Here is a 144,179-nt window from a genome sequence, read left to right on the forward strand (position 1 = left end):
CCTCTAACTATTTAAGGAAAAACAATTACTTGGGATTATATTCAGAGGGTATAATGACAGTAGACACGAATTTGAGTTGGGATTCATGTTTTTGGTTGTGAAAGAACAGAAGACAGGTAAGAGTCCCACTCTCTACTGCATTTATTCAGAAAGACGTGGTCAAAGAAGCGAAGTCAGATTTTGGGGTATCAAAACCTAGCACCAAAATGAAGCATTACACTAGAGGAGTACAATTCTAGCCTTCAGAGAACAAGCGTGTTGCTCAAAGCTGAAATCCCTTTTATAATGAATTTAATTTTCTCCCCTCAAAAGTGCTCATATTCCGAGATCACCAACAGCTTAGTCAATGCCAGATTTGCGCAGTGCTCTAGTCCTGGCCAAGAGACACAGGCGGTCACTAAGTACACATATGAGACTTCAAGGTCTGCTAGGCTTGGACTCAGTAGCTGACAATGAAATCCTTCCCAGACTGGCTGAGAATTTTGGTTCAGCAAGGGGGCACCGCACTCCCCTCGTCACCCCAATACTTGTATTGTTTAGCCTCCTGCCCGTTCACCATTATTCCTCGATTTTGGATACATGAACAACAGGGTTTAAGTTAGTGTTGCGTAACACACAGAAGGACAAACAGAAGAGCATTAAAGAGAAGCAGTCAACCAGAAAGTTGAGAAACAGGAAGCTAAAAGCTACAACTCTTTCAGCCAGCATCTAAGTTTTGGAAATTTTTGTGCAGGTGCTACAAGGTTGAATCTGATGGCTACAGAGGAGAACAGAAAGGCTAATGAGAAAAAGAAAAGAAATCTGATTGATGAATCCCCAAGGCTTCAGGTCTCTCATCCCTGTCTCAGAGAATGAAGCAGTCTTCAACTGCTGAAGTGGATCAGAGTGGTTGTTTTCCATCCTACTGAAAATGGAGATTTCTACCCTGTTCAGGTGTTACTGAACATCAACTGTTGTTGGAGATGTGCTTTTGTCCTCTTAAGATACATTTGATATAAAATGCTTCTTCTTAGATGGCTGTGGTTGCTAAAGAAAAAAAAAAATAAAAGGAAATAAGATATTATTAGCTGCACAAATATAAGACAAAAATAAACCCAAAGCAACAGACAAAAACACAGGAAAACTCAAGTGAGTACAGATGTAATGACATTTATTAAAAGGCATGCTACAACAACTAGAGTTAGGTGTAGATACCAAGTAATTAGCAAATACATAAATCTAAAGGAAACCATATATTGCAGTGTAAACAATTTCAATCTAACCATGCACTACACAATTAGAAAATAGTTTTTTGTTGTTGCTGTTGTTGTTTTTTTTATTTTTATTTTTTTTTATTATTTTTATTTTTATTTTTATTTATTTTTTTTAATATTACATCATCTTTGCCCCTGTAATATAAATCATCTCAACAAACATGGAATCCTTTTTCTCCAATGCCAGAAGCTGCTTTACAAATGAAAGCTGGTACTGTTGTTTATTAAAATATACAAGACAATTGATTTTTTTTTTTATATATATAAAAGCATTTTATACTTTCATTTGTCCCCCAAAACAGTTTTTGCCAGGTTTAAAAAAAGGTTACACATATTTACAGCATTTTCTTGTGTTAGACGAACACTTCTATAAACCAAGAAGGGACTTTTATCAACAGATAACGTAAAATGAAGGAATGTCAGTAATTCCTAGTCATGCTTTTGTGTGTCTTGAATACAGTACTAAAAGTAGCCCGTTAACTCCTTACCCTACACCATTTGGTTCCCTTTATGACCTCATTTTCTGCTACGAGTTTCACCTACCAGCAGCAGTCTCAACTAAAGTCCACTTTGCACTGGGTCTTTCCCATCTGAGGGGAAACACGTTTTCACAGCACATCTCAGTAAAACCGGTACAGTCAGTCTTTGATCAGAGAACGTGATGCCCTGATGCAAGAATCTGCTTGGTTAGCGACTGCAACTTAACTTGCTGCTGCAGTTCTAGGGTGAAATTTTGCAGACAGTCGACAGTACACTCAAGAAAGATTGGAAAGTGCTTAAAATGGGCTAAGTACATAGGTGGTTAGGTTCTCGCTCATCATAAATAATGCACAGTTTCCAAGAAGGGGAAAACTGTTTACAGTGGTGACGTTAATCTAAGGTAAAGGTTTTCATCATCTATCAAGGACCTTCAACTACGTAAGCATTTCATTTGTTGGGGACTGCTCCAGGCACAAGCTGTTGTGACAATTCTAAATTGGAAATATCTGGATTATGCTTGGATTCTGGCATACTGCAGTACGAAATAAAATAAAACAGAATACTGCAGTGGTAAAGGCAAAGACATAATTAAATCTGTATTGAAAGTTGCAATTGACTGCTTGTGTAGTCAGTGGACAACATTCATTCTTAACAATATAAATATACGATTTCAAGGGGAAAAAAAAAAAAAAAGGTATTTATTATACTTAAACCAGCAATAGATAGAAAAAAAAACCCTACATATAGGACTACAGAAGGCACATAAACTTTGGTCCCACTTTGTGTTGGTCCCTGCCCACCCTACACAATGAAGCCCTGAAATTAAGAATCTCAGGAATTTTTTTTTTCTGTTCTTTCATGAAATAATGCACAATTCTTAACTGTTAGGTTTTGCTTTAAAAAGAACAGGCAAACAGCCTTGTATATAGCGAAGAGATCTTCAGACGACAGAAGATGAAGGTAATGAAAAAAAAAAGAAAAGTATAATCTGAACCCTACCTCTTTCAGCGCAACTGGAAGTACACTCAGTTTGGTAGGTCTGCTTTGGACAGCACCATGCCAAGACAAAAGGTTGAAGCAAAAAAAAAAAAAAAAAAAAAAAGGCAAAAAAAAAAAAAAAGCTTCTTATAAGCAGTTACCCTCTCACTTGAAAAACAGCAGTACGTGCTACTCGTATACAATAAGAGTAGGTCCACAACCAAAACAGAATAAAAACCTCATCACTTTGCTAAACAAAATGAATGAATCTGCAGAGAGCAAGACACGCTGGCAGTTTTTTTTTCAACAAGGGTAAGTAGTTTTCTCAGCATACAAACACAGGTTCGCCATCCCCTGAAGCAATTTGTTCCAGTTTTCCAAGACATTTTAAAGAACTTGGATGTGAAAGTTCTACCATTAAGCAACAAATTGCAATTGAAAAGGCACTAAGGGACATCCCCGGTTGCTAAAAAAGGCCTTACTACACTTTGAACCAAGCGTGCCTCCACCAAAAAAAAAAAAAAAAAAAAAAAAAAAAGAGTTGGAGGTAACCCAGAGCTGATTTTTGACTTGGTATATATAAAGGCAGAGAACTCCATCATCAGCCATTGCTGGCAGCCACGGTCAGGATTTAAACATTAGTGTTCTAGCGTACAACTTGTGAGTTACATCATACACATTACAAGGTACTCCACGAATGACTTAAACGGGAACTAAGAATTTACGTTAAAGAAATTATAAACTTATCCTTAACAACTTAATGCCAGAGTATAGAGGAGATGGAGCCAGGAACGTCTTTGAGAATTGCACAGTAATAGCACAGAAGGCAACGCATGTAGGATGCAATATGCTTAAAGCCTGATTACACAAGGGAAAAAAAAAATCACAATGAGGGCAGTCAAACATTGCAACTGTGGCTCAGTATTTGTGAAATATCCATTCTCGTAAATACTGAAAACTCTGGACAATTCTCTGAACACCGTCTCAAAGTTGGCCCTAATCTTAGTGAGAGGTAGGACTAAAGCCTTCAGAGGTTCTTTTCCAACGTGCATCTGTAAGAACCCACCCTCTGTGTAAGGATCTGTAGGATAAAACCATTCTTTCCCAAGTCCTGCTCTTTTCACCGATACCAAGCTTGTGTATGCTTTTGAGAACCATGAACTGAGATGCAACTGCGCTTTTGCAGCCAGGCACGGATGAGTCAAGCACAAAGCATGAGAATTACTCCTGCCGTCCTGATCCTCCACTAACGGTGCATTATAGTACTGGTTTCGCCTGTAGTTATTCAAGGCAGAATACTGAATGACATAAGCTAGCCTTAACTAGTACCATCCGTCTGTTAAGCAAGCATGAAGACGTACTGCTATTTTTGAAGCCCGCCTGCGCTTTTCGTACAAGCAGGTCTCCGTAAGAGGCACAATCTCTACGATGCACACCAATCTAGATGCAAGTTCATGAGAACAACTCAACTGAAGAAACAGAGCAACAACAAAAGGAAGTTATAAAAAGATAGAGGATAAATGTATCACAACAGCAAAAACAAACAAACAAAATAAACCATAGGATCATAAATATCTACTACCCAGATTTCTCTTAAATTAAAGATCTGTAAATATCTGGCAACTTAAACTGTAGGCCTCTACATTTCAAACTGCAAGCAGTCCAGAGCTGACATTAGCTATATCCTAACATTAAGACAAAAACAAAAATATACTCCTCTCTCTGAGAGAATGTTGTAGGCCCTTTACATTTATTTAAGGCCCTTTCATTTATCCCCTTACATCTATTTAAGCATTCTCACCTTCTGTTATTATAGTCAACAAATTAAAAAGGCACATAATTTGTCTGTTTGTATATACATATAACATTTTATACAGACAATATACATATACTGTTTCTGATATTATATATGTCAATATTAACTCTCAAATTTATGGTTCCTTTTCCCTGCTTTAGAGTTACATTCAGGTCTAATATGACTTCTCTCCTCTGTGGCTGTAGCTCTTCAAAAAAAGTGACAAATCGTATTTTATGAATAATGTCTTAATACTATCAAACCACTTGATGTGCAGTAACAAGAAGCGTTCTCAGTTCAGCAGCTGTCTGGAGCTGTTATCAATGTGACTGCTACGAAGGTTGAACGCAGACGTGAGTTACGAATTACCTGTCTTGTTGAAAATGGTTCTATCTGCAAATGAACAAGGCTGCCTACAACTGTACTTCGCTAAAAATGTAAAGATGATACTTTCTAGGCTGCTCTGGCACCACAGAATTAATTTTCATGGAAAAAAAAACGTTTGAAAATTCACCAAACTGAATCAGCCATCTCAAAGAGGGTAAAATGGAAAGACTACCTCAAATCTCGAAGAATACATAGCTATACCTAAACCACAGTAACTTTCCAACAAATATTACATTCTGAATAATTATTTACTTGTGTACAGCACCTACTATGGCTACCGACATAGTCAGCACTTTACCAGCTGCCAAATAGCACGTTTTTGTTGTGGTATAGAGATCTGGCACCTTCTTCACTAAGGTTGGCTGCTGCTTTTCTAATGAAGTTATAGACATTGTTAAAGGGCAAGGCAGCATCTCACTGATTTTACAAATGTAATTCAGGGAAACTATTTGAAGAAGTTTACTCCAAAATGCTCAGATCTCTCTAGAAATACAAGCTCTAATCTAGAAAATAGGGAAAATCCTTCAACTCATAAAAAGAAATCATGAGAAAAATGAATAAGCTGCAAAACATTACTGCAGAAATGAACTACAGTAGTTTTAAGTAAGCAATGCTATGATATCACCTCTTCAAAAAATGACATTTTTTTTATAAATTCTAAAGAGAAAAAGAAGTAAAAATGTATTTCTTCTTAAAATACAGTCAGAAATCAGTAAAGTTCATTTGTACTTTCAACACAAACTAACTGCATCTCAGCTCATTCTCCAAATAGAAATGGACAATCAGTATTGAACTTTTTGATATCTATAAAGGAAAGAATGCCCTTTAAGGTCAATATTGGGATGAAAATGCAGGAACCTGGAAGAGAATAATCTGATACAGCCACTGTCTCTCAAAAAGTTTGATAAAGTCCACAAACTGGAGTGAATTTGCTCTTTTACCTTTCTGTAGAGATTTTGTTTGTTTGTTTGTTTTGGTGCATTTTTCTGTGTGGGATTTTGTTGTTGTTGTTTTGTTTTTTTTTTCCAGTCAAATATGGGTATCAGACAACTGCAACCAGCAAAGTTCAAAGAGGCCTACAGGATTGTACAATGAGTTAAACCTCTTTCCCACATCTGCCCTATCTCTACATCGAAGCACCAGTAACTAGAATTCAGAGTGTTACTTACTGAAAAAAAATAAAATAAAATAATACAAGTAGCAAGGAAAATATTTACAAAAACAGAAACAAGAGAATTTGAAAAGCCCACAATACATTTTTCAAGCTACTTCAGTAAAACTCAAAGCTATTGTATCTTAAGCACATAGTAAGGCACATAATAAGAAACTAAGTAAATACACAGTAACCATAGTGGTACAAAAAACTGCTGAGGTTTAATTTTTCATCCCCAAATATGACCTTACCAAAAATAACTTCTTAAAAATTCATTAAACCGTCATAGACCTGAATATTTTCTATAAGATTGTAAACATGTTTTTCTTTAAAGAAATGTAAAAAACTCTTTGAAATCAGGACTATTTTCCCCTCTTATATTCTCCAAAATACTATTACACAACACGACTTTGTAGTAAAAATAACACATCAAGCTTCCATTACATGATGAAGTCAAGCTAAATCTCTGATATCACATCTTGAAGAAACTCAAATATTTTTTATTCCACAGCGAGAAGGCACTGCCTTTTCTCTAATAATTTAACCCATACGAACAGCATAGACTTTGTTTTCTAAGAAAAGTTAGTTGTAAAGATTTGCCAAAGTATGAACACACACCTCAGTAACATAAATACTATTCAGAGGGCACTCACAGTCAATGCTTGCTTTTCTTCAAGAAATCCAAGCACTATTTCACATTCAAATTAGTGTTTAATATATGTAGAGTAGACTCATCATTTTGTTAGATTTTTTTTTGTTGTTGTTTGGTGTATTGTAAAAGCACTCCAAAATGTTTTGTAAGGCTGATTTGGAATAAAAACTAAAAAGATATCCTCAAAACAAAATTTTAAGTAGGAAATTTGATGATAAATATTATTTCTAAAAGACATTTCGTAGAAGATCTTTTTATGAATGAATATTAAATGTTGATCACATACTGGCAGCTACAATCAAAAAGATCATCCCCTAATTCTTCGCTGTGTGTATGAATAAGCTTTTTCTTTTAAGAGGCAGAGTTGGTCACAGCTGCTTCAGTCTCTATTTGAAGATTTTAACCAAAACTGCAATGCTGTCTTAAAAGGAATGTTCACAGAAAAGTCAGATTGTAGATTTTGAGAAGGAAACTCGGAGGTGATGGTTGTCTCCAAGGTCATGATTGTGAAGCGCAATGAGAGCGTGAACTGCTTCTTCCACAGAGCCCAGCTGGATAAGAGCCATTTTGCAATCTTTCCTAAGTACAACAAAAAACATTATTAATCCTAATCAGAATTTCATCACAGTAGCCAATACAAAAATATAGTGCATGTATTTTTTCAGCCATGCCATATAAATTGCTTCCACACTGAACAGTTGTGCAGTGACTCAGATTTAGTTATGCATCTGATAAAAAAGGAAGATACCAAGACTACATAAATTTTGTGGATTAATGGTCTACAGCCATGCCATTCTTCCATAACTATACATTTCAAAAAGATGAGTCAAGATATGGCTCAAAGACCTCTAGGAAACATTTGTATTGTCTATATGTATGGGATTGTGCTAAAATAATGTTGCCAAGCAACATTTATAAATGCTAGAACAGATTCATTGTCATCTTTCACTTAACATTTTACATATACATCTTGTATTTCTTTTTGAAGAAGGTACTATTTCATGTACATTCCTTAAACTTATCTTACTTCAAACACACGTGGAATTTGTCAAAAGTCCAAATATCTTTCATTTAATTATGATAATATAGTATCCCATTTGAAATTTTAAGATTAGAATTGTCATAAACATGTCACAGCTGTACAGCTGTTACCTATAGATAGTGTCATACAGAAATGGAGTTTCCCAAAAAAAACATTATCCATCTTCCAGGATGAAAGATTGCACAATGTTTTTACATGAGAACTTACTGGAAGAATTTGAAGGCTTTCACAGTAGATCCAGTACCTGCAAAAAGGTTCTTCAGATCATCAACAGAAACAGAAGGCCTGTTTAAAAAACAAAACAAAACAAAACCACCTCAACTTGCAAAAGAGCACAGAGATCGGTAATATTATCAAATTCCCAGTTCTGGCTTCTAAACTAAATTTGAGCATCGAATACCATCTCCACCAACGTAAGCCCAGTCAATGTTTCAGCCCCCAAATCCTGGCTTTGACACTAAGATTTAGCGCTGTAGTATGCTACAAAAATAATTCAGATACAATCTACTGCTTTTCATCCACCTTCAGTCCTGTCTCTGTTAAAATCAGATTGCATAAAAATGAACGGGTAACTCCAGATATATATGAGGTCTTGTAATTATTATTAGTATGCTTCATGTATTTTCAATTTTGAAAGTTTTCTATTTTACTCAAAAAGACATTTAAGAAGTGTCCTAAATATATTTTTTTCTTGTTTGAACAAAATTCCAGTTTCTTCTTTTTTTTCCCCTAGAACAGCTGCAGAACAAAAGAAGCCTGTGCAAACTTATGTTTGGTTGTCAGTTCACACATTGTTGACAACATTCTAGCATGGAAAAAGGTTGTTTTCAGTTTTAAAGTACACACTTTTTAGTAACTGCTTTTTAAACACAACTTCCCCTTACATGATTATTCTAAATTCTCTACAAACCATTATTTAAAGCATTAGAAACATTAAAAACTGTATCTACATTACATAATGATGCTACTGATGAATTTGATGCAATGTAACTCTCAAAAAGCATGTCTTTAATTTTCTATAAAAATTTGTAACACAGAACTTAGGATATGAAAAAATAAATATATTTTCTCAAGAAAATGTAAACTCTATTAAAACTTATCAAGAAGAGTAATAACTTTCAATCCATTATCCTCTTCACTAGCAATAAAAAAAGACAGTTACAGGATTTGCTTGTTTTTAGTTACAGAGCAGAATGACCCAATTCTCAGGAAACTGTAGAAGGACAAGGAAATTTACAGCTCACGTCAGGCTTTGTAGCTTTTAGAACATAACCTAAAAAACATCATCTTTCCAAGAAAATTGTACATGTAGGTACTCACGGGATGTTGGAGAGATGCAGGGTGGCAGATGGAGGAAAGATATTTTGGAAGTTCTTAGAGCCAGGCTTCTTAAAGCGATGTAAAGGGCTGTTGCTATAGTCCTTTGTCAAACCGTGGTCCTCTTGTCCTTCACGAGGCAGTTGAACAAACTGATGTTTTGAAAAAGTAGCATGGAGGACCTTCCCATAAAGCCTCTGTCCATTCAAGTTGCTGATAGCTAATCAGTGAAAACATCATTTGAACAGGAAAACAGATGATTGGAGTGGAAGAAAAAATGATTTTTTGCATACTGCTGTTTTCTCCTATTTAGTGTCAGATTTCACATTCTCATTTTAAATAGCAAATTCCATTTTTATGAGGTGGGTTATGTTTCCCTTCACAACATTACATTTAAAACAAGTATAAGGATGTATATATCCTCCAGTCTAAATGCAACAGAAACATAAAACAGCTTTTCAATAAAGAGCACTCGATTATTTTTCAACAGGTACATATAAGATGATGTACATGAAAACTCTATGAGTTATTTACAAGGTAAACTAGAGGAAAATTCTATGATGTTTTAATTCTAACATCTACTAGACTGAGATTTGCAGGTTGTTTTTTTTTTTTTTTAATCATTATAGGAAAACAATTTGCATACATGAAAGTAAGCAGATCAATATTAATATATGAAAGATGAAGTTTGTAAGCATCACCATGATGGATTAAATTTGTTACATTAGCCACTGACAGATGGCGAATTCCTAATCTTTATCACATTCATGGTAGCTACAAGCATAACTGCCTTAAAAATGAGTACCTAGTTGAGCCTGGTTTGCATCTGCCATCTGAACCAAAGCATTTTCTTTTTTCTTAAACATGATCTTCACACGATGCACATCACCATACACACCTGTGGAAACCCAGAAAGAAAAGTTGTCCAGACAATTACTACAAAAAGCTCAAGGGCAAGTCTCTCTCTTTTGATTAACTTTAGTGTAAACAAAGAACAGTCACCTCATTAAACAGTTTGGTTAGAATATTAGTATGAAAGAGAGCTTTCAAGCTTGTGTATTATTTTCTGAGGCTCAGAAATAGGGGAAAAAAACAGTATATCTGTCATAAAACTGCATGTCTGTGTTCAACTCTTAAACAGTGCAACAGTGTTAAAGTCCTCACAATAGAGGCATATTAAAATATTACCATGAGAACATTCTTCCCTGCAAGTAACGTATCTGACAATTCTGTAGTGTGTTTCCCCTGATACAATCTTTTTTTTCATCTTACTTTGCTTTACCTTTCTTTTCAGTAAACAAATCAGAGCACACACTGGTTGTTCTGAAACCATAACCATTCTGCCTTTTTGGTACCTGTGTACTACTGAAACTACTGCCTCAAAATTACTGTTGTTTTAAAACCAGCCCATTCTATTGTGCATTTTCTGGACAAAATGGAACTTTAATTTACCATTGCTTGTCAGTTAAATAAAAAGAATTCTAGTCCTGTAGTTTCTCAAGGTATATTTGACATATCTTACCAAATAGGATGAAAAGTCCATGTGGTGTGATGGCCTGTTTAAATGATAAAATGAGTATATTATTTTTAAAGCCATGCAAATAAAGAAATCTACTCCGTAAGTGCGGGGTAAACAAAAAGAATGGGAGAGATACTGCACACTAATACATAAAACTGTTTCTCCAAAAGCCATTCCCTTCAGTAACTACAGCGTATAGCATTCTTGTTAATATATATCTGCTATGCATATATGAAATATTTAAACAAGCTAACACTTCAGCTCATGCATTTTCATCACTCAAGACTGAGTCATGCTGAAGAAGTTATTAATATATTAAGTGACTTAATTACTTGAACTTATTCTTTCCAAGCAGTTCATTCACTGAAAAATCGAAGCCATTTGCTACACTAGAAATAGAAAAGAGCATTCAAGAACTCCTTTGTCTTTTCTCAACATGAGATACCAACAACAAAACTAAAACTGGTTGCTTCTAAATGTATTTGCATTGTCTTCAGTTTTGTCCTCATCTCTGCACATGACCACAATATGTGACACGTGTACTATTTAATTGCTTATATATGAAACATATGGAAAATGCTGTTTAAATTTTGTTTGATTAGAAGTTGTGAGAACAAAGCCTGACTCTAAAAGAAGTAATTTTTCTTCAGAGGTTTTTAATTAAACCATAGTGTACCAACTTCCCCAAGTACCAAAGAAGTTAATTTATACCTTAATGAAAACAGATTTTATTCAACTGAGATGAAGATTTTGCTAGAAATAAGTACTAAAAATACCTACTTATCAGAAGGCACTATTTGCATTCTAGGCCTATTCCTTTTCAACTCACAAGGTCTGAAATGTTTATCAAAACATACCTGAATTATTTAAAAACAGAACACACTGCAGCCTAAATATCACCCTATAAAGAAACAATTAATATCAATGTAAAATGTAAATGTTTTTCAAGTTTATTCTTTTGCCTTGAATACTTTAATTCAATGCAGAATTTATTTAAAGGCATTTCCTAATGAAATGAGACTGCAATATTTCTACTAAAATATGCTTTTTTGGGGAAGATGTGCAAAATAGCTAATTTAAAAATCATGAAGGATAGTTCAAACACACAGTGAAACCCTGCAGTAGAGTAGAAATGAAAATTGAAATAAGATGAACCAGATTTTCAATACATAGAAAAAGACGAAATAGGCTTCAACCACTACCAACGAACAAGTGTAACACACTTTCCTAGAAATGTATTTACGATGACTTACATTTCCAACATTTAATGTTGTTGTATGTTCTTATTTTTACCTTTTAAAAAGTTTAGCAATATTTAATGAATTTACGTTGTATCATGCATTGCAGAGTGATGTTCTACATGACTTCTTAGATATGATTGGTATTAGGTAAAGTGGCAATGTCCTATAACCAGCTTTGGTCTATCCTTTACGTATCCTTATTTTTAAAAAGCACATTCCTTTTAGATTCAGATAATCATCTTGAATAATTAGCTGTAGGAAGCCTGTCCACAGCAATCATCAGAAATTAAGTGATAAGATACACTAACAAAGCAAAGTATAATTGGTTTGTCTTACAGTCCTAATAAATCTACAGCTATTTCTTTTTATGCTTAGTGTAGAATTCAACTATTAGGACAAAAACGTAGGAAACACAGCAATTACTTAAATACTAAAGGAATTGGTCAACAAATTTTTAAACCTTAGTAATAATGAAGTTAACTTCCACTTTGACTATAACTCAGTTTTATCAGTTTTATGGTTAAGTGAATTTAATGAGTGAGTAAAATAAACAATTTTACATTGCTGTTGAAGAACTGCTTATCAGCAGTCAAGCAGAAATGTGTATTAAGACATGGCCTTTGTAAAGCTTATTTATTTATTTAAGAGATGTATATTGCTTTTAATTACGTATATCAATGTGTAATGTTTGAATAACAGGGGCAAGCTTATGAAACAATCCACTATACAAATAACTATCCAAATTGTCCCTGGCAATTTTACAGCCAACATACCAAAAAAAAAAGAAAAAAAAATAAGTGGTACTATGGAAAGTGAACACGTTTATTTATTAGCTTTTAAAAAAATAGAATCAGATAATTAAATTAACTTAAAAAACTAGAATCATAGAATATCCTGAGTTGGAAGAGACCCACAAGGATCACCAAGTCCAACTCCTGGCTCCACACAGGATGACCCCAAAATCAAACTATCTGTCTGAGAGCACTGTTCAAACACCTCTTGATCTCCAGCAGGCCTGGTGCTGTGACTGCTGCCCTGGGGAGCCTGTCCCAGTGCCCGACACCCTCTGGGTGCAGACCCTGTCCCTAACCCCCAGCCTGACCCTCCCCTGTCCCAGCTCCATGCCGTCCCCTCGGGTCCTGTCGCTGTCCCCAGAGAGCAGAGCTCAGCGCCTGCCCCTCCGCTCCCCTCCTGAGGGAGCTGCAGGCCACCATCAGGCCTCCCCTCAGCCTGCTCTGCTCTGGGCTGAAAAACTAGGAAGATCCTATCAATGTTTTGAAATGCATTTGTTTTGTCATGCTTTTATCTTCCTTTCCTGTCCCTCCTGTTTCTCCGACTCCTCATGTTTTGTATCAAATGAAAAATTCTTTGGCTCCTCTAATGATAAAGTGGTACTCAAGGAACTCTAACTGAGATACCAGTGAGTGTAGTCATAATACATGTGTACATTGTCTACCTCTTCAAACATTTCTCACATCTGACCATAGACCCTTTGCTAATTAGTAAGCTTACACTACACTGCTAGATTATGTTTCCTGAAGTAAATTGTGCTGAGAATCTTTTCACTGCTGACCAGGGTTTTTAAGCCCCATCAATACTGCAAATTATCTCAAACAATAATAGAGCTGCCCTGTTTTTGATACCATCAACACAACAGCATTCCTCATGTATGCCTTCTGCTTATGTTCATTTCCAGAAAGGATTCTGCCAGTTGGTGTACATGGATACTTGCATCACTTCTATTGATCATACTTACCTCAGGGTTGAGGTTGCTGACCAGTAAAACAGAATTTCCTGGAACACCAGTAACACCTGGAATAGTTATCCGCCCAGGTGCTGCAGATGTGGGGACTGCAAGAGAACCAAGTGCTCCAGCAACAGCTGGAACTGCAAGACCTGCAAAGGTATTAATAGCAATGCTTGAGACATTTTAGAAGACAAAATCAGGTTAAGCAAAACCATCAATATTTGATTTAAAAAAATGCTTTAAAGTTATTTAGTTATTCCTAGTATCTGACCAGTAAAGCAGGATGCACCTGCCCTCTAGAGATGAAAAAATATTGAGCAGCCCAGAAAAGAAGTTAGCACCAAAGTTTATCCTGTGCGAGAAAGGAAAAGATCACTCAATCTAGAAAACTATTAATTTCTCATCTAGCTATGAAGCCCAAAAAGCAAAGACTTCCTACTTTACCTTTTTACATAACAGAAGTTCTGTAATTCTTAGAAAAACAGATGCTTAGAATTTCTTCTCTTGCAGGTTATCTTTATCATCGCATTAAATTTAATTATGAAATTAAAAACTATATCAACGTATGTGTTTTATTATGGCAAGAAATTGTACTGAATACTATGATATACAAAGGTAATCAGAATGACTCAGGTGAACATTGGGTTCTGACTGCTAGACTTAAATTGCTCTGAAACCAGGTGTACTCAGATAGCAGTACTGCTTTATATATATACATATATACATATATATATATGTATGTATATATATATATGTATGTGTATATATATATATATATATGTATATACACACACACATATGCATACATATGCATACATTTATATGTATATATATATTTAATAGAACTTACCAGCACCATGAGGAAAGGCCACGGCTTGGACAAATCCAGCAGGCCCTGCATATGGTGGCAACACGATGCCATGGGAGCCTAGAGATAACAGACACATCTAATTATAACAGACCTGAACATTCCTCACAGGAACGGGACTCAGCTGCCAGCACTGCTATTCTGAATGTGCTTTGTGATTGCATCTTTTATAAAAGGTTTGGGTTAAAAAACTCTAATGAAATGCCAGTTTCTATGTTTCACAAAGACAATTTTCAGTTACTTTTGAAGGCAATATATTCATTGTCTTTCATTGTCCCTCTCTAAAAAGAAGTCAGGGCAAGATGTAATTTAGATGAGTTTAATTATGAAAGCACAGCATAGATTGGCATTCATTAAAGTTGAAGTACCTGTGGTGCAGTGTTTGCTAAAGCACGTTTTTTATTCATAAAACGGAAATGTATTCTAGAATTTTTCTAGAATAGATGAGATACATCTATTTCCCAGATATTTCTAAAAAAAACCCTAAGGGTTAAATAATGCTAACAACTAAAATAAGTCCAAGTTTCTGAAGTTTACTAGCTATTGAGATGAATAACGGATACATATTTTTCACATAAAATTCACATAATTTTTTTCATATTTTTTACGTAAGCAGATGTACTTTTAAAGATTGTATTAATTCATAAATAACAGCAGTTGTAATCACAAATGTATTCTAAATGGATTTAGAATAACAGGGCATGGAGAGTCTTAGCACCAAAGGTTGCTCAGTGGCTTTTATGTTATATGGAGTTAAGTGCTACCTTGGGCAACAAGTAAGCTTGTGTTAGATATAAGCTTGAGCATGAATTCTTTCATATGTTAGCACACTAGCCTGTTTTTTTTAAACAGTGCATATATAATCAGCAAATACAACCTGCAAACTTGGCGAAGTCTTTGTTTTACTACTCAAACCTCCACCACTGACTAAAATAGCTACATTCATTAACAGATGGTTATTGACAGGAATAATACAACACCGTAAGAAGTATCAGTTATGAATTACAAAACCAACAAATGAAACAGACACCACAGATCATGTACTCATGAATATCGCATCATGTTACACCTCCTCTTATCTGTAGTGACAAAGTGCCTTTAATACAAACAATGGAATACATTTATCACACCAAAGCAAGTCATTGTGTTCTTGTAATACACACACTGGTGCATTATACTGACAAGTTCTGGCCATATAGATATTAATCACTTATTCAAAATCCAGGAATGATAATGGAAACATTAATGAAGAAACAGATAAAGAGCTTTCATTCTGCCAAATGAGACCTGCATGTTGCACACTGATACCAAAATCAGGCATGTAAGAATAGTCAAATAGAACTAATGCAGAAAGATCTGGAATTCTTTGTTGCATTTTTTATTTGTAAAATCACTTTCTTTACAGCTAGCACATTTCAAAGCATACTCATTCATATATCTCTGCCCATGCTCTGTGGGCGAGGGAAAGTTTTAAATCCAAAGCATTCATAAAATCCACTTGTTTATAGTTATACATTATAGTGCAATATCTCAAAAAAAAAAAAATCAAGACCAATTCATTTTTGCTATTAAAACAACTTCAAGTCTGCAGGAGGAATTGGATGCACTATTCTGACAGAGATACCTGCTTTATCTTCTAGTTCATCAAAACTGCCTGCAGAAGTAATAACATAGGAAGCATAAGTACTGACATCACTCCCTGTATTTTTTCCTAATGTCACACAGCTAAGTATTATTTGAACAAGCCTATGGCAGCATATCCACCTTGTAACAGCCGACAGACATTAGAAGCACACTCCATCCAATCTACAGCTATTTTTGAAAAGAAAAATATCTATTCAGCTTCTTCACTATGACTACACTATAAAAACATCTTTGAGGCAGATGTCATAATCTTCCTTACATCAGTACACCTCTGCCGTTTTTACCATTCCTATAAAGGTTCAGACTGAAAATGGGCCAGCAGAGTGCCCTTGACACAAAGCAGCCCAATGGTATCCTGGCTTGCATTGGGTCAAGTATTGCCAGCAGGTGAAGGGCGGTGATTGTTCCCTGTCCTCAGCTCAGGTGAAACCACATTTGGAACAATGTGTCCAGTGCTGGCCCCCCAGCACAAGGGAGACATGGACACGCTGGAAAGTCACAAAGAGCCACAAAGGCGATGAAGGAATGGGAGCATCTCTGGGAATGAGAGTGACCAAACACTAGCAAAAGTCGCCCAGAGTTTGTAAAGCCTTTCTCCTCAGAAATCTTCAAAAGCCACCTGGACATGGCCAACCTATTCTAGGTGTCCCTGCTTTAGCACGGCGTTGGACCAGATGAGCTCCAGAGATCCCCTCCAATCTCTGCTATTCTGTGATTCTGAAAAAATGAGATTACTAGCAAAGACAGGTTTGGAAGAGTGAGGGGAAAGGAAATTGACAAGTGTTCATCTGTTATTCCCCCCAAACCATGTTTACTATGTTATCTCTGCCCTACAAGCAAGTTTGTCCTTAATCTCTTCTAATTTTACTTCACCTTTTCATTTGCATTTCAGATTATGTAAATATAATTCATTAAAACACAGAAGATTTGTAACAGCCATGCAGCATGTTTCCATGATGCTCTATGGCAAAATCTCAAAAAAAAAAAATAAAAATAGGCATGGATTTCATAAAGACCCAAAGCCTGCCTTTAAGGAGACAAGCAAAAACAATCAAGAAAGTAGTGAGCACAACTCACTTTATTACTCTAATCAGAGCTACTATAACCAGCGATTCAAAAGAAAAAACAAATCCAGTATCTGCCCTAGCTATCATAAAAAGAGAAAGGAGAAAATTCTGCTGCCTTTTCTATTGTTCTAACCAACATTAGGTACCTGTTCAACAGTGAGACAGTTTGTAGCTGTGTATTATTGTTAAAAGTTGTCATTAAAGAGAAAGAAAAATAGCTAAGATTTCTAAATTGCCTTGTGAGCACTTCTTCCAGCTAATCAGATTAGTCTGTTTGATGATTTGCATTTATTACCAAAGTTGATTAGATGAGCATGTATGCACTACTTATGTCAAGAAGGTCTCTCCAGTGTCACTACAAGCAGACACCTCTTTCTCTATGCCACAGAAGTGACTTCTAAAAATGAAGAAAATTTCTGAAATTTTATCTCTTAGAAGGCAACTACAAAAGACATAAACGCTATATTTATTAATGTAAGTTGTCTAAGATTTTGTTCTTTAAAGCAAGCAGCAAAACTACATCCTGAAGGGTAATGCAACATAAAAAGCATAATGATCATCCTGTATATTCATCATTAAAAGTAAAGGTTTCTTACCAAAGGAAGCAGGTATGGCAGAGTCCATGACTGGAGGGCCATCACCAGAGGGAAGGTCAAGGCGAGTGAAATCTCTGCTTTTATCATTGTTGTACTTTACCTTAAGGCTTGTTAACTTGGAGAATTCTATACGCAGAGTGCAGCACGCATTGTAGATATTTTGGCCATCCATAGCCTGTAGAAATAGTTAAGTTTTTAGAGACAAAATGCGTATTTGCAGCCTCCCTCCTAGGTTTACTTTATTTTCACCCCACAATTGTATCCAAACAGAAAATCACCTCTTTCTAAGGTGCTGCTCTCAAACATGAGCTGAGCTGGACAATTACACTGACCCTATCCTTCCCTAGACATCCAGTGTAGAGCTTAGTGTAGTCCACTAATTAGTATTACATTACCTTGTCCCACTATATGAAACACAGATTTAAAAATGACTTGATTTCTGGTGAAGACTGGTGACCTGGACAGGCTGGAGAAGTGGGCCCATGTGAACCTAATGAGGTCCAACAAGTCCCAGTGCCAGGGGCTGCACCTGGGCCGGGGCAATGCCAGCCATGAGCACAGACTGGGAGAAGAGCTCCTGGAGAGCAGCCCTGCAGGGAAGGGCTTGGGGGCTCTGGTGGACAAAAGGCTCGACACGAGCCAGCAGTGGGTGCCTGCAGCCAGAAGGCCGACTGCGTCCTGGGCTGCACCAACAGAGGGGTGGGCAGCAGGGGAAGGAGGGAGGGGATTGTGCCCCTCTGCTCTGCCCTGGGGAGGCCCCACCTGGAGTGCTGCGTCCTCCTCTGGGGCCCCCAGCACCAGAAGGGTGTGGGGCTGTTGGGGCAGGCCCAGAGGAGGGCCATGAGGATGATCAGAGGGCTGGAGCTCCTCGTCTGCGAAGAAAGGCTGAGAGAGCTGGGGGTGTTCAGCCTGGAGAACAGGAGGCTCCAGGGAGACCTCACTGCAACCTCTCAATACTTAAAGGGACTTATAAAAAAGATGTAGAGCAACTTTTCATTCGGGTAGATAATGATAGGATAAGGGAGGACTAAAAGAGGATAGATTTAGCCTAGACATTAGAAGTAAATTCTTCACTCAGAGGGTAGTGAGGCACTGGAACAGGTTTCCAAGAAAAGTTGTGGATGCCCCATCCCTGGAGGTGTTTAAGACCAGGCTGGATGGGGTGTTGGGCAACCTGATTTAGTGGGCGGCATCCCTGCCTATGGCAGGGGAGTTAGATAATCTTTAAGGTCCCTTCCAACCTGAGCCAGCCATTCTATGATTTTCTACTTTTAATCTTACTTGTTTCCTTCTTAACACATGCTATCAGGTACTAGTAGTGACACTAATTTGAACATATTTATGGTCCCTATAACATAATGAAACTCCTTTTAACACTAGTTATTCTGAGAGAGATCAAAGTAGTAGCATTTTTTTTTGCTCAGACCAATCATAAAAGAATTACAGAATGACAGAATGATAACATCATTTAGGTTCAAAGACATCATCAAGTCCAGCTGTTAACCTAGCATTGCCAAGTCCACCTCTAAACCAAATCCCTACGCACCACATGTACACATCTTCTGAATACCTCCAGAGATGGTGACACAATCACTTCCTGGGACAACCTGTTTAAATGGTTCGCAACCCCTTCAGTGAAGAAATTTTTCCCATATTCAACCTAAACCTTTCCTGGCACAACCTGAGGCGATTCCCTCTTGTCCTATCTCTTATTGCTTGGGAGAAGAGATCGACCCTTACTTCGCGACAACCTCCTTTAATCTAGTTCTAGAGAGCAATAAGGTCTCCCCTGAGCCTCCTTTTCTCTAGGCTAAACAACCTCAGTTTCCTCAAACAGTCCTCATAAGACTTGTTCTCGAAGAATCCTTCACCAGATTCCTCACCTTTCTCTGGACACGTTCCTGAACCTCAGTGTCCTTCTTATAGTAAGGTGCCCAAAACTCAACATAGTACTCAAGGCGTGTCCTTACCAGAAGGGAGTACAGAGCTGAGTATCACTTCCCTCGTCCTGCTAGCCGCACCATTTCTGATCATGGTGGGTGAAGTTAAAAATAATACTCAAAAGACACTGGTTTGCCATAACATACAGGATTATGACTTCAGTTCAGTTTACATTATCTGAGTAATCATACAAATTTCCCTCATATCTCTAATAGGGTATCATTTATTATTAATAATACCATTCTTTAAGTAAAGATGTTATTGTTAACAAACAGGCTATAGTCCCAACTAAAATTACTGATTTCCAACATTTACTTAATCTCTAAAGATAAGTGAATTTACCTGGTAGATGCATTAATGAAAGTTAATATGTGGACTAAGTACAAGTACCAATAGTAACAAAAGAATATTCTGTTCTTTCCATTTTGAAGCTGAAAATAAAGACAACTTCAATAATAAAACAAGTATAAATGTTCCACTTACTCTATCCTTTTGGTAATTTTTTTGGGGGAAAATTCTGAATACCACTTAATTCTTAACAAAATCTGCTCTTTTGCTTACCTTTTATGGGAAGTTTTAAATGACTGCATTTACTTACTAGTATTGAGGTGACTACATATGTTATGGAAAAACGTGAAGTGTCTCAGACAGTTTCAATTAAGCATGGCATTATTTTTTTTTCTGTTCTTATTATTTACTTCACAGTTCAAGTACTGCAAATGACAATTTGTTACATTACTGTCCCTTCTGCGAAAATCCTGGAGGTCTTGACTACCTGTATTTAATTATTGAATTACTCCAGACTCAGGAAACTAACACATTTCCCTTGAAATTAAAATATTTAGGCATGACAAGGAAATTAGTTATAAAAGTTTGTTGTTGTGTTGGTTTTTTTTTTTGACAAAACTCTGTGTTGTGTTTACATGGCAGGGTATTGTTAGCAGGGGTACTAACAGGGTAGCCTCGGTGAGGAGATGGAGGCTCACCCTGTCAGACAGAGCCAGTTACAGAATCCTAAACTAAATCCTTCACTGAAGCTGGTGGCACCTGTATGATAATATTTTTCAGAATGGGTAAAAGAACTGTGCAGCAGCTGGGAGAGAGGAGTGAGGAACAGCCCTGCAGCCCCCAGGTGAGTGCAGCAGGAGGGCAGGAGGTGCTGCAGGCAGGCAGCAGCAGTTCCCCTGTGGGCTGTGCAGGGAGAGGCCCCTGGTGGAGCAGGCTGTCCCCCTGCAGCCCATGGGTCCCACATGGAGCAGATCTCCATGCTGCAGCCCCCCCATGGGTGGAGGAGCCCCCGGTGGAGCAGGTGGATGTGGCCTGGAGGAGGCTGCGGCCCATGGAGAGCCCCCGCAGGAGCAGGCCCCGGGCCGGAGCTGCAGCCCGTGGGAAGGGCCTACACTGGATCGGTTCATGAGGGACTGCATCCCATGAACGGACCCCAAGCTGGAGTAGGGCAAGAGTGTGAGAAGGAAGGAGCAGTAGCCACAAAGAACTGTGGAGTGACCACAATCCCCATTCCTCACAACGCTGCACTGCCTGTGGGAGGAGGAGGCAGCACAAGAGCCAGGAGTGAAGCTGAGCCTGGCAAGAAGAGGGGTGTGGAAGGTGTTTCTAGTTCTCACTGTCCTACTCTTATTAATTGGCAATAAATCTTCCCCAAGTCGAGTCTGTTTTGCCCATGTTGGTAACTGGTGAACTATCTCCCTGTCCTTATCTCAATCCACAAGGTTTTTCATCTTATTTTCTCCCCTAGCCCTGCTGAGGAGGGGGACTCAGGGAGTAGTTTGGAGGGCACCTGGCAGCCAGTCAAGGTTAACCCACCACAGAAACATATGCCTCAAATAGGTCAGATTTTCTTATTTGCTGAGAACACGCATTTTAAAAATCAGGGTACAGCTGGTCTAAAATTATGAGATCTAAAGGGAAAAAATTGATTACTGTAAATTTCTCACTGGAATTCAAACAAGTAAAACATGGCGTTCATCCGATCTCTGGACATTTAATCACACTACAATTAGGATTAATTCTCACTGAAAATGGTCCATTTAGTTTGACAAGGAGAAGGTTTTTTGTGACAACTACAGTTACCATCACTCTTCACTACCAACAGTCCCAATCTTCGACTTGGTAGAATCAGCAAGATTTTGATCTGTGTGCTACACATTCATGTTTGCAGTTAATGGTAGAGTGCTATCCTCTTAAATAATGAGGGTTGCCGATGTTATTCTTGTGCAAGAGTGTTAGAATGACAAGAAGTAAGAAAGGTAAAGAGCAAGCTATCACTAATGTTATATATAATGACCAGTTTATCTTGGGGAGGGAGAGCACAAGAAAACAAAACAGCAGAGTACTTACCATTTTGGCATAGTATGCGTTGGTTGGGTCAGCAAACTGGAGCAAGGTTTGAAATTGATTGTTCTTTGTGAAGGTGATAATCTTCAAGACAGGTCCAAATTTAGAGAAAATCTGAGAAGCAAGGAATATGGACTTTAAGAAAAAAAGAATAATTTTTGCACCATAAAAACTACTATTTTAATACTTTTAGTAATTTTCTAAGAGATTTCTTTTGCGAGACCTGAATAGAAATAGAGTGATATCAGAATTCTGTTTCAGGTAAAAATTAAAATAAATAAATAAATACTACTAATAATAAAAAGATACAAAAGATGGGGGAGAAGAATAAAATGCCCCTAAAGAACAGGCAATAACCTTAACTAAGAGCAGAGGGGTCTTTATCCAATGTGTGCAAAGAAACTGTGGATAATCAAAGCAATTTTGAAACATGGATTTTCACAAGTCAGTTAGATGGGAACTGCAAAAGCCTTTTAAGACACCCTTACATTCTGTATTTCAAGCAAATTTTGCAAATTTGGTGACCAAACATACATCTTAAGTAGTTTTATGTGCCTGAAATAAATTACACAGGCCCGCTGACCAAGCTAGAAGACAAAGAAGGAAAAAAGCAAGATAAAGACCTTGTTTGGCACTTACTCCTAATTTACAATTGAATGGCATTTGATTTACTGCAAATAAAGGCATTGCAGAAAAATTTAAAAAGGTTGAAACTAAATAAATGTACACTCAGAATGAGGACATGTAGCACATGACACGCTCACTACATGACACAACGACAATGTCTACAAAAAAGTGAGCCCACAAAGAATGAGGACAAAAGGGTAGCTAGGGTGTATCATGCAAGTGCAAAAAAACAATGTCCAGAGTAACAATGAAACAGGAAAGGAGAGTTTGGAAAGCACTGGCAGTTTTAGAACAAACTACTGGAAGCGATGCAAAGCACCACAGCAGTCAGGAATGCAGAACCCCCCAGACAAGTATTAATCCTGGAATGGAAAGAAAGGCCAGAGATAAGGACAAGCATCTCTTGCTAGCCTATTAGGCCCAGAATCATGGAAACAAGATACATTGTCCTTAACCTTTGCGCCCACTTTTTCAGTCTCTCAGGATTTCATGCTGCAGTCATCGTTTTGTGGTGGAAGACAGAACAGAAACTTTTTTCACAGCAATTTAAAATTAGCTGTTGAGTTCCTGCTCACAAAGCACTTCCCGTTAAGTACAGCCTAAGTACAGTTTCTGAACGTATGCTTCCACGTGTATTTCAACAGAAGCAAGCAGACATTTTTAAGTTAATGAAATTCCACTTATAACTATTTGTTTTTAAACCTAAACCCTATGGCATACACCAGCTTTGCTTCTACAAAGATAAGACTGAGCATTCTGTTTCTTATAATAAATATTTTAAGGTGAATTGTGGGGAGAAAACAAAAAGAAAAAAAGGGAAGGGGAGGAGAGGAGAGGGAAAGGTAAAAGGGTCTTTGCAATCAGTTAAGACATACAAAATATAATTGAAGCTTTGGTTGACAGCCTGCCTGATTCTACATGAGGCTATACTTACCAGTGAACATTTTCATTTCCATTAACACACTTACAGAATAATGTTACGTTGTAGTTATCTATCACACACAAAATGCTGCTCTAATTAGAGGATAATGTCCCTTGTTAATAACGCCAATTAAGTTCCTTTTTGAAGTATTGCTTAATTTTCTAGAGCTATTGTAAAAGTAGTTAAGTGAGGGTTATTGGACATCTCAAACATTGAAAAATATAATTCTTCAGCACTGAAGTGAACATTAACCATATTCAAGTAAAATAATATGAATTTCTTCTTCCACTGTTTCCTTAGTCAGAAGCAACAAAAGATAAAAAAATGCACAAGGTTAGGTACAGGAATTGCTGTTATTCTGAAAGCTACCACTATTCCAAGCTTTCAGTAGTTAAAGCAAGTAACATTCTAAGGGTTGATGATAATTTAAAACACTTGTCCAAACAACTATACTTGTATATTATATCACTTGTATTAAAATATAAAAATGAATATAAAATGGTCATATATAACGCAACCTACAAAAGTTACCTAGTACAAGGAGTGCTAAAGCATTTGTTCCACAACTTCATAACAACCAAGATTTCACCAGCTCATAATTTTGGCATAAATTCAAAGAAGGTTTTTGATTTTATCGCTGCTTCCAGAGAAATCTTATTGTGTGGTCTTAATGAAGGGAGTGAAAGAAACATTAAAAAAACAACAAACAAACAAACAAACAAACAAACACACATGAATAGCTGACTACAGAAATCCTGTTTACTTTGATTTTTTTTTTTGTGCAAAATCAGTTCAAGCCTAGATGTCTACACAAAAACAAATCATGTTTGAAGTGGCAATCCTCATTCAGAATGAACAATACACAATTGAGGATCCCTAGGTATTAAAAAATAAATAAAAAAATAACTGTATTACACCAGCAACATAGAAACAGATTTTATTATTAGTTTTACCAGTTCTCATTACCTGATACAGCACTTCCAAAGTGACAGGGTAGAAAACATTTTCAACAATGATTCGAAGAACAGAACCTTGACCTGGAACGACTCCACCTCCAGCAGCAAGAGCATCTGGTGCAGCATTCACAGCTTGCAATGCAGCTTGGGCTCTCTGAAATCATGACACAGCAGAGACCACAATTAACTTACATATACACAAGTTATTCATATATAAATTAAGTTAGTTTACAAAGAAAAGCATGCAAAATGCATTTTAAAATGCAACTTTAAAAAACCTTGTTCCTTTTATATGATTATCTACGAAAATGTTATGTAAATCATCCCTCCTCACCTTCCCCCTCCGCTAAAAGAAGTCAGATGATACTCACAGAATTTTAACTTTCTTTTTCAGTTATACTCTTTCTACTTTGTAATGCCATATAAGCAACATTTTGCTTTGATTCTGTAAACTTTTGTCATTCTGGAGGTATATTCCAGCAAATCAATGCAACAGTGACATGGTAATGGACTACCAAACAGTCAGAGTACCACAGACTACTACTTAACCTGCTTTATTAGGATTTCACTCTCTTCAGGAACTGAGTTTTGACAAGCATAAGCTTAAAGGTGCATACATTGCTCTGTTTTCTTAGCTGAGCTCTTGGCTGCAAAAACCAAACCCACACCTTTCAACTCACTCCTCAAACTGCCTCAGTGGAACTTGAGTAGTCTGAATAAGCGTTTTTGATATGCTTTCCTCAAAAAGGACTTCAAGATTAATTCTAAGAGCCCTGTGGAGAGACATTCCTTTCCAAACATAATGTTGTGACTTGAAGCCATATCTCAGTAACACTCTTCCCTTGGAAGATGGACTAAACATGACACAGGGTATGGATGTTATCTGGTTCCATAAACATGTAACCCTGCAAAAACAAAGTGTCCCTCAGGGCTGAGCCTAGACACAAGGATGTCAGCAATGTAGTCGTCAGCTACATGATTGAAATCTCTACAATTTAAATCTAATTCAAATGAAAGAATCATAAGTGAAATGCACACATATATTTTAAAAGTGGACCGTTTTAATTTTAATAGAAGGAGAAAGCAAAGACTATCATATACTGAGCTGAAAATGCTGAGAAACATGGGGTCTTTTGCACTCCTTGTTCTACTTGCAAATATGGGTGTAGTTTTCCTGAGGCTTTTACATACACCACACACTTAACATCACCTTATTTGTTTCTGAGGATAAAAAAACAATCCAGCGATCTCAGATGAGGAAAGAGACAAATAACGTTTACCAGCCTGAAAACTTTGCACGATTCCAGTGACTTGCATGCACAAATTAGAAATGAACAGTGATGCTTGTTGCAATCACTGTTTGCAGCACTTGCACAGAAAAAATCAAAATCCTTACACACCCATAACATTCTATAATTTATATAAGATATACGTATATCTATGTACATATATGTACATGTAGGGGAGCAAGCCCTCTGGGCTAATTACCAGGGCTTTAAACTAGGTGTGATGGGGGAAGGGAGGGGAGCTAAAAGTGACAGAGAAGGGCTGGGGGAAGTTGTCACTGCTCTCACTGTTGAAGACAGTAGGGAAAAACCTCTGAGCTGTCCCATAGGATTGTCCGAGGGCTCCTCAGAGAAGGCAATGATCCCGATACCCCATCCAGAATCTTCCTGCATCCCTCCAGGGGTAACTGTGCCTGCTGCTTCCCTGAAGTGCCATGATACCAATGCACGGAGCATGGGAAATGAACAGGATGAGCTCAAGATCTGTGTTTGATCGTGGGGCCACAATCTCATTACGATCACAGAGACATGGTGGGACAGCTCGCATGACTGGAACGCTGTCATGGAGGGCTATGTCCTCTTTAGTGAAGATGGGCTGGGGAAGCGAGGGGGTGGGGTTGCCCTTTATGTGAGGGAGCAATTAGAGTGTACCCAGCTCCAGCTGGGGAAGGGTGAAGGACAAGTGGAGAGCTTATGGGTGAGAATTAAGGGGTGGCCTGGTAAGGGGGACACTGCTGTAGGGGTGTACTACAGGTCACCAGATCAGGAGGAGGTCGATGAGGGCTTCTACAAGCAGCTGGTAGTAGCCTCACGATCACGGGCACTGGTTCTCATGGGGGACTTCAATTACCCAGACATCTGCTGGGTAAGCAACTCGGCCAGGCACGAGCAGTCCAAATGGTTCCTACAATGCGATGAGGAAAATTTTCTAACACAGGTGGTGGAGGAGCCAACGAGGTGCAGTGTGCTCCTGGACCTCATTCTTCCCAACAGGGATGGGCTTGTTAGGGATGTGAAGGTTGGGGGCAGCTTGGGATGCAGCAACCATGAGATGGTGGAGTTCCAGATGGAACTTGGTGGAAGAAGTAAGGCTTAAAAGCAGGAATGCTGCCCTGGACTTTCAGAGAGCCAACGTCGATCTCTTCCAGGACCTGCTTGGGAGTATCTCATGGGCTAGGTTGCTAGAAGGCAAGGGTGCTTGTGAGAGGGGATCTCATCAATGTGTACAAATAGCTGAGGGGTGGGAGACAGAGGGATTTGGCCAACCTCTTTTTTGCCCCTGTGGGGACAGGACAAGGGGCAATGGCCACAAGATGGAGCACAGGAAGTTCCGCACCAACATGCCAAAGAACCTCTTCACGGGAAGGGTGACAGAGCACTGGGACAGGCTGCCCAGGGAGGTTGTGGAGTCTCCTTCTCTGGAGATATTCAAGGCCCGTCTGGACGCCTCCCTGGGCAGCCTGCTCTGAGGAACCTGCTTTGGCAGGGGGTTGGACCCGATGATCTCTCCAGGTCCCTTCCAACCCTTACAGTTCCGTGATTCTGTAATATGTCTTTAGTATTTATACATTACCTGTATGTTTAAGAAAACACAAATGTAAAAATTAACTGGCAGGTTTTTATGGTACGCCTGACTCTTTGTTACTGACATGGTAACAGGGAAAAAACAGGCTTTATTCAGTGAAAAGAATTGACTGAAGACTTGTTTTCTTCAGGTTCTGAAGCCATTGAGAGCTGTTATCTCATGTTAAAATCTACAAATGGCAAAAGTTCTTTCAAAACATACTGTAAGAAGTATCTCTATGTCATGCAGAATATAAAGGCCATAGAAACAAACATTTCAGTATACCAAGTGAATACAGGTGAGAGGCTAAAACATGATCAGAACACTAATAATGATCTGCAAACTGTGCTCTGTAGCAAAACAAATCTCTAGAAGACAGACTTCACAGCAGACAAAAAATATAGTTAGGCAAACTGATCTGACTTCTTCTTTCATAGGCAGCATAAGCAGCAATCTTTGGAAACACCAAGGAACTGCATCATCAAATCACCCCATCAGTTCACTTTTACCACTGTCCAGAAGTACACAGCAGGCTTTCAGCTTCAGGGACCTCTCACCCCCTCACCCCTCAGCAAGATGCGAGGACAAAATACACTGCTTTGGAGCAGCAGAGACCAGGCATCATGAACTGACAGCAACACCCATTCCCTGTCCCCCTGCACCACCTGGGAAAGGGAAAAGATAGCACAAGCAGGAGCGAAGACAGGGGCCTGCAGGTGGAAGGTCAGCTTAGGTGTTTTTTTTTGCTGATGGTTTTGGTTTTGGTTTTTAAGTTCTCATCATTCTCCAACTCTACCTGAGCTCTCTTCTAGAGTAGTTCTACTCTACTTTTAATGGGTGAAAAATTACTCTTCCCCAGGTCAAGACTGTTTTCCCCAGGATAGTAAGTGGTGAGTAATCTCCCTGTCCTTATCTCAACCCATGAGTTTATTCATCATATTTTCTTCCCATGTCTTGCTGAGGAGCACGAGTGAGAGCGCAGCTTGGTGGGCACCTGATGGACAGCCAACATTAACCCATAAAAGGCATAAAAATGTGTACCTGAAATCACAGTACCATGGTTAACTTATAAATAATGAATCTGATGACAAATTTCTAGGTAAATTGAACTTCCGAGTGCAGTTCTTAAAGATGTAATATGCTGACTGAATGGCTCACTGTTACTGTGAGTCGATCCTGCTACATTTTTCCTCTGAACCCAAACCTACGTGTATTCAACATACTAACCCAGAAAAATTGTTTGTTTCAAATGCCATGTTATGAACTGAGTCACTCACGGAAGAATCCAGCAAGCACTGTCGCTGTGAAGGAGAGAATAGGACATGCAGCTGGAAGCAGGAGACTTTCTCTTTTGGCAGCAAAAAGCTGTTAGGTGAGCTCAATTACTCACAGAATTCCTACTTCAAGGATACCTCAAGCTCCTTCAGTTTTTAGTATTTCTATACTTAACCATAAATGTTCATTGAAAAACGGTATTACTAGTGTCAAGTTCCTGTTAGAAACCTCATCCAGAAGTCCAATTAGAGAACAATTAGTCTTTAGAGTAGCTCCCTCTGGGAATATTCTTCAATCACTTTTTCCAAAACTGCTTAATATTGAATGTAACAATGATCATACTTGTGTTGAAAACTAGATTGAAAACTAAATAGAAAACATTAAATGTGGAGATTTTTTTAAAATCATATACCTTCCATGCTAATTGATAAACTCATCACTCAAGAGCTTCCTTTTATAGTTCTAGGCATTGAGAGAAATTACGAATCTCATCTTGCACACAGGACATGAATAACATAACATCTCCCTCAATGAAGCATGGCTATGTAGTTACTAAAGATCAAAACCTAAACTGAAATTATACAACTATTACTGTGACAAATGACAGTGGCTTCAATGACAATGAAGCGAAACCTTCATCTTGTGCTAAAATCCACTTAAAAGGACAACAGGGGTGTTCTTGGCCATTGCAAAATGAATCCATAGACACTTGCCCATCTCCTACTGTATCTGGACCAGAAATCAGTTCCCAATTGTATTATCAGAAACATGAGCCTGATGATATTGTCTTGAAATCTCTTCACTGAGGAAACTTCCTGGTCCTTTCCTTATACAGAGGACTTTTTCTTCTGAAATGAAGGCTTGACTATCCATGCCAAAAGCTCTTTCACGCTGTTAGCCTTCAAAATCCCTGATGTAGAGTACTGCCTGACCAAAGTTTACACTTGACAAGTATGATTAACAAAATAGTAACTCATAAAAACCATCTTATTTTTAAAAACAGAAAGCTATCTAGAAAAGATGCATAGAAATGTTTTGACTTCTTCACATTAGAAAATGAATCCTTCTGACAGGGCACCTAAGCAAATGAGAAGATGTCTCAAAGCCCACAAGACAAATACTGTAATGTTTAACGCAGTTTGCGTTCATTTATCTTTACAAAGGAAAATAACACCAGGAACAGTTACCTCTACATCTGCAAGACATAGTATGTCCTTAAAAACTTTTTGTTGAGAAATTATTATAAACTATAACTTCCATGCACTACGCCCTTTCATTGACTGGAAAACAGAAAAACAATTTTGAAGCAGTTTTTATTATTCTCTAACTAATAGGAGCAGTGAGCTCTGAAGAATTCACTTATTTCATCTGTTAATTCAGAGGAAAAAACATGAAATTCTTAGAACATATGAAGAGACAGAACCAGAAGCATTTCTTCCTTCATACATTATTGTCTGACTTATAATTTGTGCCTGGAAAGCAAAAAGGTTGGCTGCCATCTTCCATCCTGGTTCATGCAGAGTGCTGTAAGAGAGGCTAATGCTTCCTCCCCCCAAATAAGAGTGTCTTTAACTGAAGTGCTCTGGAGAAGAATGGGGCAAGCAATAGAGTCTTCAGCACGGCATACATACTGGGAGATTCATAGAAGGAGCAAGGAACTTCTCTTGCAGTAGGTAATAAACACTACTGTAACCACATCACATCTCATAGCAGAGAGAAACGAGATTCTCCTAAAGAAGCTAAGCAGGACTTGAAGGAAAAAGTCCAACACACAAAGACACAATGCATAATTTGTGTTTTTTTTTTTTTCAGAAATATACATCCATCTCTATTGGAACACCTAACAGAGTGTTCCCAGTTTCCTTCCTAGTTTGTTTTCTAAAAGGGGACAGCCTGAGGATCCAGTCTCGCTTTACATAAGGAAGACAAGTGCACCCCATGTCTCTCAACAGCACCAAACAGAATCACAAAACAGCTGAGGCTGGAAGGTACCTTCAGAGATCATCTACTCCAATGCCCTTGTTTCAGAGCAAGGTCACCTAAAGCGGGCTGCTTATGACTGCTTACAGTCAAGTTTTAAATGCCTCTAGGGATGGAGACTGCATAACCTCTTTCAGCAACACATTCTAGTGTTTTACTATGCTCACAGTAAAAAGTTTTGTGTTTTTTTTTTTTTAAAGTTTCAGTGGATTTTTCTGTATATGAATGTGCCCACGACTTCTTGTCCTGTCACGGGGCATATCTGAGAAGAGCCTATCTCCACCCTCTTCACTCTCCCCTCACGAGGTATTTGCCCCACATCGCTAAGAGATCCCTGAGCCTTCTCTTCCTCAGGCTGAACAGACCTGGCTCTGGCCAGTCTCTGGTCCAGTCTCAGACTGGAACAGTCTCAGGCTCTCCTTGTATGACAGACACCCCAGTTCCTAACCACCTTTGAGGCCTTTTATGAAGTTGCTCCACTAAGCCCGTGTCTCTCTTGTCATGAGGAGGCCAGGACTGGACACAGCACTCCAGATGTGCCCCACCAGTGTTGAATAGAAGAGGAGAATCACCTCCCTCAATCTGCTGACTGCAGTCTGCCTTCTGCCACCTGGGAGGCTGTTGGCATTCTTTGCTGCAAGGGCACATTGCTGGCTTATGGTCAAGTTGGGGTCCCTCTCAGCATCCCCAGGTTTTTCTGAGGTCTCTCTGTTTTCCAACTGCTTGGCCTCGCTGCTCAGTTGTGCCTGGGACTACTCCTTCCCAGGTGCTGGACTTAGCATTTCCCTCTGTCGAACTTAATCAGATTCCCATCCGTTTCTCCAGCTTGAGGTCCCTCTGAACAGCAAGCAGCACAGCCATCTGGGATGTCAAATGCTCCTCCCAGTTCTGGTCCACAAACACGCTGAGGATGTGTCCCATCCCATCATCCAGGACATTAATGCAGATGTTAAACAATACTGGACAACACAGTATCTACCCCTACTGACTGGCTTCCACCACGGACTTCATGCCACTTCATGCTCCTCCACCAGGTGGTGGAGGAGCCGACGAGGCAGGGGGTGCTCCTGGACCTCGTTCTTACCAACAGGGATGAGCTTGTTAGGGATGTGAAGGTTGGGGGCAGCCTGGGATGCAGCGACCATGAGATGGTGGAGTTCTGGATGGAACTTGGTGGAAGAAGTAAGGCTAAAAGCTGACATGGCAGAAGGCTGTGCTGCCATTCAGCGAGACCTGCACAGGCTGGAGAGATGGGCAGGAAGAAACCAAATTAGGTTTAATAAGAGCAAGTGTGGAGTCCTGCACCTGGGAAGGAACAACAGCATGTATCAGTACAGGCTGGGGGACGACCTGCTGGAGAGATCTGCGGAGAAGGACCTGGGGGTCCTGGTGGACGACAGGTTGACCATGAGCCAGCACTGAGCCCTTGTGGCCAAGAGGGCCAATGGGATCCTGGCGTGCATTAAAAGGAGCGTGGCCAGCAGGTCAAGGGAGGTGATCCTCCCCCTCTTCTCTGCCCTGCTCAGGCCTCACCTGGAGTGCTGTGTCCAGTTCTGCGCTCCCCGGTACAAGAAAGACAGGGATATCCTGGAAAGAGTCCAGCAGAGGGCCACACAGATGATACAGGGCCTGGAGCATCTTCCCTGTGAGGAAAGGCTGAGAAACCTGGGTCTGTTCAGCCTGGAGAAAAGAAGGCTGAGAGGGGATCTCATCAATGTGTATAAATACCTGAGGGGTGGGAGACAGAGGGATTTGGCCAACCTCTTTTCAGTGGTTTGTGGGGACAGGACAAGGGGCAATGGCCACAAGATAGAGCACAGCAAGTTCCACACCAACATGCCAAAGAACTTCTTCGTGGTGAGGGTGACGGAGCACTGGAACAGGCTGCCCAGGGAGGTTGTGGAGTCTCCTTCTCTGGAGATATTCAAGGCCTGTCTGGACGCCTCCCTGGGCAGCCTGCTCTAGGGAACCTGCTTTGGCAAGGGGGTTGGACCCGATGATCTCTCCAGGTCCCTTCCAACCTCTTCAATTCTGTGAGTCTGTATGAGTTCAGTCAGAAGCTGCTTATTCATCCATGCAGGCTTCCTTGCCACCTTCACTGGATTTCCTGGTCATTGGGATGAACGTTCTGAACCTGATCTCCTCCACAGTAACATTGAGAAGTCCCTGTCTGAAGTAACTTCCTGTCTAGGTTACAATTGACAGAAAAAAACATCTATTAGAATTTGACTATTGGTGTAGTGCTGGTAGAAAGTAGTCTGTTTATTTACAGATGCAAGTCATTTACAATTTTACCCTGTTAAATGGAAATAATATACTCACAGCCTGATTAGGTAGATTGTCAGTCTTAAGTTCTCTGTAATTGGAATACTGAATATAAACAGGCTGACTGCGGAGGAGAGGTGTAACAGAAGTATAGAAGTTCACCATATTAGCAGCAGCTTCTTCAGAAGCCATTTCCAAAAAAGCCTGCAATAAATATGTAACAGTTTTCAACATTGTTTTATTTACAGGAAAGAACAAAGCATCAAACCATCACTTATTCCCAATTCCACTCTGAGTAGAAAAAAGATTACATGAAATTGTAGTGCTGATTTGCTCAGCATTAAAATGTGTTCATGTATGCAAGTTTGTGGGGGATATTTGATTTGATTTTCTTAATAGATTTTTATCTATGAGAATGGTCTTGCAAGGACATGCGCTCTCTCAGCACTCATTAAAAAAGTGGTGGAGTAAGTATGACGTGGGAAGCTATGCTAATAAAAATTCACTGCTAATGAATTTATAAGATTCCTGAATCAAACCACTATTGCTTAGGTTGCAGATACACCTACTGAACAAAGCAGTAGGAACAGAACACTAAACATCTATCAGTTTAATCATAATATTAACCCAGTCCAGCGCTCTAGACAATTTATGAATGAATGCCTTTTATTTTTAGGATTCTAGTGTTCATTCACCGTGTGAACTACCCCTTCTCATCTAAAAGAACTTATAAAAAACGTAAGCAATTTATTTCACATAAAATAATTAATATGTGTGTTAATTATTTAATCAAGCAGGTTATTTCAAGAGAGCTAAATAGTGGCAGCATAGTTCTTGATCATCTACATATTCTTATGTAAGGTGTTTAAATGTTTACTATTATTATCAACAGGTTACTAGGTAATTTTTTAATCAAAAATATATTAAAAGCATTAAATACCAAGATATCCTTCCACATTTGAAAATACGAAAATCTTGAGTCCTCAATGAAATATTTAGACATCACTGCAACCATTTCAATCAAATGCAATATAAAAAGGGTTATATAACATGAATGACATCATCAGCCTTGCTTGCAAAATTAAAACATTGAAAACGTACCTGACTTTTTCCTTTTAGCATCAAGAGATTGGTCACTTTGCCAAAAGGGAGACCTAATGAAATTACTTCTGCTTCAGTGGCATCACTTGGAATTTGACGAAGATGAAGGACACGAGAAGGAGAGATTGGAGATCTGCCTTCTTTTAATTTCTTGTCATCATTCCCATTAGCTAAAGTATTTAGGGAAGGGGTGGACAAGGAAACAAGACACACTTATTATGCAGTATAAATGGCAAAACCTAAAAGAGAGAAATTGCTGCCTCAGTATTGACATCGACTGTTATCTGTAGCTCTCTGAATAGTACGAAAGAACAGGTCATATATAACCAATGGACAGTTTAAAAAGGCCCCCTTCAGCTGTTCCAAATCTCCACTGTAAGGATGGTAGTTTTTGTTTTTGTTTTTGTGTTTTTTTTTGGGGGTGCAGGGGGTTTCTTATTTGTTTTGAAGTCGTACAGCCAGAGAGGCTGATAACTTTTCACCAAATATGCATGTAATGTATTTATAAAGAGTTACTTACACAGAACAGGTGCAAGTCAGTAGTAACTGGGACTGCTCTAACTACTGTAACACATTTGGTTTTTAATTCCCAACTTATCTTCCTGCATAATTAATTTCTTAACTAGACTCAGAGAAGCACGAAATCCATACAGATTCTAAAGTCTTCCACTTTGGCAAACAGCTTTCTTTTCTTTTCTTTTTCTCTTTTTTTTTTTTTTTTTTTCTCCCAACATATGCTTATTTGGGTCCTGTAACAGGTAAGTGACCAATGGTTACATTTCAAGGAACTGACTCAAGAGTCCTTGAGAGCACTTTTAAACAGAACACCACCTCTGAAACAGGCACATTATTCTAGGAACTATCACAATGGAGTAATAACTGTTAAAGTAATAAAAATTAAATTCATTAGCAAATTTACACACCCCAGTAATAGATTTTCCTAGAGCAAGATACAGGAGTTTAAGAGACTTGATGAAAAAAATTTCCTAAAATGAGAGAGAAGACAACAACTCCAATGGAAATCGTATTTAAGTCTAACTGTACACCACTTAAGGTATACCACTTTTGTTAAGAAACAGTTTTGTTTTGTTTTTTAATTTATATGCTACAAACAGCTTCATTCCAGCAAGAGAAAGAACCTTAACATCTCATGTGCTTCATTTGGTATTCCAGAGAATCCCTAAAGATTAGGAACAAATATCCGTGTGAGGTTGGCAAGTGGTTCCATATTTTCCTTTAAGTTTTGAAGACAATCTAAAGCTGAGAAGTGTTTCACACAAGTCTCACTCTGTACATAAGTCAAGGTAATTAATACCCTCTATGTATAACAAAAGAGCTTGTTATGCATTGCTTTTTCCACCAAGAAATGCCACTGTGTGCTCTGTGTGTATTCTGGAAAATGTGAACAAGTGGCAAACTTGCAGGGGATGATATTTTAAGACAAAGAGAAAGGTACTTAACACACCAACACCACGCCAGGACAGGATATATTATTATTAAAGCCTAACAACCTGTCCCATCTTGTTAAATCTAGTTTTAAGGTTTTTAAGGGACACAACTAAGTCCCTGATTTTACTAAGCCAAGGACTGCTTGACTAAATAAAACAGCAAATGAAACCTAAGAAGAATGTTGCCTTTAGTTTAAGGTGAGAGTCTTTTGCAGGAGTAATGCCACAAGGGCTCTCTTGACTCATCACAGGTGGCAAAATGGAACTAAGTGGCAAGCACAGCATTTTCTCTCAGCACCTTCACCGAGTGTTACAGGAGTTTGCAGGTCAGGCATTCAGCCAACAAGGATGGTGCTTAACAGAACGGTTTCAACCCATGCACATACAGCACGCATCTTCACTATCTACCCATTAGCAAGCATATATTGACTCTGGCTTCTGAATAGCGACCAACACCTGACCTAAAAATCTCATGTGCTATTAAAATGCCTCCTTTTGGTAATGTAGTAATTATATTAAGTATGGTGGAGCTTCAAGTAAGTCACTGAATCAAAAATAAAAGCTAGCACTCATTCCATCCCAACTATAAAGACCCCAGCATTTTTAAACCATACTTCTTTCTGCAGCTATTGTCTGATACGAATCTTGATGCAGAACAATAATCATATTGTGTTTTTTTTTGGCATCTAACCTTCAAAATGGATTCAATAATTCTTTAAAGCATGCCCAAGGCCATTACCTCTTCAGAATTTCACACTTGGGTGAAAACAGAAAACACATATACATTAGAGAAGCCTCAAAACAAAATGAAATTTGGGGCCCAGATTTACAAACAGGAGTTCATCAAAATCATGACTCACGACTGTACAAAAATACTTTCCAAGTGAAGAACCTCAGATTGAGAAATGCAAAACATATTCTAGATATGTGACCCACTACATAGAAAAACTACTGCAGGTGAAGCAGTGGTATTAGGTAAACAGCTCCATCTCAATTATTTTTAATTTTAATTCATCTCAATTATTTTGAATTCAGATTATTTTTATCTTAAAATTAAGTAGAGAAGCATCAGTGAGAACTACTTTTTTTTTTTTGATTTATTAGAAGCCAAATACACCCAGCTTATTTTAATGTCCAGTATCATTTAGACACCCTGGAAGTCAGTATGAGGTATCAGTGGTTACAATGGTAATTAATAAAAGCCACATGAACTCAGTACTAATTCATATTCCTTGTCCATTGGCAGCTTGTCACAAAAATAACATCTACACAAGCCTGAAATACATTTCAGCTATTAAATTACTGAATTATAAGCTTATGCTATTTCGAGACAAGCAGAAGCCTATGGAAGTCATACTAAATCAATTAACAGAATTAGGAACAATCCAACGTGTGCAACTAAGAAACAGAAGAGAAAAATGTTCTGAAGAGTTCTCAGACTCTTCCTTACTCTTGATTCCCATAGGAAACACAGCAACTAGGACTTAAATGCTTATCAAGGGTTCATCTTCTCTGTCCTTTGAACCCTTATAAAACCAAATATTAGAAACCAACGCTGACAGACAATTGTCTATCATAAAATCATTAAGGCTGGAAAAGCCCTCCAAGATCATCCGGTCCATCTGTTCCCCTACCACCACTGTCACCCACTAAACCCTGTCCCTAAGCACCAGGTCCAACCCCTCCTTGAACACCCCCAGGGATGGTGACTCCACCACCTCCCTGGGCAACCCGTCCCAATGCCTGACTGCTCTTCCTGAGAAGAAATGGCTCCTCATTGCCAACCTGAACCTCCCCTGGCACAACTTGAGGCCATTCCCTCTCATCCTATTGCTAGTTACCCATGAGAAGAGACCAACCCTCAGCTCCCCACACCTTCCTTTCAGGCAGTTGCAGACAGCAATGAGGTCTCCCCTGAGCCTCCTCTTCTCCAGACCAAACACCCCCAGTTCCTCAGCCGCTCCTCAGAGGCCTTGTGCTCCAGGCCCTTCACCAGCTCCGTAGCCCTGCTCCGGACACACTCCAGGGCCTCGATGTCCTTCTGGTACTGAGGGGCCCAAAGCTGAGCACAGCACTCGAGGTGTGGCCTCACCAGAGGAGAGCACAGGGGGACGATCCCCTCCCTGCTCCTGCTGGCTGCACTGCTCCTGACACAGCCAGGATGCCGCTCGCCTTCTTGGCCACCTGGGCACACTGCTGGCTGCTGTTCAGGTGAGCATCAACCAGCACCTCCAGAGCCTTTCCTCTGCACAGCTTTCCAGCCACTCTGCCCCAAGCCTGTAGCACTGCATGGGGTATTTGTGGCCAAAGTGCAGGACCCGGCACTTGGCCGTGTTGAACCTCATCCCACTGGCCTCTGCCCATTGACCCATCTTGTCCAGGTCCCTCTGCAGGGCCTTCCTGCCCTCTGGCACATTGACACTTCCCCCAACTTGGTGTCATCTGCAGACTTACTGAGGGTGCACTCAATTCCCTCATCCACATCATCAATAAAGATATTAAAGAGGATGGCCCCAACATCGACCCCTGGGGAACAAAACTCGTGATCAGTCACCTGCTGGATTTCACTCTGTTCACCACCACTCTCTGGGCCTGGCTTTCCAGCCCGTTTTTAACCCAGCACAGTGTCTGTGTGCAAGCCATGGGCTGCCAGCTTCTCCAGGAGAAAACGGTGGGAGACCATGTCAAAGGCCTTGCTGAAATCTAGGTCTTTGCTCAGAAGTCTGATGTTACTAGGAGGATGTTACTTGAAGTCTGATGCATGTCTGCATCAACAGCATCTCCCTCACCCACCAGGCGGGTCACCTGGTCACAGAAGGAGATGAGGTTGGTCAGGCAGGACTTGCCTTTCATGAACTCATGCTGACCGGGCCTGATTCCCCCAGAGGTCCCACACACACTGCGTGACTGCATTCAGGATGACCTGTTCCATCACCTTTCCTGGCACCAAGGTCAGGCTGACAGGCCTCTAGTTCCCTGAGTCCTCCTTACGACCCTTCTTACAGAAAGGCATCACATTAGCAAGTCTCCAGCCATACGGGACCTCTCCAGATGACCATGACCACTGATGGATGACAGATGTCACAAGTAAATTAATTTACTTAACTTACACAGCCATGGGACATGCATACTTCAAGCCCACGTAAACTGAAAATATTTCTAAAGGAAGCAGTCCCAGCTTTCTCTCACTTTCAGCTTTTTGCCTGACCTAAACTTCCAGGTAACCAAATATACTTACTGCATCTTCCTCAACACATGAAGCATAAACATCTTTGGTTGGCAACACCACTTTAACATGATTGAAGAAGCCATGGCTGTGGTTTCACACTGAGCCATCACATCACTTAAATGTAACTAGTTTGTGTATCCTGTACATGTTTACTTAATTTCCCACTATCTCTGCCCAAAAAACACTGTGCTAAGGAACAATTTGTGCAGATATGTGGTGAATCAGACTGAGGAACCACCTGATCAAAAAAAAAAAAAATACTGCTTCCCTTGCAAAAAAAAATGCGTTCATCTCAACCCACGGAGAGATTGCACGGGGACATGAACCGGCAGAAAAACAACTGCAAAATAAATCATAGGACTGTCTGTGCTGCTGCTCAAGAAATCCTGGAAGTAGGGTAGAAAGCATGAACAAGAACACTCAAGGGAATCAGCTTAACTGTTTATCACAAATCCACACAATGTGCCCTATGTTCCACCAAACTGAGATTAGTGTATGATATTAATCTTCTGACTCCATAATCCAGACAGCCTTGAATACTGCAAAACAAATTTATTTCAAATGCACAACTACAGGAAAATTGTGCAGGTGCTTGAGAATCTCTACAGGAGGCTACTTGCTTGAACATGATTATAGAAAACTGGTGTTTCTTGACCCATTTTAACAAGTCAGTTTTAGAGTTCCTCAATATTGTTGTTAAACAACGCTGGGTAAAGTCCAGTGCCTCTACTGTTGGCAGTAGATTGGAGTCAGATTTCATACAGTTTAGGACCTGGTGCAGCTGCTAATGGTGACAATAAAGAATTAAATTTAAAAAAAATCACAGAGAACGCACGTATGTTGTTGAAGAAGAACTATGGTAAATGTCTTTTTCTTATATATACCTGTATCTGCAGTAGAATTACTCATGGTAGAAGTCCTTCTACTGACTCCAGAGGAAAGAAACTCGTCAGGTCCACACTAAAAATAAGAGACAAAATTAACAGTAAAAGCTGTTATTATGAAGAACTTGATAAAAAACTTAACAATTCCTGTAATTTATTCTTCCCAATAACATTCCCTTTCTCATACACACCGCCCACTATTGCTGTGAATTTATTTTTCACAAAAGGAGTTGGATTTGGTGATCCTTATGGGTCCATTCCAGCTCAGGGTATTCTATGATTCTGTGATTTGGGATATTCTATGAAAAAGTGCCAACCACACAACTATTCATTCTGTCTCAAGATGTTAGTTAGCAAGTTCAGCTGTGTTATACTTATTATTTCTCTTATTACTTACCCTACCACAGTTTATGTTTTAAAAGATTAACAATAACAAATGTTTATGAAAATAAATGAGCTGGCAGCAGGCTCTTGGTCTGCATTCAAAGTGGCTTCCAAGTGTGAATAAACACATAACTACATCAGTTTGCATTTGTTCTGACCTCAGAAAACCAACTTGAGATGTTTTCAAATACACCTGTAGCACTTTTTTTAAACCCAGTTGTCATCCAAAGAACTTGACTGCAGATCATTCGTACTTAAAAAATCAAAGTATGTGCTTTAGGAATACTGACAATTTGTGGCTCTAACCAACAACAGGGAAGAGTTTAAGCACTACAGGCTCCTCATCCAAAAATGCCAAATCCAACACGCCAGACTTAACTAGCAACTAGGCGCTGCTTTTACCCTGCAGGATTGCTCAAGTATGCCAGTCAAGCATCAGTTTCTTCATATGACCGTGCTTCAAAATGCCAACAAGGTCTTTCTTAAGGCAGTTAAGGTTCCTGTAACATGTACCACACTTTTCTGTGACAGTATTTACATGAAAAAGTTGCAACTAAAGGAAGTGGGTTCTAGAAGATGGAGTAAGCTGACCTGGACAGCTCATCACCATTCATTTGGTGGAAGGAGAGGCTCCCATTGCCCATGTCCTAGTATTTCCTGCTGCTTATGTTGCACCAGCTCTGGTGCCTGAGAGATTCTCTACAAGATGGTCCAATCCCTTCACCTGCCAAAACTCTCTGCTGAATCGGGTTCATAAGTTTATCAGCTGAAAGAAGGGTTGAAGAATGGCAGGATCTAACGCAAAGGAAGGAGCAGAGCTATGTGGAGAAGGGACAGAACTACAAAAGCATCCTTTGGGCAGCGGCAAGCCCCCACACTGGTTGGCGTTGGCTGCAGAAGTACAGCTCGCAGAGGACGGGTTTATAGGCTGTCTGTGCTTACAGCAGCCGTCTGGTCCTTTTCCTCCTTGCAATTACCCATGTGCTCATGCAGCTTCCCCACTGTGGGGAAGATCATTTGCAACAGAAGGCCGTGACCAGGTTAGGATAGTGAAAAATTTAGCTGCTCAAAAGGTATCGCAAGCGTTAGTGTGGGAAGGAGAAAAACATGACTGTGTTCACCCCTCACTAACAGCAGAGCAGACTTACTGTTAGTCAGGAAACCACACCTTAACAGCATAAATGCGACATCAAACATAGTAAGCAATCTGAGAAATAATCTCTATATTAAAAGAAAAAAAAAAAAGAATTTTATTCTAATTGTTTTCATTTGCTACCAATTACATCTATTTGCAATAATACAGCACACTGCATATCGTATAGCCCAGGTTAAATTTATTTGGATGGTCATGCTTTAAATTTAAATTACAATGCCTTGTAAAAGTTTGTGGATGAAATGTTTACTACATTTCTGATATGTATCATTCTATATGGATGGATACTGGAATTTAATTAACAGTTAAAATGAGCATTAATTTTTGATTATTAGAAGTACACTGAGTATACCAACACCTATACATTGAACTTCTACGGAGCATATTTTGCCTGTAAAATGCTGCTATAATTTCAGGTGTAAGGACTTTTAGTTTACTTTTAACTTACCATTTGTTCAACAAAATACATTTCTGCATTTTTCAAGAAGGCTGTACCAAAAGCTGTTATTTTAGCACATCAAGCTCCAGTAGCAGGTGCCTTTACTGAGTAACCTGTAGCTATTCTGTGGTTTCATTATAAACCTGGCACCAAATACATCTATGATTATTTTAACAGACTTTAACACACTAAGTTAATCTCAAGGATTTAGTGTGCATTTTTAAAATTTCTTATTTAATTTTAAATGTACTGATATCCTAAAATACCCAACAGCAGGCTTTTTCAGAATAAAATAAAACATCCTGAACTTAGTATTCAAATCAGCATTTTAGTGCGGAAACCAGGATCTACTGTTTTAAAAGTTAGGTACTTACAATTAATGCAGAAGTTAGGAAAAGTGTGTAATGTCAAGATTTTTACAAATCAGAGTAAATTGTTTAAAGATCAGGTTACAAATGAGAAAAGTCTGCGAATCAGCACTACTAGGTTCACACACTTCATGAAATGTGTAGTGTGCAACAAATAAAGGTTTGCTTTCAACTAAAAATTTATTGCTTTTGAGAAAAAGGAAGCACCAGTAACTGATGTGATTTGATACTTTGTGGGCTTGGTAGGTAAAATTGCAACTGATACATTTGGCACAGATTTCTGAGCAAAATTCTTAGAGGCTGACACAGAAGATATTAACTGTCAGGATTACAGCGAAACACCATGGTGACTAGATAGGTCTTAAAAACAAAATAAAAAAGACCAGAACTTACTATCACAGATAATACTGAAAGTCTGTAAATCAAACAATCAATTTTTGTCTGAAAGATAATCCAGCCTTCTCAGAAGTTCAAGCATATTCCAAAAGAAAATTAATGTAACATTCTTATGAAGTATTACTCTGTCTAGGCTACCCCATCACTACAGTTCCCTCCAGCAGTTGTTATTTCTGAATTACAGAACTGTGCTGTAAACCAGATCAAGGAAGCAATTCCAGCTTGAAAAGACAAACATATGCACACACACACACCCCAATTCAGGTGTCTGCAGCAGTCTGCACTGGGCAGAGCTGCTTAGTTGAGGCTATTGCTCACTGCTGTGCAGAATGAGCTGCCCTGGGATGAGCATGAACAGTGGAAGATGACACCACATAAATTACAACCAACTGGCACCATGCCTGTGCCCAAAACCCATGCATCATTCAACCAGCATCTCCTAAAACAGCTGCCTGAATTTCACCTGCACACTGACAGCCCTTAACTTCGGAGTGGAGGAGCCACGCACAAAGAAAGCTTTTAACCCACCAGCTTGCAGCACGGTCAGCTGTTTTACTTGGTCTGATAAAAACCAGTGACGTGTTGAGTCTCATACAATACAGGGAACCATCATCATTACAAATGTATAACTATCTTCGTATCTTCAATTTGCCACAAGAAGGTTTTGAAAAGAAGTGTACTTTAAACTGTATTTAAGTTTTTAGAAACAAAATAAACAGTTAGATGTTAAATTAAGATGTTATGGAATAATCAGCCTGCCACAGTCACGTTGAGTCTTTAACAAAAAACTCAGTTTCCTAGATCCACAATAGATGGCCAAGCTATTTCCGAAGTACAGGAACGCTATAAAGATGATGTTCTGTACCTTGTCATTTATTCTGTAGTACAACTGCTAAGTTTTCTCAGTCATTGACTGATATCAAAACCAAACCCAATGCAAAAATGATCTAGAAGAATGCCAAGATAAATCAACGTATTTCTTGTGTGAGCAGGAAATAAAAGTGTGTTGGGGACATTCTGGATAAGCAAAGAAAGGAGATCACATTTTCTTCACCAGCATCTTCCTACCTATTTATAAATACAGATCCACAAAGAGATAACAGAATTCAAGTTCCCGAACTCAGTCAGTCCCTCTCCTTCTTTCTCAAAGAAGGCTAAAGCCCACCTAGAGATGAGGCTTGCAAAAGAGATAAAGGATAATAAGATGTGTTTTTTTTTAAGTATGTAAACAGTAAAAGGAAGACTTGGGATTATGTGGGTCCCTTGCTGAACGAGGGGGGTGTCCTGGTCACAGGAGACTCTGAAAAGGCGGAGATACTGAATGCTTTCTTTGCTTCAGTCTTTGCTTCAAGGACTCCCCCCTAGGACTCCTCGACCCTGGAGGGAACAGAAAGAGTCTGGGATGTGGAGGGCTACCCCTGGTTGATGAGGGACTGGTTCAGGAGCGTCTGAGTGGGCTCGAAGCACACAAATCCATGGGTCCCAATGGGATGCATCCACGTGCGCTAAGGGAGCTGGCAGATGTGATTGCTGAACCACTCTCTATCATCTCTGAAAGGTCCTGGAGAACAGGAGAGGTGCCTGAAGACTGGAGGATAGCCAATGTCACTCCGGTCTTCAAGAAGGGCAAGAAGGAGGATCCGGGACACTACAGGCCAGTCAGTCTCACCTCTGTCCCTGGAAAGGTGTTGGAACAGCTTGTTCTGGATGCCATCTCCAAGCAATTGGAAGAGAAGAAGGTTATGAGGAGTAGTCAGCATGGATTCACCAAAGGAAAATTCGTGCTCGACCAACCTCGGTGCCTTCTACAAGTACAGGCTGGGGCACGACCTGCTGGAGAGGAGCTCTGAGGAGAAGGACCTGGGGGTCCTGGTGGACGACAGGTTGGCCGTGAGCCAGCAGTGTGCCCTGGTGGCCAAGAGGGCCAATGGGATCCTGGCGTGCATTAAAAGGAGTGTGGCCAGCAGGTCAAGGGAGGTGATCCTCCCCCTCTACTCTGCCCTGGTCAGGCCTCACCTGGAGTGCTGTGTCCAGTTCTGGGCTCCCTGGTACAAGAAAGACAGGAAAGAAAAGACTGTGGAGGGCCACACAGATGATACAGGGCCTGGAGCATCTTCCCTATGAAGAAAGGCTGAGAAACCTGGGTCTGTTCAGCCTGGAGAAGAGAAGACTGAGAGGGGATCTCCTCAATGTGTATAAATACCTGAGGGGTGGGAGACAGAGGGATTCGGCCAACCTCTTTTCGGTGGTTTGTGGGGACAGGACAAGGGGCAATGGCCACAAGATGGAGCCCAGGCAGTTCCGCACCAACATGCCAAAGAACCTCTTCACGGGAAGGGTGACAGAGCACTGGGACAGGCTGCCCAGGGAGGCTGTGGAGTCTCCTTCTCTGGAGATATTCAAGGCCCGTCTGGACGCCTCTCTGGGCAGCCTGCTCTAAGGAACCTGCTTTGGCAAGGGGGTTGGACCCGATGATCTTTCTAGGTCCCTTCCAACCCCTACAGTTCTGTGATTCTGTGATTAAGTTTCATCACAAGCAAGCACTTCTTCCAGAAGGGATGTCAGCTCACCCAGCCCTTAGGCCATCACTACTGCTTCAGCTTTCACACCACAACTATCTGAGGTGAGTTGGCCTCAGGGTGCTGCTTGCACTGGTTTGCTACAAGACCCCACAGGACAAAAAGAGGCAGGCAAGGCAACTAAGCACAAGTGCCTAACTTTTCACTGACAAGCACTTCTTTCATCACAAAGCTACTCACATAAAGCATTTGAACATCAAATTGTGTGGTGAATTTTCCTTCCTTCAGACCTGCAGGAAAAGCGGGTAAGTGGAATTTCTCAAAACAAGAATTGCAACCAGTCGAGTGTTAAAACAGCATCTTCTGTCTACCATCTCATCCCATCATCCCAAATACACAAACAACCTCACAGTATATGGAACTGTTTTTTCTTAAATCACGAGACGGCTTTCCACTTCTCCTACTTCACTAGAACATTTTTGCATTTGTTTAGAATTAATGGCTCATGATAGGCAAGGTAATTGCAATTTATTCTTTCATTACTAAGTCAGAATCAGAAACCTGTTGTTTGGAAAGCATAATTTAATTTCGGACTTTTCTTTAAAAGCAAGTAAAATGTGTAGTGGAGACTAACTAGCCCACTAAGGGGCATCTACAAGATGCAGCACTCAATGACACAGTAATGAAACAAATTATTCTTCTCTAATGGCCAATTTCCCTGACTAAGTAAGGTGTATTATAAAGCTTCAAATTACTGCAGTAGGTGCCTTTCTTGGAATTACTAAACTGTTCTGTGATTTTGAAGTTTCTGATGGTGACATATGCATGTCAATGATTCTGAAATTCAAGTAAAAATAAGGCTACACTTATAGCAAACAGGTATAGCAAGCATCTTAAAGTCAACAAATTTAGGCTTCTGAAGTCTACAAGTCAGATGTTGTTGGAAACAGGACAGTAAGAGTGCGACTCTGAAATGCCTCTTTAGAAGATGCACAGTTTTCAAAACTGTATCACATGTTTATTCAGCATTACATCTGAAGTCAATGAACCCTCAGAACAACATCTGAATATTGGAAAAGACTGCAGTATATGAACAAAAACACATTTTTCCCGCAACTCTCAACTGCAATATTTTTCCTGTAACTTTCTCACAATCACAAATTTTCCAGCACAGTTCAGTTAATTACAAATGGCATAATTTCAGACCAACTTCTATTTCATCTGAAAGAAAACTGTTTTTCCTAGAAAACCACTAGCGTCCTTCTATTTCTAAGTCAAAAAGTGGAAGAATATGATCATAGCTTTTTACTATGAAATAGGTAGAACAACAAAAAAGGTGGCCCAATAAAATAATAACTCTTTCAAAAAGCACCTTTTTACCTGCATATAAATTGCAGTTTTGACACTTTTTCTCCAAGATTCTACTTGGAAACAGAAGAATTTCTATTCCAAATAGGGTACATTTTGACACATGGCATTTTCAAGTCATGCTAGTGACAAACTGTTGTTAACTTAAAATGAAGTTCTAAGGCGTATCTTACTAACTTTTACACAATCTGATTGACAAAAAAAAAGAGCTAGGGGTTGTGAAGAAACATGAAAATTGCCATTATTTTCCACTTCTACAATAAGCTTTCTAAACACCTGCCATATTTCTTTATTCTTTCTTCCACAGACTATGTTTGCAACAGCAGAGGTGGAAATTGGAAATTCTACTTCTGAACTGAAAATTTAATGTGAAGTACAAAGTACAATGCCACTGATGAAAAACAAAAACAAAACACACACCAAAAAAAAAAAAAAAAACATTTCAAAGAAAGTAGAGTTGAACTAACAAATTACAAGGTAAGATCATTTGCATTAAAAATAAATTAAAAAAAATAAAAAAATACAGAAGTAAAAAAAAAACAAGCGAACCTTATACAGAAAAAGCACCTCAATGTGATGAAACAGAAGAAAATTACAGGCAATTATCATAAAAATGCAAACCTTCCTTCGTCCAATGCAAAAGATCCCTCGCAAACACATTGGCTCAACAGGCTGATCATCAGTCACCCCAGAAGAATGTTGTTTTAGCACAGATAGATGCTCTTCTGTAGGCTTGAATGCTCTGCTAGCAATACAGCCAGCTCTGCTGTCTCTGCTATCAATTATTGAAGCTCCCTGCTACACCAGTAACAAGATACACTGTACTTTTTAAAAGTCATGGAATGGTAATTTAAAAAAGAAAAAAAAAAAGGAAAAGGAAAACAAACGACTGAAGTATTAGTCTTGTTGATTTCATTAACAAAAAGATAAAGGCTTCTTCTCAGAACAACAAATCGAGTAATAAATAGTTATTAAAGCTGAGACAATGTATGCTGTTATGCAATCTCAAGTATCTTTTCTAATCATGATTGGAACAATTACTAAAATACGAAGTTGCCATTACACAAAAATAGCTTTAATAAACTGTTCCTAATGGCAGATGCTGCACTGAAATCGAAAATACAGTACAGACCTAAATATACTGCACTAAGTATTGAACTGCAATTTCAAATTCAGCACTTTCAAGAACAGCAGAGAAAACAGTTTTGAAAACTGTCTTGTCATCCCATCTTAACTTCTACAAATCTGGGTAATGGGGTAGTAGCATCGTGGAACCCTTTCACCATTTTTCTACAAAACAGATAGAAAACAAAGTGATTAGTAATAAAACTGACCGTACACATATGCACAAACCTTTGTACTGCTCTTTGAAGACATATTTCTCATTTTAGTCCATAGACTGTTCTTTTTAAGATTGATGCATCAGTTTTAAAAGAAGAAATCCAAAGTAAATACATTTTTTAAAACCATATAAATGCTTATTACATTGGTAATGATCACACTCCAGATACAGATCGCAACGTTTTTCTCTAGCTTATGCATGTTTGTTGTTCACATCAGAAGCAGGAATATGGAAAAGGAGACAAACTTTACCCAACTACAGGATTCATCCTCCCTGCTGGGGAGGACAGGAAGGGACAGAGGGGGGCAGGTAGCAAAAAGCATGTAAAACACTTACTGCCTGTTATGTGCCTCGACTATTTACCTTCTCTGCCGCATTACCAACTCACCTTAAAAATATATGTACGTGACTTTACAGCGTGACATAGAAAGATACAAGAATTACCCCACAGATCCAAACAGATCAGCTGTTTTCAACAAGACAAAGCCAAAGTGTACCACAGTGGAGTGCTTTAAGTCTCCGTTTTATGATCAGTGCAGCAGGCAGCAGGTCAGGGAGAGCTGCTGGGAGAGGAAGCACCAGGTGGGCCATCTCCTACCCCGCTGGGTGCAGGAGGCTGCACAGCGCTGTCCAGACCCACAGCGGGGGGAGTCGGCGGGTGGTGCGGTGCTCCGTGTGTGTCTGCTCCTTTACAGCAACGAGACACTCACTGAGGGAAAAAAAAAAACACGATCAAACAAGAGCCTACTGCATCCTCTGTGTCTAGAAAAGACACGGGTTATTTCAGGTAGCAATGACTACTTTCAGCCTTGAAAGCCGACAACAGAGCTGCCAAGAGACAAACAGATCAAGGACCCCTAGCAAGGTTTCACGAAGCATGCTGTTACCCTCTAAGCACAAAGACCCCAGCCAGAAGTGCTGGCAACAGCCCTGGCTGTAAGAGACATCCCTGGCTGACAACAGGTAGCAGGCGGCGGGCTGAAATAGTAGGGCCTCCACCCTTCCACGTGCCTTTAATTTTCCTCCTCTAACCAGGAAACCGGAGCTCGTGTGATTAACACATTAGACTACACAGCACTGTCAAATTATTCATGCACTGTAAAGCACCTTGGGGATGCTGCTGTCAAATCAACCTCGAAGAAGTGCTGCTCAGACTGCCAGTACTGCAACGTGTCAGCTAAATGTTTAAGAAACAGACATCCCGACAGAGGCACAAAACTGATTTTGGATTTTACACCATGGAACGTCTTTAATCTTTGAAAGCATTTGCACTCAATGTGCTACTGAAACTTACAAACAAAAATAATCTGGAAACTTGCAACAGGCAGCAATCAAAATTTTACTCATGTATTCAAAATTTTATTTTTTAAAACTGAGTTTTGGATAAACTTGTCATGTTTGCACTGCTGCTTGATTTTCCACGGACTTGGGCTTTTCTGGAAAAGAAATCCCTGTCAACGTATCACAATGACAAAGCATGAAATCTTGAAATTCTTAGAGAACAGAAAACTCCCTTAGTAAGCTTTCTAATACTGCATAAGTACCAAAACTAAGAGAATTATAAATGGCTTTTAAAAATCAAGTATATATGTAGTGAGTATAAGTATTCCCTTTTCTACTTTTGGCTGGAAACAAACAAACAAACAAACAAACAAACAAACAAAAACTATAAACTTTGAGGCTGTAACATCAGTCCTGAATGCAATTATTATCATCACAGGGTCACAGAATGGTTTGGGCTGGGAGGGACCTTAAAGCCCCTCTCATTCCACCCCCCTGCCATGGGCAGGGACCCCTCCCACCAGCCCAGGCTGCCCAAAGCCCCATCCAGCCTGGCCTTGAGCTGGATGGGGCAGCCACAACAACCGAAGAGCTCCCTTTGAAAACAACGTGGGTGTTAGTGACAGCGGGATGCACTGCACATCAGATGAAGTAAGCAACCTGCAACAAAGCTTCAGCTGCCGTCTACTTCTATTATCTCTAACTTGTGTTTTGTGCTCCATGAGAAAGAAAAATAATTTCAAATTATTTCAAATTGTAACAAAATTCCAGCCATCAACATGAAACACGTCTTTGTTTCCCAAATCATTGCAAATACAGTTATGGCTTCTTAGCGCTAAAAATTTAAGATTTTTCTTCCATTTGCCATTCTGTTTCAGTGTGCCTGCCTACTTACAATATTTGGGTGAGGCTGCCAACACCGCATCTGAGAATCTGCTTGCCAGGTTTCCAAAAGTTAATTCTCAAAATATTTTTTTAAAATTTATTCCTACATGTATACAAGTAATGCTACTACTGAGTTGAAATCAAGTTTAATATGTAAAGACGTGTATTCTGCAATGTCTTTTGATATCTTCACACAAAACCAAACCAATATACAGAGAAAGTGGCAGTACTGTGCCTGGGTTCTAAACTGTACTCATACCTGACAGCAAAATTACTAATAACAGCACTATGATTAGAAAAAAAAAAAAACAAAAAAACCTAACTTGTCAAAAAATCCTAACTAAAAAATCCCAGTGCGTCTTGGTCACTGGCTAGAGCTCCAGAAGTAAAAAAAACAAAACAAAACAAAACAAAACAAACAAACAAAAAAAATAGCCTGTAAGCTTTGCATGGAAAGCACTAATTGTATTTTACACGAAGGAATTATAAATAGTATGTATTATTTAAATCATTAACAGTCTCCGGACAAAGCAGAGAGACAGTTCATCCAGGTTTAACTCAGGAAAAGAGGAACCTAAGCACTGGGAGAGGAAAATGATTTTGAATGAATCATCCAATTTTGCAGTATGTCCTTGGTCATATCTTATTAATACAAGACTCAACAACTGTATTTCTTGCAGTTTAATCAACACTCTCACAAATGCATAAAGTCAGAGAAACCACAAGCTGTAGTGACAACCTGCTACCTCAAAATCATTTGAAACCACGGACACGTCTTAAAGTACAAGGATGAAAATGAAGAATCCAACTGTTTTTAGATGTCCTCAGGTCATCCATACTGGCAAGCATACTCAACACCAATTTCTGCTTCCATAGCTACCTGGCAAAGCAGGTGAAGATCTTTCCATTTTAAGAAATTTGCCTTGCCACAGTTTAACTGTCCTAAATGATAAAACACACCTACTCTGTAGAAGTTGTGGATTGCAATATGGGCATAAGGTACTACTCCATTACCAAACCAACTCCTTGTCTTTGGGATGCAACACCCTTTTAGGTATAAAACATTGCCAGACTTGGACTAAAAAACAATTAAGAAACCCCAAAACCAAAACAACAAGTATTTTGATTTTATATACAGAGGGTGAAAAAAAAAAAAAAAAAAAAAAAAGAAAGAAAAATTAACTTTGCCAATTAAAACCCTGAAGTCATACTTTAAACATCTTTAGCTTTTTGGATACCTTCAGTTCCACCACAGCCATTCAATAGCCATGTTTATCCCTGACTATAGTTGCAGAAACCAGAAACGGAGGTACTTGCTTTTTAAATTGTTCATGTTACATTTAACTGAACATTTTTTCTATCATTACTAGTACTCAACAAGTACAATAACAGAAAAAGTGAAAAAAAAGTAAACTCGTCCTCCTGCCCTAAATATGACCTAAGCATTCCTTCTCTACTTGTCATTGTAGAACATATTCTAAGAATTCAGTTTTTCCCTTCTCCCTAAAATAAAAAGGCTACTAAATACATGCTAGGTATAAGAACCATAAGCTTTCATTAAGTAACAAGCTCAGGAAGAATGGAAGAGTCATTTTGTCTGCTTGACTCCTTGCAAGCCTTGTTTCCTTGACTCCTTGCAAGCCATTGTCTAGCAATATGCAAGGGCCCAGTAATGAAAAGTGCTTCTTAAATTGACAGCAACTCAATCATTATTTCAACTAAGCACAAAAATTCAATTTTCAAAACATAACCATAATACTGTGTGCTTTTTCTCTTTTCTAAAAACAGCTTGCCTATGTTGTCTCCAGCATGAAGGAGTACAATTTGGCTACTGGTTAAAATATTTTCTTAAGAAAGTGAATTGCTGCTTTCAGGTTTTAGGACAGAGAGTGGGAGAAGGCATACTAGTGGATTCTGCTCATTTAACAGAAGAATCTGGTCTTTAAAACATGTTGTAAATACTATGTGTATATACCAAGAAAATCTATATCTAATAATAATATTATCCTATATGCTCAAAAAACTTGTAGGACATCTGACCTGACCAAACTAAGATGTAGCTGAGATCGGTAATTGAACAGAAACCTAACAATTAACTCAGATAACAGATATTTATCCATACCGACACTGGAGCTGAATTTTCTGATGTAACATCTTCAACAGAATATCAGCTTAGGCTCTTCTTCCCACACACTCCATCCCACTTCCCCACCGTGAGCCAAATGGACAGGCTCAACTGGAACAAAAAACAACACCCGATCATCTCTGTAGAATCACAGAGCTGTGTCTGCAAACCTGATGGCGTGGCTTCATGGCACATCCTAGCTGAATTCACGGCTTACTGCCACAAAGGTAAATAAGCTGATCATTGAATCTTTGCTTTCCCTCTCTTCTATTCTGTCTTGCTAAAAGGGAATCAATTCAACCTGCATACCTGGAAAGCAAATTTTTATTTATTTATTTTTTTAATTAAAACAAGCCAGTTTCCTCCTCCTATAAGCAACAATCAACTTACTCAATGTTCAGATGAGCTGCATCTGGGAGGTCAGGGAAACAGAGAAGAGGTTAGAACAAGACTTCACTCTGTTGGCATCAGTAAAAGTGTTAAAAGGTCTTGTTGAAAGCATATTGTGATTAGTGATGTGCTGCAAAGGCCAGAGTAAACAGCCATGCAAAGAGAAGGCAGTTTTGTTTATATTGCTTATGGTTTTAATAACAGAAGAGGTAAAAAAAAAAAGTAGGTAATATAGTCCATATTTGAGACAGAAAGTAGTTATATACTGAAGATCAGAAACTGACATCTATTTTTCACTTAGCAAGAGATATTTGCAGTCAATATTATTCTTATAATATTTTTCTTCCAAAAGGAGAGTTTAAGAACTGCAATACTTGCATCATTTACTTGCCTACTTCTAATCATACTTTAATGAGAGACTCCTTTTAGAATCACAGAATGATTCTCCTGCTTTTCTCCTGCTAAAACTGTTTTTTTATTCACAGGAATACTAGCACCATACGACCATTCACAAGACATTGTGATGTTACAGAGATGTAACCAGAAAAGCTAACGCCAGGTTTCAGCCTCTCACAGTCTGCCTTACCTCAACGGTACAAAAGCTTCCGTGTCCTTTTTCCACTATGATTTTTACAGGAGGAAACTATCACTGCCACAGATACAGGCTTCACACTTATCATCAGGCAGATGGAGGGGACCTGGGAGTTGAGGAATGGAGACAGGTCCCTGCTGCACAGCGCAGGCGATGCCCCCCCCCACCAGCCCCACCTTCCCAGGTGCCCTTACACAACAGGTTTGAGGCCCTGGAGCTTGAGAGACCCGTGGGTGAGGCTGAGGTAGAAAGTTTGCCCAGGAGGCCGCCTAGGGTGAGGAAGTCGACTCCACGCCTCAGGACTGCCTCCAGCAGGACAGAAAGAAGGGTGATTGCTGTGGGCGACTCCCTTCTCAGGGGAACAGGGGGACCTATTTGTCTGCTATAGACCGCCGAACCAGGATGAGGAGACTGATGAGGAGTTCTACAGGCAGCTGACAGAAGTTGCAAAATCGTCAGCGCTTGTTCTTGTGGGGGACTTCAACTTCCCAGATATATCCTGGAAGCACAACACAGCCCAGAGAAAGCAGTCTAGGAGGTTTCTGGAGAGCGTGGGAGATAACTTCCTGATGCAGCTGGTTAGTGAGCCTACCAGGGGTGGTGCCCCGCTAGACCTTCTCCTTCCTCGAGTACTGTGTTCAGTTTTGGGCCCCTCGCTACAAGAAGGACATGGAGGTGCTTGAGCGGGTGCAGAGAAGGGCGACGAAGCTGGTGAGGGGCCTGGAGAACAAGTCCTACGAGGAGCGGCTGAGGGAGCTGGGCTTGTTCAGCCTGGAGAAGAGGAGGCTCAGGGGCGACCTTATCACTCTCTATGGGTACCTCAAGGGAGGCTGTAGTGAGGTGGGGGTTGGCCTGTTCTCCCACGTGCCTGGTGACAGGACGAGGGGGAATGAGCTTAAGTTGAGCCAGGGGAGTTTTAGGTTGGATGTTAGGAAGAACTTCTTTACTGAAAGGGTTGTTAGACACTGGAACAGGCTGCCCAGGGAAGTGGTGGAGTCACCATCCCTGAAGGTCTTTAAAAGACGTTTAGATGTAGGGCTTAGGGATATGGTTTAGTGGGGACTGTTAGCGTTAGGTCAGAGGTTGGACTCGATGATCTTGAGGTCTCTTCCAACCTAGACAATTCTGTGTGATCTGTGTGATATCAAGCCTGACTCTCAAAGTGGCGTATCTACACTGGGTTCTGAATCCACAACTTTGCTTACGTACACACGTTTACTTGCCAGCTCAGTCTTTCACATTAACACTCTCCAAATTTTCCAACTTCAAAGTAACTTATTTGTGCCAGCCTCAACTTCAGCTGTGCTGATACCCTTTCCATGCTTCATACACTTCTATGCACGTGTGTGTCACGTTAGCCAAAGCTAGCAAGTAATCCCAGAATTGGACAGTCCCTATCAAGAGCAGAGATTGAGTGAACAAGTTAAGAAAAAAATACTCTTGGAAGAAGATCTGCTAATGCAAATTCAGTTTGGTGCACAAATATTCAACAGATTAGAAAGTTGTTATTTAACCAACAGCTATTTAAAAATTAAAGCATTTGTCCACTTTAACAGCATTCCTATTCCTGTGTAAACGAAGTGTGAGAATGAACATATCAGGTCAGCCAGTCCAAAAGTTCACACAGCCCAGAACCTCGCCTCTGACACTCACTGAGAGGTGTGCCTGGGAAAGACTTTGGGAAGAAACAAGCATACAACTGTATTTCCTCAAAACACGCTCCCAGAGCCACACAAACAGACAAATACACATGCTGACTGTACTAGGAAAAGCCATGACACATATCCAAAAGCAAGACTAAATGTTTGGGAGAGAAACATGTTAAACACAGTAAAAATGCGAAGAATGTATCCTTCACAGCTGCAACTTACACCATGCAACAGAAATCAACATCTGTGTAAAAGAATAAGTAAAACAGCAATCCTATTTAAAACACTTCAGCTGTGGACAGGGAATCTTGGCATAAAAAACTCTAATCATCAATTAAGTTAGACATTTTAAATTAGCTCATTTAGAATATCAATAAAACTTCTAAAATAAAAACTTCTTCTTAAGGAGAAACTAGTACTAGTAATCAAATAACTCCTGCCAACAGCAGTATTCACTGACTTCGAGACTTCTTTCCCCAAACTTACGGCAGTCAGCCTACAGATAAAGGCTGCAAAAATCTTCTAACAAAGCTCCAGGTAACAAACCTTTGCATTTTTAGGACAGACATTCCTGAAGCATTACTAATTGTTTTTGACCTTGTGAATGGGATTTTGGGACTATAGGATACAAAGATACACACATGTTTATAGACCGTGTTTTGTCTGTTTGCAGTAATGCTTGTATATTTCTCATTATTTTCATAAAATGCAATTTCAAGCCTGCAATAATTGTACATGATCATTTTAACAAATGCCAAATTGTTTTTCACAGCAATGATATATGGGAAAAACATACTTATCCCTCCTCAGAACACTAACACAGTCTTCAAAATGTTTATCAAGAATGAAACCTTAAAAAATGCAGATGATAACAAGAGCTGCTAGCAAACTGGTAACAATTGTAGCTTCATAAAACATGCACTTCAAAGTTCTGTGACGCCATGATTTAGACCAGGACAGACTAAACACATTATTTAGTATACAATAACTGGACTCGTGTCAAGAATTTGTCTTTTTACCCCTCTGTGAAAGAGTGATTATTAATGCAAAGAACATTACAAAGTCATAGAAAAGTGCTTTATTCCTCACTTAGCCCTTCCTTGCTGAAAGGAGCAGTGGATGTCAGAAGTCATAAGGTGCAGAGACGAGTGTGCAAGCTACAGACACATGAGCTTGATCCCAGGTCTCCCTGGAGGTCCTCCAATGCCAGGTATCCCTGCGGGCACACGTCTGCCTCTCCCTTCCAGGCTGAGGTAGGTGAGACATTTAAGAGGCAAATGGCATCTTACAGATTGTTCTTATTGTTCTTTACCAGTTGGTGGACAACTCTGAGCTGCTGTCTGTCTGTGCAGTGTAGTTGCTTGCCATATATTGTTGTTATCATTTTGGTTCTGCTATTTCTACCAATTCTAAACATTTATTTTACTTTTTTTTTTTTCTTTAATACCTGCCTGTTTTATCCAAACTTATGGACTTCCCTAACAACCACACAGCAACACAACGAAGGTCATACTTACAGGCTTCCAAGATCACCGTAGTTACTTGGGTGGCACCAGCTCAGTAGACCAAGACATGTTTCACTTTCACCCCTGCTTGACACCTTAGTAACTCTTATTATTCTGACAATCTGCAGTGTGAGGTTGCTTACTTGTATCGTAAATGACATCACCTGCAACAGTCTCCAGAATTTTACATACAGGACTAGAGCAACAATAACTCATATTGTAAGTACTCCCAAGAATGGTATGACGATGGGGTAAACGAGGAGGTAGAACAAGGCATGAGCGTTTGGACTCCCAACAGTGCCTCTTGAGGACACACTTCAGCTGCGTATTCTACACATACTCGGGGCTACACGGTGAGCAGTCTCAAGTGAAACAGCCCCAGAGGGCATCAGCAACCACCCAAGCATCAATACAGATGCTTCACCTGTGCCATTTCCTCAGTAATATCATACCAGTAGCTTGTCTTGTGGCTTTGACTTCCACATCCTCATTTGATTATCCTTCACCTCCATATGCTTCTATCGCCTGCTGGGTGGGACTCCAACCCGTCAACACTTTAACCAGTGCAAAGGGCACTCATGCTTCTTTTCCTGTTGGGATACAGTTTTCCTCATGTCCACAGTAGCTTAGGTCCAGAATCCAAGGACTATTCCTGCCTCTCTCCCCATATGTCCTTTAAACACCCACTGGACTGACTCGACCCCGGCTGGTGGATATAGCACATTTCAGATACTGCAACTATGCCTCCATCCTCGTGGCAGGTAGCTACAGATGCGTTGTGCCCCATCCAGGGATAAGGACCTGCAGTTTACACTCAGTGGCCATAGAAATTAATAAAAACACATTAGTTGTATCAATGGCTACATGCCAGGCAGCATTTATTTATTTATTGCTTTAAGCTCATGTCGTAGTGCTAGTACACAAATTCAGCAGCACTCAGGGATGTTGTTACCTCATTCAGACTGTTACAGTCTATGGTTTATCTCCTGCCCCTGTCGGGTTTTCACACCAGCCAGGTAAGGCTGCTAAGGGCAAACGGCTTCAAATAAATAGCACAGATGTATAAAGTCAAGGGATAAGATCGTTTAAGGGACAGATTGAATTCCTGTTGGTTTGACAATCTCATCAGTGTTGCAGTTGGCACTGATGGAGGTAACATCAATTACGAGAGCTAACATCTCTCCTACGAGGAAAAACAGAGAGCTGGGGACGTTCTGCTCCCCCGAGGAGGCTGCAGGGTGACTGCACTGCGGCTTTTCAGTACTTAAAGGGGGCTTATAGAAATGACGGAGAGCAACTCTTTGCTTAGGCATATAACGACAGCACAAGGACGAATTGTTTTAAACCAAAAGAGGGGAGATTTAGATTAGATGTTAGGAGGAAATCCTTCACTCACGAGGGTGGTGAAGTCCTAGAAAGGCTGTCCAGAGAAGCTGTGGATGCCCCATCCCTGGAAGTGCTCAAGGCCAGGCTTGCAGCCTGATCAAGTGGGTGGCATCCGTGCCCACAGCAGGGGGGTTGGAGCTGGGTGGTATTTAACCCTTCTAACCCGAGGCATTCAATACTTCTATGATATGAGTCCGTGACCTGTAACATATCTGTGGAAAGGGATATGGAAGTTCTGTGGTTGACGGCAAGTTTAGCCTGACTCCACAGTGTGCCCTGGGGGCCAACAGGGCGAACCAGACCCTGTGGTGCCTCAGGAACAGCACTGCCAGCTGGGCGAGGGAAGAGACTGTCCTGCTCTGCTCTGGTGCAGCCTCACATTCCTACAATCCAGGAAGGACAAAAAACTATCAGAGAGCTTCCTAAGGAGAGCTACAAAGATGGTGAAAGGTCTGGAAGAGATTTATGAGGAGCAGCTGAGGCCCCTTGATGTGTTCAGCCTGGAGGAGGCCGAGGGGAGGCCTGATGGCGGCCTGCAGCTCCCTCAGGAGGGGAGCGGAGGGGCAGGCGCTGAGCTCTGCTCTCTGGGGACAGCGACAGGACCCGAGGGGACGGCATGGAGCTGGGACAGGGGAGGGTCAGGATGGGGGTTAGGGACAGGGTCTGCACCCAGAGGGTGGTCTGGCACTGGGACAGGCTGCCCAGGGCGACGGGATCACTCTTTAAGAGTAACACGGTTTCAGTTTCTGCTATCACTAGTGTTTTTTTTGTGACTTTTCAGCCCTCCTCCCAGTCTGGCAGCACCTGCAGCATGGAACAACCTCCTCACGTTAATGTTAAGAGAGGAGTAGTTAAGATATACTGTTCAGACAACCTTGACTCCCATTTCTTCAAACTGCTACTTAAGTAACAACAACCCCCAGGCTCCTAATCACCCCCCCCCCCCCAGGAATCACAGTAGACAGTCCCAAGAACAGCCCAAACAGTCTCAGGAAGATTAGTTGTATCCTCACAGTTGCTCAATACAAAAACACACCAAGGAAGGGAAAAAAAATATTTTTTTATGGTTATAATGTGTTTCAAAAACGTTACTGCTATTTCATGTGCACTATTGAAACGCCACCCACCCCACAGGGAAGGCAGTGTGAAGATGCAGCTGGTACTGGCACCATCACGCTGAATAGCTGCTGGTGTTGTTACACACGAGTAGCACAGCTCAGGCGGGTGTACTCGGTGCACTCCCTGCCATACCCCTGCCTCTGAGCACCACTCACATCCCTGGCTCCACCAGACGACACTGGGAGAACTAACCTGGCAGCTGTGGGCAGCCTCAGCACCGTGGGTGTTCCTACAGCACTACTGCTGTACAGTCCTCTTCTCACAGAAATCCCACTTCTGACCCCAGCTTTTTTTTTTTTCTTCTTTATTAATGGCACGGGTTATGTCAGGACAGACCAAACACCAGCATTAATTAGTAGGCAATAATACGGTTCACGTGGAGGAATATAACTTTTTATTCCCTCTGTGAAAGAGTGCTGATTAATGTGAGGAACGCTGCAAAGTTACACAACAGCATTTCTCTGTAGCTCATCATCCCCGCTGAAAGGAGCAGCGGGTGTCAGGAGCAGGATGCTGAGTGTTGCTGGTTCCAGCCGGGGAGGTCTGATGTCAGGTGTCCCCAGAGGTCCTCCCTGCACCTCCCTGTACCCCTTCCCTTCGGTGTGGGGTGGGTAACATTTACAGGGGGAGAGCATCCTCCAGATTTTAATCCTTTTTAACCTTTTGTGGCTGGTAGACATCTGCAAGCTGTTACTCACTGACTGTCGCAGTGGGTCACTGGGCAAATACTCCAATGCAAGTTTATGCAAGTTTAGCTTGGCTGTTTTTAACGATGAAGCTCCCCCGCCCCTCCGCACTAGATGGTGCTTTATCTAACAAAAGTCCTATCCCTAACAACTGTGAGGCAACACAAGGAAGTTCAAACCGAGGGCATCCAACATCACCCTAATTACTCAAGTGATGTCAGCTCCGTAGGCTCAGTCATACGGTAACTGCAGCTCGCAGACACGTGAGCAGGAGAAACTATGCAGCACAGGCACTGAAACTGCAAGAAATCTGCATAAGGAAAATCACAACTACTTTAAAAAAAGAGTAGTTTTTAATCACCTTTAACTCCTATGCACATCACTACAATAGCAGGCCGCCACAGGACAGCCCTGTTTCCTTTGAACTACACTTGAGGTGGTTACGCTTCAAACTTAATGCACTTTATAATTCTCACATAAAAATTCTTGCAGTACTCCTGCACTGAAAGCTCACAAGCACTCCAGTGACATGAGACTACTTGAGGATGAACTGTGAAGGCTTTTTGCAGAATTTCAACATACAACGGAGTTTTTTATGGGAAAGAAAACCTTTTTTTTTTTTTTTTTTTTTACAAGCACTGCCGATTTTCAATGATTATAAACTATCGATGATTACTGCCCTCAAGCAGAACTCTTATAAACTGAATTCTTTTTAGCATTCTAAAGGCACGAATGCTCTGTCAAAGTGCCCAATATTACAATTAAAAAAAATAATTGATTACTTATGTACAAAAATGAGAATTTGTCAGACTGAAGGCCCAGGATGCATCTCCAGGAAAGAAAACTCACACTGTCCTCCCCACAGAAAGGATATCCCACACAACAACCCAGGGGACTCTGTCCCGAGCTCAAACATTAATGCACACGAAAAGAGTCAGAGGTTTTCAGAGAACTGTATAGCTTCCCAAGTAAGTCAAAATATCAAGTAAAATAGATTTACCATGTTATTTTGAGCTCAAATTAAGAGAGCTCTACATTAGACTACTAACACAAGAATTTCATAATCCCCAGTGCTCCTGGACAAGGTTACCTGACAGTTTAAACAGAAACTTACGTTTTCAAGGTGTGCTAAAGCTGGAAATACAACACAGTATATACCTGTGCTTTATATTATGATGCAAACACAGAATTCACTACCCGTTAAGGTCTGCAAAGTTGTGTAAGTGTGGGAGCAGGAAAACAGTAGGTTATTCTACAGAACCATTTCATTTGTTTCCACTTCTGTAAGAGAAATAATAATTTGCCTTTTATTCCACGACTTGTGGCACAGACATGACAAAACCTACACCACACCAGGACTGGATTAATATGTTATTACCACGACCTCCCCTTCCCAGTCCTCTCACACCTAGTGCGAGAAGGCAGTCAAGCTTAATTTTCATTTTACTTTTTGTGGCCTTCAATAGTATGACATGCTTGGCTGTTTCCTGCTGATTCCTGAACTGCTGTAAAAGGATTGTTTAAATACTATGAAATGCAAAGTAAACTAGGAGCATATCAACTTTCAACATACCAACATATCAATTTGCTCCTAGCAGAGTGGGCAGAATTCAGTGTAGTGCTCTACCAGTGTTACTGACCTGAAGGCAAGCAAAGAAATACTACTTACTATTTTCTGAACTCTACAGAGAGCAGCATTGCACAGTCTCAGGAAGTGATTCATGACTCTTTTAAAAATCATTATTAGCTGGTATTGGGGATGTAAGAAAACACATCAGAAGCAGAAGAGGGTCCAAACAACTCAACACCCAATCAAAGTGAAGGAGTCCCAAAACTATTAACGTAATGAAGGTAATGAAGTGATCTGCAGATCAGTTTTTTATACAAGTTTCCTCTCTGCTCCCTGACAGATTTAATTTATATGATAAAATAAATGTTGTGCACTTCATTTCCATTTTAAGAGTAATTTATTAGCAATTATAATGGAGTATGTCCATTTGAAAATGACTAATCTGAAGCTCAGAACAACTTACATCTTCCAAGTTCAAGCTTTTGCCTTTCCCAGTGCACCAGTATAGCCTACGCACACTTAAAACTGAACAACATTCATTTCAGAGTGAACATCTCAAATTTCTTGAGCTGCCTTCCCACATAAAGACAAGAACACACCTGTTACTCCATCAAAACAATAAGGTAACTGGGTTGTACAGTAGGAGAACTGCTAAACAAGCATCACTAATACCAATGATTCTAGAGTCTGTGAAATAAGCATACTAAAATGTAAGGCCCACCAAGCTTGCACAAATGCAAGAGCGGAAAAAGAGAAAAGTTATAAATTACACCATTTAAACATCATGGAATCACAGAATCACAGAATTGTAGGGGTTGGAAGGGACCTGGAGAGATCATCAGGTCCAACCCCCCTGCCAAAGCAGGTTCCTTAGAGCAGGCTGCCCAGGGAGGCGTCCAGACGGGCCTTGAATATCTCCAGAGAAGGAGACTCCACAACTCCCTGGGCAGCCTGTCCCAGTGCTCCATCACCCTCCCCGTGAAGAGGTTCTTTGGCATGCTGGTGCGGAACTGCCTGGGCTCCATCTTGTGGCCATTGCCCCTTGTCCTGTCCCCACAAACCACTGAAAAGAGGTTGGCCAAATCCCTCTGTCTCCCACACCTCAGATATTTATATACACTGAGGAAATCCCTCTCAGTCTTCTTTTCTCCAGGCTGAACAGACCCAGGTTTCTCAGCCTTTCCTCATAGGGAAGATGCTCCAGGCCCCTTATCAGCTGTGTGGCCCTCCACAGTCTTTTCTTTCCTGTCTTTCTTGTACCAGGGAGCCCAGAACTGGACACAGTACTCCAGGTGAGGCCTGAGCAGGGCAGAGTAGAGGGGGAGGATCACCTCCCTTGACCTGCTGGCCACGCTCCTTTTCATGCACGCCAGGATCCCATTGGCCCTCTTGGCCACAAGGATCTCAGTGCTGGCTCATGGCCAACCTGTCATCCACCAGGACCCCCAGGTCCTTCTCCTCAGAGCTCCTCTCCAGCAGGTCGTCCCCCAGCCTGTACTGATACATGCATTTGCTCTTCCCAGGTGCAGGACTCCACACTTGCTCTTATTAAACCTCATTTGGTTTCCTCCTGCCTGTCTCTCCTGCCTGTCCAGGTCTCGCTGAATGGCAGCACAGCCTTCTGCCATGTCAGCCAGAAAGAAGTCCACACCTGAATGAGGACATGGTGTAGAAATGCCTTACAACCTACTTTATTACAGGAGTTCCCAGAAGAACTTGGCGTGAGTCAGATGTAGGTATCAGTGTAACAGTTTACTACTGTTCACCTGAACAGAACAGTAATGTGATGCTCCACAGACTTTTATGACCATGTTTCCTTCAGAAATAAAGAGAAAAGAGTCTTCAGGAACACTAAATCTGCATCTGGATGTACAGACTACTGCCCCACTAAAGACTGACTGCTTCAGATTTTAAAGTAAGATACAGATTTGTTACAATGGGCAATAGGATAATTAAATTAAGTTCCAAACAGACTTCATGACCAGACTCCACAAGTCAGGATGCTATAAGGTCACAAACCTTTCACTTACGGTATACTGCAGTGCAAGAATCTAGGGAAATAATATTTTCCTCTAGGTTCTTTCCTCTTAAGCATAATGTTCAGACTGCTTGAGGCACTTGCAATGGATCAAGGAGAGCAAAGCAGTAAAATAAACTATCAGCAAGGGCAACCTTGAACATGTAATTATAAAGAGCTGTAAAATTAGTGAGATAAGTTTTTAAAAGAATCTAGAAGACGCGTTTTTATTTTTAAAGTATGGAGTATATTCACATGGTATGATGGCTTTGAACTCATCCAGAAGAACAAGAATCTGTACACAGCTTTGGATGCCGCAGGGACCAAACAGGCATCACAACACAGAAGCAGAGCACCTGCTGTGTGTCAAAAAAAAAAAAAAAAAACACCACATCATCTCTTCTTTGTGGCACTATCACCAGCTTGTAATTTTCAGTAATGTTGTTTTCTGATGGTTTAAATACAAACTTTACTAGCAATAAAGATAAACATCTATGCCTCCTACTTAGCTTAACATTTAAATATGCAAAGATGAAAATTAAGCTTTTCCTGACAAGGTAACACAGGCTTTCTATTTCAAGAGAAAATTACTTCAGTATGCTCCTTTCAAACATATTTCTTTCTCAAAAAACAAAGAGAACACAACACAATCTGTACTAAAATTTTCATCCTAATTCTACATAAGCAATTGCGGGCACATCCATACACAAACACGGCGTAGAATGAAATCCTGTACAATAATAAAGTCACTTGCCTTACGCTTCAGAATTTTCAGTCACAAATATATCTGTGTAATGTCACATCATGTATAGTTTTGCTGCACTTTATTATGTACAAGTCGTAAGATGTTTACATGAGGTAAAACTCCAGTAACCTACTTAAGTCACCAGTAAGCTGTTTTCAGCCTGGTTAGAAAAAAAACCTTGACATGGAATTCCGAAGTACCGAAGTGTCATTACTTGACAATCCAGTTTATATTATTATTAAAGGTTAAAATTCAGAAGGAAATACACCAAACAAAACAAAACATGAGGCTTATGACTTCGAGTATCACATGAGCAAAAATAGGATGTGCTCTGTTCCCATGGCAGGGGGTTGGAACTAGATGATCTTTAAGGTCCTTTCCAACCCAAACCATTCCGTGATTCGACAATAAAAGAGGGAACAGGTGTACAGAATAGAATATAAGAATATATGATATAAGATAGAATATGATTCCAACCTTTAAATCAACTGCTATAAGATCTGTTACAAACCTGTATGAAAACACTGAAGAGAGAAAATGGAAGATGTTAAGAGAGCAAACTATTGCAAAGATAATGGCAAATAGGCTAAAGTGGAAAAAGAAAAACATGGTCATAAAGCATGAGCTGTGGATTTTTTTTTTCTTTTGCAAAGGAATTAGTCTAACAACACGCAGTATGGAGAGAAAGGAAAACACTACTGGCAGGATCACAAAAAAAAACAACCAGAAAAAGCTTCTACAAAATTTCTATATAAAGCACACTCTTTTTACAATTCATTTTTAAACCTAGTTCCTCCTGAAAACAGAAAAAAAAATGCAAGAAGGGGATTCCAGGATGCAGCATTTATCAGCAGTTTTACCTTGTAGGATGCAAGACATCCACTTTTGTTCCTACTCCTGTTCTACAAAACTAAATAACATACATAACTTAGCTGAGGAAAGACATATTTGGGGAAAAAAATAATTCCCTTCCAATGCAGCTAACATCCACTATTATTTCATGTGAAGCTACCAAAAAGATTTGTCCTTGAAGTGATCACTCAATTTAAAAGCATGAAATTACTTTTTGTGACTACATACCTTAGTGCCTTAAAAAGCATCCAAGAAAAAAAAAAATCCTACTCTCAACTGCTGCACTCTAAAGATACATATTTTGTATTGTTTGTCTTTTCAATGTTTAATTGGATTCACATTTTAAGCTTCTCTCCACAAGAAAACACATTTTTTTCATGAAATCTGAATGATTTTAAATTATTTTTTAATGAAAAATTCATATTCTCAAACAATCACATAATTTTAGGACCTAAAAGCTTTAAGAGTTGCACACTTGAAATCAAGTGGTTGGAAAGTAATAAAGTCTGCATGATATACATCACATACATTAAGTATTTTGTAAGTTCTTGTCCTAATAGATGAAAGATTTGCATCAGGATTAACAATGGAGTAAAAGACTGCTATCCACAAGATGATTTTTCAGTTATTGCTCAAGATTTTCTAGGCGAGTAGTGTTGTATGCAAGAAAAACACAGTCACACCTATGATACCTGCAGTTCTTGTCCTTTCTGTCTGGTCTGTGCCTTGTTTCCTCCCCACTTCCTCATCATTTCTCACTGCGTGACACTTTCTCATGCACTGGCCTGTACTCCTCAGCCCAACTCTGCTTCACCTGTTGGGACAATTAGTAATAGGACAATCACTCTTAGAATAAAGCTTTGGTATTAACATGCTAATTAAATACAAATAATCATCTCAGACTATCTAGAGACTGAGGAGAGAGCACAGAGTTAATATACCCTTATTCTTGTGTACATTCTTCCCAGCCATATGCCTGTATCTTTTGTTTCAATGAATGCTGGCACATTTTCAGTACGTAGGGGCAAGCTCTTCTCCTCTCATCCCCTCCCTTACACATCACCGTTCACAGGCAATGTGGCTTTCCTTTCAGCTTTCCCTCACAATGCCACGTTCTGCAACAGTCCTCGTTTCTTCAGACTCTGAACAGAACACACAAGGGTGTTAGCAAAAGCATTTTCCCTGATCAAAGTATAACGTGAAGTGATTCAGCTATAACATTGCAGTTATCTTACTGTTAAGCAGCTTTTGGGTTTGGTTGGTTTTGTGTTTGACATTTTAACCCTGCTCTTTTGCTGACAAACACACAACAACTACGGTAGAAACCTCATCCTGAGAAGAAAATCTATTCCTGAATTTTATAAATATTTAAATCCACAGATCCTGTTAACATTCCAGGTGCTTTATAAAATACTGGTAATTAAATGAATTACCATCTTTAGGTGGTCTACAGACTTAAATCAGAATGCTCTGGTTAAATACCAAGTTATTAACACTCATTATCCCAGACAGCTTTGGATTGCGTATTTTGAGAACTCTTGGACTTTTTTTTTTTTCTTCCAACATGTTATGAGTCCCTCTCCCTATTTTTTACGGTAGCAAAACAGCAACTAGAGTTCCTCCAAGACAGCATTGTTCACAGCACGCCAAGCTACGCTTGCCACAGGCGTGCACTGAAAATACCTGTTTCATACCAAAACAAAAAACAAAAAAAAAAACACAGATAAGACCCATGTGAAGTAAAGTTCACAAAAAACAGTAATTCCTAAGGAATCACGGTCTTGTTCCTTGGTGATTCTACAGCACTCACCATATTTACACACACAAATGCACACAAACACTTGAGACGTCTTACATGATAGTGAAAGCCAAAAAAATGCCATTAGCCATCCAATTTCCTTGCAGAAAATATTTTATGGGATTCTGCAGATAAGAATTAGCAATGAGGAGTTACTGTCAAGCTACCTTTGCATTGATAAGGTACTTAATTTCACTTCATTAGGTTTTTGGTGGGCAGGCTGGAAGAACTATTGTACAAACGAAGGCTCTTTCAATAAATTGGAAAATGTGTTACTGGATAAAGCAGGGCTATACACACGTACAAAAAAGAAAAGCAAGTTATATATGAACAGATTTCATTAACCAGTCTATTTAACACTTACAGACTAATGATAGTTAAGACAACTCAGTTTCTGAAGCAACAGAGAGCTGCTGGTTTTCAACTGGAAAAAAAAAAAAGGAACATTAAAAAAAAAAAATCAAGAACTGCATATAGCTTATTTTGTCTATCAGGAAGTGATGCCTACACGCACTGATCTTTCCTTCAGGGCACGAGCTGAAGTAGTGTTAAAACTGACCTACAGGACTGTACAGCCGATGCATTTTTGCCATGTACACCTTTAGTTACACTTTGATACCCCTTCCCTATAGCTGCCTGGTTGCCCAGAGGAAAAACATTTTAAAACGGAAGGAAAAAAGCCTCGAGAAATGAAGGATGTCTGTGCTTTGTACTCTTCCGAATTTTCTGAAACTGACCAGTTTCAGAAGCAAGCACTTTTTGTGCACATCTACCAAGTTTCATTACACGGAAACAAGACTGCTAGCACCCAGAGGCCAAATGGAAAGGTAACGGGTCGTGAACTTTTGAGACCGAGAGGTTTCTGCGCAGGAAGTTTCACACAACACTTTCCACCACATCCAGTGCATTATACTGCGCAATGAGCAACTTAAAAACAAAACAAAACAAGCAACGGCAACAACAAAAAAAAAATCACAGATTCCAGATTGGCAGCGCTTTAGGAAAAAGCACGACTGAAACGAGAGGGGAAAGAAGAGGTGTGAAGTTGGAGTTATTCCTCTGGTAACACAAGATCTGAACAAGTAGCTTGTCTGCAGACATGAAGCCAGAAAGAGAAACTAGAAGCACGTGACGAAAAGAATCAGAAAACAAATGCACTGTGGTGGATAGTAAAATGAGGAAACGAACAACCAAAAGTCCAGGAGAAATGGAACTGGAAAGAAAATCCTCATCTAGGCAAGCAACGCTAGGCAGGAAAATAAGACCTAACAAAACCCAGAAGGATTATGTGTAATTTGCAAATTAAACTAAGTCACCTGGCAATATTACAAGCCAGGAGACTCAGATACGAGGTTCGTTTAATTTGCAGTGGTCTTTGGGTCTCTGTGGCAACACGCATTTCATGCTGACTGGCAAACAATATTCTAGATGCTTGCAGCGTATAAAACGTTCTGGCTAAAAGGCTCGAAGGCATACGGGGATCTGTTGTCTCATGATGAGATGAAGCTTAGTCCACGTGCTCAAAAGGAGGAAAAATGTCTCTCTTGATAAGTGTATAAACGTGCTTTGAATCCTCCACGGAAAAGGCCACAGACATTTTTAGCAAGCCTGGGAGTTACCTAAAAAGCAAGGCTCCGAGCTGGAGCGAGGGTCTTGACCAGACCTCTGCAAGGTACCCCGAACAGGTCTGCAGGGGCCTGTCTTCATTGCAGGGGGAAGTTATCGCACCTCCTGCTGCAGCACGACCACGCACGCAGGCACCATGCCACCTGACGATAAGGAAAGGGTGACCCCTGCCTCCTCTCTGGTCCCAGTCCGGAAGACGAGTCCAGATTTGATTTCTGCCTGACCCATCACCCTCCCTGCCACGAGGGAGGCAACGCAGCTCCGAAGAGCTGGCCATGTTTTGTTTACACAGCGTGATCCACGTGGGACCACCGGCCAAATGCTTGCACGATCGTGTGAGCAGAGTGCAAGCAAGGAAGCGTTAGTTCAACCCCCCCGCTGCTCAGAAAGGGTACGTCTTCTCCTGAGCTTGACGTGCCACCGTAACACACCGCGTCGTTTAATGAATAATGGCATCGAGCTGAATTATTTGTAGCACGGTATGATTAAGAAAGTTAATTGCAGAGATAATGGCTAGATTATTGAATCACACGAGCGCTCATTTCATCAGCTTTCACCGGAAATTTAGGGTGCGGTTTCCTGGCCGGTTTGTGCTGATTTAAGGCTGCAGCCAGAGGAGCCGTCGTGCCATTCCCCACCAGCAGCACCGTCAGGGTGAGGGAGGGCAGAAACGCAGCGCTGGGGATGGGGCCGCGCTCCTGGTGAGCCTGCTGAGCCTGAACAACTTCAGCAGAGCAGCAGCAAGAGCAGGACAGGGTGCTGCCTGCAGAGCAGTCGAAGCACTCCTTGCTCTTCACCTACCCACTTCGCAGCACGGGGTGGAAAATGTGTAAAAGGAGCATCCGCACACCTGGAAAGACAAGCCCTATTTCCATCTGCAGCTATAAAAAAAAAAAAAGTCCCTCAAACACACAGAGCTTACGCAACACGTAACAAAATTAAAAATACAAACGATACACGACAGCCAGGACCAGGAAAACTGAAAGCAAAAGTGGCACTCTGCGACAGAGCAGAGTCACAGGCTGCGCCCTAAAACAGCTGTAGGCGTCCTTTCATGGCAGGAGAGCTCCCACCCTCGCGTTCTGACACCGCGCTGCATTTAATCAGGATATCCTCTGAAAGCAAGTCAATCCAAACACACTTGCGCTCATCGCTTAATACCTCGAGAGGTGATTCAGCTAGCAGAGCATCTGTGCAGCAGGAGACTCAATAAATGCTCCTCGGCAGGACCCTGCACGCCTCGCTGCCGGCCTCCCCCCACGGGGGGCCCAAGCAGATGAGCTTTCTTGACCATCGACCAAATCGCACAAATCAGCGCTTGACAACCGGTAAGAAAATCAGGGGAGTGATTTGTGTTTTGCTGTTTTCTTGTTTCTGATGTCAGATGATTCACATTTCCAATTATATCAGGCGTTATTAGCAAGCCGGTTTGTTGAGGGAACATCAACCTCAGGAGGAGGGATGCTTTCATTCCTACCAGGGACACGCCGGGTGTTTTTCCTAGGCATGTAACTCAACGTGGGTTAGAAACAGGCATCAACGAAGCAATTGTATGTAGGGAAACACAGGAGAAATAAATGCTATCACATATATGTAATAAAAAACCCCGAAGACTTGTGAGACAGAAACCTAGGTCTAATGACAGGAGTGTGCCTCTGTGAGGCTGAATGTCACCCTGCAGAACCCAGAATCCTTCCTAAACCTGAAGATTCCCTCACGTCTGTGGAGGGGCTGAATTTGGGTTGCAAATGGATGTTCAGCTGCTGTGTTTACTGTTGTTTCTCATTTTTTTCCCCCTTACCAACCCGCAAGAAAGTCACTATTCTCTCTTACAGCATATATGCGTACACACAAGGCCCATCTTCAACAGCCAACATAAAATCACAGTTTGTACCACTCCTGATTTTCTTCAAATCAGTTCAACTTGAATCCCATTTTCCCCCAAAACCAGTAATATTAGAGTTGAATGCTTTACCACAAAACAGTGAAATTTTTACAAGCCTTCTACAGAAGCCTCCTGATCCAAACCTAAAACGTTTCCTCTTTTATTAACTTAATGTATTCTCACTCTCACTAAACGCAGCAGGCTTTGGATCCAAGGCAGGCTCTGTGTCCCGCAGAAACAAATTAACCCGTGTACATTATTTCCACAAAGGCTCCAATGAAGTGTAATTTCACTTTATTGCTCTTCTTATTTTGAAGAGCATTTAACAACAAAAATACAAGCTGAATTATGACAACTTTTAACCTGTTTTTACTTTCAATTATTCATGGTATGTAAGGCAATTTAACTTCACCATGCCTCTCAACAGCGCGTATCTTTATCCATCTAACAGTCTGGACATCCTGCAATCAAGTCCAATTCTCAGAAAGTACTTAGCATCTCCTAACAACCCCTCTTACATCCCCCAAACCACCCCAAAAACGCAGCCCCTCCTGAAGCACCAGGGGCAGTATCCCAGAAATCACAGCAGACTTGAACTTGCAGTTATCACCAAAAACCCACATCATGCCTGAAACACCCAAAGAGATCCCCTGAAGAAAATTTCTTAAAAAACACCCCATTGATTCACCCTTTACCAGGTGCCTTGTCTTTGCCTTATTCACTGGCAAGCAGGTTTACTGTTGCACCTTAGTGCTGCTTTGCAACGTTACCTCTGTACAACTCAGGAGCTGTGTTTGTTTCCATGAACTATTTCTACTCAAAACACAACCACATGTCACCAGCCGTAAGTCATCTCTAGCGTCAGTATTCCAGAGCACCACACACACTGCGTAAGCCTGTATCCATCCTCTCTCAGCAGAAATACTGATTGCCACATAAAAATAATTAAATAATGGGGAAAAAAAGCGCGGAAAAGAAATCCGTCTTACTAATTGAAAGATACTATGGAGACTATAGGGACCAGACTTTAAGATTAGCTGGCGATTTCACAGCCTAGGGGAAACCAGAAGTGTTGTATTCTAAAATGGATTAAATGAGAAAAATTACAAGTTACTCATAAATATATTTTGCACATTGGAAAGGAAGACATTGTTGCTTCAGTGTCAGCGCCCTTAACTTCCTTTCGGAGATCTCCAAACAAAAACTAGTTTCACAGCAAAAGTGAAAAGAAAAAAAGACACTGGTCACATCAAAGTTACTCGTATTTTTGAACGAATCTCCCTGAGAAGGCACATGCAGCTCCCAGCACCATTTTCTTCCTGACTAACCAGCCTCCACACCGCAAGCGCCCTCGTCAACCTGCCTCCCTTTCCGAAGGCTTGCACTCCAGCGGCGCTGAGCGACGTCGGGGAAGTTTCGGAGAAGCTGCTTTTGAGTCACCAGAAAGGGAGGAGAAGGGGAAACAAAAAAAAAAAAAAAAAAAGATAGTTCTGAAAGTGCAGTGAGAGTTGTGAGCGCTGAGGAGCCCGATCTGTGCTCCAGAGGTGTCGAGGAGCAGCGTGGCTCCTGCGAGCCACCGAGGCACAGCGCGAACTTCGAGGTAATTAATCGCACACCTTGCACGAGGTTTTACCGCCTGTAGCGGCGGTTTTCGTGCATTTAGGAGAAATTGTGACAGAAAATAAATACAAGGGGGGGAGGAAGGGAAAGGAGGAGGAGGAGGAGGGCTTCAGCTTTCGGCTGGCGGAGCACGGCTGGCTGCCTGGGACGGGGAAATGTGTCAGCAGGGCCAGGGCAGCCCTTCGGCTGTAAGATCCACACAGGTGGAGGCAAGGAGGGGAGGGAGGGAAGGGAAGGAGGGAGGCAAGAGCCAGAGGGCAGCGCTGACACCCTGAGGAGGCTCCGGAGCCGCCCGGGTGGCCCGGGAGTGGGGCAGGTCCCCCGGGAAGGGGGCGGGGGGGGGGGGGGGCAGGAAGAGGCAAAAAAAAATAAATTAAATTAAATTAAATTAAATTAAACAGCCACACACACAGCAGGAGTGAAATAAATGAATTAATTAAATTACGAGCGAGGAGAGGCGCGCTGTGGGGGGGGGGGAATAAAGCCAAACTGTGGGGGGGGGGGAAGGTAGAAAGTTACCCACACGCCGGCCGCCTGTTGTCTGTCTGTCTGTCTGTCCGCCCGTCCGTCAGTCCGCTTCCTCCTTCCTCCGCTACCTGCCGGGGTAGCCGGAGCCAATATCCCCTCGGCCCGGCCCGGCCCGGCCCCGCCGAGAGCCGGCCCCCGCCTCTCCTCCCCGCTGCCCCCGCCGGCGGCGGGGCCGGGCCGGGAAGGGGGCGAGGCCGGCAGGGAGCCGCACCCCCCCCCCCCCACCCCACTCCCGTCCTCAGGGACGCCGCCCCTCGGGGCTCAGCCGCCCATGTCCCGGCTGGGGAGCGGGGAAGGGGGGCTGGGGGGACGGGGACCGGGCGGGGACGGGGGCTGGGGACCGGGAATGGGGCTAGGAGCGGGAGCGGGGGGGGAGGCGGGGCGGCGGGCGGAGCGGCACCTCCTGCCTCCTCCCCCTCCACCCCCTCACTGAGGGGAGCTCGCTGCCGGCGCCAGGCGCCTGCGCTTCGCCGGCCTGGGCGCGCATGCGCGGTGCGCGCCCCGCTGCCGCCCCGCCGTGAGGGCTCTGTGGAGCGGGGAGAAAGCGCCTCTGCGCTGAGGGTGGCTGCGCGTTAAAAATCGGTTTTATCAATAAAGTTGTGAATAAAAACACCAAAATCAGCCCAGCCCAACGCCCCCCCGCTGCCACCATCACCCACTGAGCCGTGTCCCCCCGCGCCACGTCCAGCTCCTCACACTTGGCGTGGGGGCGCGCAGGGGAGGGGGGAAGCCACCTCGGTGGGGTGCGTGGCTGCGCTCCCCCTGCCCCCAAAACGCTGCTCATGGCGTGGGGAAGCCACAGGCATGGTGCTGAGGGGGTACCGGGGGTGCTGAGGGGGCACCTGTGGGGGCTACACCAGGCCCTGTGGTCACCACCTGGTGCTGAGGGGCTAAGGCGTCCAAAGGGCGTCTCCATCACACAACACACTATGGCCCCACGCACAGAAGCAGCTGAAATTAAAAGCCAGAAGGCAGGGAAGGCGAGGTGGTAGGAGGAGAGGGGAGCCTCGCGCAGGCTGGTGTCCCTGCGGTGTGGATTCTTTCGTGCAAAATGGGAAGAAAGTTGCTTTCGTATTTGTTCGGTGCCTGACACAATCACCGTGCATGACAGCATCCCTTACGGGAAACAATGGGACCTGTTAAATATTTGCATCTCCTGGAGTCACCCGGTGCAAGACTCAGCCTGTTACAGAGGCTCCAGGTGATTGCAGCCCACAGCCCTGTCTCCTGTCAGGTGACGGCCATATACTGGGTATACTGGGCGAGCGAACTGCAAACACTTCCTGACAAATGATACCTGCGGCCCGTCACCTGCCGCAGGGCGCCTGCGTGGACGGGGACAGGGCGTCCTTTGAGCCCTGCTGCAGGCAGAGCGAGTGGCATGACTGGGGAAGAAGCCGGAGGGCAGCAAGGTCACCAAGCATTTGACCCCACTGCTGCCTGCGGTGGGGAGCACCTAGGAAAGCAAGTGCTTTGGGGTGGAATCCACACCAGGTGTGATTGAAGGATGTAGGTCCAGAGTCTGGTCCGTCTAAAAACAGGGTGATTTTATTCAATTTGATATTTATGAAGTGGCAGGACGCTGCTTTTGCTCAGTGCTTCTCTGCTTTTTCATCCCTCAAACATAATGGTATACCAATCTATCTTTTCAAGCACATCTGCTAGTGTGGCCAGCTGATACACTGTATGAGGGGAATTAACCCGACCTTCAAAAAATACCTGTTTTTTAACTACTTAACTTGTTGACCTGGTTGGTCCCCTAATGCAAGTCAAAAAGTGGGTGTTTATGCTGCTTTTCTAGTTTAGGGCAGGCAGCAGGAAAAGCCTCTTGTAGGGAGAGGGAAATCTGAATTCTCAAATGAAGCTCCCAGGTTTTTGTGGTTTGAAGACACAGCCTTTTAAGTCCTTTAAACTCACCTGAGTTCACTAACCCGGGAAAAGTTGCAACGTCAAGTGGAAATTGTGAGAAATTTGTGGTTTCATATGCTTTTCACCTTAAACTAGGCTTTGGTTAATGGCCTTATAATGAAAGCAAAACTGTGTAAGGTGCAAAATGCACTGAAATGACAAGGCATTGGCACAAACCAAAACCACCGTGGTTTTCGCTGTTTCATTCTTCCCTGACTTAAACTTTCAATAGTATTGTTGCTTCAGAAAGCTTAATATTCATTATGTCAGGCTGCAAATACCTCATAATCTTAAAATTTTATTTTTTTATGGATCTAAATATGGGGAAGTGGAATTACAGTAGTTTTCTACAGCTCAGTGAAAATAAGGATTTGAGTTTATTGTCATTTGTAGAAGAAATTAGGATCTGACCGTATTTTTTATTTAACTGGTCATTTTTTAAGAGTAATTCCTTGAAAACAGTAGATTTTGTTAATAATATAGGAATATTTAAAAGTTTGCTTTTCCAGTCCCCCGTTACATACCAGAACAAGACAAATCACAATGATTAATAAATAAATAAATAAATGAAAGACCCCACCCAGCATAATGACTGATAAGGGAAGATTAGAAATACTTTGGTGAGCGAGCATTTCAAGAAATGAATTTTATTCCTAACCAGAGACTCAGAATCAATGGTGTTTGAATCAGATGGTATGACAAAAGAGCATGAGGAAAATAGATATAGTCGCTAACATATATTCTAATATATATTTATTAAAGGTATACATATAGGAATCTACTAGTATGTGCAGTGCATTAGAACATATTAATATCAAAATATCAGACTATACTTACATTTTAAATATGTATTGTAGATCAATAATTGTACATATGAGTATGAAATTATCAGGTTTTTTAATCCCCTTTAAGTCAAGCTGTGAAAAATGCCTCACAGTTTAATCCCCTGGCACACATGTTTCTTATTACAAGCTGAATATACAGTGTAATTTAAAAATATTATGGGGGTTCTCCTGTAATTTGTCTGTATACTATAAAAACAGAAATTAGCGTGTTTTGCCAATAATTATCTAGACTGTGCTGCCATTGAAGAATGCTTCGTAATTAATTTCCAAGTGCAATTCACAAGGCCAATAGAAATTTGGATAGATTGTTATGACAGGAAAAGAAAATAAATCCTTTGTGATAAGGCCTGTGAGCTGGTTTTAACATGTGGGATTGCAACACATGTGAGGAACAAAATTAAAAAGAAAAGTTTAAAGTTTAAACAATACAGGGAAGGAGCAAAGGGGAGAAAGAGATGTTAAGGTAGTGTGAGAGAAAGCACTTCTAGGAAGCAAAATTGGGCTTTGGAAGTTATATTCCTACTTTCTCTGGACTGGTTTATATTGTCTTTATATCGGTCCACTGATTTTGCTCATTCTTTTCTTTTCTACTTGCTTCCCTGGCTAGTTGCATCCGTTCCTTTTTCTTCTGTTCCAGTCCCCCTCAACTGCACTCTTTCTGGTACCTGTCAAATTCGTGTTTCTTGTAACTTCAGGGAAGTTGGTGGAGTTGTACCGTGTACAAGTAAGGTGGGAGTGATTGTGTTGAATGGATGCATTGTGTTTCAGCTGACTCCTTTATAAGGACATATAAGCCAGACAATGGTCTTGTTTACTTTAAAGGGTTATATGGTGTAATTTAATTAAATAGAACTTCTAGCAACAACAGAAGGCTGTATGCACAGATGCAATTATAGGATTAGGGCCTGGGTGTGCAATAATTACCCTACTCAACATGCAAATATGATTAGACAGACAAAATCAGTCAATGTAATCTATTCTAAACAGCTTACATTTACCAGTTTTTGGCTTTTTTTTTTTTTTTTTTTTTTTTTTTTTTTTTCCAATGGAAAATGACTGTATTTGAGGTTATTTATATCGAGTTTAAAAATAATAATAGTAGCTACCTTATTTTCCTTATTCATACCTTAATATGGACAATAGGAACAGAAATAATACTTACAACACCACCATCCCAAACTGGTCTGTTTTTCTGCTTTGTAATTTTATATTTTCAAGCTCATTGCGGGAATTCCTTTTTGATTTAAGCTCACCTGTTTAAAAAGTTTTCTTTTATGAATCAGATACCCAATGCTTATAATGTTGTTGTTGTTTTTTTTTGATTAGATCAGTTTTTAACATTTGCCAGAAAATCACTGTGTAGTCTTCAAGTCATTGTTCTCTTATGCAATATCCAAGAACACAATATTCCATGTAAACTGATTTAGTACCAAAACAAGACAGAGAAATATTGGTTCCAAATTGCCCTGTCTTCACTGGGTCTCATCTGGCATAATTGCTTACATTTCTGTGTTTTAATTTACAAGTCCATAAGTCAGAAATTGTGCTTGTTATGAAATACAGAGGAATGAATGCTTCAGAATGCGCTTAATCCTTTCAGTGAGCAATTTGGCATCACCTTTGCTCTTTTCTTGCCATCTTAACTAGTAAAAAATTACGACTTTTCCCTCACATTTACTGTTAAGTCATTTTAAGCAATACATGTAGTTACTGCCAGTTGTCAGCTCTCGTAATTATCTTCTAAATTGTACTGTCATTACAGTAAGTCATTAGTTTACACATTTTTGCTACATTTACTTCTTATTTTTGTCATCCAGATATGTCAAGCGATTGCTATATCAATCCTGATTCACAGGAACAAACTCATTACCATATCATTTTAAGCTTTTTTTTTTTTTTTTTTTTTTTTTTTTTTTTTTTTTGTGACATTAATTGCTAGCTGGCAGCTAAAAGATCTTCTAAACTATGTTTTATGTAATGGGAAAATATCCCCTTCTCCATTTGACTTAGCTTCTATTTACTTGAAATAATTTGTCACATTGTTGACTTTCATGTAATTCTCCTATTAAACCTTTTCAGTTCCTTGTAAAATGCTATGTGTACATGCTCAGATGTGCTGTGTTTATACAAATACATTACGACTTGGGTTCTTCTTTGTTTAGTGTGCTGGGGAAGAAAAAAAAAAATCATTTCTTACTCCAGCAGTACTTGATTAGGACAGTCATCTTTGCACTTCCCCGGCGGTACAAGGACTTCTCTAGCAACTGTGGCTCAAGAAGTAATGGTCCTAATTAAACCTGGCAACTCACTGCGACTTGCACTAGCATTGCAGGCTGCACCTTTGGTCTGCTGCTGGCTTCTGGAGAGAAGCTGATCCACACACCATCCAAGCGAGCTGACTCCTTTGAGGGAGCCTCTCAAGGTGTCAATTAGATAGCGTGGTTTGCCGCTCCGGTTTCCAAGTCCTGCATGAAGAGGGCTGATGCAGTACAGAAGAAACTGGTGCAGAATCTTTGCGGGACTTTTACTGACAGGAGAAAAGGGGAAAATGGTTTTGCCAGGCTACTAAAAACAGTTTTTATCGAAGTCTAAGTCAAGCTAAAATGATTGTGTGCGGCCACAGTTTAAAAGCAAGGATTTTATTTTTGTGTTTTCTTGAGAAAGTTCTCAAATTTCTGTTTGACTGGTAAGTGTGAAGAATAAATAGAATACATGTGCTATTGCAACAGGCACACATTAGGTTCCTGCTAAGGAATTTAATTAAAACTGCCTCACTACAAAGACTAAAATACCCTCCCATGGTGAAAATGATCTTGTGGGTAGGGCTTGACTGCCATTCAGTGCTTTGGTTCGTATCCTGCTTTCCAATCAGATTCGTTCTGGGACTGCAGTAAACCTGGGGAGCATTCGCGGACAAATAGAACAATTTAGTGGAATTGCTAACAGACTACAGCAAGTAAATCATCGCTGATGGAAACAGCATAGCTAACCTGTTAGATAAGTGAAGTGCATTGCAGTAATCAAGCCTTGGGATGCTGAAATTTAGGGGTGCTTTAGAGAGATCCATGTCACAGAATGCAAAAGATGGAGCAAAGACAGAAAAAAGACTTTGGTGGGTCTGGATGCCAAAAGTGCTAGGGATTGGTGCATGATATGTAGCAATGGCAGAAAAAAAAAAAAAAAAAAAAAATTTATTTGTGCTTGTTATTAACACAGTTTACTTTGGTCTCTGGTGCAAGACCTAGCAAGCTTGGAAATGTGAGACTACACTCCAAAATCAGCATTTCTTGGTGTTAATATACAACTGGCTGGACCTACGAAATTCCACCTCCCAGTGAGACCAGTTCTGTTCCTAAAGTAAATAGAGGGCAGGGGACAGTTCAGGGGGAACCCTTGGGACGTCCCCAAATCCAGTTTTAAGCTCAGTGGGAGCCATTTGAGTCATACAGGTCAGGAGAGGAAAGACAGGCTGAGACTAAGAGCAGGACCTGCGGCTTCACCTCTGTACACAACTGGCTTTCCTGGCCAATAAAACACTGCATGTCGCACCTGTCTCTTCTGAGACTCTCCTCGTCCTGCAACAGGAAAAGAAAATTGGCTAGGATCCACCCAGTGAGTATGGAGAGACCTACTTCTTAGTCATTTTCACTGCCCTCCTCCCAGGACTCAGCAGGTGAGAATCCTGGGTGTGTGTGCAGTGAGTCACGGCTCATCAGGTGGCTGATCTGTGCATGCATGTGAAACTGCGGCCTGCTCTCAACCAGACTCATAAAATGTGCCTGGAAATGCTCAGCGAGTATTATCCAAAGCGTTTCCTCCAGACAGAGGAGGTTTGATGTCATGGTTTGCTTTGCATTTGAACAGCGCTTGTGCTATTACGCAGCTAACAAGAATATCTTGACATTCTCATAATTCGGGTAGCACTAATGAAACTCCGAATGTTGAAGAGCATTTGGCCAAGGGTTTCTTAGTTGATTTGGTTGTTGACTAAAGATAAACTTCTTTTTTTTTTTTTTTCTCCTGCCTTAACAATTTTAGCCATCCACTTTTCAATACAGGGCATAATTTATTGTACTCACATCTTGACATTCTGTGACCTGGATTTCTGGTACAGGATCTATTCAGTTCAGTGAAGTTACAAACAAATTGTATGAAGATTTGTCACTCTCAGTGCAGAGAGCTGCCCTCTCTCTTTGGAGTGCTGTTTTTCTCGAAGTCATGACATCAAAGTTTTCTCTTGTGTCAAGTTTTCTTGAACTGAGGCCACTGCTGTGCCTAACAATGGAGAAACGATCACATCTTTTCCAGAAAGAAGCTTTTGTACTTTTATGCAGCAAGAGCACCGCACGAGCATAATAGATTCGTTACCTCCTCCAGGTGCCTTTTTGTTACGGCTTGACATAACACGTGTACAATAGAGCTGGTACTACCTCCAGGTGCCTTTCCACTGCAGCTTGACATAACAGTACCCTCTAGCGGTAAACGCCTGTTTATTTATTTATTTATTTATTTATTTATTTATTTGTAATGTGTTTGGAAGTGCCAGGGAAACGGAACTCACATGGTGCCCTATTAGAGGATAATTATTGTACTGGCATATCATTACCGTACGACAGCTTTTTTTCTCCGTACAATTTTTGCTTGACACTCTTCCAGTGTTACTGATGGGCTTAAAGTAGGACCAAAATTCTCATTAGTACAAAATCCTCATTAGTACAACTCTAGTAAATTGTCGCACATCTTTATGTTAGAGGTCTTACAAGCTTACACATTCTACTTTTTTACCTCCCAAATATCCTAATTATGTATTTCTGGTAGGCAGCCTCCCATTTCGATTTTCTTGCCACAGGATTCTTTTATGTCCATGTTGTTCCCTTGAAGCCTTTGATCAGTCTTGAGCAACATCACATTTATGACTCATTTGTTTTACATTTGTTATTTGTTAGCTGATTGTCTTTAAGGATGCTCCAGCGTGATTTTAGAATTTACTCCCACGTTATATTTTACAAACCACAATTCCACCTGCATGGATGGAATTTCTTTCACAACAGATGCAGAAACATTATCTCACTTCAACTTTGTAAGTAACCAAATGTACCAATATGTGCATCACTGGATGAGAAATCTTAGCCATGTGAACATCTGCTCTGTGTTAGATTTCTGGACATCTGGAACGTCTGTAACTGTACAATGTTGCTTTTTGCATGCAACATCTACGTATTACCTGCCTACACTCAACTTTATTCTGCAGCTATTTGGAATTATTTGGAACCAAAGAGTTCAGAGTTCACACTGACATTTACTTGTGTACGCTGATGAAGTGTGGCTACAAACAGTTCCCCATGGGTGTACAGAATTTCTGAGAGGGTACTCATGGAGACATAACTTTCCAATTGCATTTTTACAGGCCTAAATACACTTAAGATTCTAGTCTTAGCAAGCTACCCACAAACTACACACCAAATTGTACATGGGCTCTCCTGATAGACTTTACCCTAACCTCTTTCCCCTCTGTTGAGCAAACCATCCGTATTCCTCTCAGATTTACTTGGCTACATCTACCTACATGAAAACACAGTATTTTCATTAATCGTTCTCTTCTAATGTATTATAGTTACTGTTAGATGAACAAGAAAACTGCAAAATAAGCATGAGAAATTCAGGGTTTTTTGTTTGCTTGTTTGCCATCCAGGTGTAACTAGAAAATAATACAAAAGATGTCTCCCCCTTCTTATTTAAGAAAATTGCTTTTGCCAATTCTGTTGAAATCCAGTCTTACAAAGTCACGACCTACTAGGGAAGGTGACAATCTGGCAGGGGGCAAGGTGATCATGGGGGCCAGGAGCCGTCCAACACAGATTTGGCCTGGCTGTTAGGAGAATGCCTTTTCATTCCCCTTGTTCTTCCTCAGACACTCAGTTTTCTCCCCTTTAGTTGTGAGAAATGGTAAGTCAACCTTTTCTCTTACTTACTTACTTACAAAAGACTGTGCCTCTGTGGGTGAATCTTTTCATAGACAGTGAAGTGCTCAGCGAGGGAAGTCAGAACCATGGAATCATTTAGGTTGGAAAAGACCTTCAAGACCATCAAGTCCAACCATCCCCCTAACTCTACATGTCTACCACTAAATCATGTCCCTTAGTGCCATGCCCACAAGTCTCTTAAATACTTCCAGTGAGGGGAACTCCACCACCTCCCTGGGCGGCCCATTCCAACACATAACCACCCTTCCCATGAAGAAATTCTTCAAGACACTCAGTCCAAACCTTCCCTGTTTCTAAACGTGTTCCCACAACTCGATGTCCTTCCTGTGGTGAGGGGCCCAAAGCTGAACACTTCCTCCCAGCCCAGGCTGCCCCCAGCCCCATCCAGCCTGGCCTTGAGCACCTCCAGGGATGGGGCACCCACAGCTCCTCTGGCTCCTGTGCCAGGGCCTCACCACCCTCTGGGGGAAGAATTTCTTCCTTACATTTTTCAGTTTAAAGCCACAACCCCTTGTCCTATCAGTCCCCTCCCTGACAAAGCGTCCCTCCCCACCTTTCCTGTAGGCCCCCTTAGCTACGGGAAGGCCGCTGTGAGGTCTCCTCAGAGCCTTCTCTTCTCCAGGCTGAACAACCCCAACTCCCTCGCCCTGGTGGCCACACTGCTTTTGGTGCAGCCCAGGGTACGGCTGGCTTTCTGGGCTGCCAGCACACGTCGATGGCTCGTGTTGAGCTTCACGTCCACCAACACCCCAACCCCTTCCCCTCAGGGCTGCTCTCAATCCATTCTCCACTCGCCCTGTGTCTGTGCTTGGCATTGCTCTGACCCAGGTGCAGCGCCTTGCACTTGGCCCTGTTGAACTCCATGAGATTCACACTGGTCCACCTCTCAAGCCCGTCCAGGTCCCTCTGATGGCATCCCTTCCCTCCAGTGATGGCACTCAAGATGATCTGCTCCATAATCTTCCCTGGCACCAAGGTTAGACCGAGAGGCCTGTAGTTCCCTGGGTCCTTCTCCCAGCCCTTCCTGTAGATGGGCATCACATTTGCTAACTTCCAGTCAGCTGGGACCTCCCCTGGTAGCCAGGACTGATGAGAAATGATGGAAAGTGGCTCGGCGAGCACTTCCACTATCTCCTTCAGTACCCTTGGGTGGATCTTATCTGGCCCCATAGACCTTTGGGTGTTCAAGTGCTGTTGTAGGTTGCTAACCACTTCCCCGTGGATTATAAGATGCCTCTGAGAAGGCAATCAAAAGGCGGTCGTCATTTGTCAGTCATAACCTGTAAATCAGTTACCATTTAACCTGCTGTTAAATGGCTGCCTTGTCGCTCTGCTCTCACAGGTACTTACCCTCTTGCTTGCCTTCTCATTAGGATGCACATAATTCAAGGCAGGGCTAGTGATACACGCTCTGTTTACTCAGCAGCAGGCTCAGTGGGACCCAACCTTTAGTGTATCAGAGGTAAACAGCTTGTAAGCCAGGCTAGAGGAATGATCAGCCACTTCCCTTTAGACTTGTGTTTCTGCTCCTTCCAAAGAAGTATGAAGACTGGGAATCTTAGTCAAGGAGTTGCAGCAATCAGTCTCTTCTTCGCACCTTGTAGCATCGCTTGGTGTTCTTTCTTCCTGAAAGCTAAGAGAAGGAAAATCTGGTGAGTATGTATGCTCCGCTGTTTTTAAGTTCAGTTATCATTTGATAGATACCATGAAGTGTTCAGGCAATGAGTATGATCTGTACCTCATCTCAGTTATAACGTGTGGCAAAACACCAAGAGCCCTTTGCTGTCAGAAGGAAGAAAGTGCGTAGCATAAAGCAGTGGCTTGCTGTATTCTGATAGATGCTGTATTCTGATAGATTTTTTTATTTTTTATTTTTTTTTTAAAAAAAAGGCTAAATAAAAGGTAGCAGAGTTGTAAACTAAGGGAGACAGAGAGAAACTATATCAGCTGGTTACTCATGTCTTTGCTTCATTGCTGTCACAAAGGACAGTGTCTCCATAATTTATTAGACATACTCAATGCTGTTAAAGGAAAATGCAAAGTGTGTATTGAGAACACAGATGGGAAGGATTTAAGTTTTGGATGCTACCACAAATTATCTTTTAAAGCATTTCGTCTATTTTACTGACTGTGCCAGCCCCCCCAAGCACATCCTGAAGAAGTGCCTTAACAAGTTGCATGGAAACCTATCTTCAGTTTCACCATTCCACTTGGTACAAAGGAAAATAGTTTTTGTGTAAATCAAACCATACTGAAAAATAAATAAATAAATAAACTAGATCACTTCAAATCACTTGAAATCCTCACAGCAGTACTACTTTTCAAGCGAACAACATAAGAGAAAATCCTTGTTGAAAAAAATCCCACCAGAGGTCGTTAAGACAGAACTATTAAAAACTTTTCTAACAGGAATACAGTTTTGAAGAATATTAAATGCCAAGACTTCGAACAGGACCGAACACGTAGCCAGCCTCTGTTTCTGTAGGTATGGAAGCAGCTCGTTTCAGGCAGATGGGAGCGCCGGGATGGTCTGTGCCTCGCCTCTCTGCAGCAGGCTGCTGAGCAAAGACAGAACCGAGGTGTCGCGAGCACCCTCGTTAATTCCTGCTAATGTAACCTTGAACAGGAGCAAGAATGCCTCAGTGCAGATTGCTAATTCCTCCTTTTGTCTAACTCCTGCCAACTTCCCAGAAGGAAACCGAACCAGTTTTAGCAGTGTCTTGCCACAGAGCACCCCAGACAGGTGTGTCTACCTTTGCCAGAGGCGTGTACATATGTTTCCAGTGCTAGTACAAGTCTCTTTTATTTTATTTTATTTTATTTTTATTTTATTTTATTTTATTTTATTTTATTTTATTTTATTTTATTTTATTTTATTTTATTTTATTTTATTTTATTTTTTATTTATTTTTTTTTTTACAGAGGCTGTAGGAATGCTCTGAATGTTACTGTTGGAGCTCAGTTATCTGTATGAAAAGCGCTAGGACAAACAGATGTGCTGTTTTTCTTGGCAATGCTGCTCTGCATTGATCTTCCAGCATGACATTGAGGCATGGTCAGATACTCGTATCCGTATAAAAGTCACAGTGGTTGAAGGATGCAGGGGAGGGAACTTCTGCTCCTCCACTTTTCCCCTCAGCCATCTGTGTCTTCTTTTCAGTATAAAATTAAATGTCTGTATCTCTTAGACAAAGACAGAGAGAGAAAATTGGGTGGCAGTTCTCTCTGCAGGTTTAAAGCCTAAACTGGGCCCCAAGGCATGAGTTTTAAACATTTGGAGGCAAAAGTAGCTCAAGCTATCACTGAAATTAAGGGAAGGACCTTACTGAACCTCAAGGTGTTAAAATACAACCCAGGCATACAAAATATTCATCGTGTGCCTGTGATGCAGTTCACCCACCCAAGCTAAAGGGATTCCACTATAAAAACCCTGCAGACCTGTACGCCATGGGCAGGCATGCAGTGTGATCCTCCCTTTCTTCCAGACGTCAGAACTGCCAGCAAAAAGTTACAGAAAATAAGCTGTGACATGGAAGAGCCTTATCCTGGTGACATTGACATGCAGGGGGATGCACACTTTGAGGCTCCTGAAGTATTTCTCAGGTGGTTGGAGAGGTATTCAACCTCCAGCAAGCTCCCCAGCAGCGCACTGGATGTGGGCACCAATAACTGCCTAATGCATACCCTGCTGTGACTTATTTCTGTAATTAGTTGTATGGAGCAGCAGGCACAAGAGAGCTGTGGCCGCCCTGCTGACTGTTATTAATTATTAAGCATGTTTCCTTGGACGTGTACATGCCCTTGAAGCTGCAAACCTTCCTTTAAAGCTTTGGAAAACTTGTAACATGCAGTGCCTTGATTTTTCCTTTTCTATAAGTTTCCTTTTTTTTTTTTTTCTTTCTGATGATACAGATGAGCATTATTCCTTCAGCATCTTACCCTTCGCTAGGAATACGGGCCATTTTTCACAGAGAGCTCTCCTAAAACCAGAGAGGGAAGGGGCCTGACCCGAGGATTCACAATGTAGTGAGGTAAAACAGGCTAGAGGAGCAGGCACAGAAAGAATTGCCCAAGGTCACAGGGCAGAGCTGGAAATGAAACCTGGCCGTGTTGTCTCCCCCTCACAGGCCACCTTGCATGCCAGCTTTGCACAGTCTCCCTGAAACAGAGCTACCCATTTGCACCTGCTTTGAAATGGCTTTTCTGGCATATCACTAACAAAACCAAACACCTGGTTATATCACGTCCCTTCTACTGACATCACAACAAGTGCTGAAATCTGGTCCCCCTTCAGTGCAGGCTTTCACCCTCTCTGAATGCTGCTTCTGCCTCAGCCCTTGCACATCCCATTGTCAACATCCACGTGCAGGACAGCAGCAGCTCGTGGGGGGTTTCTGAAAAAAAAGGGACATGGAGAGCCAGAGCAACGAGGCAGTACAGGTTATAATTTGTGTATAACCTGGTCTGCAAAAACAGCCACCTGTAACCTCGTGCTTCAGGTAGCTTTCAAATAATTTACAGTAATTAAACGCCTGCGAAATCCACAATTGTACAGAAGAATTTTAGGCAGCAGAGAGAGTGTTGCACCTTTAAAGACAGTGGGAAATAGAAACAGCAAACCTTCTGCTTGGCATAGGTGATCTGACCTTGTCTGGAGCTAGCCTCAGCATATCAAGTGGAGGAAGAATGTGGCAGAAGGAGTCTTTTTAATTAATCGCCTTGTTTACCTTGGCCCTTCAGTTCTTTATATGACTGTGCATATGAATGTAAAAGGGGGAGGCTGCACCTTAGTCAATATGTTATTTAGTGAAGTTTTGCTTTTTTTTTTGTCAGCTTAGCTCCCATGGTAGTTGTACGTACTGTTAATTTATTACAGCCTTATTAAAAAAGCTTCACTTTGAAGAATAAGATAATGGCTTTGTTGCCACTTTTTGCTTTGGTTTGATATGGGCTTGCTGGCTCTCCTGAAAACAAAAACTTCTAAAAGGTGCATCATTAAGACATCAAACAGAACGAAGAAATTACACTTGACACTTGGCTTAGTCGCACATTTTTCTAGCCATTCGTATTTTGGTCTCTTGTTATAATTACTGTTCCCCATTTATTTACCAAACTATTTGGAGATTTGCTACTGTGCAAATTACAGCACACCTCAAGGTGCCAGATACTTTTTTTTAGCTGCTGTTGTAAAAACAATAGAGCAGAGGAAGGCGCACAGGCTCACCCTTGGTGTCCTTGCTCCATGGCAGCTCCCTCTCTAGCCACAGGCCAGCACCACGGGAGGGAGGCTGGCAGTGGGTCCATCCGTCTGTCCGTCTGCAGACCCTATGGATTTTGAGTGGTGGGGACTCCAGGGGAAGCTGCCCTATCTCAGCTGCTTTGTCTTCTGCAAAACTTCTCGGCGCCAGCAGCAGGAGACTAGCAATGAAGACATACTGAGGGCTGCTCCCTGTTATAAAACACGAGCCGGACAAAAACACGCTGGCTGCTTCTGAAGAAAACTTGTCTACTTGCAGGGCATCACAGCAGAGTCTGCGGATACCCCGTATCCATCACCTGGAAGGGAAAAAGGCTGCCAGGTGCTGGCGGTGGCCACCGTGTCCCCACGGGCAGGGCTCGGGGCCGCCGGGCGTCTGATGGGTGTCAGGGCACAGCCTGAGGCAGTTTTCTGCTGCAATCACAGCCCCTGGATGCAGGCTCCCTTCGGCTTAATGAGGGGTAATAGTTGATAATCCTCTAGCATCTGCTAGGTAACAACGAAAAATCTCTTACCAGATTCTCCTGTGGTTTTTTGTTTGTTTGTTTGTTTTGTTTTGTTTTGTTTTTCCTCCTTGTTTTAAATTAGTTGCTCAAACCTTAGCATCACGACTGTCTTCTTTTGCTGTGTTTCATTGTGACTTAATAACTGACTTCCTTTTCCCCAAAATAAATCATTTCATTTTATATTTGACACAATCCTGCTAGTATTTGTTATTATTATTATTGCGCTGGGGTTGCCCTTATGTTTATTCTAACAAAAAAAGGTTTCTCACTTTCTCTTGAATTTCTCTTTTCTTGAATTTCTAAACAGATCTTCTTTTAACTTGCTCGGCTTATACTCTCATTTTGGAATATTTTTTGGTTGTATTATTTTTTTGAAGTTCAGATAAGCATTGCAGTCAGCTTAGGACATATTCCCACAATTTCCATTTGACCTTTTTATTAGAATACCACATAATTCATTAGCCAGCCATTCTGATTGCTGGCACGTTTCCCTGCTCTTCCCTTTGATCTACAAAATTACTGTTCTGCAAGCTGACCTGTCAAGCAATTCCTTATAAATAAAATGTGCCTTTCGAGAACAGGTTCCTGCATGGGCCAGAAGGCTGAAGATGTCAGCCTTTCCCAGTGGAGGCGTTCCCAGTCTGGGTTTTCTCTGGAACTGGCTGGAGGAGGTGACAGCTACGTGGATGAGCAGCAGCAGGAACCCTTCGGCTGACCAGGCAGTGTTTTACATACCCCTTTGAAGTTTGTCCGCTTCGTTTGGAAGCCCCCACTTCTGGCGAGCTGTTATTCGGCTTCTGCAGGAGTGCTGCGTGGCCCTTGGATGCCTGTGTGCCCCTGCGTGTGCCTGGTGGTGGTGGTGTCCTTCCCTTCTGCGATGGCTTGTTCCCACTCGCTTCCAGGAAAAAATGGAACTGGTACAGCCGCTGCTTCTACTTCTCTGCCAGATCCCTTCCCGTGCTAAGATGATTAGGTTTATTTGCTTCAGCTTTGCATGCTCAGAATGAAATTAGGCAAGTTATGTCGGTGACAAATGTCAGGATAAATCCTATACTGCCTGTACTTCTTTGAATGCAGTTACTAATGGAGTCATTGACTGATTTACACAATAATAGGGTTACTTAGGGTGCCTCTTCAGAATGGAGTATCGCCCCAAATTTTAAGAGAGTGAGTAGAAAGAAAATATTTATCAATACATCAAAATAAAAAAAGATCTGATATTCAGAATCTATAGGGGTGTAACAAAAGGCTACTACCAATTTAAAAAAAAAAAAAAAAAGAAAGAAAAAAAAAAGAGAGAGAGAGAATTATGTTAAAGATTGACTGGTTTACTGATTCTGAAATCTTTATTTTTGTCCTTATTTTAATTTTCCCTATTTTGATTTGGAAGACTAAAGCATTATTTATTTGTTTGTTTGTTTTAAATGAAAGGGAAGATTAACCTATATACATACAGGTTGCACAGCACCAAGCAAAAGTTTTCTTTTTCCTGACTGAGTCTGATGTGCTGTTGAAGCTTGTGATGGACTTTGGGCAACAAAACTGATTTTCACTTCCAGTGAGGGATTCTCAACACCTCCCAGAACTGGATGAGAATGCGGCTGAACAGCTTGGTAGGTAGCAAAGAGGAACGCAGGCCATCTGCCAGGTAGCTTTCCCTGCAATCTGCCTTCAGAAGCAGTATAAGCAACACCAAAACACGAAATGGCTACCTGATTCATGCTGTTGTACGCTGAAATGATAAGGCTTGAAAAAAAAAAGTGTCAGTTGAACTGAGACACACAGAACAAAAACCTTGCAACAGCATCCTGAGGGAAACTGAAAAAAATAATCTGCATTTTGCTATTTGTACAGTCAGCCTAGTACTGTCAGGGTCAATCTTCACCAGCACAGGGAGACACAACAAAGGCCAAAATGACAAGGACTGGGTGATGGAAGTTAAGCCTCTAGCAACAATTGTTCTCACTCGTGGGTGACTGACTGAGGGCTGCTCTCAGCTATTGCGAGTATTTGTTTCCAGAGAATGAGCCAGTATCTAGCTGTAAGCTGCAAGGGATTGGTCTTCCCTCTGCTGCTCGAGGGTTTAAGAGCTACCTGGGAAGCTCCCAGCCCACTTGATGCCTGCAGCAACTTGCTCAGCCACTACTGTGTAATCTTTACGTATGTATTTTCACAGGTATTAGCTGAAGCCACTGTCACACAGGCAGGAGAAGCCAGGCCGCAGAGCTGCTGAACGGCATGATATTTATCTCTGTGCATTGTTTTGATGCGTGGGACCGTGTTTAGTGGTTCACAGAGATGTTGTACACTGAGATGATCTGTGTATGATATTTTTCATAGTCAAATATAGAATATTATATAGAAGTCATTCCTGAAGAGCTGAGTTAGTCCTTTAGGAAACAGGGAGAAACAAGTGATACAGCAGGTCAGCCTGCAGGTCATCTGCCAGGAGAAAAGACTGGCTTTAATTTACACTTCCAGCGGTGTCAGGTCTGAAAGTCTATTAACATTCATAAAATGAAATGAGTCGTGGACAGCTGCCAAAGAAGAGACCTATGATTCAGCTGCAGGATTGCAAGCACTGGTTTGTGTCTGTGTTGGGAGGAAGTCATGACAGCTACAGGGCTGCAGGATGGAGCTGTGCATATGGAAGGTAAAAGTAAGTGGGTTTTGCAAGCAGCAAAATGAGAGTCCCTGATCATCCCTTAGAAAAACAGGTGGGGAGGTAACCCACCTCCAGGCCACCCAGGCTTAGGAAGCAGATTTTACACGTCATTTGAATACACAAGAAACTTCATTAAAGTTACTTCCTGCCAGAGATAAGGGATCACAAGGAAGATGTTTGCAATGAATCACCTCTTTTTAAATGCAGATAGCTGAGCGCACCTCTGGGAAGCATCCCTCCTGATGTGAAGGCTACTTCTCCCCTCAGCAAAATGTGTGTGGCTTGCCTTTATAAACTCCCTTCACCATTGCTGGTATTTCGGTGGAAAGAAGGCCTCTGTACACCTCTGAGACCAGAAGCTATCCTGTGCTCTGTCGTGCCCTGTAAGGCAGTTCAGGAGGCCTGAGGCTTCTAATCAGATGAAATAGAGACCTCTCAACCCCACTGTTGTCTTTTGTGAACACCTGCAGTAACAAATCCGCTAGAGGAGGTGTGAGGCACACAATTAAAGCTGTGTTTTTGCAGTAGGGAATTATTTTCCTGTATTCCAAGGCAGTTGGGTAGTCGTACCAAGGAGAAGTGAGTGCCCCACTGTTCCAAAATAAGGTGGAAGCTTCAGAAAAACAGGATGAGCAGTGAGAGAAGAGTGAAACAAAGATCACAAGTTCGCAAAACATAAGAAAGGAGAAATTAAAGGGTTGAAAAAAAAAGAAAAACTGTACATATATGGCATAGAGGAGCGTCGAGGAGCTTGTGAACCTGCAGTACCCAGCCAGTGAGGAAACAGGGGAGGTGATCAGGCGTCGGGGAATAGGGAATAAAAGGTTAGGATTTGTTTACTAAAATGTGCTGCTGATTGACAGGACACCCAGCATTGCAATCGCGAGTAAAACAGCTTCACAGAAGAGCCTGTCTGAAGCAAATTCTTTGATGTTTTTCTCACAGAGGCAACCAGTCAGCCACAGATGGTGACCCTGAGAGGCAGACACTGGAAAACCCGCTGCCTGCCCAGGGGCCTCTCGTGGGGCCCCTGCAGGGATGCCCTCCCTCTGCCAGACACGGCCGTGAGATTATCTGTGGGCCTGGAGAAGGAGAGAAAGAGCCACGCTTTGGTTCAACACGTGGTCCCTGGGGTAACGAGTCTCTCCTGGTACTGTAAGTATTCCCCCCCCCCCTCACAGGAAGGGTGCTGTCCTGGCAGGCAATGGCACGGCACGTTTTCCTTATTTGTTAATTGCCCCAGTAAATAAATAAACAAACAAACAAATAAATAAATATTTCTCTTTTGGGAACGTACCTCACGATGGTCATCGCCGAAAGAATGGCAGCCTGCAAAGCCACTGCCTCTGCCACGCTCTCTCCAAGGCTTTCCCTTACTGCAAACCACTCAGCATTCATTAACCCCTTCCAGTATCAAAAACCAATTACCTTCCTTAATGACCTTTTCTCCTCCTTACACGTCAGCCAAGTGCAAGTAGATGAACGTATCCACCCAGCTTTATACACACCCTACAGAAGGAGATGTCCAAAATTAAGAAGAAGTCATACATTATGTCAAGAATAGCAAAGACACTACGTTTTCATCGTCTCCACTGGGACCGATGCTTGCTGGCAGAAGGACATGCTGGGGCTGGCTGAGTGACAAGTTTCTGTGCTCAGCTCTTAGCTGAAGTATCAAAGCAATTTCCAACTCTGCGTGTAATGTAACCGCTGCTTTCATTGCAGGGCTGCAGTGAGTGAAACCAGAACCTCATTTTCAGATAACTTTCAAAGACAGCGATGCGACATCAGGATGACAAATATTGAATACGGTCAAAAATGCCATAAATAGTATCATTATTGAATGTTAGATAGTTTTAAAAACTTAGTAAATACCAGTGTTTACTGCATGTGGCTTTTTAGGGGTTATTTGCATTGCTCCTTCTTTTCTAGCCCATGCACAAAGCCATCTGCTAACTGTAAAATCTGATTTAGTTTGCCTAAGGAGATCAGCTACAACTTTAAGGCTGCAATTAGGTATATCTGCTTTTGCTAGAAATCAGCACAGAAGGGATTTTGTTTTCAGTTACCCTGCTTAACAGCTTGTAACTTGCCACAGCATCACTGCAGAAATAAATCATCTGCTAGCAAAGGAAACACTGGACATCGCATAAGGTTTCTCTTCCATTCCTGCTGTTAACTTAACTTTGTCTTATTTGAGGTAAATGAATCATAATGTCTTCCTTTTGAAATCTTTGTGCTTCATCATACATGCTCCAGTAGTGGTTCTTACTCACACTCTGGCCACATCAGCCCCATAAAACGGCTAATTAATTCTGTGCTCTGATACCTATCTTCTCTGCCACCTGTGGAACGTACAACATTGAATATTTATTGCTGTCAATGCCTAAGAAATGAGCAGCTCTGGAGTTATCAAAGAGAAAACGACACGCAGGACTTTTAAAGACGCTTCACGTATTGACGTGCTGCTGATCACGGCACGTAGTAAGAGGCCATTATAACTGGCTTCGCTAGATTTTCACACAGAGGTCACATAGTCTCAATCCTTTTGCCAAGGAATGAGGGAGGAAAGCATGGCACCCTCCTCCCCGCATACCTGCCTGAAGGCTAAGGACGCAGCAACCTTGATGGTGTTACACTGACAGCTCATTCAAAAAAGCCAGCAAGGGAGCTTTTGAAAATAGACCCTAATTTTAAGGATATAGTGGAATGTTTTGAAGAGAGAGAGGAGCCTTCCCTCACTCGGATTTTGTCTCTGACTCAGCTGATAGTTATGCTTTTGTATGAAAGCCAGGGAACAGACCAGCTGAAGTGGGAAATTGGAACTCTGTGTCCAAGTATCAGGGCAATTTGCTGCAGCACTACACTCATAAGATTCACTTTTTTTACAGCAAATGTGAATGGCAGAAAAGATCTGCATCATGAACCTGAGATCAGGCTGTATATTCTGTACCTGTACCAGCGGCTCCAGGGGACAAGACTGGGACAGCTTGTACTCAGCCTGTTTTCACGAACAAACAGCCTCACAGGTGATAGAGGTTACAGCAACCAGAACAAAGTCAATTGTGGTCAAACACAAATTTTGTTAATGCAGTTCGTATTTCACAGAAACCTCTTGATAAAAACACTGAAAAGAAAATCTTGCTGCTCTGCAGCAGGTTTGTGTGATGGAACTGCTACACTCCTATGAAATAACCTGACAAAGTTGCATAGGAAATGGCAACTGTTGAAGCTTTTTGTAAGGCACATAGAAAAATATCATGCACGCGAATTTTGAAAAGCCACAGGAGGTGTAGTTGTCAAGTTCGTAAGTGTCAAGTCTGATTTATCCCAGTACAATTCATGAGAACCGAACAGTTTTGTTATCTTTAAAAAGTGTTTCTTTGTTCATATTATTCAAAAGCTGAACCCTTACATTTCTGAATCCTTCTAGTGTCTTCGAGATGTTTAAAAACATCGGAGGCAAAGAGGCTTACATGATTAGACTACACCGTGGAGGTAGCCTTCAGCGATTTGTAAGACTTGGACATTCTTCATTCACAACAGAAGAAATGTCTTTTCTGTCATAACAGAAGCAGTATATTTAAATCTTCTTATCTGAAATAGTCTTGCGTGATTCTCTCCCTATAGGGCTTATGGTTTTTAGTCTATTAAATCAAGAGGCAAGAACAAAGCATTTACCATTATGTTTACTTAAAACTGTCACTTGGCTTCAAACCTGTCTCTGATGCATGATGAATTGGATATAACAAGACGTAACCACAAAGAAAACACATCTCACATATTCATCACTGCCTCAGCCGTCAAAGTCATACTCAGTAACTCTTGAATTGAATACTCAATACTCCTGGCCTCAAGTTAGTAACAATAAACTCCCCCTCTAATTTTGAAATAATGGAAGGCTCTCCTTTATCTACTGATTAGTAAGAAATAAGGAAGAGACTTTGATGTCCCCCCCTTGGAATTGTTGTAATATTTTAGCTTAAGCCTCCTGACCTGATTTGGAGGGCTTCAGGTCATGAAGGATTAAAATTTTCTCATAACTGAAAAGCAGTTCTCTGCTGCTACCTCCTTTTGAGATTCTTCTCTTATCTCCAAGGTCAGGTAAAGACATCAAGGGACTGGAAATATGCTCTGTCTGTGAGATTGCTCAAGAGGACCTTGTAGTGTTCTCCCACATAAAAACCTCATTTATATCTTCTTAATTCAAGCAATGTGCTCAGGCTTAGAAAAAAAATGGCAAAGTAACAGCCTCTGGCAGCTTTTAAACTGGTTGTACTTATCTGATTTTCAAGCTGTTTCAAACATCTTTAATTGCTTTGGTTAATTTTAACAACTGTTTTCACAAGATGCTATTTCTCCAGAGCAGCTTTCTCTCCCTGTTATGTCTAGTTTAGATTTTCATGCCTAGTGAGTTATTTGCAAGATCCACTTCCTGGTTTCCTTCAGAAATTGAGGATTTCCCTTACACATTAATTCTTCGTCACTGCTTTGTTCTCATTACACTCACTGTTAAGGGAACATTTCCTTTCCCCAGATGATACAGGCATGTAAATAAGCTCTTTGGTTAAATGTCTGTGCATCACAGACTGGCATCCCTTGGTTAGCTCCTAAGGAAGTTATGCTGTGTATTCCCTTTTGTGCTGTGCTGTGTGTTTTTTTTGTTGTTGTTGTTGTTTTTTCTTCATTAGAGTGATCATTCATTCAGAGAAAAAAAATGGTCTGAAATAGTGCTCTAAGAGATCGTTTTGGAACACGAAGTTATTGTTTCTGCTACATTTAGATTACATGCATATAAACCTAGTATGTTATTTCCTCCGACAGTTAAGAGAAATCAGTGGAAACAGATGCACAGATTTCGGTGGGGTTTGTCTTCTATCGCCTTGCTCCCCGAAATAGTTCAGTGACAACCTCGTCCTTACCACTCAGAAGCACCCCAGCCTGGACAAGCTCAGCGTTGGTGCCCCTCTCGTTTTTCCAACTGAATCACCCAGAAAAGAGGCGCCCTGCAGCCCCAGCGTGGCATCCCCTAAATCATGGGGAGGACCTTTGACAGAGAAAAAAATATTTAAACATTACGAATCTCTGGGCACACGATTCATTTCTTCAGGCTGTTGCTGAGACTCAAAGGTTTTATAAATTTGTCTAACTACCTTGATTGCACAGCACGACTCAATTGCAAACAGGCATATGAATACAAGAGGTTTTCTTGCAAACATCACATTTATGCATTAAACAGGAAAATCAGAGCAGAAGGCCTTGAAAGACACATGGATTTCAAAATTCCCTGGAGAACAGAGAAAATTCTTTGCAAACCTATATTACCAAAACACAGGGACTGTCTGGTAAAGGAAACTATTTGATGTCAGGTCAAAGCACACGCATTTTACTTGTGAGTATGATACAAAAACAGACTTCACATATCATTTACTTTTTGTTCACACCATTAAAGAGAGAAAAGACTGGAATTACAGCAAAAGCTGTAATGAAGTTACATACAGGTTCTACCTTAAAGCTCTTCCTTCATTTTCCTATCAGTTTCTGAAGCTTTCATACATCATTACTCTAAAACTTCATTTGTTTCTATAATCAATTTATTTTGAAAGACAATTTCTAGAGTGTGGAATTAAAAAAAAAAAAAAAAAACCCATGCTAAAAATATGGTTCTATTGAAAAAAAATATATATTTTTTTTGACAGCCAGTAACCTTTCAAACTGACCAGTGGTCTTGCGGTGGAAAATGTGGCCCCTCGCTAGATAATGAATTCCAACAGAATCCTGTATTTTTTAGCTGTAGTTATCCTAACTTGGGATATTTGCAATTCCACATTTTTGTGTGCACAGCAGTAATCAGGGGACACTTACAGTTAAGCCAACTGTTTCTGAGGAAAAAAACAGCCAACCTTGATACTAACCCTCCCAGTGTAACAGAATATCTGAGCTGGCTGAGCAGTGAGTGAGGCGTCATGGGGAGTGCCGTAGTTCAGAGGTCTGGAGGACAAACGCACCCAGCTGAACTGTGAATCAGAGAGAGGCAGTCAGGGCAGCGGGGGGTAAGAATGCACTTCTAGGGCACAGCAGATTCTACAAAGTGAAATGTTTTACACAAATCATCTCATTTGTCCGTCAGAGTCAAGTAGTATACGACTAGGAAAAAGTTAGGATGTCTCTGCTGCTGGCGGGTAAATAAGAACCAGAGGCTCTAGGAAAAACTTAATGAAGTTATGTTTGTGCTAAAGCAACGTGAATTAATAGTATGCTCTCTGTTCTGCACAAGGATTGATGTGCGACCAACTTTACGTAAGTTGTATCTTCCACTGTTTGTATCCTAGTGTTACAGAACAAAATTAAACTGTGTTCCTCTACTGCTTTTTGGTGGTGGCAGCTGGTTAATTGGTTTGTATTTTGAACAAAGTTGCAGAATTGATCTTGCCTGACTTTAAAGAGAACAGAGACCATTTTGCTTTCCAGTTTCCCATCCTGGTTCATAGCAGGACCACACAGTTTTATAGCATCACAGACGAGCACAGGCACCCTGCACTACAGAAATGAGAATGTGGGAGGGGGAAGGAACTGCTTCTGCTGCCAGGGTTTTGTCTTCTGTTTGTAATTTGCCTGCTCATCTTAAACATGGATGAGGGGGCAGCTTAGCTAACAAAACCATGAAGAGTGCAACCGTGGCACATGAGAGCATTGATCGTATACCTAACTTCCCCAACCTTTTATTTCTTTATCTTAGTGTAGATCATAGCATCCCAAATCATGTTCTGCTGGAGGGTCTTCAAAACTCCATGGGTCTTGCTGAGCCCTTAAACACACTTGCCATGATGGGAAGGTCCTCGCAGTGCCCTGAGTACCACTGCCATGTAGTGCTTAGGGACATGGTTTAGCGGGTAACATTGGTGGTAGGGGGGTGGTTGGACCAGATGATCTTGGAGGTTTTCTCCAACCTTAACAATTCTGCGAATATTCAAAGGTTCCCATTTATTTTGAAAAGCCAAAACTTGATCTTCTTTGAGACACCTGAAAAAGTTCAACTTTAGTAAACCAATTTGACCCAAATTGTTTGTGGAGATAATATATAACAGCTGTCTTCACACAGATCTGGTCTATGTTACTTATTATCTTGTAGGAGTACTTTGTTGTATTAGACATTATAAAAATACGTAATACAGCGTTTTTTCCTTTGCTGTGAAGGAAATTGTGATAGTCATTACCTTTTCCAGCAAATCTAATTGCAGAAAGTGTTCTTAACACAATACTCACAATTAATATTTCCATAAGAACAGCTAAACTACAAGATGTAGGGGAACTGATTATTAATATACATTGGATTAAATCTAATTGGCAAGTGTAACAGAGGCTACTCATACATGGGAGCTTCATGTGTACTTAAGCTTACTCATTCATTCTTCATCCTCAATTCTGGAAAAACACTTGGATCATTTAAGGATATTTAAATACCCTGGACTTTTCCAGGAAATGTTAGAGTATGGTGTATAGGCAAAAGAGAGAGAGAGGAAAATCTTGGAGCACAGACAGCTGACTAATGCCAGTGCAAGGTGTGAAAAAAATACAGGGGTATGAGCAAGGGAATGGAAATCAGTTACCTGAGTCATCAGCAGAGCAAGATTTCAAACATTCATTTTTAAATAAAAGCGATTGTGATCAAATAGGACCTTCATTATAGTCTATATATCAAGGTAAGAGTCAGGAAAGATGTAAATCCTTTATGTGGTAACCAGGTTCCTGCTTGTACTCGTTTCACTGTGTGAAAAAAAATATAAAATCCTAAAACGAATCCTGATAAACTTTTTGGTAATAAATGAAGTGTCTTAGGAGAGAACTTATTACAATCTATTCATAAAACTACCTCGTTTTCCCAATTTTGGTAGGAGACACAACAAAGCTTTACAATACACAAGTCTTTAACATTTTAGTTGTTATGAGATGAAATTGCCATTTATCTGCTATTAATAAGACTGAGTTTGTTAGATGATGGTAGCAAATACTGCCGGTAATAGAAACAGCTAATCCACAGATGTTCCAAAGATACCTGCTGGACTGTTCACGACACTGATAGAAGAAATGTGTTACCTTTCTAAAGGTAAATTTTCTAAAGGTATTTTTTTTTTCTAAAAAAAAAAAAAAATCCAAGTAAATAAGTAAGTAAATAAAATCTTCTATGATTCTCTGAGTTAAAAATCCCTAGGCTAAGCTAACAAGAGGTGTCACAGGCTCCCTCCACTGCCCAACACTGAAACAGCTCTGCTAGTAACACTTTTGAGAGGGCTGGTGGGACTCCCCAAAAAGCACGTGTATCCCCACCGGCGTGGCTGTTTTATCACTGAAGTCAATGAATACACTCCCACTTTTGCAGCATTTGCTGGAAGCTGTAATTTACACTCACGATGGTTGGTACAGTTTCTCTCAAACAAAATAGAGGTACGTCTCCTTAAACAAGCATATATTAAGTTTACACTATGAGGAAATATTCTCTTTTACATGGAAAATAAATTAATTGAAGTCCTTCTTCCTTACCTGAGAAGAAGTGTACTCCAGAAACAGTCGGTTCAATGACAGGGTGAAAGGAAGATTTCTGTGAGAGCAGATGTCTGAAATACAGCTGGGAACCCCGTTCCCTCAAAGATGCTTTCCTGAAAAGGGTGAGACAGCAAAGCAACTTTTTGCATTAAGAGTTAGTAGAATTGAGGCAGAGGAATCGTGCAGGAGCTAAAGAAACACACTGCTCAAATGTGCTGAACGGGGCCAGGGTTATGGAGGCCTAAAGGGCAGAATCAAGATGGTTACAGCTGTGGGAGGAAACACCATGTTTTTCAGAGCCGTGTTTTGATCTTAAACATCTTAAGGTCTTAAGATCTTAAAGATCTCCATGCTGGCTTGATGACCCTTGGAGCCCAGCTCCCACCTCTCCTTGAATTAAAGCCAGCTGTGGTGAAGGCTGGGAACTGGGGTAGCAGATGGCAGAGCAGGGTGTTAGCCACAACGGCAAACCAAGCCAAGGCAGAGCAGCGTCAGAGCGGTGCTGCCGCAATGCCACACGTGAACCAAACAGCTTGCTGACAAAACACCGACCCTGCAAAGGCAAAGAGGTTGTTTTTCAGGGAGAAGGCCTTTCCACGTTCCCACGTACGCAGCTATGGCAGCACGGGGCTAGCTCGGCTCCAGGCTGCAACGAGCGGCCATTTTGTGAGGGGCTGCCTCCTCATGGCAGGACTGCGGGTGCCACGGAAAGCATCTCTGTGCATCTGAACAAAGCTCGAGTGGGTCTCTTTGCGGCTTAACTGGACTTCTGCTCCAGTCAGGAAAGCCCAGTGGTTTAATTCCTATGCTGGACTCAAGAACCACCGCCAAAACTGCCCTCCCTGCCCGAGATCTCTGTGAAACCTGAATCTGCTCTCAGGGTGTTGCATTGGGCTTTTGTGTGAAAGCCAAAACGGAGCGAGGACAAGACAAAAGTAGGAGCTGGTGGATGTCTCCCATCTGCATCACCAGGTGGGCAGCGTGTCAAGGGCAGGGGGAGACCAGAGCGTCCATCAGGTGTCCCAGAGAGGGAGGACGAGACCCCGTGGGAAGAGTTACGTGTGGATGTAGTGGTATGGGATCTTGACAGTGACTGCTCAGCTTGCCTTTGCTGTGAAATCGGAGAGGAGCTGAGTTGCAGAGGGGACAGATAGGGTTGGAGGAGCAGAGGAAAGATGATCCTGCCACAGACCGTCCCTGGCCTGGGGAGGCAGAAGGTGAGACGGAGCAAAGGCTCCAGCGATTTCAGCTGGACTGGAAACACTTCAGTTTGAAGTGAAACCTCTCACACGGATGCAGAATGGAAAGCACTCCACTCCACACTAGATGGCGAACTTGCATCTATCTAGTCACGGTGTTCGGCTGACCATGGGAGGCCAACATGAGACCGTCACGTAAAACAAGCCCCTTGCTGTATTGCAGGCATGTTTGGTTTGTGATACCCACTTTTTGCTGTCTCTTTTGGTTTTGGAGCTTGCTGTAGGAGACTGTTATCATGCTATTTTCACCATGTTTTGTATTTTTCAAACACTGCCCCAGCTGAAGGAAGAGGAATGATGCTCCCAGTAGCCATCTGCAGTGCCACTACTGCTCTGCTCCTGCTGCCCCACTCAAAAATCCTGTCATCCAGATCTGAGCAGGATTGGATCAAAGAAATATAAGACACACAAGGTTTTTTTTTGCCTTGAAAATCTGTATTTGGGGCTGTGCAGGGAAGGTGTAATTTAACACCCAAACACCCCTTTTGAAATATTTATTGGTCTTCAAGGAAGAGAGTTGGAAGTTCACTGTATTAATTCTTTCCCAGCTGACAGTACTGAGCTGCTACTGAGGAAGGTTGGCTGCAAACCCCTTTTCTCATATTCTTTTAGTTCCTTTTACCAGTGCCAGGTCGGCTCGTGTCCCCTGGCCCCAACCACCGCTGCTTTCCTCACACAGCTACTCCTTCCCAACCATCCCTTGGCCATACACATAAAGGTACCTCTGTCTGCTGTCCATCCAGCTGAGAGAACATCAGTGTATCCAACGATCTCCAGTGTGAGTGTGAAAAACTTACCTCTTGCTCCTAGTGAGGGGATTTGGCACCATTGTCTCTTCAGATCATGCATCTAAGCATTGCATTTGCTGCTTCCCAAAGATTATTTTTCTTGCTTTCTCCGTTCAGAAGACTCTAAATCTAATCTAAGCCTAAATCTAATAATCTAAGACTCTAAATCTAATTCTAATCCAAAGTGTCTCTTTCCAGATCAAACACCCTAGGCAGCTCTCAGGTGTGGCTTGCTGTAGAGGTTTCTGCTTTGCATAGAGGCAAAGCATACACACTTCCTTACTGCGTTGCAGCAACCAGCATGATATCTACACTCTTGCACAATCCATTCAGCCAGCTCATTCTCCTCCAGAGAACTTTGGCTTCCAGTGCACAGCCCAAGCACAGCCTTTGTCCCTGTTCATGCCAGCACTCCTGCTCCTGGCAGGCTGTGTGGCCGCAAACACTCACCCGGTCCAGCCACGCTGCTCCCTCCTGCTTGGGCAAACAACAAGGGGCTGAGGAGCTGCTGCTGCCCAACGGGGGGTGAGCTCCCCCCTGCCTCCACCCCAGGTTGTCACGCCTCGTTAGAGAGTAACACGTCTTCAGTGGTGAAGCAAGCACAACGGTCAATGTGAATTTTCTGTCTTATTACCAGAATTCAGCAAGGATGGACACTTCACCATGCAGGCAATCTCAGACGAGTGTGGGCTTGAAAAACTTGAAAACTATTGGACCATGAAGCACATTAGGAAATAAATCCTCAGTCTTGCAAGCTTCTCGGCGTGCTTGGGAGACCTAAATGGCTGTCTGTCTGTGCAGGGCTGGCAGCTTAAACCTCCTGCAGCTACCTGCAGGGGCTGTGCGAGGCACGGCTTTGTCTGTGGCAGAGGATGGGGTGTGCAGCTGCATGCACGTGTGCGTGCAGCTGTGCGTAACCTAACTCAGGGGTACCAGGCCTGGTGCAGGGAACACACCAAGGAAAGCACAAAATAGTAATGAGATGGCCACTTAGCAGGAGTACTTGGCACCCTGCAGAACTGACCATATTGCTCTCACCTGTGTGCCAGCACAGGAATCTCAGCATGGCATTTGTATCACAGGGTGACACTCGCTCCCCCCACCCTTCTTATGGGACATGCATGCAAGGAGCCACGTCGAAGGAAGCCGACTTCCAACGTGCTGCACAGTTCCAAAGGGGTAGAGAAAAAGACAACACGTGCAACCTAGCGTGTGTATTCTCAAGAAGGAATTAGTTTAATCAAGACAAACACGTTCTAGTCTTAATCAGACTCAGTTATTTCTTCTCTAACAGTCTCACATTTTATTCTTACGTATTATATTTCATTAAAAAGGACAAGTATTTTAAAACAGCATTGTCATTATACATGAAAGGCCAAAGTTCTGTGAGGAAGGCTTTCCCCTCAAAGTTTAGAGTTAAACTGCGTCAGCATCTTCTCCAGCTTTATTGCTAGTGCCATGTTACCTTTGATCTTTAACTTTCCTGACATGAAGGCCATGGTTGGCTTTAGTTTACCTAAAAAGAAGATACAGAATCAACAGGAGAAGAATTGGAGACAGAACGTGCAGATGAAACCTTGGTACCCTAAAGTAGTATTTGGTGGTTACTTCGCTACCCAACTCTTGTAAAAGCAGCACACTTTTAGGAAAAACAGATGAGGGGTGTGCGGAAAAGAAGTCTAATGGATTGACTGGATGCTTTCGGAAACTATGGATGCTTTCTGGAGCTACACGCCCTGTGAAATCTCTGATAGCTACTTAACAAAGCGGGATCAGCTTCTGTGCTCTTTTTGTTCACACAGGTTAGAGTCCAGAAAAGCCCAAGGAATTCTATCCTACTTACACCCGAGCCCCCAGAAGCTAAATGCTCACCAAGGACTACAAAGAGAAGAGCCAGCCGACTGAGCTACCAGCAGAATAAAATGATCCGAATGAAACATCCTGGGCACGAGACACTGCTGCCCCCCTGCTGCGTGCCTTTGTGACTCACCTGTGAACATTTTCACAAAGTCGCCACTCGACATGCTCATAACGACGTCGGCCGTCACAGGAGGCTTTCCAAAGCCAGCGCTGCCGTCGTTGGTTTTCAGGTCGATGTACCAAGTGCCTCCTTCCTCACCTGGGCACAACGGGGAGAACCAGCGGCAGTCGGCAGGCTGCCCTTGGCCGGGGGTGGGAGCATGGGGAAGGTTTACAGGAGCTGGTCCTTCTTACCAGACAATTCAAACTGGAAGACACCCTGCGTAGATTTCACAAATTCTTTACTGATGGCTCCCTGAATAACTCTGAATGTTTCTGCAACAGGACCTGAAGCAGATGCTGTACTGGATTCACTTGATTTCTTCTCCTCCTTGAATGCCTGGGAAGCACCTAAAAGAAGTAGATTATTTTTTGCTGAAAGATGCACAAAACTATAAAACAGCATATCTCAACATATGGAGAGGACTTGGAAAGGCTTATATGCAACACTGTTGATCATAGGCAGTTTTTTAAGACTCATGCTTCTCAGTCGGGAAAATACCACTGAAATAACAAAATCTTCAATACTGATAAACAAAGTTTTCAGCACCTGGCTACTGAAACTGGTATACAGCACTAAAGGAAGTTCCGTAGTAAATATCTGACTTCTTACTATGTCAAAAGAAAAGTAAAAATGAAACCACAACAATTTCATTCTGACTGTTTACAGTTCATTCTTAATGTTTAACCAGCACAGTTTTTCATGCACTCAATATATTCCTGACAGCTCAAACAACCAAAAAAAACCACATCAGTGTCTTTAGTAACACAGCCTTCATGCTGAAACGCTTACACATGTTATGTATATTTCTAAGAATACAAATATTTCCAGTAACTCTTCTGCAAAAGCTTCTCAGCTGTTGGTCAATGTACTAACTTAACCAGCATTTTACCATACTGCAGTGAATATGCACATTTAAAAATTCAGAAAAGCAGTTGCAATTTACAAGGCTTATCATGTTGAATACCCTAAAATATGTTGCAGAAAGTTTGTTAGGTATCTTAAGTATCAGAAAATAATTAGGACTATTCTGTGAATTGCTACTAAATAACCTGGGTTCCATGGTGCAAGGGGTTAACAGCTTCTCTCTCTGGCAGAAAAGTCCTGGAGCATATGCACAAATTGTTTTTTTTAATGGGAAAGGGACTCTGCTCAAACTTAGCATCCTTCTTTCCTTCTCTCTATCTGTGTTGGCACAACAATGAAAACTACTCTGTATTCTTACTTGCTCACCAACCTGACACACTACAATTCCAAAAAAGCAATGAAAAAGCAAAACTGATGTTGTTATGAAAAAGATTTCTCTGTTTCACCTCATGGACATTCACGTCACACCTGACTGTGGGAATTTCATCTAAGAAGCAATGGAGGCTCCACATCAACTCCTTTCCTACAAATTTAGCAAGACAGATATAACACTCCTGCAACATATACTGTTTGCTATTGACTTTTTTTCAGCAATATTTACCTGTGACTTTCATACTACGCAATTCAGATGGTTAAGAGAGGATTCTTCAAAACAAAGCAATAGTTATAAACCATAAGTTACAGAGATGTGACAGTCCATAAATCATACACCCCGAGTACAAAAGGGGTTTTGCCAAACAGCTTGTAGCCCAAATGCTTGGGAGAAAAGAAAGTAACCTGAAATACAGGAGGCATTTGTTATCACTTGGATTTATCAACTTGTACATGAGGAGCTTTCCCTACCATGGCTTTCTGGTTTTGTGGCTGTCATGTCAATTTCAGCATCCAAGAAGAAGTCAGGCATCAGGGGGTGACCTAGAGGGGAGTTAAAAAATAACAGTAAGTCCAAGTGAAGATGAACAGCACAAATAGAATCCACTTTGTATGAAACTACACCACAGTTTATATGCAAAATAAACTGCAATTTGAAGGAAAGACATACCATGAAATAACACGTTTAGGGTCTGGTTCATTTAAAATCAGACCTAGAGGCCTCTTACAGATGCAATGAGAAACATCTGAAGATGATACACAATCTCACTAATTGGTCAATAGTTATATGTGCACCTATAGGGCAGGTGCATTTTATTTTTGTCAATGAATTTCTTTAATAGACATGTACAATTAGAGCCTCGCTGAACAAGCATGTGCTTTCCAGGAAGGCAAGTTACAGAAGTTGAGCCATGTGAATTTTTACAGACTCACGTAAGAGGTCCTTTCTCAACTTACCTCTCATTTTAAAGATCTCTCTTACCTGGTGCAATTGCATAGACATCAAAATCCTTAACTCCTTCTTCTCTCAGCAGAACTTCATCAATAATGAAGTTTCCAGTGAAACTTTTCGGTTTTGTTAAAATGCAATATGCAGCATCTGCAAGGATGTCCGTTTTTCTGCACTGTTTCTCTATTCCAGATCCTCCCAACATATCCATAGCAGCTGTGTGTATAGCTGGAAAGTTTGGAGGATAAGAAAATAACACTTTAACAACGACAACATGAAATTCCCATCGCTCTGGCAAGTGCATCTTCCTTTCACATGAAAGGAAATCTTACAAAGACAAAACTAGGAAATACTACCCATGGACAAATAATTCTCTACAAGCAGCAGTAAAAATAGAAAGCTATTAAAGGAATAAAAAGAAAAAGAATGAGAAAGACTCCTCGTGACATTCATCATGTCTCTCAAGCCTTCTGTCAATGCCCCACACACGGAGTTTTGCTCTTCCAAGCTGAGGTATGTACCTCATTTTGCTTTCATCCTCTTCCACAAAGAGGCTGCTTGGTTGCAGCTTTTGGCATTTGCCACATTATTAGTCTTCCCTCATACAGTTTTGCCTCATGTCTCTTTTGCAGCTTCTCTTCAAGACTCAACTCTCCGCCCTGCTCTTTTCTAAGTCCCAGGACAGATTTCAAATCATCTCCCACACTTGGGGATGACAGATCCTGGAGGCAGAAGGATAAACCTGGTTTTAAATTATTTTTGCTCACCTTCAGACGTTTCCATTCCACACAAAGCAACAGCAGCTTTGATGCAGAAATGATTGAAACATCACTTAAAATGATAAAGTAGGCACTGTACACACACAGACATGAGAAAGATCAAGTGAGTTCTGTCCACTCACGTATGAGGTTTATTGTACTCCTCTGTGGTGAGCGCTAGCCTCCAGATTTCAGTCACATTTGATCATCCTCAGCTTCGTTTTTTATTCCAAATCAAGTGAAATGCTATAAATAGCCACCTATAGATAAGTGGCAAATAGTTACACTGTACATACACCTAGGTCTTTTTCTCTTTTCTAAGGACAGTAAATAATCTTCAGGCCTTTCTTCAGCCCTCTGAAATGTGACCTATCCTGCAAGATTTCTCTTAATTTTTTAAATTTTCTTTTTTAGTAACTACCAACAACTCAGAAGTTATTTCCATCAAATACACAGATGAAGTTTATTAGGTCCTTTTGACATGAGTATACCCCACTGCTCTGAGGATTCATTAACCTCTTCACTTTTCCTGGCCCATGTGCCTCCCACCTTCTTATTAGTGCCAAATGTTATCCTTCTAAACATAAGCCTATGAGCAGAGATTGATCCAGAAGGTTTTGAGCATCTACTGCCGCATACTCTGGCTGCATATTTCACACAGAGTGCTGCTGGAGAAAATAATTCGTGCCAAATCTCTCTGTTTGGATGAGGTACTTTGGATGAATTCCTTCATCGTCTTTAACTCTCATAAATAATTTTCTATGCTTAATCAGTCAGTTACCAAAAACCACAAAATATTAGCTAAAATATCATGTCCACTTATCAAAAGAAAAAAAAAAAAAGTTGCATGGCCCTATTCCAGATGACAAAGATAGATCCTGGGAAATCTCCATTGAAACTTCTGTGAGGTTTCCTTGGACTACTCCAGAAGCAAGCATGTGGAAGTGAGTGCATATTTCTAACTCCTTCAGAAATAACAAATAAAACAGAGACTCAAAGGCGATCCTTCATTTCACTGTCAAGAAGGCAATCCAGACCATGAAGTTATGTGTGCATCTGCCTTCAGCACACGAAAGATGAACAGTTTATCCCCTTCAAGATACACAGCATGCCTTAAAGACCTGCTCACTAAAATTCAACACCTCCAGCACTTCTCTTTCTTATGTCACAACTAAGGCAGATGACATTGGTGCCAAATACAAAGCTGTTCTTTCTGGTACCGACACCGGTGGGATGGGAACACCCCCAGAATTCCACACGGATAACCCAGCAGCTATGAGTTTTGCCAGAGAGTACGAAGACACCATCACCAAACTCCAGAACTTAAAACTCCTTGCATTGCACCCAACACTCCCAAACCTCATGGGCAAAAAAAAAAACAGAAAACACAACGTTCCTGGGGCAGACATATATCAACTAAGAACTGCTTGTAAACAAGAATTTTCATTTTTACCCAAAATGTTACAAACAGAAGACCAAAACTATTAAAAATACTAGTTAAAAAAAAAAAAAAAAAGAATTAAGATCTTCAGATTGACTACATCTTCTTATTCTGCCTGGTGGATCGTAAGTAATTCAATGCCGTGAGGATTTAGCATCTATAGATAAACTGATCACTGATTACAAGCAACTAACATGTTCTCTTTGCTCGTCCAACCCTGAATAACTGAGCACATTCATTAAAAGAATTAAAATACATGATTGAACAGAAAAGTGTCAGGACACACTGTGCAGCTTTTTGACATTAAAATTTAAATATTTTTCACACGAGAGAATCTAGCATGATATTCACGCAGGTCTGGTATTGATGTAACTATCATTCAGGAAGTAATCCCTTAATAAAGTATTTTTATGAGTAAAATGCAGCACAAGCAGAGTTTACAAGACACCAATGTACTGGGAGAATTTATGATGCAAGTATCCAGACCAGTGAAAAACGACCTGATCTGACAGATACACCAACCTAAGTGTTCAGCTGAGTACCACTCAGAGCATTTCAGCACAGCAACTCAGTTGACTTTGACTGAAATCATCAAGTTTTGCTCATACTCCTCACTTTAGGGGGAGCAAATCAGACAGTTTATACACTCAAAACTGTAATGGGCCTGCAAATCCTAACAGGAAAGTGCTGACACGCGCCCGGGTACAAACGTTGCTTACAACTGGAGCACTAGCCCCAGAAGAGGCTCTTGCTTCATTATTTTTATTTCTTCCTCTTTCGTTTCTTCCTGCCCCTCTGCCTCTCTCACTGCTTAATTCCGCGTTAAGGGAATAAGCTTTGCTGTTGTAATGTATCCTCATGTAGTGAGTGGGGCCACACCATCAAAAGGGCAAGATTTTAAGGGCTCTCTGATTTTAATGACATCCATATTATTTCTGCAGATAGATGTGTTTGGGATGAAGGGACATGCCTCTTTGTCCAGCAAGGACTAAACCTCGAAGCACAGCCCCGATCCTCACTGCTCCGCAGACAACAAACTGGAGCTAACAGTTTGGGAACACCAAGCTGTTTTTCTACTTTACAGCTCTACATCTTGTGACTTGCAAAAAGATGGTTGAGTGAACAACTATTTGCTGGCCCACTGTGCCAAAACTTCTAGGAGGAGGATTTTTTTTTAAATTACCTCTACAAAAGTATGTCTCTTGCCAGTTTCACCTACCTCCTGGCAATCTAACCAGCAGGGAACTCTAAATAGTACTGCAAATGAAAGCATGCTGGTACTTCTGTGCTCCTATCCAAACCAGAACTCTGGGCATATGAAAAGGAGCACAGTCAGGCCAAGTGGAAGGGCTGAATGGGTTGCAATTAGGCTGAAAACAAGTTGGGATCAAAGTGGCAATGGTCTAGTGAGAACTAGGAATGAAAACCAACATCCACGCAGGTTGAACAAAGAATACGCAAAAGAATTGCCTGGTGTCCTGAATAATTTCCAGAAGAAGCTCAAAGTGTATTTAAAGCTAAATAAACCAAGCTGTATAAGACAAAATATAAAAATTATTTTATCATCATAAAAAAATCACCTGTTTTAGGCCATAAAGCATTGACAGCAACTTCTCCTCTAAATTCTTCCGCCATCCCCAGGACACACATGGACATTCCGTATTTAGAAATGGTGTAAGCTACAACAAGAAGTACATAAACAGCCTGTATTTAGTAGGATAAAAATATATGGTCTATCAACAGAACTTGAATTTTCTGCCCTTCAAAGTTAAAGTTATTTCTTTATATTTTAAATTAACTTTTTGGAGACAAAGCAGTATCTTCCCAGAGCAAAAATCTCTCCCTTCCTCCCCCATGCCTCAGCAGATACAAACTGTAGTCTGCCATCTCTACACTGCAAGTAAATGAGCTAAAAGATGAGCTAAGCATCTTTTGGCAAATAAAAACAATGACTGAAGCTCAACTTTATGGTGTTGATATTGTATTTTTATACACACACTGACAGCAGCTCCATTTTTTCTGCAACACAGTAGCTGCTTATGATCGAACTGGTATTTTAGTGAAGGGAAAAAAAAAAAAAAAGAAAAGAAAAATGAAGAGGAAGAAAAAAGGACATTCTAAATCCTTCTTTTCTATTTTGAGAAGGGAAACTTTTAGGGGGAAAGAACTTGGACTTGCTGGGGGAGTTTTACAGGACAAGCATCTAAAATTGAAAGCTATTCAACAAGCTTAAAATGAACAACATATGTTCTAGCCTAAACACAGAATGAGGTCTCTTTCACACCTCAAAATAATTTCCAATTAAAAATACAGCCTTGAGCTTTATTTCTGTTAAGTCAAACATGAAGCTGAAACTGTAAGAAAACAGATTTTGCTTTTTTAATTCTTTGTGGAACAGAAAACACTGTGCTGTCTTAAGAATTCCTATGGAAAAGCACAGTCTCTTAACTGTAGAGCATCCTTAAAAATAGAAGGACGTATTAGGCCATGAAACTTGCACTGTGTTTTCCCACAAAACAGTTTTTTTTTTTTTCATGTGAGGTGCAAAAGACTCTGGGGAACCATTACAGGCAGTCTGTACCGAATGCTAAGAACTTGAGATCTGATGTTCTGGACTGGCATTCCTGCACATTTCACCAGTTATTTATGTGGTCCTCAAAAATAACAACAAAGCCCCTGAATGCCACTCACCACAATGATTTTTGAACCACATGGGATTCATATTCATAGGTGGGCTGAGGTTGAGGATATGGGGGTTCTTACTCTTCCGCAAGTATGGAAGGCATGTCTTGGACCTGGAAGACAGAAACCAGACAAGTCAGTCCCCTCTTACTTTACAGAACACTCTTCCTTACAATAAAAAATGGCAGAACACTATTTTGACTTTCGTGAAGATCCAACACTAAGCTGAAACCTTGCCCTCGTATCATACATTTAACTGAGAAATAGAACAACAGAAAAAGTCTGTCCTAGCTCACTTACCTCAGCAGTAGCATTCATGCCTGGTGACTTGGCTACCTCATCCGAACAGTGCAGCAGCACCACCTAAAGCAGATTTCCCAGATTTTGTGCAACGCCATGCTGCAAGAACAACTTTCCTTTACGAGCACGGAGCTGCTTACAGTTCAGCTTTCAGAAGCAGACAACGCAGGGTGGAAGTACAGGCCCACCACCCCGCAGCCAGATTTATTACTTCCTTTCCATTGCTCTCTCTACCTGCTGTTGACATGCTGTGCATGCCTCTCTCTATTTCAGCAGGCTGATCGTGTGTGTTTTTAAACTACCCTAATGACAACTCCTTCGCTGATCTTTAGCAACAGAACTTACAGGAACATTATGCCTGATAACCAGATTCATCTGCAGAAAGCACCTCAGGTAAACTGAGGTAACCTTTTTTTGTTAATGTGTTAAAATTTGTTAAATTTGTTAAAATTACTTCTCTCTCCTTTCTCAGCACTTACGTGAGGTAGGTTCCTCGTACGTTGACATCCATCATGAGGTTGACCTTCTTTGTCTCTGTTTCCAAAGTGCCAGTCAGAGAGATGGCGCTTGCATTGTTCACCAAAATATCAATCCCTGGTTTTAAAATAAGCCGTTTCACTTTAGCAGTTCAGAGACAAAGAGCAGGAGTAAAGCAGGCTGCTCTTTTCTCTTGCTGTTTGAACAATCTGCCTGTTGACCTTTCCCCCACATCCCAGCATACCTCCAAAAGTCTTCACAGCTTTCTCCACAGCATTAATAATTTGCTGTTCTTCCCTCACGTTAACGATGCATGGCAAAGCCTTTCCTCCAGCCGCTTCAACTGCATTAATTAGAAAATAAAGCATTTAAAAATTGTCTCTCAGGTTGAACAAACAGTCTGCTGAGAACCTCTCATCCAGTGAACCCGTTGAAAATGAGACTCTCATATTGTGACCTTTTCACAGGTCGTATAAAGAACAGGGAAGCCAGAACCCAAGCCTAATGCTGAGACTGTGTATGGTACAACTAGATGTCTCAATTAAGGCAGCATTTTCACTTCTGCACACATATGTCTTCATCATTATTACAGTCTGATAACTCACAGAACTCCTAGGAGGCAAGAGAGCCAGGTAAGCGTATTGTTTTAAAGCTGAGGGAGTCTGAGCAGCTTCCCACTTACTTACAGAAATTAAGCTAGGACACACACGCAGCCCAGCACCAGAAGCCCACCCTCATTTGTTACAACTTACTCTCTGCTGCAGCAGTGTAGATAGTCCCTGGAAGTTTAGGATGGGGCTCAGCTGTCTTGGCAGCCACCACGATGTTTGCACCATCCTTGGCAGCTTTCAAGGCAATGGCTTTGCCAATGCCTCGGCTTGCGCCCGTGATGAAGAGAGTGCATCCTGCTAGTTTCCTAAAGATAAACAGGTAAGAGGGGGAACAAAGCAAAACCTGTAAATCTCTGACTTTTAGCACTCTTCAAGGACAAAAACAGCCAGCACGGTCTTCCAGCCAGCCGACTGCCTTCCACATTTTACTACGAAAACATACCCAAAATACGGATGAGATGGATAAAGCTACAGCAAAGCACAGTCCTGCACCAGCCCTGAAGACAAGGTGATGTTCCAAGCTAATAAACACAGCAAAGCAGGAAGGTTACACGGGTCACCCAGTGACCTTTTTGTACCATGATCCAGCACTGCTTACAACAGAGCTGCTTAAGTTCTCCAAAACCAAAAAAGGAGCCAGCTGTAAATCGAAATGCCAGTTTCTAATGACGTGACACTCCTCCGCAGCTCTCTGCAATTCACTTCTCACAGCCCTCTACACACAAAGAACTGCTGTAAAGCTCAGGACCAGAATCACAATACCAGCGCAGGGTGCCAAAGATGAGTGCCAGAAATCTCATTTTCAGAAAGGCATTTTTTCTCTTGAAGTTTTTACACTAAACTCAACAGTTTCCCAGTAACTATGTTTAATGTAATAGGTCACCACAAAAATCAGTCCAATCAAAACCCCCGGAGAAACGAACAGATTTTGGAGTGTCAGAAGACATTTTTCTTACACATATAATGTTGCTGAATCTTAAGAGCTAAGAATTCAACTCTAACTTGGGACATACTTGGCAATAAAGCCTCTTTGACCACAGGTTTTCCAAACGAAGGAATGTGGGCTGTGGTGCTCTGCAGAAAAACTTGTGCTGCTTTTCATAACCGAGTGAAAAATAACAAGGGGTCTAAATTTTCAACCCCGGTTAATGAATGAATACAAACCATGTGCTACAGCAGTGTCACCACTCACTCACATCACGAATGTGATGTGGTTTTATTTTCAGTCTGGGCTACACTTGATTTAATTACCGTTCCTCCAGGTCTCAGTTTTCTCCCTCTGGTCTGAGAACATCCCTCTCTAAAGCAACCTCGAGGAGGGTATTTGCTCTCAGAAGACTGAAAACTGAAACGAGGCAGGAAGGGGCAGAAAATCTTCCCCTGCAACAGCAATCTTAGTCACCAGCAGGGTCCCACAAGTCGGTGAAGCCCTGCAGACGCCAATTCAAGCAGCTGCCTTCTGCAGAATTGGGTTCTAGAGAGGCACGGGAAGAAAAATCTCAAAATACATTGAGTTGCAAAAAAATGCTGCCTAGAGTTGAGTCACAGGCACAATGAGGAAAGATCATCTCTGTAATTCATCACATATGAAACGCCAGAGAGATCAGTGGTGCTCTCCGCCTGCTAAAGGAACGCAAACATGTTACTCGTCTTCCAAAAATGCCCAAAAGCAGGATTCCCTGAACCACTGGCTCATCAGACTTGTCCTGGCTCTTGGGAAAACCATGGGCCAACATGGACCAGCTGGTCAAGCCCAGAGGTGGGGGTTAGCAAGTCATACTCTGCCTTGGAGGCCAGTATTAAGTCAGGTCTCCTCCAGCACCAGTCGTGTCCATCACCTTTATCACCGGCCTGGAGGAGATGACAAAGTACACCTGGCAGGGAGGACAACTGGCTGATGTGCTTGAGGGCTAGGCTGCCTTCCAACTGGGAAGGAAGGGTCCCTGCAGTGACACAGTGGAGAGGGAAGCACACAGCTGGAAAGGGATGGGGACACTTGGCAGGGAGCAAGCTGAGAGTACCCCAGCAGCACCCCAGGATGCAGGAGCACCATACCCAGCAGATGGAGGGTCACACTTGGACCTTGGGGAAGGTCAGGTCACAGAGCTGGGGCCAAGACGGCCCGAGCTATCTGCAGTCTGGGAGATTGGTTCTTCAGACCCAGGTGGATGTGACCCAGAGCAATCCAGACCGACCTGACGGCTGGTTTTGGGCAGGACCCTGCGAGCTGGAGACCTCTCCAAGCCCCTTCCACCCTGCGTTACTCTGCGACTGGAGGAACCCACACAGATTCAACTCCTTGGCCCAGATCATGACTCTTAAAAATATCAGGAAACATTGTACTCATTCCAGTTATATTTTCACTGTCTTTTTTTTTTTTTTTCCTTTTTTTTTTTTTTTCTTTTCCTTGCCACTTTTCTGCACAGCCTACACGAACCCTCCTCCCCAGGCTTACAGCCACCACCGACCGCATTCACGCACTAGGGGTCCTCCCGTCCTTCACACGGAGCTCGCATTTCTTTCAGAAGCCCACAGAAACACTGCTTACCAAAACATGCAAAAACTTAACAGGAAAAACTCATTTTCAGGAACAACTCTCACACACACCCCGCGGAAGCGCCGCGCAGCTCGCACCCGAGCCCCCAGCAGCTGCCCCCCTGGCGGCACGTCCCCTGGCGGCACACCCACCGCCGGGACGCCCCCCGGCCCCAAAACCCGTCCTCCCTATGGGTCCCCCTCGCTGCTCTGCCCCGTCCCCAGCCCCATGGAGAAGGAAGGAGGGAGGCCAAGCGCCTTACCCCGTGTTGGGCAGCATGGCGGAGCGGGGACGGGCCGCCCGGGGCCGCCCCTTCACGGCGCAGCCGCCGCGGCCGGGAGGCGGTGGCAGGGCGGTGAGGGCGGCGTGAGGAGGGGACATGGGGGTGGCAGCCTCCCAAAGTGTCCCCACAGCCCCTCACCCCGCTGGCACCCCCGGCCCCGAGCTGGGAAAAGGAAGGGGAAGGAGATGGGGAAGGGTTTTTGGTGGCTTGGGGAGCGGTCGTGGGTGACCCCCCCGCTCTGCTGTTACCCCGTGTCGTGGCACGCAGCCTTTGGTCTCCTGAGGAATAGCGGGGAGAAAGGGAGAAATTTGGAGACATTTGGATACATTTCTTCTCAGAAAGAGCAGTCAGGCACTGGGACGGGTTGCCCAGGGAGGTAGTGGAGTCACCGTCCCTGGGGGTGTTAAAGGAAAGGTCGGAGGTGGCACTTTGGGACATGGCTTAGTGGGTGACATTGGTGGTAGGGGGGTGGTTGGACCAGATGCTCTTGGAGGCCTTTTCCAACCCTAATGTTTCTATGAAAACGTGACCATTCGGAAGGAGGTAGCTTCACACAAACATTTCATTTCATGAGGAGGTCTTCCAGATCAGTTACCAGCTCTTGTGGTCCCTCCCAGCCGCAGCTGCATTCAACTTGCTTCTGCCCTGCCAGTGTCCCTAGCCCTGCCCCGTTTATTTGAGCTGGTTTCAGCACTACACTGCCACCTAAGTCCATTTATTGCTATTTTATATTGTAAGTCCCAAGGTCAATGTAGAAATAGGCACAAACTTCTGACTTTTCAGATGAAAAATGAGGCATTCGAATCATTTCCTCCGTTTTTCACTGCTGACAAACGTGCACCCAAATGAACAGTGATATTACTTCAACTTAGTATGAGAATTTTTAGCGGAAGAATCATCATGTCTAAAATATTCGTCTTAAACACACTGTTATTTGACTGGTATGTTAAAAAAAAAAAAAAAAAATGGAATTGGACACAAGACAGCAAAGGATGAGAAATTTTCTGTGTACATTGCCACTAGGAGCACTTCCCACATTTGGCTCAAACTCAGTTTTCATGACAGAAACCCATACACAGTTCCTTAAGGAAATAATGGGTACGAAGGCACCCAACATGTGATGTACGGGAATTTCTTTTCCAGGGAGGAGCAAATTAGCTTGGTAAGCTGGGATGGAGCAGAGTGCTCAAACAGGCAGTGACAGAGAGGAGGCAGAGGAGGAGATACGACTGTAAAGGGACTGCAGCTCATGGGGAAACACACCTGGGAACAACTAAGTAGCAATGCACTGACTCCTGCACCACTTGTCTCATCACCAAAGGGGACGCTTGTATGTGCAGTGATGGTATTGGAGATGGGGGAGAGTGGAGGAGGGGCGTGCAAAGGTGAGCTGAGGTATTTTTTTCTAAGTGCTTGTTTGTTTTCCTTAATCAAAGCTAAAATCAATAATTAAACACTTATACTAATTGGCAATAAATTCAATTGCTTGGAATTCCTCAAACAAGACAATGCATGTGTTATTGTTTAACAGCTTGTTGGAGCTGATAATTTCTAATGATAATAAATTTCCTTTGTATTTCAAGTTTTCTTCTTTTCTGCCCAGAACTTGGATTCCATTCAAGCTATTTAGCAAAGAATAAAATAAAATAAAATAAAATAAAATAAAATAAAATAAAATAAAATAAAATAAAATAAAATAAAATAAAATAAAATAAAATAAAATAATAAAAAAACATGTTTCAGATTTAGGGTGTATGATTTATGGAAGTGAAAGCAGTGTCTGTACTTCATGTCAGGGAAAGCACATTACCATTCTGCAGGGCTGTGAAAATTTCATGGTTTAAAATCAATACCAATAATCAATAATCAATTTTGAATAATCACTTTTTTTTTGTCCTGAAGATCACATGTAAAAGATTGCTGGAAAAAAATAAAATAAAATAAAATAAAATAAAATAAAATAAAATAAAATAAAATAAAATAAAATAAAATAAAATAAAATAAAATAAAATAAAATAAAATAAAAAGTAAACACCACGTTTTGCGAGAGTGTCATACAATCTATCTTGCTGGATTTATACAAACAAACAACCTCTTGTGCCTTAGCTCTTAGATAAAATGGAGAATTTTTTTTTTTAGGAAAGCATCAACATTGATTTTTCAGAATTATAGTTTATCAAGCAGTGGAGGGAAAGTAAGAATGCTGAATAGGTTTTGATAGAAGTGTCAAGAGAGGGATGACAAAAGGGCACAAGGGTGCTAAGTTTGAGCAGAGTCTTTTTCCCTTGAAAATATTATTTGTGCATATGCTCTAGCTCTTCTCTGTGAGAGATTGATGCTGTTAACTCCCTGAACCTTGCAGTCCAGGTTGTTTGGTAGCAATTCACAAAACAATCCTAATTACTTTGTGATGCATAAGACCTCAACAACTTTCTATAACATTTCTGAGGCTGTTCAACTTGATGAGACTTGTAAATCGCAAATGCTGTCCTTTATTGCTACATGTGGATGTTTCCTGCAGTGTAGTAAAATGCTGATTAAAGTTGTGAATGGACTTAAGGCCTGCCGACTGCCACTGGTTCTCCCCGTTGTGCCCAGGTGAGGAAGGAGGCACTTGGTACATCGACCTGAAAACCAACGACGGCAGCGCTGGCTTTGGAAAGCCTCCTGTGACGGCCGATGTCGTTATGAGCATGTCGAGTGGCGACTTTGTGAAAATGTTCACAGGTGAGTCACAAAGGCACGCAGCAGGGGGGCAGCAGTGTCTCATGGCCAGGATGTTTTATTCGGATCGTTTTATTCTGCTGGTAGCTCAGTCGGCTGGCTCTTCTCTTTGTAGTCCTTGGTGAGCATTTAGCTTCTGGGGGCTCGGGTGTAAGTAGGATAGAATTCCTTGGGCTTTTCTGGACTCTAACCTGTGTGAACAAAAAGAGCACAGAAGCTGATCCCGCTTTGTTAAGTAGCTATCAGAGATTTCACAGGGCGTGTAGCTCCAGAAAGCATCCATAGTTTCCGAAAGCATCCAGTCAATCCATTAGACTTCTTTTCCGCACACCCCTCATCTGTTTTTCCTAAAAGTGTGCTGCTTTTGCAAGAGTTGGGTAGCGAAGTAACCACCAAATACTACTTTAGGGTACCAAGGTTTCATCTGCACGTTCTGTCTCCAATTCTTCTCCTGTTGATTCTGTATCTTCTTTTTAGGTAAACTAAAGCCAACCATGGCCTTCATGTCAGGAAAGTTAAAGATCAAAGGTAACATGGCACTAGCAATAAAGCTGGAGAAGATGCTGACGCAGTTTAACTCTAAACTTTGAGGGGAAAGCCTTCCTCACAGAACTTTGGCCTTTCATGTATAATGACAATGCTGTTTTTAAATACTTGTCCTTTTTAATGAAATATAATAAGGTCTGGTACCCCTGAGTTAGGTTACGCACAGCTGCACACACACGTGCACACAGCTGCACATCCCATTCTCTGCCACAGACAGGGCCATGCCTCGCACAGTCCCTGCAGGTAGCTGCAGGAGGTTTAAGCTGCCAGCCCTGCACAGACAGACAGCCATTTAGGTCTCCCAAGCATGCTGAGAAGCTTGCAAGACTGAGGATTTATTTCCTAATGCGCTTCATGGTCCAATCGTTTTCAAGTTTTTCAAGCCCACACTCGTCTGAGATTGCCTGCATGGTGAAGTGTCCGTCCTTGCTGAATTCTGGTAATAAGACAGAAAATTCACATTGACCATTGTGCTTGCTTCACCACTGAAGACATGTTCCTCTCTAACGAGGCGTGACAACCTGGGGTGGAGGCAGGGGTAACTCACTCCTCTTTGGGCATCTGGGCCAGTGTCTGGCCCTACGGCAGCTCCCCAGCTCCTCGGTGTCTGCTTGAGCAGGAGGGAGCAGGGCGGCTGGTTTGTGTGAGGGCTGGCATGAACTCAGCAAAGGCTGTGCATGGCATAGGAGACAGAGCTGGCCTAGCACTGGAAGCTATAAACTGGAAGTTTCTACTGCTTTTTTTTTTTTTTCATAGATAATGAATATTTAGTGAAGAGGTTGTGGCACTGTTTTATAACTGTAATTTCCACATTTCTCACTATTCAAAACTGTTCTGAAACTGTTCTTTAGCAAAACTTAAAAATGGTCAGAAAGTAATAGACTGATCATGAAAAAAGAAGTTTTACATTGCGTAAGTTAGTCATTATGATTAAATCCTCAAAAAAAAAAAAAAGAATCATTTTTAATTCCAAGAAGGCCTGGGAAGGCAAATTCTTCTTCAATTAATCAGCCTCCTCCTTTTCAGAGAAGTACTTCAATGTTATTTTATATATCTAATAAATATTTGTATGTATACAGAAATGCTTTATTAGGCTGAGGTATTAGAAAAGGACAATATTTGAAGTGTGATTTAGCATTTCTACAATGTGGATAAAAATACCAAGCATATACCAAAGAGGAATTACTAAAAACTGTTTCTGATTCTTCTTTTTAGGTAAAGGTAAATTTAGGTTGAGGTAAACTAAAGGTAATCATGGCATTGGTTTTAGGAAAATTAGGGGCTAAATGTGTGTCCTGGTTTCAGTTAGAACAGAATTAATTTTCTTCCCAGTAGCTGGTGGAATGCTGTGTTTTGGCTTAGGATGAGAAGAGTGCTGATAACACCCCGATGTTTTAATTGTTGCAGAGCAGTGCTTATACCAAGCCAAGGACACCTCAGCCTTTTGCTCTGTCCTGCCAACAGGCAGGCTGGGGTGCAGTAAGAGCTGGGAGGGGACAGACCCAGGACAGGTGACCCAAACTAGCCAAAGGGGTATTCCATACCATCTGGGGTCATGCTAAACAATATATAGGGGTGGCTAGCCGGGGGGAGGGGGCCGGACTGCTCGGGGTTAGGCTGGGCATCGGTCAGTGGGTGGTGAGCAATTGCATTGTGCATCACTTGTTTGTACATATTATTATTATTTTCCTATTATCACCATTGTATCATTATTATTATTATTGTTATTATTATTTTGTTATTATTATTTTCCTGTCTTATTAAACTGTCTTTATCTCAACTCATGGGCTTCACTTTCCATTTCTCTCCCCCGTCCCAGAGAGGGAGGGGGAAGGTTGAGCGAACGGCTGCGTGGTATTTAGCTGCCGGCCAGGTTAAACCACGACAATGTGACATGGCACTAGAAATGAGTCTGTAAAAGATGCTGCTACAGTTTGTCTTCATACTGTGAGGGGAAAGTGTTGCTAGCAGGATATTGGCCTTTCATGGTTTTTGGACTACTATTTTAAAATGCCAGCCCTTCTTTTTCCTTGGTGCAGTGGATGTGTGGGTAAAATGTGAAATTGCTTGTGAAAACGTAACTCAGACTGATTGTAATGCCCAACATACAACACTTGTTTCTTGCTATAATGATTACAAGAGAAATGATATCCCAAATGTTTTATGTTTTAATGTGTGGAATTGTTGGTTTTTTTGGTTTTCACTTTTTCCACGGACAGCAAACTGTGCTCAGTTACTGTGAGATGTACACCACCTAATACAACATGATTTCTTACAATATTACCATGTCTTTGAATTAGCTGACAAGTGATAAGATATGAAATCTGATCCCAGGATTGGGGTACACGTAACATATTTCCATTGTACAGCTAGGGTGGAACTCCAAACTAACTTTCCCTCTGACTGGGATACAAATAACATTTTTTCTCCTATACAGGTCAACGATGTTCACAAAACTTGTAGGAACTGGCTCTCTCTATCAGATGAGATTAAAAAAGACCAGTGATCTCAAGCTATTGAAAATCATTGAAAATATGAGGTATTTTGAAACCTGCAGATATTAGAAAATGTTCTTGAAATCAAAGTACGTTTCTAAACACAGCCCTGCAACACTACAGGAACCGAAGCAGATCAAAGAACTTGAGTAACAAGAGCAAGGCTGTTTACTTTTATACCCATTTCATCATCAACACCCACGCCTTAGCAGTTTTCTGTGCAACTGCTCTGCCAAAGCATTTTGTTTTTCAGGATTGCTGGGTGAGAGGTGTGGGGAGGAGGGAAGGGTGAGTTGCAGCACCCTACTCATTAACTATGTCCTGCAACCCAAAGGCTGAATGTGCCCGTTTGGTTCCCTGCTGATGCCTGCAGTAAGACATGTGTGTGTTTCTTGTGCATTCGGCAACACTGTTCCTGCACAACGTGGCTGGGAGCTGTGAATGTCATTTGATGAGGCACTCTGCTGTCTGTGTAATCCTAGAGGAAGGTGTCTTCTTTAGAAGGAAAGTGCTTTTGTTGGAGATGGATCCACAGCAGTGCAGAGCTGTCTCTGACTGTGTTTCTTCTCTCCCTAGTAGATCTGTGGTGTTTACTGCGTGACAAAAAGAGTGAGAGCTCACAGTGCTGGTCTGGGTGATACTGTTGGCAAACAGATCAGGGCTGTGTCTGACCACTGCTGTGGCTGTGTAATTGCTGATGCTGGGGAGAGAAGGGCAGGGACTACCACATCCAGCACGCTGATTGCTATAAGCTGTTAAGAGTTCCAGCCTAATGGGACAAGCAAGCAGGGAAAAAGGAAAAACAGGAAGCTTGGATCTCTGCTTTTCAATGAAATGTGTTTATGCCGTGCTACTTGACCCAGGTAAGTGTGCATCCCGAGGGCAGCACCGTGAGCATGTGGGGAGGTAGCCCACTGCCTCCCCTTTAGGAACAGTCCTTGTAACAGGGGCTGGTGGTGCTGAGTAGTAGGCATACTTGATCCTTGCTTAATGAACTTCCATGTTATGTCATTCCTGGAGTTTCTGCTGTAAACAGACAGGGCCGAAAAGCGTGCCAATCTGCTGGGCACTGCAAGGACAAGACCCGCAACGGGTGCTGAAACTACTGCCGGTCTTTGCATCCCACAGAGGATTTCTAAATGAGGATAGAAAATGTGCTAGTTTTTAATCTGTTGCTCAGTTCACGACCTTCCTGCGTGCCAGCAGAGGGAGCACACAGCACACGAGACGAGCCACACCACCCGGCTGCGGGAATGTCCCCGGCTGCAAGGGACCCTCCAGGATCCTCCTGGCCCCACACAGGCCCCCCCCAAAATCAACCCGTGTGCCTGAGAGCGTTGCCCAAACGCTCTGCCACCATTTTTGGGTGCTCTCAGTAGTTTTGTATCCTTATATTGTGGCACCCAAAACTGCACACAGTGCCCCAGGTGAAGCCACGCTAGCACAGAGCAGAGCGGGACGGCCGCCTCCCTCACCCAGCTAGCAGTGCTGTGCCTGATGAGCCCCAGCCCCGTCCCTGCTCCCGATGCCTTTTTCTTGAACCTTTCCCTAACCCCCATCCTGACCCTCCCCTGTCCCAGCTCCATGCCGTCCCCTCGGGTCCTGTCGCTGTCCCCAGAGAGCAGAGCTCAGCGCCTGCCCCTCCCCTCCCCTCCTGAGGGAGCTGCAGGCCGCCATCAGGCCTCCCCTCAGCCTGCTCTGCTCTGGGCTGAACACACCGAGGGACCTCAGCAGCTCCTCAAATCTTGCTCTCTAGACCTTTCACTACCTTCATTGCCCTCCTTTGGACATTCTCTAATAGTTTTATGTCCTGCATATTTTGTGGCACCTGAAACCACACGCAGTGCTTGAGGTGAGGCCACATTTCACAGAGCAGCCCTCCTGGCTGCCCGGGCACACTGCTCACTCGTCTTTGATTTTCCATTGACCAAACCTCCCAGATCCCTTTCTGTGGGGCTGCTCTCCAGCCTCTTGTGTCCCTGTCTTGCTCCAGGGTTGCCCTGTCCCAGCTGCAGAATCTGGCATCTGCTCTTGTTAAACTTCATATTGTTTCATGTATAGATATGAAACTTCACATATATAAAAATGAAACTTTACATACTTCATATATAAACTTCATATAGCCAATTGTTCACCCCTTGTGTTACGTATTTCTCTAGCTGTGTGCTGGGCATTTTGTCCAGAAGGACACTGTAAGAGACAGTATCAAAAGCTTTGCTGAAATCCAAAAAGATTACATCAACTGACTTCCCTTGGTCAAATAGGCAAGTAACCGTGCTGTAAAATGAAGTAAAATGCATTAAACATTGTGAATGCATTCCCATTGTGAACCCATGTTGGCTCTGATTAATGAGTGTGTTGTCTTTCAAGTGTTTTTCAGCAGCTCCCAAAATAACCTTCTCCACAAGTTACCAGGCTCTGAAGTGAGAGTGGCAGGCCTACAATTACCAGGGTCTTCTTTCTTGCCCTTCTTGAAAACTGGGACATTTGGCAGCTTCCAGTTGAGACCTCCCCAGATTCCCAAAACCACTGAAAATAATTAAAAGTGGTTTTGTAATAACATTATCCGGCTCTTGCATTATGCTGGGATGAATCCCATCAGGCCCCACAGACATGTGCATCCAGCTGGGGCAGCAAATCCCACATGAACACAGAGTTTGCTGGGAGTTTATCATTTCTGCACATGCAGGACAAAATGCTATTCTTGCCAGGCTTGCTGCAGTCTCACCACAGGGAAAGGGACACTAATGAACATCAATACATTTTTTCTTCTCTTGGTAGGTTTGAGGAGGAAATCAGCAGAATGCAAAAATCCTTACCTGTGCCTTGCAGCCTCTCTCTCACCTCTCTTCCCTCACAAGTATGAAATGCCCTCTGAGAGGAAGTCCTTGCTGTGGACCATGAGTGAGCATCCATTTCTCAGTGCCAGAACAGCAGGCTTGTCATATTCATGTGACCCACCAAAATAACCGGTGAGAAAGTAATACTTTATTATCAGGAAGAGACGTGGTATAGAAGAACATTAGCTTGAATTTGTAAGTTTTTGGCAAAATTAAAAACTGTTGAATTGTAGAATCATTAAGGTTGGAAAAGACCTTCAGGATCATCTGGTCCAACTGTTCCCCTACCACCAATGTCACCCACTAAACCATGTCCCCAAGCACCACGTCCAACCTTGCCTTGAACACCCCCAGGGATGGTGACCCCACCACTTCCCCAGGCAACCCGTCCCAGTGCCTGACTGCTCTTTCTGAGCAGAAATGTCTCCTCATTTCCAACCTAACCCCCCCAGCACAACTTGAGGCCGTTCCCTCTGGTCTTGTCACTGGTTACCTGTGAGCAGAGGCTGACCCCCAGCTCCCCACACCTTCCTTTCAGGCAGCTGCAGAGAGCAATGAGGTCTCCCCTGAGCCTCCTCTTCTCCAGACCAAACAAACCCCAGCTCCCTCAGCCTCTCCTCATGGGACATGTGTTCCCAATCTTTATAATGGGTTGTTGCTTAATTTAGTTCTGCATAGCATTTCATGCTAGAATAAGATGTTGATTTATATAACTAAGTTAAGAAATAACTAACTAGATTAAGTAACTAAAGCAGTAGTACATAAATCACTATTTTTTTAATCAATGGTTAGAAAGCACTTGAGAAAGTATTTGCAAGTAACGTGTTTTTTCTCTTGATTTTTGCACTTTTATACTTTCATTGTAATCTTCTTTTGAGGAATATTTTCATTATTTTGGGGGAGAGGGATAAGAAAAAGTAACTTTTTTTTTTTTTCCCTAAAAATAAAATGCAAAATTTATCTCTGGGAAGACTCTCCCTGCTGCAGTCTGGGGTATGGTTACCTGCAGAATCTTTCTGTATCTTTTCTGTGTGTAGAATTTGTGTGTTCTGAATCTTTTACGTCTATTTGAAAAGAATAACTATTTTCCTCCGAAATATGCAATGTCATGCACATATATAAAGTACACTTAAACATTTCCAAAATCTAGATGAAATATATGGTACATCACTGTTACATTTAAATAGAGTCTTGGATGATTTGCTTCCCTCTCTCTCTCTCCCTCTCTCTTTTTTTTTTTTTTTTAAATTGTTGTTGTTAAGCAAGATTTTCCATCTTATGTTGCACAATAATTTTGACGTAATGAGTCTCAAAATAAAATTTCATTTATCAGTGTATTTTTAGTCACCAGCCTGTAAGTTATGTTATACGGGTGTTGATGGCAGAGAGCCTTGCTATGAAACAACAGTGAAAACCTCCTGGGAAGCTGATGTCTTAATTGGCTTCAATCAGAGTTTAGGATTACTTTTACCGTAGGATCAAAGCCTACTTACAAACTAGTGCTTGGTTGCACTTTCCAAAATTGCTTTTTAAAGCAGATTTTCACCCACTCGTCTTTTGGAGCAAACTTCAATGTTGCTTTCCTTATCAGAATCACTGAAGAAGAAACTTGACTATTAGAAAAAACAAACAAACAAACAAACAACTTAAATAAATAAAAATGCAGCTCCTAAGTTGCACTCTTGTAAATTTTATCTAGAATGTTTTTCAGTTCAAAGATGCTTCATATACCTGGATGGATACTGTTAGAGCCTGGCCATATTACATTATTTACAGCAGTGATGGCCTGAATGGCTCAATTCCCCACCTCTTTTAAGGCTGGGGTCCCTACTGATTGCTTAGGCTTACTTGTGTTTGGATTCTCTGTCATAATGAGAGGGCTTTATGTGCATTTATTACATGTTTCCTATATTTAAAGTCAATGATTGATGAGATTAACAGACTAAAAGCTATGAAAGCTCAAAGGAATGATGATTTTCTTACAGCAATCAGTAGATAAGGGTTGTCTTTTTTACAGGTAACATTCCTGTTACCCAAGTCATTCAGTGGTGCAAACGTGAACTAGATAGAAAGAAACAAGATCTGTCCGTCTCAGGGAATTAGCACAGGTTTCTCCCATGTTATAAGCCAATATGATAAACTTTCTTCCCTGAAAAAAAAGCTGGATATTGGACTTCCTTTTCACATCAGTGTCTTTTTTAAGGGACTGCTCCTTGCTCAATTGCTCTGAGTTCTCAGCCTGAAACCAGCTTTGCAGTCACAGGGGGTGCATGCCAACTGGTCACTCTATGCTTTGTGCATGCCCATGGCTGGGCAATGCTTACGGGATGTTTAAAGGACCTCTATCTACCTTGTTATTTGCTAACTCCTGTTTTTCCCTGCATGTAAACTAAAGTTACGAAACACGGCAGGAAGATAGGGAGGATTCTCAAACTGTTCCCAGTCGCTTCTCACGAGAACCTGTTACAAAAACAGTACAGAGATTTGCAGGTGGAAGGTCAGGAGCATGACACGAGAGCAACAGCACAGGAATGAGACACAGCGGCTCAGATGGACGTTTGCAGAGCTGCACGTGGAAGGCAGGATACAGAAATGCACACAAGGCTGTTAGCGTTGCCAAGGTGCAGGCACTTGTGCACATACTTGTGCAGCAGTTGTGTCTGGTATTTGTTGTTCACCACAGACATAGACAGGATTTAGATAAATACATTGTGACTGCAAGACTGGACTTAGAGTCCAGTGCATTAGAACTTCACAGAGAAGGAGGCAGAAAATTACACACATGGTTTCTCCACAGCAGGGCGAAGCGCAGGCAATCCAGTCTCTATGCAAGAAAGTAAAAGCACATTCTCTTAAATTTCTTAAACGTGAACTGTAACTTCAAGCTTTTTTCCCTGTCGTAACTTTCTCCCATTGATAGGAACCACATGGCATGAGCATTAACTTGCAGGACATACCTTTTTCATCAGTGGTTAAAGTTTTAGCAGGGTGGAAGATAACTACCATATCATTATTTCCAGTTGTAATCTTTGTCCTAATGCTGTGCTAGTATCTGCAAGATAGGATACTGGGGGACTAAATAACACAAACTTTTGGATTTTTTTCCTACAAACACAACTCCTACTCTATAAAAATATTTATTTATTTATTTATTTATTTTGTCCAGAAGGATGTTGTCAGCTACTTCTTCATAAGCTAAGAGCTTACAATTTCTGTAAAGCAAATAAACTTGATACAGGGGAATTCTGTGATTCAGACATTACTGTAAAAGCAGAATGCCTGAGGTCACGTCTATTCACTGAAACCACGTCTCTCAAACTTCTAAGTTCACCAGGCCAAAAATGGAGGGAATAAAAGAATAATACAGTTGCCTCACCCGAAGCTGGGAGGAAGCAAACCCAGCTGGCTCACTTGGTTATTTTCTGAGCCCGAGGAATAAATGTTAATGCCCCATGTTTATGTTTACCACCTTGATTTGCTGTTGCTTTATTTTCCTTGAAGAAGAGGAGAGTCCCCGTGCAGAATGAGGGTTCTGGTTTGCTGGGAGATGTTTGCATTGTGTAAAAATTTCTGTGGCAGAACTAAAAATCAGCCCCCTCGCCAGTCCAGCTCTGTCATCACAAACCTCTTCCCCTGCCCTCCACCTTTTTTCTGGTTGCATTGCACTTTTAAGCCTGAGCATCCTGTAAAAAAGTATGTCTGCCCTCGCAGGTCAGCGTCAGCAGGAGAAGAGGGATGGAAGGACGGGAGAAGAGAGGTGGAAAGGCCGTGGGTTGCTGTAGCCTTCACACATCGCTCAGAGAAACCTAGACCTGTTCCAAGCCTGGAGCTCACCCCTAGCGATGCAAGGAGGGCTGAAGGCATGACCCAGTTAATGTTTTAAAGCCATTCCCTCCGTTGTGAAGCACAATGGGGAATAACTTGAGGGCACGGGCTGGATACCAAAGTGTCATGGTTTCTTTAACACAGAAAACAACCTATTGTCCTTATCCTATACACAAAAATTACACGCTGTACGTTCTCACTAATGTCAGCCAAATCTCCATCCTATAATTAGCATATACTTATACTGCCAAATCCCCTGCTTCCTTTCAAGTGGGTTTCTTGTTGAGCTGTTATTATACATTTTAACCATACTCATTATTCATGCTTTTGTTTAAATTGCCCTGCTTTACCTGTGTATTTCTGTCATGCAACAGCTGACGCTCGCCTGCTGTTGCCACAGATACTTCCTGTTCCACCAAAACCCCAGGTGCCTCTACCATCATTAAGGGCCTTCCTAAAACAAATAGGGAGCTGCTATCATGTCAAGAAGGAAATGATGAACTACACCCTGTCCTTTTAACCCTTTCCTGTAGGGTAAATAAGGCCTTTTGGTTACTGCAGGGAAGCTCTGCAATACTCCTCGCATGCAGTTCATCACGGCCTTTTCTGACTCCTGTTTCTCATTTTCCAGATTAGTCTTTTTGTGCCTGTAGGACATTTTTGTTATTCATCTAAAGCAGAAGTGATCTTCAATACTGAAAGAGCCTAATTCTTTACATTTTTAAAATGTTTTTCTAAGAGCTTTGTCTTCCAAACAAATATTGAAGAAATCAGAAGCTTTTCTGTATAGCATCAGTTTATATTCTGGTTTATACAGGGTGCATGGTCAATCTCACTTGTCCTTCCGTGAGAAAAAGTGACTGAAACTGCCTCCTTTGTGTAGGAAAAGTGTAAGGAAAGCTGAAAACGAGAACTTTTGGGCTCTCTGAAGCCATGTCAGACAAGAGGAGCCTGGAAAGTGAACTGAATTAACATCCACAGGAGTTTCACACAAAGAAGAGTTGTGTGATGACCACCCTAAAAACTCAAAGACTGTATTCTCAAGGGTATTTTGAGCACTACTGGTGAAGGGTCCAGATGCCTGAAAAAATTCTCAAAAGCTGGGATTTTCCAAAGTGCCTTGGGGGCTGATCTTCATATGTCTTTTCCTCTGTTGTTGCTAACTGTTAGCTGCAAGTTGGTAGCAACTCCAGCAAGGGAAGGGCCAGCAGGAGGTTGGTTCTGCTCTAATGTGCTTGGGTGTCAACGTGAAGTAGCCTCGCTGATGCCAGTGATGACGGGATTTGTCTGCTGTGTTTCCTACAGCCAGGGGCTGGCCCCCGGGGACTGTGTGCACGTGAGGAAAGGACAGCCCCTGAAAACGGCGCTCTGAGGTCTGAGCCCGCAGAAAGCCAAGAGGTACTGCTGTCAGATCGTTGGCAGACCCAGGTGGTGCACGAAGAAAACTCAGCGCTGGCCCAAAGGCTGGGTATTTTCCCTGCCTTTGTCTTTGCCATGTCTTTGTAGGCTTTCATAAGCTGTCGTCTATTTGCCATTTAGTCAATACACATGCTTGCTCACTAGGATCTTAACTCTGACATGAAGATGGGACTCTTCTTTTGTTTTTAAAGTTGACACTGTCATTGCAATGCGGAGATCCCTGTGAGCCTGGTGCTTTTTAGTTCCATTACTCATCCCCTCACATCCTCCAGGATGTCCAAATCGAAATCCGAGTGCCAACATGCGTGCTACAGGCCGGGCTGTGATTCACCAACAGCGGAGTCTCGGGAGGACAGGAGTCTTCCATTAATTAGTGATTGCTGGAAAGAGACAAAACCTTTGCACCGCATTGCGATGGTTGAGTTCCTGTTCCCCAGATTGTCCTACGCTGCCTTTTGCTTAGGAAACACGCTCAGGACACTCACTGCCTGGTCACCCCTCTGAGCTCCACCAGCAGATGGCTACAGCAGAGGAGCACTCCTCTCCACCTTCCCTGATGCAAGCAGCTTCTGGTGGGCTTGTGTCCTCCACCACTGTCCCGGTAAGGAACACGCCTTCCTGAAGGCATCTCTGTAAGCGACAGGAGTCGTGTGGCAACAAGCAGTGCCCCCTCAAGTAACTTTGGGACTGGCAGGTAAGTGAAGGGCAAACCAGCTGGCAATTCTTTGCTATAAAATATTATGTTCGTCTTTAGTTACAGACGTTCCAGGAAGCATGGATAGGATACTTCACAGAGCCTGGTTTGAAAAACTTTCCTTACATCAAGGGAACATGTGTGCGTGTGAGGGAAGAGTGGTCTGGCTGCTCCTCCTCTGTCGGGAAGGCTGGTAAGCAAATGGATCACGCTGCGAGGCTGCTCTGCCGTGCCTACGTAAATGAATCCAACTCGAATTTCCAATGTTTTCTTTAGAAAAAAAAAAAAAAAAAAAAAAAAAACAAATAAAGAATGAAATTAAACCCCCACGAACGCACAAGCATCTCCCTCACTGCCACGTCCCATTCTCTTCATTAGCTGTTTTCCAAGGACCCTCCCAGGAACAGCGTTCCCCGTCCTGTCCCGTGCCGTGCTCACCAATGTGCAGGGCAGATGGTGTCCGCAGACGTGCTCCCAGTGCTCACAGCCGCCCTGGTTGCTTTTCTTCTTTGCAAATCCCTCTCCACAGCCCACCGGGGAGCCTGCCTCCTCCTGCAGCAATCCTCGGCACCGCCGAGGTGGTGTTGCAATACCCCACCTCCACTCCCCACACAGGCTGCCTACAAGTCAAACCACACGTCTCCCTGCTGCTCGGGAGGAGCTGCTCTGCTGCCCACGAATCCTGTCCTCAGGGCTGGGCGGCCCTTCCAGGGCCTTCCTTCAGGTGTTCCCAAAACAGGAGGGTTGCCTCCTGTCTGGCAGCTGGCGCACCCCGTTTGGCAGCCTGCTGGTTCAGCCTGTCCTCCCCTCTGGGAGGCTCTGTGGGGCTGGTGGTCGTGCTGGCAGCCAGGGCTCGTCCTCGGTGTGTTTTGGGTGCATGGATTTCACCCCGAATACCACTGCCACAGCCCCTTGGCAGGGCTGGCTCCCGCAGGGACATCAGCACGCGCCGCTCGCTGCCCTTCCAGGGCAGCTGCCAGTGCAGGCAGGGAGCTAAAACGAGTTCATCTAAAATTGTAATTCCGTGCTGAAGTGCCGGTGACATTATTAGGCTAGGCGAGCTCTTCGGCGGTGCGTATGATATGAACCAGAAACCTCTGGTGCAATTACAGCCCTGTGTACAGCGCTGTGGTGATAATAGAGCACATTAGCCAAGCAACGGCGTCAGAGGGCTGAGCAGGGTTTTCAAACCCTCTTTTTAATTAACGAGTGCAGACACGGTGCTGACCTGGGGCTGCTCCTGACAACGAAGAAGTGGAGAAGGAGTAGAAGGGAGGTAGGTAGGAGGCGGGAGGAGGGCAGGTTTTGAGGCCCTCTCAGGTAATAATTTCTTCCAGTGAGGGTTCAGTGTTAAAATCCTGAAGATGGAGAACCCTGAGTGGAAGAATGCGCTTGACATTTATCCTGCCTCGCAGCAGCGTGACAGTGACATCTTACTGAAGACAAGGAGGGCAGGAGGAACGGCAGCCTTCCCCTGAGGAGGCGAGGCGCACGCTGCTACCAAATTCCCCTGCTGCATCGCGGGCAAACCTGGAAAGAGCGCAGGCTTTGGCATCGACACGCTTCCAGATTGCCTCCACCATCCTCTTGCACAAGCACTGCCGCCAGCAGCCCGCGTTAGCCCGTTCAAGTTTTGCAAATGTTGGCAGGAGGGAGGTGAGGAAAGGAAAACCTCTGGGGCACGGGGCAGGCGGCGCGGAGGGCTGGTGCTCTGCCGGCAGCGGCCAGGCCCGTTGCCTCCTCCCGCCGTGATGCAAGGAGGAAGGGAAAAAAAGGGAAAAAGCCCAGCGGAGGAGAGGAGTGGAGTTTGCTTTGGCACGCGCCTGGCTTATTGTGGGAGAAACCAACACCCAGGGATAACGCCGCAAGCACGTGGCGAGCCCTCCCGTGATTAATGGCACAAAAACCCTCACGTCTGGCATCTCCGGCTGCGGACAGACCGATGCATTGAAAGTTGCAGTCTCTGCGATGGGCAAATAATGGGCAAATTGCTGTCGGGTGCCTTGAGGACGTGAATGTGGGAGGCGTGCAGGGAAACGCGGGTTGCGGGTGGATGCTCCCAGCGTGGGATTTCGCACACGCGCGTGGTTGCACCTGCGGTCGTGTGCACAAACGCTGAGCGCGAGCTGCTCACCGCTGCACCCGCACGAAATAATGCAGCAGAGGGTGCCTGGACACGGCTCCCTGGGGCTCCTCGTGGGGAGACATCCCCACGGCCACCCCCGCGGAGGTGCGAGGCTCCCCGCCCGGCCACCCCGTGGGCAGCCGACCCACCCCCGTGCAATTAAGGCGCAGCCCCTAATTACCCCCTCACCCTGCAGCCGGGACGACCCCTCGGCTGCCTTCCCCTCCCCATCCCCTCCTCCCTCCTTCTTCCTCCTCCTCCTCCTCCTCCTCCTCCTCCTCCTCCTCCTCCCCTGCCGGCCCGGTGTCCGAGCCGCCCCCTCCCCGTGCCCGCGCCGTGTGCGGGTGTGCTCTTGCACACTTCCTGCGGTGTGTGCGACCCGGCTCCGGTTTCCGGTAGCTGACAGCAGCCGCAGCCCGTCCCTGCCTCCTCCGGCAGCCTTGCACAGGGGCACGGACACGCGAGGAAGAGGAGGAGGAGGAGGAGGAGGAGGAGGAGGAAGGCGCAGCACCCCGCTGCCCACCCCCCCCCCCCCCCTTCTTCAAACCACCCCCCCCCCTCCTCGGTGCTGCGCCGATCCTGAGGACGGGCACCTGCAGGTAGGCGACCCACCCGTGTGCGTGTCCAAAATTAAAATAATAATAATAATAAAAATAAAAATATAAAAATTAAAAAAAAAAAAAATTAGGCACGCAGCCCCTCCGGCAGCAAGGGTTGGGGGGGTGAGGGGGGGCACGGGGAGGGAGGGGGTGTGGAGGCAGCAGGGGGTAAAAAAAAAAAAGGGGGGTGGTGAGGGTCCTGCCCCACGCGTGGGTGTCCCTCGCCCACCCTTGGGTGCGCTCGGGGCTCGTCCCCTCGCAAACTTGGGTTTTGGGGAGGGGGAGGGTGGCTGAGGGTGCGTGGAGCCCTCCGCGGGTGTGTTTTTTTTGGGGGGCCACGCAGCCCGGCTTTGCTTTCCGACCGCGGTGGGGCTGTGGGAGCTGGGGGCCAGCCACGGCCCCCCCAAAACCAGCCGGCTGCGAGGCGGTGCGGGGCGCGCAGGGAGGCTGCTTGCCTTGCGAGGGGATGAAGACGATCCCTCACGGAAACAAAACAATGCGCCGGGTGGAAGCGAAGCCCCAATCTCCTCTCCCTGTGCACGCCCGACTCCCAGCGCTCCGATATTTCCACCAGCCTGTGAAGTTTGCCCCTGCCATGCCCCCGCGACCCTCCTCCGAAAGGCAATCGGCGTGAGAGGGGCTGCAGTGCCGAAATTGCGATGGACGATGCTGAAGCTTCCCTCGGACTGCCGGGGACAGCAGTGTTTTGTGGTTTTGTGTTTTGTTTTTTTTTTTTTTGTTTCTGTTGATCTGAAGAGAAATGGGACCAAGCCTCCAGCAGCCGTCAGGATTTGCATGAATCAAATTATCGCATCCCTTTGCCGCTGCCCTGATGGCAACTTTTCAGGTCAGGGGCCAGGTTTATTTCCCTGAACTTTTTTTTCCTCTTCAAGCAGAGCATCCCCAGACAGGTCGTTTCAGGTCAGGAGTGACCAGTTCCTGTTCCCCACCACCACCTCCCCGATTGCTTTCCTTCCCCTCCATGTCGTTCAGCGCCCAGACCGGCCGGGCTGTATCCGTGTGGTGCTGCAATTAACCTAATAACCCCTGCCAGCACCACGCTGGGGCTGTGTGCCTGCCCACAGCCACGTGCATCATCAGTGCAGGCAGCTTACCAGCCGGCCAGCATCACCAGCAGCCACACCGTGCTGCCCTGTGCTCAGATCTGAGGGTCGTCTCGGGCTGATTTTTGCATTTTGAACCTCTTTCTGCCCACTTTGGAGGCTGGGAATCGCATGGTTCAGGTACTCGCCTGCTGTCCCACAGGGAGCCTGGGTACGTGGTACCCGCTCACCCTCTTTCCTCTCTGCCTGTGGCTCCCAGCAGAAAGCCATTTTTCAGCCTTGTGCTGAAGCCTGGCAGCTCTCTGTGATCCGCTGAAGGTGAACTAACAAGCCAGCCTGGTAGCCTGCCTGCTTGGCACCCAGACGAGTAATAGAGAGGTAGGAACTAGTGAAAAGATGCTTTGCGAATGAAATATTAACAGAAGGCGTTTGGTGGCTCACACGTGCGGCGTGCAGCAGAGTTACTCCTTCTGGTGTTACCAGGAGCTCGTACAAACGGTGTGATGTAGCTCTTCTTTGTCTTCCGCTGAGATGCCTCGGTTAACAGGAGGTATTCCAAAAAATTGTGGAAAAACACAGCTGAAATACTTCTTAGCCAAACATTTCCCAGGCTGGTGTGCTGTTGGTTTTTATTTCTTAAGCGAATATGTAGTGGTATTGCTGATCTCGTTATCCTCTGCTCATCTTGGCTTCTGCTGATGCATCTGCGCCTTGTGGTCCTGCTACCACAGCAGGAGGTTTTCTATAACCAAACACGTCAAAAGTTTCAACAGCACGGCACGATGTGGTTCAGGTGATGCTAACAAACAGGTTTCCAGTCACCAAGTTTCCCTAGCAGCTCCAGTTTTCGGCGGCGGCGGCCAGGAGCACCCTTGCTGCAGCTTTCATCCTACTGGCCTCGCGCCCCTCTGCCTCCCGTTTGCTGCAGAGAAGGACAGAGGTGCAAGAGGCTGGGTGTGGGGCCAGGAAAATCCGTCCCAGCACCCGTTTCGCTGCTGCTATCCTGCTATCCCGTGCTCGAGGAGGGGTATCCCTGCCTCGTGCAGCCCGGGGAGGGGTGTGAGGGTCGGCTGCTGTTCGTGTGAGCGGCGGTCAGTCCTCTTGAGGATCGCTGTGCTTCAGGTAGTTCGAGTGCGAGGAGCTGCACGTAGGTCTCTGCTTTCAGAGGGCTCCTTCCTGCGGAGCAAAGCAGGGCGAGATGAAGGTTCGCGGCTTCGCGGCGGTGACGATTTTTTGCCGGCTCCCTTTTCTGTGAAAAAAACGCGTTAAAAGGAGCGGTCGTGTGAGTCAAGTGTTTCCGTGAGAGATCTGCCTAATAGCTGAAAGGAACTTGAAAGACTCCCATCGCACTCCCGCGGATAATGAGGAAGACCCGTGGAGCAGGACCTGCTTCATCTCCAGTCACTTGACCTTGGCTCTGATTTGTTGATTTATGAACTTTATTTACCGGCAGGGTTGGCGAATTCTCTCGCACGACAGAAATTGCAGTGTGCCAGCCCGCTCCCTCGTTTCCTAGGTAACGAGTACACCGCGCGGATTCCCTAATGAGACCCTCGGCTGCCTGCTGATCGCCTGCATTTTTCTTGCACGGCGATCCCGGGCCCTGAAGTAAAGGCAGGGACTTGTTCAGATGCCTGTCCGAGCCCGAGCCGTGCAAATGGAGGCAGAAGGGAAGACGGAGATGCCCCCGGCGCGGTGGGAGCACATGGGCACTGAGCCTGCTGGTGTGCTGCAAGCAGGTGCCCTTTGGTGACAAGCCTTCTGCTGAGAAGTGGTCGCTGAGAGGGACCCGTCCACGGCCTCGGGTGTGTTTTGGGCTCTGTGTGCCTTTTCTGTGGCTGGTGGTTGTGTGTGCAAACAAGTAAGTTATTTCCCACCATCCGGGGGCTGTTCTTATTCTCAATTGCAGGTGTTTTCCTCGTTTTCTGGTTTTACCACAGCCATCGTGTTGCTGGAGAGTCCCCTCTGTTCCCTTTCCCCATTAATTGTTTAAAAAGGCAGCATCTGCAGCCGTCCATTCACTGGACTGGTGTAAGCTCAGAAACATCACATGAACCCTGCTGGACCCAGGCATCCTAGGGTTTTAGTCCTGGGAAAAGCCACAGGAACAAAAGTTTTCCTGTAAGTACGAAATCACAGGATTAGAGTCGTGGTATTCAGGGAGTGATCCCTGTGACTTTCTGCAAGTTTTTATTCCCACTGCCCGAGTTCAAAGTCATAGTTTTCTAAAAGCAGGTGCTATATCTAAAATGTTTTACATAAGCAGTTTATAAATGATACCAAATATAACTGGAAGAGATAAGGTGGTGAGGGCAAGAGTTGCCTCTCCTCTTTTCTTTCCAGTTTTATTTCTTTAATTTATTTTCTTTTTTTTTTTTTTGTATGATCCGCCTGATTATTCTCCTCAGTGGTGGTCAGTAAAGTGGGTGTTTGTGGTCAGTGTGGACAATCAAGCAGAAAATACAACAACAACAACAATAAAACAAGCCTAAAAACAGGAATATAGATGTGTAGCAGTGGGCAGACATCCAAACCCACGTGTTGCTCAGCTTTGGCAACTGGACTGGATGAGAAGTAGCTTTCTTTTCTTGAATGATCAGCACTATAGTTTGGAGGCTTTATTGTTTCATCTCTCCGCAAATCAACAGCAGCATCGTAACAAAAGAAATAGGCAGGAAAGGTATCCATGGCATAATTATCTTATGTAGCGTTGTGTTGTTGTTTTTTCAAAATACGGGTAAAGCCAGTGGCAATTGAATTTATTAATTCCATGGGTGGCTATCCTTAGGTGGCTTAAGGCCGGTGAAAGAAAAGTCATTGATGATCTAGCAGCTTGCGTCGCAATTCCTTCTTTGCCCAGGCAGAAGCAGCCTGTTACCTGACTGCATATTAACCCATCTTCTCTTAAAGATTGTTAGTGCCTAAACCCAGGCACCATGATGGGTTTAGGCTCCTCGTTGCTGTCTGTCGTCTTCAGTATGAGAGGCAGCAGCATTTCACCGGTGTTGAGGTGTGCTTGTCCGTAATCGAGGACGCTGCAGCTAATAAAAGCTGTCGGTGGTGTCTGCTGTTGCAGCTGCTGCTGCCAAACACCTCTGCTCTCTCCACCCCTTGTCCCAAAAACAAAGCTCCTGATATGCCCCTAATGAGCCCAGCCAATTTGTGGGTAGAAATTTCCATAGGATCAAGGGCTTGGGGGGTTATAAGATGTTTTGGGCAATCACTTAATGGTTTGCCCAGTAGTTACCCAAAATAATAACTGTGGTTATGTATATATATATATATATATATATATACATATATATACACACACACATATATACGCATATATGTGCATAATATACAAGGATATAAATTTATCTATAAATATATAACATTTATTTTTAGATACATATTTAGCATGCAATAGTATATTTTATGTATTTATTATGTTGTATCATGTCATCATTGTCTGTATCAGAGTACATATAGCATTATAAACATTAATATATATATTATCATTATACATATTCTATTCTATTCCATCCTATTCCGTAGTCAGGCGAGGTGACAGAGGAGAGATGGGCCCTGCAGGGAAGGTGCCTGACTTACTGGGTGGGTGAGCGGCGGTTCTGCTGGGCTCTGACCTGCTCCCGGTCCTGCTCAGCGCCTTCCAGAGTGCCGTGGTGGAAGGAGCCACGAGCGTCCGTGTTGTCCTTGCAGGTAACACGACGCCAGAAGATGTGGGAACAGAGAGTCACATTTCAAAACCACCTCAGCAGGTTGGGTGTCTGGGCTGAAAACAATAGGGATGAGGTTTGAAACGCAGGTTTCTGCTCTGCGGTAGGGTGAGACGAGTGCTGAAATCACAGGTTGGGCGATAATGTTACGGGCAAAAAAAAAAAGATAATCAGGGAAATGAAACCCAAGTGCTGTGCAAGGAGGAAGGGAGTAGCTTTGCTCCATGGGCAGGGTGGATGGGACCGGAGGCAGTAGCTGTCAGTAGCAAGGATGACTGGGACTCAGCGTTAAAATGTTGACAAGAAATTGCCTGGTGAAGCTCTAGGATATCCTGTGAGGGAAGATGATGACTCTGCTGAGGGAAGGCCTCAAAAAGAGGTTAAATGGTTGCCCAAAGCCCCATCCAGCCTGGCCTTGGGCACCTCCAGGGATGGGGCACCCGCAGCTCCTCTGGGCAACCTGCTCCAGGGCCTCACCACCTTGTGTGTGAAGAATTTCTTCCTGATACCTTGTCTACGTCTCCCCTCTTTCAGTTTAAAGCCACTACCCCTTGTCCTATCAGTACAGGCCTTGGTGCAAAGCCCCTCAGTATCTTTCCTACAGGCCCTCTTTACATACCAAAGTTACCTCTGGAGCTTTGAACGCCCGTAATAACACACAGGCTCTGTGTTCCCACACCTCAGCTGGGCTGTGGCCTTGCTGCTGTGCACAGGGAGTTTCCAGCACGACGTCCTCCCCAGGGAGAGCCGTGCAGGTCTGGCAGGCACGTGGCGTTGCAGTGTCTCCTCAGCTCTGCTGCTGCTTTCCTCTCCCTCATCCCGCGGCTGCGTGCTGTGAGTCTGTGCTCGTGGTGTCTCTGCAGGCTACATATGGAGAGAAGAGGATGTATTTGTGTTCCCTGCGAAGTGTTCTCCTGAAGCTGTGTGGAAAACCCTTATCACCCTGTGATAGTTTTCAAAATTGGTTGCAACACGCCAGAAGGAGCCAGCATATTTTAGCTGGTAACACTCCAAATGTCATAGCTTAGAATTGGCAAAACATTGCAGGATGGAACAAGATTAATGAACTATTCTTGAAATGTAGAAGCTGACAGCTTTCCTTCTGTTCAGTTGGTGGTATTTTGATCCTCGCTGTGTAGCCACTTTTGCTCAGAATACTTCTAGTTGAGCATTTTCTGTTCTCCATCATGCAAGTTGCCCCCCCTGCAGCAGTTCACAGTCACACTAGATCATGCTGCTGTACACTCTGAGGTTAAATATCTGCTCAGATCTTACAGTAACCAAAAGCTTTTTATGGAGTCTCTCTCTCTCTTTTTTTTTTTTTTTTTTTTTTTTTTTTTCACATTTAACTAGGAAAGTGAATATTTCCTGTCTGAAATTTAAATTTCATACTGTCTTTTTTTTTTAGCCCTGTTAGGAGGAAAAATCATGTCTACTTTCTTTATCTTTATCTTTTTTTTTTTTTTGTTAGAACATATTTAACCTTCTTATCTGTAATTATAAAACCAAACTTAGCTCTTACAGACTCAGCGTTAAATGTTTTAAACCCAAGAGGCACGCATTTATTGTGCAAACAGTAAACTACTATTGAAACTGTTCCGCAAAGTGCTTGGTACAGACTGTGCCACATGCAAGAATCCTAGCAAAGTGTAACTTTATGAGTATCCCATTTCAATGAACACTTTGTTCTTGCCCAAATCTCTGTCAGATTACCTTGTTAATACGGTTTCGAACCTCCAGGTTCTCTCACCAGCTGTGGACAGTGATTTGTGGTGATTTGCAGCTTGCTGAGCTCCCCCAGCCCACTCTGGTGTGGCAGCCTCACTGAATTTTGGGGCTCTTGTAGCTCTGACCTTTTGGTCAGCTGTGAGGTGTCCCCCAAAAGCAGCCATTGTGTGCTATAAATCTGTTCTCTCTGTACCTTTTTTGCACTTGCCCCATGCTTCCTCCTAACCATAAAAGATGTGAAAATTAACAGTTATCATTTCCAGTTAATCCTCCAGCTCTGTTGAATCCTGACTCACGCCCTTGAAAACTGATGCTGATTCACACACCAACCATTCAGGTTTAACATTTCCATCTCTGATTTCCAAAAATACAGATAACTCTTGTGGAGCCAAATCAATGACAAAGAAATGTTGTCTTTAAAACATGAACATTAAATATCCCCCGTCAGCTTGATAATTTCCAAATCTTCTAGATTTTAAGTTATATTTAAGTGTAGTTTTTCAGTGCAAGTTTCAAACTTGTGCCCCCTAAATCAAATCATGCTCAGAACTTGTGTCCAAAATCCCTTTCAGTTCTCTGCACACAGCTTCATTTCATAGCAGGGTGCAGCTAAGAGCATTGTAAATGGCATATTTTCACTGAAGTGAGTGTTATGAATTAAACGAGCAATGCAGGACCCCACCCCCCGTGTCTGACCTGGTGCATGGCATCAGCCTGCAAATCAGGCACGGTGCTGAGTGTTTGCTGAATGGGCAGTGGGGTCTGATTGAAATACTGGCCACTGATGAAGACATTTTGGCTGGGGAGAACTGGGTCAGATTCTTAGATTTTTATAAATCTGTCTTGATTCTAGGGAGAGAAGGTGTTTTTTACAGGGACAAGTGAAGAAACACAGGAAATTATATATATATTTGTAAAAGCACACACACCCACATACACACACACATATATATGTCCACAGTATGTAAATTTTTCCACTTGTCTTACCCTGGTCATGTTTGCTTGCTTGTCATAAATACTGTGAAGGATTGGCCCTATAGCATATTGGATTTTACAGTGCAATCCAGCAAAACACGGGCGAGTGATCCTTCCTGAAACACAAGCATTAGTCAGTGAATGCTTGCAAATTTTAAGCAATGATTTAGTAACTGCATTTTTTCCTGTGCTTTTCCCAAATTGTCTGTGAATATGTTTTCCCTTCAGCTAGCTTTTTTTTTTTTTTTTTGTCTGGTTAGATAATCTATTCAAAAGTACTGACGCTGATCTCAGTATGGAAATGTACAGCAGCCCTTCTTAATAATGCATTCACATGTACAAAAAAGCTCTCTGGCAGAGAGATAAATTAAAAAATTGTAAATTTGGATTTACAATTTCTTTTGGATTGAAAAAAAAATAGATCATGCCACACATCAGCAATAAGTCCTGTTTGGGAACTGCTCCACAGGACAGTGGAGTTTTACTGGGATACAGCATCAGGGGATTTATATGGAGGGTGGTTACTCACCCGGCCCTTTATTTGCAGGAAACACTCCGCACTTTAATTGAGCCCTTTTCAATATGCTGCATCTGCTTTAATGCGCTGTGTTTGCTGTATGCCTTTGTATAGTCTCATAAAGATGGCTAAAATTTGCTTTGGTATAGCCGGGAGTCAAGGAGAAATAACAGCTCAGTGCCATATAGTGCAGATATGCACTATTACCCATTGCATTTTTTTTTTTGTTGTTTTAAACATTCAATACTTTCCTGTTGGATCATTAACCCTTTAATGGTAGGTGACCTCTTTCCAGTCAGGCACCTCTAAAACTGTCTTTGCCTCTACTGACCTCCGAGATACTGATTAAACTGCTCTGCTGTGTTTGATTAGCTTAGTTTACAGACCATTTAGCTGGTGCAGAGGTATTTAGGTGGGATAACATTGTGAAGATTAAGATGGGGGAAATAAAAACCTGGAATCACTTCAGTAGGCTTTATGAAACAAAGAGGGATGAATCTCATGTGTTTATGGACATTTGAGAGTCTTGGGAGTTGCCCTTTGGGCTCAGCAATGCAATTCGCTTCTGGAGGAGAAGTTGCTCTCACTCATTCAGTGAGAGGCGATGCTTTCCTTCACTGCATCAGGTCCCTGTGTGGACATCCACATCTGATGTTGGTGCCCTGCCCACGGCTGTGAGCTTCACACTGGGCACTAGGAATATGCTAATTATGGAGATAAGACCCAAGCAAATTGCTCTGTTTTACTTCATTAGTGTTGATGCAATACTATTGTACTGGCGCAATTAAAACCGTAAAGTCTGAGTGAAGACATCTACACATCAGCTGGTTGGTGCCATTCCTTGGCTGCTTCTACCTGCAAATTTCACCGCTTGCCAACGCTTTGCAGTGCTACAAGCCAGGTTTTCTTGTTCCTGCTGGCACAGCTGGAGCTAGATCTGTAATGCTGCACTATATTTTTCTTTTTATATACCCCTTTCATCAGATGCCCTTTTCCTGCTGCTAATGGCCATTGACCTTCATTGACATGTCCCAAGGGACATGCCAGTCTTTTTTTTATTATTTTCTTCCTTATTTTTTTTTTTTTTTACTGGTAGATGCTAGCCCATCAGTAGACATGGGGACGATCAGTGCAAATTCCCTTTCCTCCCCAGGTCACCAGCAGAGACTTCGCTGTGCCCCTGGGTAAGGAGGTAGGGGAGTACCTGTGCACGGTTCAGGTGGTTTGTTGCATGGATTGTCAGTCTTCCAGAGTTTTGAGGTGCAGTGAGAGTTCCCTACAGTCCTGTGTGGGCTTTTTGTCCAGGCTGATATCCCAGCGTATGTGCTTTTGGGACCAGGTTGAGCAGAGGTCTGCAGTGCGCTGTGGTGTGAAAGCCTCCTCCCAGCTGACGAGCAATGGGAAGAGTTGGACCCAGGCCCCAAGGCTAACGCAAAGCCCTCTGCTTGGCAAGCTCTTTTTTAACAGAGTGGGTCTGCTGACCCCACTGCATGCTGCTTTTGTGGGAATTAATACCTGCTCTCTATAATACGAGGTATCTCGTTGAACCTGTATTGAAGGTCAAGTAAATTAAGTCGTACAGGTCATTTTCATCTGCATGAGTCACCTTTTCTCTCTGTTTATTGACTGCTTTGAAGGACTCTCACAGCCTTCAGGGGCTAGCAGTTTTCCCTCATGACTGTTATGCAAGCATAATCCTATCCGGTTACATTTGTTTAAGTGCTGTGCTACTTAACTCTTAATTACTCTCTGTCCATGCAAGATGATTTTTCAAAAATAATTCGCTCTGTTAATAATTACACTGTGAGGAACTCAGAAGGATGTCCAAGTAGAATTTCCGCTGATATGACATGCTGTTGGAGAAACAGGGATTCTTTGGTTTTTGGGTGCTGTTTATTTTTGATGGTTTCACGGGGCTGACGGAAGAAAGCGGCATTACCATTTTTCACGTGGTTTGACCCATTAGATTGTCTGGTAGAAAGTATTTGAGTAGGCGGCAAATTGAATTGCTTTTACATTTTCAAGACACTTAAGATATAAAATAGAAGAGACAGCACTAGATAAACATGCTGCATATATAATAATATTACTGCCAAGGAAATTTAATTCAGTCTTCAGTGATGGGTTTGGGCAGATGTGTTGCGTTTAGCTGGAGATAAGGTAATGCATGCAGCGCCGTCTCAAGTAACTAGGAGCAGAATGAAACTGATATTTTGCATTAGTTGTGTATTATTTATTGTATCAGATATAAGTGTACAGCAGACACCTGATACTACCACCATCTGCTTGGTATCAGATACTGTGTCTGCGTGTGGAAAGGGTAGGATGGTGCTGTCTGGACTTTCTGTATAGGAGTTGCCTCGGAACAGCTTTCATTTTGTAAACAGGGAATTTGTTAGTGCTTTTTTTGGGTGATTTGCTTTCTTTGCTGGCGCTGTAGTTCTGCCATTAAAAACCAAGATTTGTGTGAGCAGTTGGCAGTGGTCTTGGTATTTTGCCTTACCTGCGAAGCTCCAGAGGATGGAGGTGGGATGTCTCCGTGTTGGGCTACAGCTGTGCAACCCTTCTGCTTGTGTTTGCCTGCGAGGTCTGCAGGTCTGGCAGCCCAAAAAGCTCGGGGGGGCACAAGTCAGAGGATGGATTGCCTGTGCCCTCCCAGCTGTGCCACTGAGAGCAGCCAGGGCTTGCATCGCCTCCAAAGTCAGGTGAAGATGGCTGCTTCTGAGTGGGCCTCCCAGCATGGATGGAGAGAAGAGGGGGGACATTGATGATTAAATACCACTCTGCACCTGCACAACACCTTGAGCTGTGCTGGTGATTGAGCAGTAAGCTGCACTTGCAGTTTGCTTTCTTGCCTGCGAGGGCTGGGATCGTGGCAGAAGTGAGACACAAACGCCCTTCCCCTTAGGAAGGGGGAAGGCAATAGGTTCTTCTAGTGACAGTAGGGAATAATACTAAATGGTGTCTTTTGGGGAATGGCACCTTACTGGTTGCTTGGAGAAGTGGAAACCTGGGGAGATTGGGACTACGCAGCCAAAAGGGGAAAAGGAAAAAATAAAAAGTGGTGGCAGTGGGAGAGCTGTACGGTGCTGTCTGATGCTCTTCAGGAAAGGCAGCTTGCTCTGCCAGGCACGCATGGACCTCAGGTGCTCCACAGGCTACCTGGCTGCCTGTGTGTCTGCGTTTTGCTGACAGCAGCGGAAAGGTTTTGTTCCCTTTTCCTCATGGGATGCCTTTGGTGGTTCGGCTAGGGGGGCACGGAGTGACGGGGACAGGCAGAGAGGGGCCACGTGTCACCTGGGGCGAGGCGTGGTGTTTGTTCTGAGAAAATGCTGGCTGTGCTCAAATGTTTTGAGCTCGTAAAGGTCCCTGCGGTGCACGCTGGGGCTGAGTGGGCTGAGAGTGGGAAGTTGCAGCCTGCTGGGGGGAGCAGTTTTTCGGGAACTTTTGCTGCTGTAAACGAAACCCATGGCCTGTCTGGTTGCCAGCTTCCCCTTCTTCACATGAGGTTGTCTCAAAACTGCCATAAAGGGCAATCCTTGATTTTCTGCAATAAGGCTGGTTTGAGAAGTTTTACAAGCCTCGTGAATTTAATTTTACAGGACTCTGCATGCACTGCTCGCCACAGGAGCTCCCCGCTCCTGCAGCACGGCTCCTGCTCCAACACCCGGAGCAAAATTTCCCCCGATTTCAAGACTGCAGCCTGTGGCACCAGCGATGTACGTCCTCCGTGTGTTCAGCATGCACGGCAGCTGCTCTTGCCAGGGGGCTGCAGGGGCTGGATGGAGCTGGTGGAGTTGAGCCAGGCGTGAATCCTTCATCTCTGCTTCCACCAGTCCCTCTGTACATCTCGCTGGCTTCTCCGTGCCTTTGTGCCTGAGGGCAGGACCGCTGGTGTAGCTGGGGCTGAGGAAGCACTGAGAAAGTTGCTGGAGCTGGCAGTGAGTATGTGAGATAGTTGGGTAAGGATTGGATTTCCTAATAGCAGTTATTAAATTGGTCTAAAGGTTAAGTTACTGCTCCGTTTCTCTGAAGAGTTCAGCCCGCTCCGATAGTGTTACCGCTTGTGTTCTTCACGGACATTTACTTAAAATATTTCTGGCTTTTGCTTTTTGGAGCTTTGTGCTGACATCTATATATGAAGTCATTCTTTTCCTAATGTAATTGCTGGTGTAACAGACACCGTGTATGACTGGCGTTAAAAGCAGTCCCTAGGTAGTAGAGCTGAGCTGGTTGTCATTAAGCTGTGGAGCCGAGAAATGCCCGCAGAGAGCAATGCCACAGCCGGGAGCCCCGGAAATGCTCCCCTCCCAGCCCAGCAGGGGCAGCTGCCCGGCTCTGGCCGTGGTTCAGATCTGCACCATGGTCCTGTGACGGGTGCCCACCTCCCTCCTGCAGCCAAGGAGGTGCAGCCAAGAGTGTGCCTTTTCTTGCCTTCCTGTCACCGGCAGCTTTCTGCTCGTGTTGCACAGCTATTCTAAACACAAGCCTCATGAAACGCGCTGCGAGGCGTTGTTTTTCTTCCTATCTCTTTCAGAAGTATTACTGGGTCTGTTTGTTCCAAGCTGGCAGACCGCAAGTGGGTTAAATTTCCCCTGACAGCCCCGAGTGCTTTGCTTCCTGTAGTGGCTGTAGCGTTAGACTGGACGGTAATACGACGTTGGTGTGTTTGGGAATGACAGCTGATTGTAACAAGTCACCTCTGCACGATTATAACAAGGCATCTCTGCACATCTGAGGACAAACTGAAGACCACACCACAGGTTTTAGGCTGCCCTCAGGGCAGTGATATACAGGGTGCCCAAAGAGGGAGCAGAGCCATTCGGTTTTTGCTGCTGAGCTCTATGAAGTGGCAAGCCAAAGGCAGGGAACCTGGTCAAAATGTGCTGATTTCCTCCCAGGGGGGCATGTGGTCTTGCAGATGTCTCTTTTGGTGACGTTGTTGTGTTGTCCACGTTGTTTCCTATAGGTAGCAGGGGGGAACGTGTCGCAAGCTGGCGTTGCCCCTTGCTGGGCGATGTCCCCTGGCCCCAGGGAAAAGCGTGGAGGAGCATTCTCAGGGGTGCTGGCCACTGACGTGGAGCTTGCCCTTTATAAACATAACTCGAGATGCATGTGCTTCTCAGATGTCCCCTGCATTTTGGAAGGCCTTTGGGCACATTGTTTCGGTGCAGTTGTTTTCACTGACCTTGGCAGTTGTAATCTGACTAGGAGCAGGCATGGTTACAGAAGCGATAGCATTCATGCCCCATCAGGAGCAGCATTTTGCTGTTTATGTTTCCACTTTTTTGCATGCCAGCAAAGTCCCTGTGCGGGGGGCTGCTTTGTCCAGGGCTGGTTTGCAGCGTTGTTGCTGGCTTTGTACGTGTAACGGGACTCCTGCTGGAGGTGCCAGCTCTCTCTGATCCTCGAGTGTAAATGCAGTAGACAAACGCTATTGAAACCTTAGACCGAGCTGGCAGCATCAGCAGGGTTAGGGAACTGAGCAGATCTGGTGGATCTTGTTTTCTCCTGCCTTGCGTGTGGGACAGTGGCTTGTGAGACGTGCTCAGAGCAAAGGCAAACTGCTGTCAGTGCAAAAGAGCACCAGGCTTACTTCTGGCACAAGGCAGGGGGGTAACTGTCCCGCTGGCTTCTTTCTGGGGTTGCTGCAGCACTGAGGATGGATGCTGCAATTCACAGCAGGGTGAGCGGACATCGTGCCTTGGCAGAGTCACAGTAAGGCCTATCCAGAGAGAGGTTCCCCCACCGCTGAGCTTGGTGGCAGGAATTCCACTCTGCACTCCACCACCTCTCTCTCACTAAAGGTCAGCAGTTGGAAAAAGCCAAGCTGTGTGTGTAGACACCTTAAGGATGGTGCAAGGCATAAATGCAGAACCACACAGTGCAGATTTTCCTTTGGAGTCACCATAACAGCAGCAGCTCTGACTGGAACAGCTGTGTCTGAACGAAGATGAAGCGGTCCAAGCTCATTGCCAAACAAGTGCTTTTGTAAAAACATTGGCAGAAATTTGAGAAAGTTGGTTTATGAAGCTCAATACATATAGTCTATGTATT

The 144,179-nt window shown here is 42.7% G+C and overlaps 2 protein-coding genes across 2 annotated transcripts; both read right to left on the reverse strand.

Moving 5' to 3' along the window:
* Positions 1-6,885: 6,885 nt before the first annotated feature.
* On the reverse strand, positions 6,886-71,904 carry PTBP3 (polypyrimidine tract binding protein 3). Its single transcript, XM_032206725.1, has 15 exons — positions 71,796-71,904; positions 65,036-65,157; positions 39,573-39,648; positions 34,012-34,181; positions 32,968-33,114; positions 24,551-24,694; positions 22,039-22,149; positions 17,740-17,914; positions 14,415-14,492; positions 13,574-13,713; positions 10,580-10,613; positions 9,863-9,955; positions 9,061-9,277; positions 7,948-8,025; positions 6,886-7,277 (listed from the first exon to the last, which is right to left on the reverse strand). Exons 2-15 carry the CDS (start codon positions 65,093-65,095, stop codon positions 7,145-7,147), a joined length of 1,656 nt encoding a protein of 551 aa, XP_032062616.1. The 5' UTR covers positions 65,096-65,157; positions 71,796-71,904; the 3' UTR covers positions 6,886-7,144.
* A 28,865-nt stretch (positions 71,905-100,769) lies between these two features.
* On the reverse strand, positions 100,770-112,876 carry HSDL2 (hydroxysteroid dehydrogenase like 2). The gene is made up of 11 exons (XM_032206554.1): positions 112,832-112,876; positions 110,175-110,338; positions 109,667-109,765; positions 109,425-109,539; positions 108,655-108,758; positions 107,544-107,642; positions 103,798-103,992; positions 103,287-103,358; positions 101,771-101,926; positions 101,547-101,675; positions 100,770-101,072 (listed from the first exon to the last, which is right to left on the reverse strand). The coding sequence occupies exons 1-11, from the start codon at positions 112,846-112,848 to the stop codon at positions 100,960-100,962; spliced, it is 1,263 nt and encodes a 420-aa protein (XP_032062445.1). The 5' UTR covers positions 112,849-112,876; the 3' UTR covers positions 100,770-100,959.
* Between the last annotated feature and the right edge of the window lie 31,303 nt (positions 112,877-144,179).

This window comes from Aythya fuligula, chromosome Z (assembly GCF_009819795.1).
Source record: "Aythya fuligula isolate bAytFul2 chromosome Z, bAytFul2.pri, whole genome shotgun sequence".
NCBI classification, from domain to species: Eukaryota; Metazoa; Chordata; class Aves; order Anseriformes; family Anatidae; genus Aythya; species Aythya fuligula.

Bases quoted from the DNA above. Each gene is read 5' to 3' on its own strand.
- PTBP3 (XM_032206725.1), bottom strand. From the start codon at position 65,095: ATGATGAGGAAGTGGGGAGGAAACAAGGCACAGACCAGACAGAAAGGA. The intron at 34,182-39,572 runs GTATATATAAGA...TAAATACTTTAG, and splicing joins TAATTCTACTGCAGATACAG to CTAATGGGAATGATGACAAG. The intron at 24,695-32,967 runs GTGAGTATATTA...TCATGATTTCAG, and splicing joins ACAATCTACCTAATCAGGCT to AGAGCCCAAGCTGCATTGCA.
- HSDL2 (XM_032206554.1), bottom strand. The intron at 108,759-109,424 runs GTAAGTGCTGAG...TCTGTCTTCCAG, and splicing joins GTACGAGGAACCTACCTCAC to GTCCAAGACATGCCTTCCAT. The intron at 101,676-101,770 runs GTAAGAAGGACC...CGTTGTGCCCAG, and splicing joins CTTCCAGTTTGAATTGTCTG to GTGAGGAAGGAGGCACTTGG.